Source organism: Camelina sativa, chromosome 7 (genome assembly GCF_030686135.1).
Source record: "Camelina sativa cultivar CO46 ecotype springtype chromosome 7, ASM3068613v1".
NCBI lineage: Eukaryota > Viridiplantae > Streptophyta > Magnoliopsida > Brassicales > Brassicaceae > Camelina > Camelina sativa.
This window is the reverse complement of record NC_141886.1, coordinates 19471264-19589016: the sequence shown is the minus strand read 5'-3', so window position 1 is coordinate 19589016 and position 117753 is coordinate 19471264. Positions and strand designations below refer to the sequence as shown.

Sequence of the window (117753 nt, the reverse complement as noted above, 5' to 3'; positions counted from 1 at the left end):
GGTTCATCAACACACTGTATACACTCTTCTTGATACTTTCCGTCAAGAGTTTTTTCCTGAGTTAAAAGTTTGACAAATACGATTAGATGCAATATATGTAGTAGCCTAGTAGTGATTCGTGTTATTATCCGGATATGAATTCGGATATCACTTATTGATAACAAAAAAATTTAACGCAAAAAATGCCTTCCAAGAATATGAGCAAGGCAAATCTATTAGCAATGCAATAAAAGAAAAAGTTTGAAGTTGTTAAAGTTCTTACAAAACCTAAACAAGTAGAGGTCTATGAAAACAGTCGGCAAATTATGTAGTAGTGGAAGCATTAATCGGATTGAAGTTTTTAATTTTTATTGATTAGTATGGTTGTTGGTACACTAATTGGGGGACTAAAGTACTTACCGACGAATTTCTATCATGGCAAAGAAAGAGAATGAATAATGATCATTTGTTGATTTGACCAAATAAAATGGGTTTATGTCTTTATATCAAAGAAGATTATGAGGTATCTTTTGAAACTTGGCATGCGATGGGAATGGGATTGTGTTGCACGTTGTGGGAAAGGAATGTTCAGTCTCACTTCGAATTAGAAATAAGGTTTTTTTTTTTTGTGATCATCTTTGTTGATTCTGCAATCTTTGACTAAATATAACACTAATTATATATTAATTACACTGATCGTTTTTTTTTCTTCTTAATGGAATCTTGATGTATCTAATCTAAAGATATAATCTATTTGGATGTCACTACGAGAATGATCCGCTAGATCTTTATCTGATATGTCCATTTGATAAATTATATGACATTGATGTACCCTTGTGATATATCATAGTATCATAGTACTGTATAGTATCTTTTAGTGGGTTGTTTATAGAAGTTTCTTCCACACGATGAGTTATTGAACATGAGAAAAATATAAATTCTATTTAGTTTATGATAGAGATCATACTGAATAACGTAGGAAACTTTTAAGAAAATTTTGTACTCATTTTTTAACATCAGATAAGAAGAAGAAAAACACATCACCGTAGGTCCATAGCAAATTATACTACTAAATTACTAGTAGAATTTAGGCAACTTCTACACAAACTCTGGACAAACGATTTTTTACAACATTGGTTAGTATATTATATATAGCACGAATTAAGCTCGATATGTGTATCCTTGATTTAAGGGTTGTGTCAAACATGTTCTTCCGAAAAGAAAGTGACGTGAAAAAGTTAACTAAAACAGTGTAAGATAATATTAGAAAGAATATACAGATATGTTCTTTTTTTTATATCTTTTTTTTTCTTCTGTGGATTGTATAAATCTGGTTAGCTAGGTTTCTCGAGATTTATTATGATGTATACAAGTTATTATTTGCTTTTCATATTAATTTCCCAAGATGCGCAATCTTTACCCATCACTGCTTTTGCTTTTCTCATTTGATGGAAAATCTTCTTTCTAATCATAAAAGTATGTAAATCGACATACCTGTAAAAACAGCAATTCTTTTAGACCAAATTTAAAAGAAAAAATTAGGATTATAATATATTCAGAAATCTTAAGTGTTTAACAATTATCTACTTGACACTTGATAAGCAGCAATAAAGTTTATAACTTAGAACATCAATAATACATATATACAAAGCAGGAGTGATACAAAGTAATGAGTATAACTGTATAAGTTACAAACACAATTAGTGGCAAAATCTATATATTTTTAATCGAAGCTATGTTCAGTTGTTTCACTAGCACATTTTGACGACATTATGATCATCAAAAATGACCCGTCATCATTCTGGAATCGGGAAAATTCATTCCAAATAATCCACGGTACGTAGTTCATGTTTATTTAGATGACTAACAAAAGAGCCATACCCAACGTTTCCAGACACAATAGGCATCACCTTATCATCTTCACTTAATGAAGAAGATTTCTAAGCTTTATTCTATTTCAATTTGGAATTCAATTATGTTTCTTTCATCTTTGATTTTCTTTTTGTCTACGGTTGATTAGTCTTTTAAATGGTTTTAGTTATTTCTAAGGAGATTTCATAATTAACTGATTGTTGGTACCACCATCGGATACCTCGGGTTATGGGGGCCAGGCCCAGAACCAACAAATAATATGGGCCGAGGTCTCAATCGGGACCAGCCCATTAAGCCCGACCAAGAAGTGAAGTGGAGTAAAACGGCAAAATAAATCAGTTCGGAGCTCGGGAAAGCGGTCAAAGATTCCTTTAATCGATTGTGTTGAATAGAGTGTGAGATTTGCAGAGTAAATTGATACATCATTAATTGTAATTTAGCAGTATCAGTACGAGTACGAGTAGGGAAAGATTGTAAAAGGGGTCGAAATTTTTTCCAATTAGCAATAAAACTTATTTTCCTTTCGCAATAGCAACTAATTTCTTATTCAGTTCGGAACTAGAACTGTGGTAAACACCCCCACTCAGAAAACACTCCGGAAAGAGAAGTTCACTCTCAGTTCTCACACTGATGGTTAGGAACTTAGGATTAGTGTTTTGTATCAGAGTCACCCCACTTGTGAACCAAAAACATTTTCCCCAACATTTTTAATGGATAAATTTATTATGTCTATCTTTATATAGTTATGTTGCAAATTTTTTCTAAAAAATATATAAATATTAAAAATTAAAATATATATATATATATATATATATAAAGTATTTTAAAAATAATATTAAAAACCATACTAGTTTCTCAACTATAACTAACCTCTAGAAATTAATAATGTGCGGACTAACGTATGTATTAATTTATTTTGAAAAACATATATATATATATATATATATATTGATAAGTTTATACAATTATTAATTTAATTTATAGTATTGGTGTGATTATATATTTAAGTAAAGTTTTCTAAAAAATAATTATTTTAATATGTTATCGAATTATATTAAATATTGCACTGGTCCAATTTGGAATGGAGAAATTTTTTGATTAGATTATTAATTATAAATTGTATACCCCTTGTTGGTGCGGGATTTAGCACCCCCAACATACCGAACTAAACCAGAAAGACAATTTGGTTATTTAACCGGGAATCCAGTTAAGAACTCAATTAGGTCATTTAAGCCCAATTCGGACGGAGGAAGCCCAGCCTTGAAGGAGAAGAATCGACTTCCACTTCGTCTGGCGGCCGACGCAAGAGATAAAGCAACTTTCCTTATTTCAGTTCGTCTCAGAAGGAAAGTTAATATATTATGCGATCTATGAATATGTATAAATAGGGAGAGACTTCTCCATTGTAGATCATCCAGGATCGAATACAATTATTCAGTTCTCTTCTTGTTCTTAGCAATCTAAACCCTAATTCTTCGAGATCAATTCCCTTTCTTCTAATTTCAAAGCTTAGATCAGTTTTCTAGAGAGATTACTTTACTGAATTTGTTTTCTCCCATAAACAAATTCATTATGGAAACCTAGTTTCTACAATTGGCGCCGTCTGTGGGGACGTAAATCGTCTCTAAAAGTTACTATCTAAGAAAATCTCATCCAAAAAAGTTCTTTGAAAATCCTACGATAATGTCTTCACTCATCACCGAAGTCACCGGAGCGAACCGTACCACCTCCAGCACGCCCGATGTCACAGGCATCGCATCTGCTCAAGACAACGCTGCAACACAGAGCGGTGTATCAACCAGGCCGGCCACCGCCGTGTACGTTCGCCGCCCCGTCAATGAGTCGACGAACCTGACCGATGCCTCTTCCGAACTCCCAGTTGAGGTCAGACCTGAAGGGGAGACCAGCCAGGAAGCAGGACGAACTCGCGAAGAGCTAGTCAATCTCGACACGGAGCTCTCCGATGAACAACCCCCGGATGAGGAGGATGCACGCGGAGGATGCAGCGGCTCCGCACACAAAATGGGAACCCCCTATTCGCGCCACGACAGCGGTCCAGAATCCGCAGGTCGTCTCCATGGAAGATTTGAAGATCTTGTTCGGCACCATGACGAAAGAGATCTACCAGATGATCTCCGACACCAACCGCAGAGTCGATGCTGTCGTGACTCAGACAACCCCATCACAAATCTCTGCTGGACAGTCACCCGTACTCGGCATAGGCGGTCTCACTCGTCGTCTCGATTTTTCGGACGTACAGTACGAGCGGAGGAATCCTCCCCCTCAGACAACGTCGAGTATTCGACCAACAAACCCAAACTCACGTGTGCACGAGAGTTCGGCCGCCCCGGTCTCCCGCTTCACGAACGCGGGACCTTGCCTCGAAATCGAAGAAATCAAGACGCAAATCAGCGGCATGAACACACTTCTTGATCGGGCTATCAGCACAGCTCCAGTGATCGACAAGATTGTCGAAGTGACTCGGCAATCCCCTTTTACTCAACGGATCTTGCGGGCCGCCATACCAAACGTCAAGCTGAAACTCCCAACCTACCTGGGTGACAAAGACCCCGTCCAGTTCATGACGTCCTTCATGGCAACCATGACAAAGGCACGATTCACCGACGAACAGAGGAATGTTGGGTGTTGCCAGCTATTCGTCGATAGCCTCTCCGATCCTGCCTTGGTGTGGTTAACAAGACTCGAACCGAATTCACTCGATAACTTCGACCAGTTGTCTATGGCTTTTCTTAAGCATTATCGAATCCTCATTGAACGAGGCGTGACAAGCTCGGACCTTTTGGAGATGGCCCAGGAACCTGGCGAATCCATCAGCAGTTTCCTGAGCAGATTCAAGGAAAAGCTAACGCGCGTCACCGTCCCAGAGGATGCCGCAACGGCAGCCTTCAGAAAGGGGTTGATTCCTGGATCGTCATTACGAAAGGATCTTAGCTTACAGGAGCCCAAGGACCTCGATGACGCGCTACATCGAGCCTCCAGATTCGCGCTCGACGAAGACAATCGGGCAGCCGTCACATCCCTCTAAGGCTAAAAGCCGGGACGAGCACTACAAACCTCGCAAGCATCACAACCCTTAAGACCGAAAAAGGGTGTCGCTCACACGGTTTCCGAAGTGGAGGACCAAAACAAACAGCCATCCGACCCAAAGGAGCTGTACTGCGATTTTCACATGATCGCCGGCCACTCCACACACGAATGCGTCCATCTGAAGAATTTCCTGTACGGAAATTATCTTTCCGGCGAAATCGAAGCCACCTTTCAGCCAAAAAGCATCCGTGGAGGCAGAGGTCGCCGAGGGGGATGGCGTGGTGGACGATCTAACGGTGACCATGGCGCAGGAGGAGGACGAGGCTACAACGGTCCGGCGAACAGAGTTCAACAGCCGGCCAACCAAGTGCTGGCGAACCATCAAGAAGAGATGCCCCAGGCAGACGAACTGCCTGGCCCACCAAAGCGGCAGAGAGGGTAAAATCCCGAGCGGGCCAATTCTCCTCCCCGAGGACGAATAACCATGATACTTGGCCCACCAGAGGACTGCGCCGACTCCGTCCGCGCATTAAAGAAGAGGGCGTGTCAAGTGTGCAGCCTTCAGACAGCCCCGAGCGAACCTCCACTCTGCTCGGACCCCATATCATTTACATCAGAAGATGCCAAGGGAATCCAACACCCCCATTCGGATCCTTTGGTGATCGAAGTCTCCATGGGCGATTTCAACGTCGAACGAGTTTTGGTTGACACGGGAAGTACCGTCAATGTAATATGCTGGCAAACGCTAGAAAAAATGGGTGTCACACCAGAGCAACTGAAACCCGAGCCTCGAACATTGACAGGCTATGATGGGATCGCCAAAATGTCAATGGGCGACGTAAAGCTGCAAGTACGAGCCGGCAGATTGACCCGGAAGGCTAAGTTTGCAGTCATCGACGCGCCTCCGGTCTACAACGCCATTTTGGGGGTACCATGGATATACACGATGCAGGCCGTACCATCAACCTATCAGCTCTGCCTCAAGTTCCAGACCACCACAGGAATTTGCACACTTTATGGCGACCAGAAGGTAGCCCGAACTTGCTCTTCTATCGAGAAGAAGCAGAGGAAGACTGAGGATACGTAGCAATTACAGAGCAGGGACCATCTTACCGGTCCCCATAAGCCGGAGAGAGATCGCCTCAAGTCTCCGGAGTGTCGAATCTTGCAGGCGAACATTGATCCTTCCGACCCCTCACGAACTGTTGGCATTAGTGCCGAACTGGAAGAGCAAATAAAGACAAAGCTGATCGCTTTTCTACAATCTCGGTCTTCTATATTCGCCTGGTCAACAAAGGACATGATCGGAATAAATCCCTATGTTATCTGCCACAAGCTCAACATCGATCCCACATTCAAACCAATCAGGCAGAAACGCCGTCGCCTGGGTCCAGATCGGGCCAAAGCAGTTCAGGATGAAGTCGAGCAGCTGCTCAAAGCTGACCAAATAATGGAGGTCCAGTACCCTGACTGGTTGGCCAATCTAGTCGTGATCAAAAAGAAGAACGGTAAATGGAGAGTATGCGTGGATTTCACCGATCTCAACAAAGCATGGCCCAAGGATAGCTTTCCTTTGCCACACATAGACCGTCTCGTCGAAGCCACAGCCGGAAACCATGAGGTAATGCCGTTCGGACTGAAGAACGTTGGAGCAACCTACCAACGACTAGTGAACATGATGTTCGCTAGTTTGCTTGGAAAAACCATGGAAGTCTAAATCGACGATATGCTGGTCAAATCTTTGATCACAGAGCAGCACGTCGAGCATCTCGCCGAATGTTTCGACATCTTGGATAATTTCCAGATGAAACTGAATCCAACGAAGTGTACATTCGGAGTTACTTCAAGAGAATTCTTGGGGTATATCGTCACTGAACGGGGGATAGAAGCAAACCCTAAACAGATCGAAGCCATACTGGGAGTGCCATCGCCGACCAACAAGCGAGAAATGCAACGCTTGACCGGCCACATCGTAGCTCTAAATCGCTTCTTCGCTCGATCAACAGATAAATGCCTCCCTTTCTACCAACTCCTCCGCGGAAATAAGGATTTTCACTGGGACGAGGAATGCGAGATCGCCTTCCGGCAATTGAAGGAGTATTTGACTTGCCACCCAGTATTAGTCAAACCGGAAGACGGCAAAACACTGTACCTCTACGTCTCGGTCTCCAGTTCGTCTGTCAGCGGCGTGTTAGTTCGAGATGACCGCGGGGATCAAAAACCTATCTTCTACACGAGTAAAGCACTCAACGACGCGGAATCACGATACCCCACGCTGGAGAAGCTCGCACTCGCAGTGATCATCGCCGCACGGAAGCTCCGACCCTATTTCCAGTCACATTCTGTCGTCGTGTTTACCGATCAGCCTCTCCGAACTGTCTTCCATAGCCCCCTCCAATCCGGACGCATGGCGAAATGGGCAGTCAAGCTAAGTGAATATGATATCGAATACCTCCAAGCTTGAAGTCGCAAGTCCTGGCCGACTTCATCACCGAGCTATCTCCTGACCTCGGCGACCCCACTCCTAAGGAAGAGCATTGGACAATGTTCGTCGATGGTTCGTCGACGAATGAAGGATCCGGAGTGGGACTCATTCTCCAGTCACCCACCGGTGAAATTCTCGAGCAAGCATTAAAGCTCAACTTCAAAGCGTCAAATAACAAAACGGAGTACGAGGCCGTCCTTGCGGGGCTTCGGTTAGCACGAGGACTCGGAGTGACACATTTGCAAGTCTTTTGTGACTCCCAACTCTTAGTCAGCCAATTCAGCGGAGACTTCGACGCCAAAAATAAGCGAATGGGAGCGTATCGGCAGTTGGTTCGAACATTGTCCGGGGAATTCACATCTTTTTCTCTGACGAAGGTCCCACAGAACGAAAACGCGTCAGCCGACGCCCTCGCAGCTTTGGCGAACTGCTCCGACCCTGATTTTCGGCGCATCATCCCGATCGAATGCATCGACGCTCCTAGCATCGACTCCCACAGTCAGATAGTTGTAATCAACAACGACTCAGTTCCAATGGAGGTCAACGGGCCAGTAGATGACCTGACGGATGGACACTATTGGCCTACCATGATGGCCGACTGCGAAGCCTTCGCGGCAAAATGCGAAGCCTTCGCGGCAAAATGTGAAGCCTGTCAGAGCCATGTACCAATGCGGCATGTCCCGCCCGAACTGCTGAATACCGTAATAGCTCCATATCCTTTCATGCGCTGGGCCATGGACGCTATAGGTCCTCTGCCGACATCAAAATCCAAGAAATATGTCCTGGTGCTGACCGATTACTTCACCAAATGGGTCGAAGCAGAGTCCTTCACAAAGATCCAATCCTTAGACGTAACCAATTTCATATGGAAGAACATCATATGTCGTCACTGACTTCCATACGAGATTGTCACCGATAACGGCACACAATTCACCTCGATGATCACCAGACGTTTCCTGACTAAGTGGCAAATTTGCCTCAGCACTTCGACTCCTCGATACCCGCAAGGAAATGGACAAGCTGAGGCCACTAATAAGTCGATCGTCGACGAACTTAAAAAACGACTCGGTCGAAGGAAGGGGGCATGGGCAGACCACCTCGATGGCGTATTGTGGTCTTATCGCACAACCCCGCAGCGGAGCACGGGACACTCCAAGGCAGGAGTCCCAACACTCTGACGTACCATGATGGTCGACAATCCCGAACTTAACGACAGGATGCTGATTGACCACAACGATCTTGCCGAAGAACTGCGCGATCAAGCTTTAGTTCGAGTGCAACACTACCAAGACGCAGCGGCTCGGTATTAAAACAAGACTGTTCGTCAGCGGCGATCTGCTTCTACGGGAAGTTTTCGAGAACACCAAAGAAGTTAACGCCGGTAAACTCGGCGCTCGGTGGGAGGGTCCGTACCTCGTATCCAGGACAGTTCGCTCGGGCGTCTACGAACTCGTAACCATGGCCGGAGAAGCGTTATTACTGCTAAGTTGTGGAACGCAGCCCCGTTTACGACCCTAACTAGGAGTTTTCGGGAATCCGAACTCCATTCATCTTTCCTTTATAACACGAAATACGGGTTGGCTTGATCCCCGTTTCGGGATACGTAGGCAATTCCTTGTCTTTTCAAGATTAAGTGAATGCAGCTAAGATATTAATAAAGTCTTTTCTCGGCTGAAAAAACTTCTTTCTTTGTTTCGAATACACTTAGATAGGCAGTACGCCAAATTCCGCGATACTAGTTTCATTGCTTCATAAGACTTCGCTGAAAGTCGTTTGGATTAATTTCCATTACACTTCGTATAAAAGCATTATTTCAAATACAAATGGAGAACTTCCATTGCTTAATTCAGATAATTCGAATGAGCAAATTGATACAACCAAGTCTTGATCAATCGCCATTACATGCTTTGGAGATTTGACCGATTAATAGATAAAAAAAAGAGAGAGAAAAGAGACGCAAAGGGGAAAACCCTTCGCGACAAACTAGTCTAAAAAAAAAAAAAAGACTGCCCATTTTTGGAGTTCGCCACGGTACGAGGCCCATCATTACCGTTCCGGATGTTCCTTCAGCCGAAGTGGAGGACGTGGACCAGACAGATCGTCCTCCAATGGTTCCTCCACCTCCATCTTGATCAGTTCGGTTCGCCAAAACCGGCGTGCCCGCCTTATGGCCTCGAGTCTTTCTACCGGGACTTTGAAGCCACTAGACACCAAATCTTCCAGGAAGGTGCACGGGCCCTCGACCATATGCCTTTCGCGAAAGATTGGGCCAGCCGATTCCAAAAAATTGGCATATCGCCTCAACCTTTCCAGGGAAGCCCGGTAGGCCCAGATGTCCGTGGTAAACGGGTGTGCGGTATCTTCCAGGGGTTGGCAGTCGACCTCAAGTAGGGCAGGCACCTCCATGCGCGCAACCTGTTCCTGGCACGCCGCACGCGCGGCAAGCAACCGGGTTATACGCCATTTCGCCAAGGAGAAACCTTCGGCGATCATCTCGTTCAGGACCCGAACAGTCCCTTCCAAGCGGTAAAACCGAAAGATCTCAGCGAGCCTAAGGCATCTCGCCGTAAGATGCGCCCCCAACCTGTAGCGGCGAGCTCGGTACCGTTGGAGCTCCTGGCATATAAGACTCCCCTCCGTACCAGTCATATCGACGAAGGGGACAGGTGCACGAACCAGAAACGTCTCCGCCCGATCTAGGGCAGAGGGATTATCCGACGTTTCAGCACGACCGAAATCGCTAGCCGAAGCAGCTATTCTTTCCCGGGCCTGTCGTAGCCATGCGGATCGAGTAGTTACCATTCTTCTTTTTCTTGAAATTGTGGAAGTTGGAATGTTTTTTTTTCCCAACACTCAACCCTATTTATATAGGGTCGTGGGAAGTAACCGCCGCCGAGTCCACCAATCAGAACGCAGCGAAATTTTTGCTGCGTCCCGAGAATAATTCTCAAAGACCGCGTAACACATTTAGTGCAACGCGTCTTTTTATTTCCAAAAAGAAAAAAGGAGAGTATGTACACATATATCTCGGTTCTTAATCCGATCTGGACTAAGTATTGGTACATTCCGAACTCACTCCTCGTTGACACCCTGGCCAGGTGATCAACTCGCGTAACTATGCACAATTTCTCAGGATAAGCCAAACCCAGAGTTGTTACTTCGTACCTGACTTTCATATGTAGGGATAAGCCGGACCCAGAGTATTTATTCCGCACCCGATCTTTTAATTTTGGGATAAGCCGAATCCAGAGTATTTATTTCGCACCCAAACTTTAGTTCAGACGGAATGGTTAGCTGAACCCAGAGAATAATTTTGCATTCCGACATCCGAACTAAAGCAAAGGAGATAAGCCGAGCCCAATATCTCGCCCTCCGACCAAACGTATCCCGTTAGGGCCAAATAGCCTAATTTTTAAAGTTTGATCGATGTTTTCTACCATCTTTTAATAAAAATTGTCGGATATAAGCCAGGAGACATCTCGCTTCTGGTACATTTTTCGACAATAAAATAGCAAAACAACGACCAAGTAAAAACTTCCTGCTTTAATGCGGTAAAATATTATTCTGGTTTTCAAGGTAAAATTCCAAATTCGCCTGCTACAATGCGGCTAAATCTTATTAAATACTCAAATAAAACCTGTTAATTCCGAACTAGTGCGCCATTCGCGGCGATCTCACGAACACTCGTCTTGAGTCGTTTTGGCATCGGCCACAACAGTTGCAGTCCGGTCTTCTTCCAATCCTCGGGGCGAGTTTCCAGTGCCCTGGCCTTCTGTTCGGACTCATCCAGCAAGTCAATAGTCCTTTTCCTTTTTGCCTTGAGTATGGCAATTTCGGATTCCAAAGTCCTCAGATGGCGGTCGATCCTACCTTTTTTCATATGAAAGTACTGAAGATCATGGCTCAGTTCTTGATATGTGCCTTCGATCTGCATACGCGAAGTCAACGACGGATTAGTTTGGAGCGGACATTACTAGATGTCTCGCGATAAAAGAAAAAACAAAAATAGAATGACAGTTACCTGACGAAAGAAGATGTCGGCTTTAGCAAGTTCGGCATCATTAGCACGCCTACTAATATAAAACGGCTTGACGTTTCCTGGAATGAAGTCACCAATCAGGGTAGGATCCATGTGTGTCGGCTTCTGATCTGCTTCCTTTCGGCACTCGTTGCAGTACGCAACCAGGCATGGCGGCAGGGCTTCTATCCTCTCATATCCATTCTCGATCCAATCTTTAGGGAGGGATTCGAGCATCTCAAGTTTGAGCAGCAATTCGTGTTGCGCTTGTTCTGATGCGGCGAGCCGATCGCGATACTCCGTGTGACGGTATTCCACCTGATGGAGAAATTCTTTCAAGTCACGCCTTTCTTCTGGTTTGACGCGGAACATCAGCATCCAAGGAGCTCGGATGTTCGGGTAGTAGGCCAACCCCTTTTGATAGCTTCGGCGTTCGAGAACGTCGGGACATCATTCCCGACTAGAGGGGATTCCACGCTGCTGATAGAGCTCGACATCGCTTTGATTGAAAGTTTTTCGCAAGTTGTTTAGTTCGGAGACAGCGCCGGTTGATTTATATGAATATTGGGAGGTGAAACCCTTTCCAAATTTCCATATTCCGTGCAAAATGGAAAAGATGCAATTCCTCGAAATTGTCAATTTTCTTTTTCTGGTAAAAAGGAAAAATTCTGGCAAAGAAGTTCCAAAAGGGAGAATGGGCCAAACAAGTCGGCAATGTTTTACAAGGGTATTCAAATCCATACTTAATAGAGTTTGCAACAAAAACAAAAAAATGAAAGTTAAGCATCCAAGGCACCGGTCAGATCAGCCTGGAAGCTCTCGGCATTGGAGCCATACGGATGGTGGACGGAGTCCGGAGCCATCGTTCCGGGGTGAAGAAGTCCATAACCGAGCTGATCCGGGGACATGACGAGGTCATTTTCATTCAGTTCGAGGACATCAATCGCTTTGATAGTTTCCTCGGCTTTGGCCTTGTTTTTATCAATCTCCGCGATTCGCTCCTCGGGAATGACGGTCCCCTTTTCAATCAGATATTGCACAGTTTCCTGTACTCCGATAGCTTGGTTTAACATATTTACCAAGGGGCGAATCTTCTCTTGTTCGACTAGATAAGCCTTGACCTTATCCAATCGAGTATCCGCTTTCTTCGCGGTTCGCTCCACCTTCTCCAAATGATCCCGCCGAAGTCTTTTAACTTCAAAGTCGAGTTGGATTTTCAACTCGTCACATGCTCCCTGCAGTTCGGATTTCTCTTCTTCGAGAGTAAGCGCTCGGGAATTCAGTTCGCCAATCCTCAGTTCGGATTTAGCGATGATACAATCCTTTTTGGCGATAAGAGCTTCAAGCTCCTTGATCCTCTCGTCTTTAGCTTCGCTGGCGACTCGGATTTGTTCCGCGCATTCCTTCACCTTTTCGAGCTCAAATCCAGACTTCTTATCGGTTTTGGCTTGCCTATCGTACAACTGAGTCAGCATATTCATCCTGGCGGCAGTCTGTGGATTCAAAGAACATACGTCAGTTTTTCCCGCACAAAGTTTGAACAAGTTAAAGAAAATAATAAGGCAAACCATTAAGTGGGATTCGGCGACGTCAAGGAACGCTTGTTTGAACTCCAGTTCGTCCACTGACGGAAGGATTCGATTGGAGATCTTCAAGGTTCGGAAGAGTTCGCCTGAAGCATCGCGATTTGTGACCAGAGGGGTATCACCGAAATACTCGAAGGCAAACCGATCTGTTTTGTCATTCTCTCTTGCCAGGTGGAATCGGTCGGCAGATTCCAGTCCGGCATCTTCAGCCGAGCGGTTGCGGTTTACTACCGACTGCGGCTCAGCGACTGAGTCATCTCCGATCTGCTTCTTCTTTTTCTGCTTCCTCTTCTTCTTTTTCGATCCAGCTCCAAGCTGAGGGACATCCTGTTCATTGTTCGGAGGATCGGCATTCCCTAAAGCTAGGGGAAGGGTATCGTCTTTCGCAACGTCGACTATGTCGACATTTTCTTCAGGAGCCCGAGTAGGATCGACGACGGTCCGATCCTGAACAGGATCGACGTCAGTCCGGTCCCGAGGATGATCGACATCGACTTCGATGGCAGCCTGAGTTTCTCGGCGAACGATCTGGAGACTGTCGGATTCAATGACACGTGACCCGGCTGGTTCTGCAGTTTGTCCCAGCGAACTCGTGAAACTTGGGAATGTTGTCCTGGGTTTGCCCATCGCTGTTTCAACACGGATACGAGTAATAAATTCCCACCGACGATTGTTCCCGGATAGTAGAGCGTTCCTGACGGGATGATAGTCTGGAGCTAGACACGTTGCGCAAAATGGACGATCTGGAAGCAAGACACGAAAAAGTTAAAACTGGTCAGGGGTGCCGAAGTCAGTTAAAATGTACTGGAAATATAAAATCTACCAGGATTTTCATTCCACACTCTCCGATGGAAACCCAATGGATTAACGAGTGAGTACTGATCGACGCGGATGTAGAAGTAGTGGTTTGCCCACTTCTTGAATTTGTTCACTCTGTTACCGATAAGGAAATTGTGCGCCGGCCTCATATTCACTTCCCAGCGATGCGGACTCTTTGATAACTTAAAGTTGGATAGTTGCTCAAAGCATTGAACTCCGATGTTGACTCCGACTTCGGCTGCTATGGTAAGGGCATCCATAAAGTTACAAATGGCTCCAGGGACAAACTGGCAGATCGCTATCCTGCGTCTTTGGGCGTAGAGTGATATTAACGCTGGGATTGGGAATAAGAGGCGACATTCGGTAAAATAACCCTCGTACAAGCATATATACCCTTCTGGGGAGTTCCAGGGGCGCCGGTCAGCTCGAGGAATCAAAATTGTGACGTTGCTGTTAAATAGACCACATGCATTCAGCATATCGTTCACGGTTTTGATCGAACTCAAACTCTTGTCGCCTCCAGTTCGTCTTTCATGGTCTAACAAAGGATCGATGTCTTCGATTGAGATTCCTAAAGGTGCGAACTGATCTTCTTCCTGTGATAACATATCTTGAGTCAGCTCGGCACTCCCGTCTTCATGGCGAATTAGTAGAGGAGTCTGTGACGATGAGGCTCCAGCCGAGCAGCGAGTTAGAAGTAGTGGGATTTCGGAGCCCGATTTACTGGATTCTCCGATCTGCGCAATGCGTATGGAGGTGCGACGAATTAATTGTTCGCTTTCGCTTTCCGGCGAAAAAGAGGGATCCGAAGTGCCCGCCATAATGTGAGTTCGGAGAGTGCGGAAGAAAAATGGAGATAAATAAATAAAAAGAAGAGAGTTCGGAGCAGATTACCTTTCACTGTTGGCAGAAAATGAGAAATGACGAAGAGAGGGACGTACTTATAGAGTCGAATGGGCGGCAACCCTATGAAAAGTAATTATGACCTACGCGACTCTTTGATTTCTGACCTAGCAGATGTGACGCAAACAACACGTGTCGTCCGGACGATTCACAGTGTTATGACACGGAAATCCGGGTAAAATCAAATAATTCCTTATGGTTTAGATCGGATATTCTCTTTTCCATAGTTCAAAATATTTGAATTGAATTTCGAATATTCAGAACTGGGGGAGACTAATTGTTGGTGCCGGATTTAGCACCCCCGACATACCGAACTAAAACAGAAAGACGATTTGGTTATTTAACCGGGAATCCGGTTAAGAACTCAATTAGGTCATTTAAGCCCAATTCGGACGGAGGAAGCCCAGCCTCGAAGGAGAAGAACCGACTTCCACTTCGCCCGGCGGCCGACTCAAGAGATAAAGCAACTTTCCTTATTTCAGTTCATCTCAGAAGGAAAGTTAATATATTATGTGATCTATGAATATGTATAAATAGGGAGAGACTTTTCCATTGTAGATCATCCAGGATCGAGTACAATTATTCAGTTCTCTTCTTGTTCTTAGCAATCTAAACCCTAATTCTTTGAGATTAATTCCCTTTCTTCTAATTTCAAAGCTTAGATCGATTTTTTAAAGAGATTACTTTACTGAATTTGTTTTCTCCCATAAACAAATTCATTGTGGAAACCTAGTTTTTACACCCCTCTTTATAAAAAAAATTATAACTACAAATAAACTAATATTAACGACTAACTTTCACGTATCATACTTATATTAGTTATCCATAAACAAAACTTGAAGGATTACTTACAGCCGAAATCTTTAATTTATAAACGAAAAGCTATATATAGCACCAGCCACAATATCAGTTATAATAATTAAAATTGAAATTAGATCTGCGACGACTAGTCGGCGAATTTCTACTCCTTACGTGTTTATATCTATGAAAAAAATGAAGTCGAGAACAAAAAGAACTAATAAATAAGTAGTTTTTTAAAAAGTACCAAACATTTTTGAAAAAGTAAAAGATTAGAGTATAACAAAAAAAAAGACATTATATTATCATCGTTTTTGTTTTTTTTTGCTCCACTGCTCTCTGCAGCACCTATAAAAGAGATGCTTTGGTACTTAGCAATGCTGTTCCGTATCTCTCACCAAACCATCTCTTCAATTCTCTCTTTCTCAAAAATCTTGTTTATTTTTCTAATAGAATAAAGAATATAAAGATGATGGTTATCTTAATACTAAAGTATGTCCTCGTGATAGTCATGACTTTGATATTGAGAGTCCTATACGATTCCATTTGTTGCTACTTCCTCACACCAAGACGCATCAAGAAGTTTATGGAACGTCAAGGCGTCACCGGCCCTAAACCACGCCTCCTTACCGGAAACATCGTCGATGTCTCCAAAATGCTCTCCCACTCCGCTTCTAAAGATTGCTCCTCCATCCACCACAACATCGTTCCACGCCTTCTTCCTCACTACGTCACTTGGTCCAAACAATACGGTATGTACAGTTAGGGCCGGTCCAACGGTTTTAGATGTCCAGCGTTAAGAGATTAAAATTTTGTGTCATTTTAATATGTTTTCTTTGTTACCGTAAAATAAAAAACTGAAAGCATGAAATTACGGTTTGGACGGGACATGCATACAATACATTTGCCAGTATATATATATTTCACATTTAACACTTAGGCCATGTCATGACTGAAATATCCTTTTACAGGGAAGAGATTTATCGTATGGAACGGGACAGAACCGAGACTATGCTTGACGGAGACAGAGATGATTAAGGAATTGCTAACGAAGCACAATCCCGTCACCGGGAAATCATGGTTGCAACAGCAAGGGACTAAAGGGTTTATCGGACGTGGGCTACTCATGGCCAACGGCGAGGCTTGGCACCACCAGCGCCACATGACGGCGCCAGCTTTCACACGTGATAGACTCAAAGGATACGCGAAGCATATGGTGGAGTGCACGAGTTTGATGGCGGAGAGGCTGAGAAAGGAAGGTGAGGAAGAGGTGGAGATCGGAGAGGAGATGAGGCGGCTCACGGCGGATATAATCTCGAGGACGGAGTTTGGAAGCAGTTGTGACAAAGGAAAGGAGCTTTTTAGTTTACTCACTGTCCTACAACGTCTTTGTGCTCAAGCCACTCGCCACCTCTGTTTTCCCGGCAGCCGGTAAGTTTTATTTTATTTCATAAAGCTTTGTTTGGATTTTTCCTTTGTGTTAGGAATTGCAATTTCTATCAAATATTTTCTTAAAAGAATAATATAGTAGTATATATATTGTTTGGTTCTCACGATTTTTTGGTGTTACTTAATTTGATGAAACGTTAATTTAACCATATCCACTAACATATTAAATTTGAAAAAAATAACAATATTTTTCATGAATGACGACTTTTACATGGTCACTATTTTGCGAACATAAAAACGTTGCATGCATCTAACTGATGACTTAACGTGTAGTAATTTTTTTTTGTATTTTAAAGGTTTCTACCGAGCAAATACAACAGAAAAATAAAGTCTCTAAAAACGGAAGTAGAACGTCTTTTGATGGAGATCATAGAGAGTCGAAGAGACAGCGTAGAGATTGGTCGGAGTATCTCCTACGGCGACGACCTCTTAGGGCTTCTCTTGAACCAGATGGATAGCAACAAGAACAACCTTAATGTTCAGATGATAATGGATGAGTGCAAGACTTTCTTCTTCACAGGCCATGAGACGACCTCTCTTCTCCTCACGTGGACTCTCATGCTCCTTGCTCATAATCCAACGTGGCAGGACAAGGTCCGCGATGAGGTTCGCCAAGTTTGTGGCCAAAATGGTGTCCCCTCCGTTGAACAGCTCTCAAGTTTTACCTCGGTATGTTCTTTTCACTCACACTATTACACTACAATCTTTCGTTGTATTTTAGTGGAACAATGGTTTCTCATCACTGTTTTCTATAGTGGCCGCTTAGACACCTAGACGTTTAGTCTCGGACGTTCTGATTGTGACCAACTCGTTGACAAGATATAACTAGAATATTTCATTAATATTGATTGACTAGGCGTTACGCCCTCCTCGAATGCTCGAGTAGCATAATGAATTATAAATATAGATTTTCATTATTGTTTTAAATAATTTTTTTTTGTTTAATGATGAGCTTGGTAGGTAATTTTCTTGCTCGTAAAGCTAGAATTCGTTATATAATTTATTCTTTATTAAAATATATAATAATAAGTAAAGGTGATTTAGTTGACCAAATAAAAATCAGAATTCTTTTGAATATACTAAAAGGAAAATGAAAGAGAAAGATCTTAAGTTTCACGTTTCCATTATAATTACAAGATATATAATTTTTAAATAAAATGTATGAGATATAAAAGTCTTTTAAAACAATTGAAACGTATGTGTTAATGTTTTATGCGTTGTTATGCATATACACATGTCTACTAAGTTTTGACTTTGGTCGAGAATTTGGATAGAATCACAATTATGTCTTTCATTTTAAAAAAATTCTTTGCTTGTAACGCCAATTTTTATGGGTGCGGGTGGGGTAGTACCTTCATTCAACACACTACAGGCAATGCCACTAAAAGTCGTAGTGCTTCTTCCGTAACTAAATCTCAATTAGTACATATCTGGTCAACTTTAATATGATATAACTAGAATATTTCATTAATATTGCCATAAAATATTATTATATAGTTTTGAAGTCAGATGATTCATTTCACGTAATGACAGTACAAAATTCATGTATTTATTAGACCAATATGAAATTTAATTACATAAGCATTGTTCAACATTTGATTAGATAGACCGAGAGACTCGTGATGAGGCTTTCCACATCTAAAATCGAAATAAGGCAGATTTAATAATGAGATAAATAAAATATTCCACTTGTTGAAAAGATTAGCACTACAACATGCTTTGCATAAAATACTAAAAGATATCATTCATTAAACGATTTTGACAGCTTGAAAGGCAATTCTTAAAACCATGTAAAGATCTGTGAGAAAGAGTCATAAGGCACTTCATAAGATTGTTAGATATGATATCTTAAAGGATTTGCTATAATTTAATATTCAACTAACTTATCTTTCTTTCTTTATTTTTTCTTCTTTCAACAGTTAAACAAAGTGATAAACGAGTCACTACGACTTTACCCTCCTGCTACTCTTTTACCAAGAATGGCATTTGAAGACATAAAATTAGGTGACCTTATCATCCCTAAAGGTTTATCTGTATGGATCCCTGTCCTTGCAATCCATCATAGTAAAGAATTATGGGGTGATGATGCGAACGAGTTCAACCCTGAGCGATTTGCAACTAAAACTTTTGCATCTAATCGGCATTTCATGCCTTTTGCGGCTGGACCAAGAAACTGCATTGGCCAGACTTTTGCAATGATGGAAGCAAAGATAATATTAGCAATGCTTGTTCCCAAATTCAGTTTCGCTATATCGGATACATATAGACATGCGCCTATTGTTGTGCTTACTATAAAACCCAAGTATGGAGTTCAATTAGTTTTGAAGCCACTTGATTCGTGAAAGGAGAGGCTTATCTAGTAAAGCTCTGTGAGAGAGTTCTGATTTTTGAGTGACATGAGGGATTTGTAATTGATACGATTTTGAAATGAGTATAATAAAGAGTCTTTTGTTTATTAATTTGATAATTAATTACATTTTTTTATGGAATCGAACATAATATTAATTCAACCAAACAAAAAATGTTTTTACAAAATATGTAACATAAGTTGATAGATTAAACGCTGATAATTACAAATTAAAATTGGTCGCAAGTTATCTCAAAGATTGGTGATTAATTTTCGAGTTGCATTCGTCGTTAATTAAATAACAACATTTCCAAATATGTATTGTACAACATCCATGCATGATAACTCTTCTATACAACACTCCGTAAACAGATGACACTCGGGCCTCATGACGCGGTGGTTCCAATCTCGCCATGGTCCCAAATGATACTCTTTCTCTGACTCATCTGTAAAAATAATCTTTTCACACTTCTAGAGATTGTCTTAATTTCTATTGAATTTGGTCCTTGTTGCTTGAGAGTATTTATTCAAATTTAATGTGATTACTATTGAGTAATTTTTGGTCTTATTCCATTGGTGATTAATCTGTAACTGTGAGAGATAACGTATAATTACTTGCATTGAGGAAGGAATTTTTTTATTGGTGCTAATAACATTTGACAGACAAAAGTAAGAAAAGGAAAAAAAGAATCAAACTAATTTCCAAACTCCAAACTCATAACATGGAAATCATCAAAAGTCAACTTCTATAAAAATAACGGAAAGAAATACAAAGTCAAAATAAGTGGAAATGCACTGCATCAAACAACTTCTAACCTTAGAACAAGTAATTCATTAAAATAAAATATTACTATTTACCAAAACTAATGATTTTTTTTCGCGAATCTAAAAGAAACCCACATTGCAAGTCATGGGATAGAGGGTGAAAAGTGGGTTGATGGCTTCCAGTTTTTAACAATTTATAAAATTCTTTCGTTTGTCGAAAGACTTATTTATATAATATTTGTTCACATGCTTATAATCACAATTTCACTATATATCCCCTCGTTTGGAAAGTTAATATACTCAATGATACTCACATTTTGTTAACATAATCAATCATGAATTGATACTTGATAGTACTTTTTTCTTGAAACTGAAGTTTATTCGTTTTTAAGTAAGTGCGTAACTTGACCAATTTGAAAAATCATTTAACGTAGTTGAAATAACGGAATTTTTTAGTTCTTCGAACTTCCATTGTGTGCTAAAATGTATATATATATATATATATATATATATATATATATTGTTTACCATTTTTCTTACCCTAATTATTATATATATATATATATGTATATTTCAAAATGTTTTGAAAATTTTACGTCTTTTTGTCAACTTTCACAATTTCAAAAATTTAAGAAATTTTCAGAAACGTAAAATTTAATTATTGTTTGCAATATGTTTGTCACTAACCATACAATATTAACTTTTTTACATTATTTGGTTCAACAAAGTGACCGATAACCTATTTATTCTACCTACCTAGTACCTACTATATGGACGCGAATTACTGGAGCTGAATTCTGCTAATTCAAAAGACCGTAAAGATGACTACTTGATTACTGGAGTTAAATTCGTTCAAAAAAAAAAAAAAAAAGATTACTGGAGTTAACTAATTGGTTAGGTTCATGACATTAACTTTTTTCCTTTTATTTAACTTCAATGTGTTTTTGGATACGTTTATAAGTTTCTCTGTAAAACACTGTCAAATTGACAGTGCACTCGTAAGATTCTGGCTTGGAAACTAAAGTTGGGCTATGACGATACTTTCTTTTAAGTAAATCAAGAGCTTATTTCTTAGACCAATAATGAAAGGGTGCCAGATTAAAGTATGAAAAGTTAGTCGCCCTAATTTATCTTACATTAATTAGTTGAAGATGTGTAGAAACAAATCTTTTTCATAAAAATTAATTAAAAAAATACATGAAGAGTTTTGACGGTTGTCTCTGGTCTAAGGCCGCATTGTTTTTTTCTTTGGCTTTGAGGTCAGATTATGTTCTCTGGCCTATCTTCATCTTATTTTTTGGACTGTATAGGACAAAAAGGTGAATTTAGAAAAAGAAAGCTATAGAAACTCATAATTATATAGTAAAATGGGTTCAATCAAGATAAGCCGTTAAATAATTAAGAAACATGACAAATGATAGGAATTATAAGTGATGGGGTAACGAGTCGATATATTTTTAATTAAATTGATTGTGTTCTTGTTTTAGGCCAGCACTTATAATGACTATAAGCTTGATTTTTGCATCTTATCTTTCGTTATATTTTAAGTGACTGAATCGATAAAGCACCTTATTTCATAAGACCATCTCAGACAAACTCTCGAACCTTCAAATTTAAAGGGTTTTTTTTTTTTAATTTCAACAGACCATTAAACCTTCAAATTTTAAGAGTTTGAATATTAAACCTTCAAATTTGAAGATGCATTATTGAGACTCTTAAATTTTTCTACAAATTTTATTTTAATGCTTATAATATATATATCGTACAAATAATTATATCAAATTCAATTGTTATAAATATATCTATATAAATTCAAACATACTAAATTAAACTTGAATTTATTGATATATAAAATATATACCATTAAAAAGTATTTTTTTTTTACAAAAATAATGCAATAATTAATCATATATGAGAGATGAAATAGTTATATTGAGTAATTTTATACTTTTACATGTAATTTTCTTTTATGTTTTTTGAAAATTACATATTATTTTGTTGTATCATATAAGGTTTGTATTTTTTAATATTGTTTGATAGAATTTTTTATTGTGTGTTATATATATTTAAGAAAGTTTTTATTCATTATAACTAATTTTTGCTAATATTGTAGACTATAATGTAAATATAAAAAAATTTAGAAATAAATTTGAGGATGTATCATTGGAGTAAGTGACCCTCAAACCCTTATTTTGAAAGTATGCTCCCCTTAAAATGAAGGCTATGTTTATGTGTGTTTTATTATTATATATGTAATTTAGATTATCATGTAACCTTTATATGTAATATTGTGTGTTGTATAATAGAATAAATAATATTCTGTGTTGTGTAATATATAAAATGTATATTATATATTTATTTATGAGTTTTTATCATTATTAGTGATTTTTGGAAATATTAAGAACTATATTACAAATTAATTAGTTTTTAAAGATATTTTTGAAGTTTCATTTTTGGAGCAAACCACCCTCAAATCTTCATTTTGAGGATTTGCTCCCTTCAAAACGAGGAGTCCTATTGAAGATGCCCTAAGGGAGGATATGTCAAATTGTATTATATAAATTTTAACTTTTAAAACTATTTTATATGGTTTACGAAAAAAGCTATTGTATATGTCTATTACTCATTTATTATATAAATTCTAACTTTTAAAACTATTGATTTTTTTTTGTATTTTGCACCAAACCTATTTAAGAAAAGTAATATGTATATCACGAACAAAAAGTTCTTAGCAAGTCAAATTTTAGTAGTAGTCAAACGACCACACACAAATTCTCAATCCTCGCATAAGATCCACGGGAAACGATTTCACCGGAACTCCATAATTCCAATGAGACAACTGACATAGAAATCGCTCCTTACAAAAACTCCCACAATACACCAAACACCACCTCATCTAGTTATTGAGTTGCACAACCAACCATCCCTATCGACCGAGTAACAAGAGAGGCGGGCTAGAATATTTGATTCCGCCCACCAACGGAAAACACTTCTTTATGAATACTCCAATTCACTATCCACTCCTCAAGTGTCGAATGACACCTCCACCTGGTGTCGAAAATCACCCATCACACCACTTGCAAACCAACACACATGGTGTCGATCAACACTCTCCTAGTGTCGGTCGACACTGACGTCCAAAACATCACTTCCATCGATCTCTCCTCATCCAAACCTAACTCCATCTGTCCTCCTATAAACCAAACACATAAGAACATGCTGGTGTCGACCGACACCCCTTTGGTGTCTCTCAACACCCCAATCATACCACAAAACCGCTATGCCATACCACAATACAAACACTTGATTAAATCACAAACCAACCATTAATTTCACAAACCCACCGTTGGATTATAGCACCACGAAGTTCCCGACCAAATTTAAGCTGAAATCGGACTCCATTTAATCCTCCAAACATTGCTCCGAAGTAGCTATCTCGGACGAGTCCGCGATGTCTGTACGTAAGTGTTGGTGTCGACACCAACCCAAAAACCACGACCAGAGCCTCCCTTCAAGCTTGTTTTCGCCATAGACCCTAATCCTTCAAGACTAATGATTCCCTAATCGATTAAACACCAAACAACACGACTTACCTCGATAACAACCATGAAAAAGTCTCCTTGACTCTCCCAATCCACCTTCAAGTAATCACATCCTTCCCCACACTCATATAGATGATGGATCTCCCTTCTCCTTCTCCTAACCCTCCTAAAGACTTTCTTTGCTCTCAGGATCAAACTCACAAACTTTCTCTCCCAAAAGCGACAAAACACCACTAGCACCTGGAAAAGAGTCTGCTAGTGCCTTTAAAACGAGGTGGTTTCCAAACCTAAACCAAGCTAAGCCGAACAATTTTGAAATGAACCAAACCACCTCCAATTTAGTGATGTCGATCGACACCCTTCTTGATGTCGATCGACACCCACCTTAAATTTGGGTTCGGGATATTATAAGTGGTATTTACAAATTTTTGGAGTATAAAAGTATTAAGTATCATTGTTAAAATGTATTATTAATAATTCAAAATGATACAAAAGATATAATATTAAATATAATTAGAGTGATAGATAATTTTAAAACTAAATAACATATTTATAAATACTGTATATTAGAGGTGGATGACGATGCAGCTGCTGGAACAGATCGTTGTGTTGAACAAAGAGCTGTGATGGAACATGACTTTGCACCAGACCACAGACCTATGAGTCAGACAAGGAAACAGAGCTGATGTGTTGGGACAAAGATTGGACAAGGTGATGTGTCATGGGATTGTGATGAGTCGGCTTTGAAGATAGATTCGAAATAAGCCGGGAAGATATGGAGAATATTTGTCTCGACGTTTAAGGAATAAAGGACCTTGGGGAGCAAGTCATTGCCATATCAAAGAGTATTCAAAGATATTCTTGTTAGGATTCTACGAGATTGGGTATAAATAGTCTAGGGTTAGCCGCAGAAAGTTTTTAACACTTTAGAATCATTATGGTGAGATTGTAAAACTTCAAGGCTAGATAAGAAACTACGAAGGTGAGTGTTGGATGGTTCTCTTAGATCTACACAAGGGTGTGTAGAGATAGAGAGGAGAAGAGTGCTTAGATTCAATCTTGTATTCATTAACATTTGATTAATAAGATTGAGTAGAAAAACGTTGCTTGGCGCGTTTCCAAGTATAATCTCTATACCTTAACAATTGGTGAACTGACATATTTTTTGGGTCTATAGGTGCAACAGTCTGCTAATGGAATCTTTGTTTCACAAATCACATATGCTAGGAGCTTGGTGACAAGGTTTAGAATAACCAAAAGTAAGGACGCTAAAATACCTATGGGTGTAAACGACAAACTCTCAAAGGACGAAGCTGGAGAGGATGCCGATGAGAAACTATATCGAGGAATGATTGGCAGCTTGTTATATTTGACTGCAAGTCGACCAGACATCTGTTTGGCTGTTGGAATATATGCAAGATATCAAGCCAGACCTAAAAAGTCTCACCTACTAGCCGTGAAGAAAACCATCAAGTAAATTAAAGGGACAACATAACTTGACATCTACTACACCAAGGAAACAACTACCAGCTTAACAGGATATTGTGATGCTGATTGAGCAGGCTTTGTAGCCTACCGTCGAAGCACAAGTGGTGGATGTTTCTTCATGGGCAACAATCTGATATCGTGGCATAGTAAGAAGCAGAACAGTGTATCTTTATCAACTATTATAGTTGAGTACATTGCATTTCGAAGTTGTTGCACACAATTGATGTGGATGAAACTGATGGCTGTAGACTAGTATGATTTTTGATTCTCTTTTAATTCATTGTGATAATCAGAGTGCAGTTAATATATCAAAGAATCATGTTCAGCATTCACGTACTAAACATATTGACATTAGACATCACTTTATTTGTGAACTGGTTGAGGCGAAACTGATTGAGATTGATCATGTTAGTAAAGAATTTCAGCTAGCTGATTTATTTATTAAGCCATTGGACTTTCACATATTTGTAAATATGAGAAAGTCCATTGAGATTTGTGAGATTTAATCTTTTCTTTGAGTTGTGCTGATTGAAGGATAGGAACAAACACTAGGACATACCATGGAAATCCAAGGATACATAGAAGATCAGTGTGTTGTATTGTGTCTTGAACTTTGGTGGGAAATAGCTACCTGTCATGCCGATCCGTGCATCATGTCAAATGTTGTCATGTTATTAGGAAGTCAAAGAGCTGAGGAGAGACACAAAGGTGCATGAAATTGGGTGTTTGCAGTGTGTTGTAACATTCAAACAACATCAACACACGCTGGAGTACTAACGACTCTGTCAAAAGCATGCACAAGAATCAGCGATTGAGAATTCAAGTGATATAACTGATTCATGGAGGTTAAAAAAGTTCATTGTGTTACAAGAGATGATATGGCCTTGTGAATTCTCAAAGATATGTGAAGTATATATTAAAGAATTATAATAATAATAATAATAAAAAAGAAGGAGGTATGTCATATCTCTTGGTTGTGTACTCTCCAAAGAATTTTCCAGCTGCCTATGCATGCTTGGATGGCACTGATGGATTATAGGCAAGACAATGTGAAAGACTAACCATTGATCTCAGCCATCAGTTTTCAAAAATTCAGAAGGTAGTGGTAGTTTCTGTTGAATGTTCTAAACGAGTAAATTGGCAAAGCTCACAAGGGAAGAGTCTCTAGGTACATGTTTTTAAGACAATAAAAAAAACATGTCAACTCACTCTAGGTCCCTCTATCAGTCCTCTGATATGTGGTGTGTAGGATTTACTCAAGTGTTTGTGGTTGCTCAGGTGGTTGTATTTACACACATGTCTCGATTGGCATTAAGTGTGTTATGTGAGTGATTACAGGATATTGTTGGCTGTCAACGTTGGTTACTCAAGGCCTATCTTAGCTCGCTAAGGGTGATGTATATAAGAGGGAAAACGCCTAGACTTTTCCCCATCATGTCAATCGTGCACACGAACGGTCCCTAAAGTAGATTTCTATTTTCTTTCTCTTTTTTATTGTGTTCTTCTGATTCTCCCTTTTTGGTTTATCTTCTTCAATCTCAGATTGCAAAGATGAAGTCAATCCTTAGTGGTCTACACCAATTTGTGAAGCCCCGACAAGACATCGCCTCGATGGATCATATGCTATCGGATGAAGTTGCAACCTCTGCGGCGCCAAATCCTACGGCGCCTCCGTGCATAAAAATGGTGCTTTACAATCCCGATTGACCGGATCCTGGCGAGACCGCAAAGCAGCAAGCTGAGTCGTTGTAACAACGAGACATTCCAATTTCCACACCTTCTGATCTACCACAAACCTCTGATGCATGTGACTCTTCCTCTGCCCTTCCGCGGTGTAACTAGTCTTCTCAATCCTCTCTGGTGATTGAAGTCTCCCATTCTGAACCGGCGTTTGAGATTTCGGGTCCGGGTATCTCATCACGCCTATGCAAGCGACATCACATGAATAATGAATCCTTAGCTTCTCCTAAACGATCATGTCTTGTTCGTGAGAAGGAAAAACATGTGGTTCGTGGTTCAGAGGTTAGACCATTCGATCGGGAACGTTTCAGTTCTCCTAAAGTGGCGCACATGTATGTCTCCTTCTCTGTCCATACTTTGGATCTAGAAGCATGTTATGTTTTTTTAGATGATGGCATAGTTAGATCCCTGATTGCGAAGTCTGGGCTGCTTAAAACTGCTACGAAGGTCGGTCCCTATGTGGCTGATGTGGTGTATGAGTTTTGGGCTAATTTACCAATGGTGAAGGTGGATACGGATTCTGTGGAGGTCCTTGTTAGTGATTGGGTGTATGTTTTATCCCATACATAGATCGATGAGTTGTTTGGTCTCAGGTCGGTAGATTTTCATGATCAACACCAACAGACTACTGCGGTTATGGAGGATGACTTGGCACTATTTATGTCAGTTGGAAAGGTAAAGCTCTGCAAACAGTTGGTTCCCGCTGTTGTCAGGAATCCGATCATAGGAACTGCACAAGCTTTGTTGCAGTAACTGAATGCCTACAGCTAATAATGGTTCTATCTCAGCAAGCAGGACCATGGTCATCTACATGATTATGCATTAGATTCCCTTTGATTTTGGAAGAATGGTATATGATCAGATCCTTCAGCTTGGTTTGCAAGCTTAGTCAACCTTTCGGTTGCCGTTTCCCAATCTGATCTATCAACTGTTACAAGCTTAGAATCCTGTGAAGCTTGTCAGTCTGACACTTGATCGCAAGCCTGTTCCTGGTAAGAAGCCTATGCCAAAGCCGGTGAGGTCTAAACTCCAAGATGATTCGTCTGCTGATTTCAAAGCCATGCATATGGCCATTAAGATTCTGTAGGAAGCCTTAGTTAAAGGTAAGTTCGTTTCTCCTTGCTCTATTTGCTGGTTAGTTGTTTTGTGTTTTTGACTCATATTTGACAAACATGCAGGGGGAGATGATGATTCGGACTCCGATGAATGAGGGGGAGTTTGATTTGTGGGGGGAGCTTGAGCTGATCTTTCTTCTTTCTTGTTGTGTTCTTATTATGTTTTTTTTGTTTGATTATCTCTTTACAGAACCTTGTTATCTTTTGGTCTGTATAAGTTTGAACTTGGTTTGATTGAATTAATATTCGTTTGGTTAATGCACTAGGTCTCTGTTTTGTTGCCATGCTGCTTGCCTCTGTTTATGTTTGTTTTCAAAATTACTTGTATGAGGTGCTTTTGTATCAAACTGAGTCAAAAATGGAGAGATTTAAGATGCAGCTGTTGGAACATATCGCTGTGTTGAACAGAGAGCTGTGATGGAACAGGACTCTGCACCAAACTACAGACCTATGAGTTCAGAAAAGTAAACGGAGCTAACGTGTCGGGACAAGATTGGACAAGGTGATGTGTCATGGGATTGTGATGAGTCTGCTTTGAAGATAGAGTCAAAATAAGCTGGGAAGATATGGAGAATATTTGTCTCCACGTTTATGGAATAAAGGACTTTGGGGAGCAAGTCATTGCCATATCGAAGAGTATTCGAAGATATTCTTGTTAAGATTCTACGAGATTGGGTATAAATAGTCTAGGGTTAGCCGCAGAAAGTTTTTAACACTTAGAATCATTGTGGTGAGATTGTAAAAATTTAAGATTCTACGAGTGCTTAGATTCAATCTTGTACTCATTAACATTTGATTAATAAGATACAGTAGAAAAGTGTTGCTTTGCACGTTTCCGAGTATAATCGTGTGTTGATAATCTCTATACCTTAACATTGGAAACATATAAAGTATTGTGAAACCTTTATGATCCTGGTAAATATCTCTAATGTGCAACGTTTTTCCTCTCTTAATTTATACATCGTGTTTACTTGCTTTAATATTACTTTCGTCATTAGAAAAACTTAAAAACAATCTTTCAACTTATTGTCGTTTTAGCTATATTTTGTTTTCTGAATTTACTCTCTTTTTTGCTTGATCTTTTTTTTTTGTTTGTTATCCACACATTAGAAGGAAACTCCACGATTGGTAGCTTAAATTAAAGGAAAAGAGTTTACAAAGGAAGTTTTTACTATTAAAATTCTAGACGACCGAGCGAGGCAATCTGCCTTTAGATTCGAAGAACATGAGATATACGACAGGGTAAAGAGTGGAAAGGAATACCGAAGCCGTTGCAAATCATCTAGTAGATTAGAGAACGCCGGCCAGTCTTCTGGATCTTAGACCATCGCAAGTAATTCTGCACAATCCGTCGCAACCCCACCAACAAGAATACTCTTCATGGCCCAAATCAGTGCTTCTAACTCCAAGTGAAGAGGGGATGGACTTCATTGGAGGTGTTTTGCTCCCCACTACAAGAAAACCTGCGTTTAGCGACTACCACTTGTGACTCTTTATTCAGTCGCAAAAAATAGCGACCACTTAGCGATTCATTTACGACTGTTTCCCGACCAAATTTACAGAAGAAGCAAAACAGTCGCACATTTACGACGGAAACATTATAGTCGCAAAACTATCGCATTTTGAGACTGTTCAGTGACAGTAATTTATAAAAACACAAAGAGTCACAAATTAGCAAAGATTTTGCAACGTATACTCCGGTCACAAGTTTATTTATCGATAACTTGCTAACTCCTATTTTTTTGCGACGAATGTGCTACGACATGTGCGACTTATTTGCAACTCTTTTGCTACTGTTTAGCGTCTAACACCTGAATTAGATACTGGTTTTCGACTCCTTAGCAACTCTCGATTTTTTGAATTTGAAATTTCACATTAGAGCATGTTTCTATACACATTTCCACTTTGAATTGATCAATATCAGTCATATAAAATTTGTCAAAGCTTTCCATTTCAGTATTTAGACACAAAAATTTCATAATATCTAAATCATTGTAAAGAGTACATGTTATTTCATAAGAAGGTTTGTAATTTTATGAAAATTGCAAAACAAAGATATGAAAACAATATTTAAAGGTCATAAACTATTTCATATACTCTATAAGACAATCATGAGTCCATATTGTTGATTGATATCAATAGAACTCATCAAAAATGATAGATTCCAAAAATTTGTATTGTGACTAAAGTCGGAGAGTCACAATAGGGTAACAATTTGCGACTAACTTATTACTAACTTTGCGACTCTTGTTTTTTGCGACTATCTTGCTATTAACTTTGCGACTACTGTGCAACTACTTTTGCGACTGTTTAGCGTTTAACACCTGTGCTAGATACTCTTTTGCGACTGTTTAGCGTCTAACACCTGAATTAGATATTGGTTTGCGAATCCTTAGCAACTCTCGATTTTTTGAATTTGAAATTTCACATTAGAGAAATGTTAACATGTTTCTATACACATTTCCACTTTGAATTGATCAATATCAGTCATATAAACTTTATCAAAGCTTTCCATTTCAGTATTTAGACACAAAAATTTCATAATATCTAAATCATTGTAAAGAGTACATGTTATTTCATAAGAAGGTTTGTAATTTTATGAAAATTGCAAAACAAAGATATGAAAACAATATTTAAAGGTCATAAACTATTTCATATACTCTATAAGACAATCATGAGTCCATATTGTTGATTGATGTCAATAGAACTGGTCAAAAATGATAGATTGCAAAAAATTTTATTGTGACTAAAGTCGGAGAGTCACAATAGGGTAACAATTTGCGACTAACTTGTTACTAACTTTGCGACTCTTGTTTTTTGCGACTATCTTGCTATTAACTTTGCAACGATTTCCCTACCCTTCTGTGACTATTGTGTTACTCTATTTGACCATTTTATTATTTTTTGCCAAGGTTTAGGCGCGTAATATCCCCCTTTTTTTTTTTAGTATGTGTCTCTTTTGCGACTACTTTGCGATTCCTCTTCTTTAATTACTAGGCAAAGAACAAAACAATCTCTATTCTTTCTCTCTTTCTATTTTTTGACTAAGTGTCGAAAACCTCTCAAATCTCTCTTCTTTCTCCTCTTGAATCTCTCCTCTTGTCCTCTCAAATCGATCAAATCTCTCCTCTTCTCCTCTCAACTTTCTCCTCTTTCTCAACTCTCTCTAATGGCTGGTAGGGGTCGCGGAGGCAGATCCGTTGGAGGTGTTAGGGGTCGCGGAGGCAGATCCACTGGAGGTGTTAGGTTTACAATTGTGCGAGTACAAGGGAACCCAGTTCTGCCGCAGTTAATCAGGCTTCCGATGGTGGGACTTCATGCGGAGGTCGAAGTGGTGTCGGAACGTCGTCTCACTCCTCGAATCCATCAGGCTCTCAGTCCGTGACTAATTCAAATAGAACTATGACATCCCAGTTTCCGCCGAGGACACAACATTCGCCTCCTGCTTCTCAACCACCGGGGGTTGCTTCTCCACCACTGTGGGTTGCTTCTCCACCACCGCGGTTTGGTTCTCAACCACCGCGTCTTGCTCCTCAACCACCGCCTCCTGTTCCTCCACTCATACAATAACAACCAGACCTAAACATGGAAGAGGATTACGAAGAAGAAAACCCTAATCCCAATCCTGCCGAAGAAGAAAACCCTATCCCTAATCCAGCCGAACAAGACTACCAAGATTTGTTAGATGCTATGCTAGCTCTTCCAGGCCGACAACATCTCCCAGTTCTGTCTGTCGATCCCATCCCAGGCGTTGAGACTCTATGGTAATTTCTCTTTGCTCTTAGTGTTAGGTTGATTGTTTGGTAGGTTGAGATTGATTGTTTTTTTTGAGATTGAAATTGTTTGTTTTGTTGATTAAGTTGAGATTGAGATTGAGATTGAGATTGTTTGTTTTGTTTTGAGATTGAGATTGAGATTGTTCTCTTTGCTCTTAGTGGTAGGTTGAGATTGATTGTTTTGTTGATTAAGTTAGAGGTTGTGTTTGATTGTTTGGTTAAGAATAATTGTGTTAATTTGTATTGGTCAAGACTGATTGTGGTTAAGAGTGATTGTGTTTGTTTTGTGACAGGTTTAACAGACACAAAGGAAAAATTTCTCGGGTGATTTCTGGATTATTTAGAAGGAAATTTGATGGTCCTTACTACAGCTGGAAGGTTACTCCTAGACCCATTCAAGAGAGATATTTCAGGACATTTGCAGTAATGTCTTATAGCTTTCAAAGTTTTATTATCTCTCATAACTGACTTATTATCATCACTAACTTAACTCAATTGTAATATGTAGCGGAAGTTCTATTGGGATACTGGGATTACGGAGCTTGTTAGAGATGGGTTCTTAAATATAGCCAAGAAACAAATGAAAGGCATTGCTAGTCAAGCTAAAAGCAGGGGTAAACAACCTGTTTGGATCACCAGTGCAGAACTGTGGGCTGAGATGTGTGATCATTGGAACGAACCTGATGTAATGGAGAGGAGCTCAAATGCCTCACAGTGTAGAATCTCCGATCGTGGTGGTCTTGGAGTCGACAAACACCTTGCCGGTCAGAAATCATATGTGCAAGTTCATCAAGAAATGGTAATTTAAAATTGCTTCCATGATTTTAACACCCTAAACACATTGCTTCCATGATTATAACACCCTAAACACCTTGTTTCCATGATTTTAACATTTCACAATTTCTTTGTAGGAAGAAGAATTGGGCTGTCCGGTATCATTTGCCAAAGTGTTCATGAAGACACATACTCGAGCTGACGGATCGTTTGTTGATCAAAAAGCTAAACAAGTAGTTGAGACTTATGAGAAAACATTAGAGGAGAGACTGTGTGAAGTGGACGATGATGGTCCAGAAAATTCAGGGAATTCTTCTGAACGTTCAACTCATCGTACTCTCAGCATTGATGAAAAGAATGATATCTTTCTTAAGGTAACTCCTTAGTTTCTTTATTTTGATGAGTGTGTATGATTATTCTTAATGATAACTTTCTTTATTTTGATGAAAAGAATGAGTATTTTCCTTTCTTAATCCATATTTTAGTTTTCTTAATCCGCATGGTTTCTTTATTTGCTGAGCATTTTGATTTCTTAAGACTTGTTTCTAGCCTTGATGTTTTTCTTTGTTTTAGTGTACTCAAACAGATGAGAAGGAAAACCTTTTTGGTCTTGGATCTCTTGTTGAGACACTTAGGAAAGGGAAAAGGAAGGAAAGCTATGCAGAATCTTCTCCACCATCACTTCTCGAGCTTCATGAACAACTTCGCAAGAAAATAGCTCATCTAGATGCTGAGAATGCCCGACGTGAGAAGGAGCATCAAGAGCTTCTCATCTACGTGAAAGAGAAAGATCCAGCATATGATACTATTATTGCTTCCTTGCGACCAAGAGTACCAGCAACAACACCAACAACCACACCTGAAGACATCATACCACCAGCCACCGTGTCAGGTACTCACCAGCCACCGCCTTAGACACAACACCAGCCACCACATCCCCTTTCTCCACTTACTCCAAGTTCTAAACATTGTGTTTTCTAAAAAAAACATGAATTGCTTGTTTGAGACTTTTTACTTGTTTTTGCTTTAGGATGATCTTTTTGGTAAATACAATGATTATGCTAATCTTTATGTTTATTGAATGATTATGATATCTTTTGTGGTAATTTGGTTTTCAATTTTAATTTATTGTGATTCATTCCAAATTTGATAGATAAACAGGTTTATTATATGCTAAAATATCACCAAATTGCGACCAAATTTATTTCTATGAAATTATTGGACTAGTGGCAAACTGGTTACTAATAAACGAGGACTATTTTGCGACGACAAAGGAGTCTGAAAATGGTCACACAATTTAATCACTAACTTGCGACTGACTTGTAACTACTTTTACGACCGAAACTTCCTAATATAAATAGTCTGTAAAGAGTCGCTTATTAGCGACTATATAAGGGGATTCATAATTCCGTCGTAAAATTGCGACCATTTTGAGACACCTAAATTTTGCGACCATTTTTTAGCGACTATCTGAAATAGTCGCGTAGTAGTCGCAAAGTAGGTTTTTGCGACGATTTTTGGAGTCGCTAAACGCTTGTTTTCTTGTAGTGCCCATCAATAAGGTCTGATCGTCACCGTTACAATACCACCAACCCAAACCCGAATTGAGGTCTGACGCTATCCAGGAATCATCTATCTTACAACGGGAAACTGAACCTTGTGGAACCCACAGATCCACGGGTGCCGAGGAACCTAAGGTACCCGAGGAATCTGCAACTTGAATTTGTGCCTCCTCCCATAACTTTTTATCACATAAAGCTGGTTAACAATATCAATAGGCTCTAATTACGTACCTTGAAATTCTTTTTTATTTTTTATATTTCCATAGCGACTGTAAAATCCATGGTAGTTTATGATAATTATCCAGTTCGCCAGAATGAGAAAACCACCCTGAAAAGATGAAATCCAAACTTCAATACAGTGACTCATAGGGAAACCCCTCTGTTAAAACTGAATTCAGAACCATATCCCAAGTTTGACGCGAGCGAAGACACTCAAACAGAGCATGATTAATCGTCTCAATCGCGGAATCACATCTTTTGCACCAATTATCACATTGAACACCGCGGGGAACTAAACGGTCCATCACAAGGAGAGTACCATATGCAATTTGCCAAAAGAAATACTTAATTTTGGGTGCAACGCGAAGATTCCATGCATTGGCTTTTAAGACTGTACAAGTTGGACCAAATACTACATCGTTAACCATTTCTCGTGCAATCCCATACCCTGGTTTAACCGAATACTTATCAATTCTTGTATAGTGTCGTACCAACCGATCAGGCTTGTAAGACTTACTTATAGCCAAGCTAAGAATAATCTGAACGTCTTCAGGATCCATAATTTTTCTGAAGGATTGGCAAATGCCACTTATTAGTGACCAGATCAACCATAAGATTAGGGTGCAGGATCCTCTCCCTCCCATTCTTAGGTCGTGGGTGGTGATCAGGGATCCAAGGGTCTCTCCAAACCAAAATAGTTACCTGGAGCCTACCATCCATTGTGCACCTTGTTCGACTAAACCTTTTGTCAAAATATACTTCTCCAGCCAAACGATGGAGACGTAGGCTTTTGGCTAACAAAGTATGAATATTCCTAAAATACCGACCCTTCAGTACTGGAGCAAATAAGGAGTTCGGGTATTGAATTAACCGCCAATACTGTTTAGCTAGCATTGGATCGTTGAATATATCTAAATCTCGGAAATCCAACCCTCCGTCACACGTTATTTCACAGTTTTCCCCAAACAATCATATCTAAGTCTTGATCGTTATCTTTAGAACTCCACCAAAAATTAGAAATAGCGCTTGTAAGTTTAGAAGTCAAATACTGAGGAAGTTTAAAGCAAGACATAACATAGGTTGGGAAAACGAGAGCAACTGATTTAATTAATATCTCTTTCCCACATTTCGTCAAATACTTTGTTGACCAACCATTCACCTTGTCATTGACATAACTAAAAAGTTTATTCGTTGAACCCTCAAGCCTTTCAGGTATACCTAGCTAGGAGCCCATATTTTCTTCTTTAGAAATACCAATCATAATTTTTAACTGCTTCCGAGGCTGGTTTGGTATTTTCTTCCCAAAAAGAATAAATGATTTTGAAATACTACGTATGAATAATTGTGCACTTGCAAATTTTTATGTGGTTTCTAAAGTAAAATCTTGAGTGAAAAAAACTAAACATGTCAATGGCGACGATATCTCCACAACACCACGTACGTAATAGTAATTTTGTAGCTATTTTCTTCCAACTCTCTCTCTCTCTCTCTCTCTCTATACCTTTAACTCGTCATCTTTGTCTATGGTTAGGTTGTGATCGGTTAGTGGCAGCTCGCATAGCCCAGAGTTTGACTTGGCTAAGGCTGTTGTTTTCCGACCTTTCTTTGGTTGAAACCGGTTTATGTTGTCATTTTTGCTTTTTTTATTGGAAGAGAATCGATGGAAATCTCAAGAAAACGAACGTTGGAGGTCAGCATCTTCGAAGATGAAAACGAATTTGCTGAAGTTCCTCTCTCTGTAAGAAGGCAAATTGACGATCTTCTCAGCCCACCTCCGGCGTCTCTCACGGCGTCGGAACCCCTTCCTTCCTTTAATCACAGGCCCTCCCCTCCTCATGGGGAAGATAAAACCTAAGAAAGCAAAAAAGAAGTCTTCAGGAGTCTCTTCGCCGTCAGGATCTGTTTCTCCGGTCTCCTCCTCCTCAAATGAAAAGGGACAACAACTCCCCGAGCCGTCTGTCTCTAAATCCCCGCTAAAGATCGCCTCAGCCGTGGTTAATGTCTCCGGCTCAGCCGAAAATTCCCATGTTTCGCTAGATCTGGGTGTAAAACCTGCGTCTCCGACCACAGTGTCTCGGATTAAATCTATTCAGTCTTGCGATGCCTCAGCTACCGTCCTGGCGACCAGCTCAGTCATTGCTCAGACGAAAGTTCCTAGCTTAAATCTAGGTCTGAATGCCTCAGCTACTGTTCACAAGGTTAGCTCAGCCAACACAGAACTAGTAACAGTTGACTCTTGCAATGAAGTCGCCACCAAAGTCGGTGAGGCTTGCCATGAACATGTCCCCCAGCTTCCGGCTACCAATAAAGCTGATGCAGTGATCTCTAATTCCACGACACAGAGAACAGTGTCTCCGCCATCAACACAGCCCGCCGAGAGCAACGAATGGGTAGGCTTATTCAAAAGCAATACAAAGAGGTTATCCAAGAAAGGGGAAGCTTTTATCCTGCCTTCAGGTGAAGCCTGTGTGAAGATACCAAACTCAATTATTGAGAAAAACATGAAGTCGTGGGAGTCCTTCATTATTGGCCAATTCTATGCAGACCCTCCTCCACAAGCGCTAATACACCCTATTCTTAACGGTATTTGGAGTCCTAAGTTCAAAGATATCGCTGTTTCAAAATTGGATGGCAATGCTTTCCTTTTTCGCATCCCAAACTCCCAGACTCGTCGCCGTGTTGTTAATCAAAGGCTTTGGCAAGTTGAAGGACAAACCATGTTTGTGGGAGATTGGGAACCAGGTACGGTCCCAGTTAAACCTGAGTTAACCTCTGCTCCAATTTGGCTGGAACTGAGAGATGTACCATTGCAATTTTTCCACGAGGACGGCCTCGAACTTATTGTAGGTCTGGTCGGAGATCCCAATTTCTTCACCCTGCCACAGCAAACAAAACAAATCTGGAAGTAGCTAAAGTGTTTACCATAATAGATCCTCGCAAGCCTCTCCCAGAAGCAGTAAATGTTCAGTTTGACACTGGTGATATAGCTCGTGTCAGAGTATCAAGCCCGTGGATGCCTCCTATATGCTCCCATTGTAGATCAGCTCCGGTTACCTGTAAAAGTTGCAACTCCACAAGCCATTCCTCTGTGTCTTGCCCAAGATTAAAAGGAAACGGCAGCAGGAAACCACTAAAAGGCAAAGGTTTGGATCAAGCAAAGGCTATATGCACCCCATCTAGTGAGGTCCAAGAGAAGGTTACTCACCGGAAAACCCCCACTACTGACAAGGTCGACAAGGTACAGAAGGTAAAGAAGCACCCCTCCTCTACTTTGAAACCTACAGTTTTCTTATCAAAGGACAAACACCTGTTACTAGGTGAATCCAGCAAGTCAGCTGCTACTAAAACTTTGGCAAATGCTGGTGAGACAGAAAAGGATGGCCCGTCTGAAGCAGAGCCTGATTCTTCTGATACACTTTCTAGTGAGGACGAGGCAAATGTCGACTATATCTCAGAAGATGAACACGAGTTCGTGGAGGTAGTTTCTAAGAGAGATCGAAGAAGCTACAGGGGCATTGGTCCCAAATCTCATTAATTTTTTTTCTATGTCTATGTCGAATGACATTTTTTGTTGGAATGTCCGCGGATTCAATAAGCAATCCCATAGAAGTGGATTTAAACGGTGGTATGGGTTAAGTAAACCCCTTTTTGGTAGTATTGTCGAGACTCATGTCAAGCAACCGAAGTTAGCAAAATTTGTAAATGAATTGCTTCCTAGTTGGCACTTTGCAGACAACTATGCCTACTCGGAGCTTTGTAACATATGTGTCCTTTGGCACCCTAGTGTGAAGGTAGTGATACTTTTTAAATCCCTGCAAATGGTCACATGTGAAGTTCAATTCCCAGATAAACCCATCTGGTTTATCGTTTCTTTTGTTTATGCTGTAAATGATCCCGCCTCCAGAAACCTGCTATGGAATGAGATCGTGGACCTAGCCTCTAATACCAGTGTTCAAGGCAAAGCATGGGCAGTTCTAGGTGATTTCAATCAAATCCTTTTGGCGTCAGAACACTCTACCAGACAAAACCAGAACATGGATCGGCAAATGCGGCAGTTTTACGACTCTATCTTGGAAGCTTCTTTATCTGATCTAAATTACAGAGGTTGTTCTTTCACTTGGTGGAACAAAAGGAAATCTGACCCTGTGGCTAAGAAGATTGACAGGATTTTGGTCAATGATGAATGGCATGATCTCTTCCCTTAATCCATGGGTTTCTTTGGGGCTCCTCAGTTCTCAGACCACTCCCCTTGTGTCATTTCTCTAAACTCTGCTCTTCCGAAGAGGAAAAAGCCTTTCATGTTCTCTAACTTCCTTCTACAGAGCCCTGAGTTTATTCACATGATCTCTAACAGCTGGTTTTCTATAACTGCAGTGGGTTCCGAGATGTTTAGGGTTTCAGCAAAACTCAGTGCCCTGAAAAAGTTCATCAGGGATTTTAGTAAGCAGAATTTTTCTGATTTGGAGAAGAGAGTGCAAGAGGCTTTTGTGGAGATGTCAGATTCGCAAGTAAGAATGCTGTCCAATCCGTCAGCGGTCAATGCGGAACAAGAGATGCAGGCCACTCAAAAATGGGAGATGTTATCAAGGGCCGAGGAGAGTTTCTTCCGTCAAAGATCGAGTGTTACTTGGCTAAGAGAAGGTGATCAAAATACTGCATACTTTCATAGAATGACTAAGCGTAGGCAGGCTGCAAATCATATACACCATCTAGCTGACGACACCGGAAATATCATAGATTCTCAACAAGGCATTCAAAGTCATTGTGTTGAGTACTACAAGGAACTCCTAGGCAGCGATGTGACACAGCCTCTATTTATGTAGGAGGACATCTCAACCTTACTGAACTTTCAGTGTTCTGCTCACCAAGTATCCCAACTTGATAAGGAGTTTTCTAGCGATGGAAACCTTTGTTTGATTTCAAGTTTTTATTAGTAATTTTTTCTTCATTTCTCCTAATCTATAATCCCCTTGTTATGATTTCACAAAGATCAAGCTTTTTCCTTTGTGTGATCATGATTAGGAGTGAGTAGATCTTGTAGGACTTTGGGCTTGGTAGATTAGGGGGATAGATGGTTGATCTTTGCTGTCTAGGGGTTTATGTATCTGTTGCTGGGCAATCGACAATAACCGATCAAACCGAACAGATCAAACCGAGACATTCGGTTTTCGGCAGTGAATGAGAGAAGAGAAGTAAACCGATCGGTACAATTATTGTAGGAATTCGGATTTCGGTTTTCTCGATTCGGTATTTGATTACCAATCGGTTTATTTGGTTATGAGGAACATCATATAAAAACTTAAAACCCTAGATATAATTCATTACATCCATCCAAGAAAAAAAACATCTCGCCTCCTTCCACTCTCTTCTCCTTTACGATCTGCATTCTTCTTCTCCTTCCTCTTTTTCTAGACTCTACTACACCTTGGTCTTCTTAGTTCTCGTCTTTCTACTCATATTCCCTTTGTTTATTTTTTTCTTTTAAATCGAAGCTTTAATCCATAATTAACAATGGCACCCTCAACTTGATCTACCTTCAATGACCTTACAGCGTGAGGTTTGTGTTTGGATTTGATTATTGGTCTTGCATACTTTTTCGTTGTCTAGATCTTAGACGTCATGATTAATATTGACTGATTTAGTTGTTTCTTTCTTGTTTTAGTGAAAATGATAGAAACAGACTCATAAACCTCGTTCAATGCAACCTCACTTAAAGGTGAAATAGGGCTGTCGGCGTACGCCGTTGCTGTCACCGTTACCATCACAGCTAGCCACAGCCACAACCGCTCATGAGAACTGATATATTGTATTTGTAATGGGTTTTTAGTGGATTTCAATTTTTAATATGTAAACCGAAATAGAAACCGAATAAATCAAAGAAAAAAAATTTCGGTTCAATTTCGGAATATAAATTTTAGTCAATAACCGACACGAATAAACCGACTTTTGAACCGACCCGAACCGAATTTTATTTCTGGTCTATTCGGTGGGACATTTTAAAAACTGAATTTTCCTTAAACCGAACAACCCGATCCGAATAACCCGGTTAAACCAAAAACCCAGGAGTAGATAATATTGCTAGATAGCCTTGATCAAGCTTGAATCTAGATATTAGGATTTCCATATCTTGAAGATGTTTGTTGAAATTCCTGAACCACATCCTATTCAAGAGTTTTGCATTCCTAGTCAATGGAAATTGATGATTAGGATAATTAGTGGTATTTAGACTTGTTTATAATGCATGTTTATCTTGTGGTTATCTTTGGAAATTGTTGATTATTATTTGATTAGCATAGAATCTCTATCATGGAAATGAATTGATTTGCATAAGTGTTCTTAGTCTTAGGATTGTTCTTGATTGTTGCTTAGACATAGAATTGATTAGCTATCCCCAAGTCATTAACCTTGTCCAAGGTTCTCTTGTTTCATCTTCATTTTAAAACTGTTCTTAGTTGTGCATTTGTTCTCTTTGAGTTTGAATTGTTTGTTTCCTTATTTAAAGCTGCTTTTTAGTTAGTTGTTACTCAAAACCCGAATCTTTGTTTAAGTTTAGATTAAGCTTTATTTTGTATTTTTAGTGTGTGCGTCTTTGCAAATTTGTGGAGTACAATTGTTAACAATATAACTTATATTTTCAAGTTATATATAATTATATAACAAATATCACATTTGAAATTCGAAAAAAAAAAAAAATGTTGCCATCAAGCAACCTTTTTTTTAACGCTGGATTCATAAATTAACCAAAGAGTTTGAAAACAAGGAATAAACAAAGAGAAAACAGAGAAGAAATAAAGTCATAATCCTGAAGAAAGAGCAATCCATAACAGGCAAGACCTCAACCTCCATCACGTTTGTCACGCTCAATCAAGTTGTGTAACCATGCCGGACCACCCAAAGCCAAATATGAAGTGAATTGTCCATCCCGTGTAACACTCGAAGCAATATCCCTAGCCAAACCTATGGCTTTCGGTGAGGAGAGCTTAAAGGAAACCTCCTTCATCACCCGTACTACTCTAGTGATTCTTGACACTTCTGACCGATACTTTGGCCAATCCTGCGGTGTTTGAAGAACTGTTATTGCCGCTTGACAATTAGCCCATACCTCACAGCTGGGTATATTGAGATCACACAAGCTTTGGAGACACCAGCCAATACCATTTAACTCTGCAGATATCCTGTTGATTCGAGGCAAAAAAGCATCCCTCGCATGATAAAGGACGTCACCATTATGATTGCGTAAGATCCATGCTCCACCACAGAAGTAAGAATCATTCAACCATCAAGAGTGAACATTACATTTTAATACGCCTGGCCTCGGTTTAAGCCATCTTGGAGACTCCTTTACCCTTATACGATCAACCAGAGCAATTGCCTCATTTGTGAGTTGCTGTTTTTAAGCCATTCCTCTGAGTCTGCTAATGTTGCTGCAATAAGGATATGTGGATCCTGAACCGTCTGAGATAGAGCTGTTGCGATTTTAAGCGGTCAGTAATGTAGTTCAGAAGATATCTCTTATAACCACTAAAGCACTCTGGTAGTCCCAGGTAAGTTCCAGCTCCACCCTCTTGCTCAGTACTAGTAAATAATCTTAGTAAGTGTCGCATATAGGGATCAATCCTCTTCCCAAACGTGATCGAAGACTTTTAGAAGTTGATCTCCTGTCCTGACGTGTCTCCATACAGCTTTAAGCATTTCAGAAACTCAGAACACTCCGACAGAGAAGCTTGGCATAGAAATTAGCTATCATCAGCAAAAAAGCAGATGTGGGATTGATGGACAAGCAGAGGTAAGTTTCATCCCTGTTACCCTTCCATCCACTTCTGCCTTATTCATGATATGTACCAGAGCTTCTACACAGAGAATAAACAAGAACGGTGCTAGAGGATCTCCCTGTCTCAGGCCTCTCTCAGGCTTGATATAACCATAAGGTGCTCCATTAAGGAGAACTGAATAAGAGATAGAGCTGTTGCAACTCATCACCCATTGGACCCATTTGACTTTAAAACCAAGACGTATAAGCAATTCTTCCAAGAAGCTCCACTCCACATGGAGTGCATGTATCATCTCATGAGCAAGCAAGATATTGTCAGATATCAATCGGCCAGAAACAAAGGCTCCTTGAGTATCCGAGACAATAGTCGGTAAAAACACCTTGAGACGATTACAAAGAAATTTAGAGACGATCTTATGCAAAATGGAACACAAGCTTATCAGACGCAGGTCAGTCATCTTCGAAGGATTAGGTTTCTTAGGGATTAAGCAAATTTGTTTGAAGTTCCACTCTGCAGGTAATGCTCCAGAATTGAAAAAATTTTGCACCTCTTCAATCACCTGAGGACCAACTGTATCCCAATACATCTGATAGAAGTGGCCTGACATGCCATCCGCTCCTGGTGTACTGTCCCCTCTAATACTAAAACTGCAGTCTTGATTTCATCACCTGTCACCGGTCGTGTTAGTGCAGTATTCATCTGTTCAGTAACTCTCGGCAGCATACTATCCAAAGCCTCTGTAATATTGGTCGGATTAGAGCTAGCAAATAGTGTCTGAAAGTATTCCACTGCAACCTCTCCTTTCGAACCTTTTGTAAACTGTTCAACCCCATTTCGATCCAATAATGAGAGAATCATGTTCTGCACCTTCCTCCTCTGTACACTCCCATGAAAAAAACCTAGTGTTCCGGTCTCCTTCACGCACCCATTTCTCCTTACTAAGCTTCTTCCAGTACAGTTCTTCCTCTCTGTAAGCTTCAACTAGATCCCAACGAAGGTTCTGCATTAAATAGAGGTCCGGATGCAACTTGGTTCCTTCCGCATCCAACTGACACTGCAGCAAGGTGATACGCTCTTTAGAGTTCTGGTTAGTATCGTTCTTCCACTTTGAAATCACTCTTCTGCAGTCTGCAATCCTGCTCATTAGGGACGTCTGGCCCATCATGTCCCCATGTGACCAGCCCGTTTTAACAACGTTATCAAAATCCGGCTTCGCTACCCATCGTTTATTAAAAAGGAACCAACCTCGCTTAGCCATGTTTTCATTCACAAATCGTATCAAAAGTGGTCGATGATCATACCTGATGCGCTCCAAATACTCAGTTTGCTCGTGGAAACAAGTGAAACCAAGCTGCATTACCCAATGCTCTGTCCAAGCAACATTGTATCCACATTTTATGTCGTTCTCCAGCCCAGGAGAACTTATTGCCAATACTAGGGACCTCCCGTAGACGAAAATCATCAATCATTCTTCGAAAAGGAAAGAAGGAAGATTCTGCCCGTGATGGTCCACCTAGTTTTTCTGTGTTATCCCTGATTTCATTCAGATCCCCCAAAACCAACCAGGGATCATCTCTTGTAGTACTAATGCTTGTTAAAGTATCCCACACTGCTTGACGATATTGAGAAATTGGGTCTCCATAGACACAAGAGACGAAAAATTCGAGTGTACCAAGCTTCACCTTGACATCAATAGCACGATGATCCGAGCTAATGACTCCACCTCATAAGCTGCTTTCCAAAATAAGGAGAGACCTCCACTCAAGCCATTTGGATCCACCATGTGTGAATGATCATATCCCAAGGATCTTTGAACATTACTTACATACGGCCTGGAGTTTTTGGTCTCCAGGAGGAACAGAAAGTCCGGGAAATCCTGCCGTCGTATGTCCCGCAGTGTTGGAATTGTCAAGTCGCCCCCCAATCCTTGACAATTCCAGCTCATGAAACTCATTATTGCAGCAGCGGTTCCCCATTTGAAACCACCTCTTGAGTATCGCGTTTAGACATTTTAACAGAATCCGCATTCCTATTCGCAGCTTTTCGCTTCATTGCCACTCCCTCCTCTGTCTCAGTAGTAGCAACCGGGTGATTAGTGTCCAAACCTTCCTATGTTTTTTGAGCTTTACGCTTCCATTGACTTGGTCTTCTCCTCTTATTAGGTTGTTTCGCATTAATCTCGGTAGAACCAGTCTTAAAACTAGTTCGTAAACCCATAGGATCGACGAGAAAAGCAGGAGCTGAAGCACATGACGTAGCATCAGATTGATCATTATAAGACAGCTGTTGTAAAGCACTTTCAGATCTTCTTATAGGCTCAGAGCGTTCTGATGTTGGGGTTGTGACTAAGCTTGCACCTTCGAAGTTAAACACCAAATCTTTAGCCTTGTTCACGTCTGTAGTGATGACAGGAGGAGCTTCTAGCTGTAAACATGTTCGTTGACCCTCCGTATCCCCTGCCAAATCCCACACTGACTTTTAAATCATGTCAATATGTATCTGCTTCAACTTTGGATCAGCTACAGAAAGATATTGTCACATCTCATCAAGCACTTCTTTAGCAATTTTTGGTTTATCCGAAACAACATCAATACCAACATCATCATTAGTTAAAACCCCAAAATAGAGGATCATCCTTACTGATTCTCGGTATTAACCGTGGAGGAACAGTTGGTGCTGGTTTGGCTCCTCCCGTAGCAATTAGTTACCGGTTTGAGGGGTTAAAAGGACATCGTTCCTTGTCATGAGTGAGCCTGTGACATTGGTAGCAACGTTTCCTAATTCTCTCATATTTAATCCCAATTCTAATGAGCTCACCGGTTGAAAGTTGCAACTCTCAAAAGTTTTTTAAAAGTCTGATCACATCAAACAGAATACGAACCCTGACATAACCCTTAATTACTTTGCGGCTTCAATGGATCAAAAGTCACATGAGTAACCTGACCGATGTTTCTTGCAATCTCTTTAATCGTGATCCAGATTGGTAAGATCTTCAGGTAATCACAGAGATTATCTATTATCTATATTTTTTTTTTGTATTTAAATCCTAGAGATTTTTGAAAATAGCAGATTTGTTAAGTTAAAACCTCTTTATCATTCCTACACATTTATGAAGAAAACAAAACAAGCAAAACAACAAAAAACAAAAGTAAAAGGAAAAAAAGAGAGAGATTCGTTAATCTCTATTTGTACATCTAAAACTCAACAACAAAACTTGTAATAAAGACCAGCTAAAACAAAAGGGACCATTCACTCACTACACACGAGTCCGAGCTCAATCTTACACGTGTCCTCATCCTCAGACGTGCCACACCTCTCCAACTTTCTTTTCTTCATCGGCACCACCACGTGACTCCCACGTGCCAAAGGCTCTAACCCCAAAGTCAGCTCAAGCCCGATCCAACTCTTTGGTTCCTCCGTCGTCGTCCCTTCCGAAGACACTGGCGACTCGTGACTAAGCGATGACTCGTGACTCTGTGACCTCACGTTTCTCTCTCCCTTGCATGCACCACGGCTCCGTCTCTTCACGTTCTCCTCCTTGCTTGACACGTGTCTTATGTCACAAAGCTTTTTGTTGTTAAAAGGAGGATCCTGACTCGTAACCGCCGCGTCACAAGCGATCGGAGTCACCGGAGAGCCTCTCATCACTGCCTCTACCGCCGCTTGACAAAGATGCCAATTTCCAGACCACAATAACCCGACTGATCCATATATCGGATTCACAATCCTCCCGCATGCTTCGTACAACAATGACCTAAATATTCCTGCCAAAGAAAATAAAAATCATTAGTTGCATGCTAGGGAAATGAACAAAATATTGCGATTTTTATGACTCTTATAGTCCCAGTATTAAAAGATGTATGAGCTTCGGTCGAGAACTCATCAATGAACTATAACGAACAATAACAAGTAAAACATAACGAGAGATGTTTTAATTAGTACCAGGACGGAGGTGGTCAGGACCGGTACTGAGGAGGTTCATGAGGCCGGCACGGCCGTAGAATTTGGCTAGGAAGACGGTGGCGTTGGCTTGAGATTCAGCGGATTTGATCCATTGAAGACAAGGCCTTATGCTACAGTTGTCACTGCAGCCTTTTCGAAGAACTCGACATCCGTTACAGCTCATACGCATTTTAAAGAGAGGAAGCTACAAGAAAAAGGGTTTTTTTGTGTGTTTGGGTTTGAGGGAAAGTACAGTACGGGTCAGATCTTAAGAAGAAGGAAAGAGGTATTTAAGAAGGGAGAAGCTAATGGGTTTGGTCGGAGAGATCATAACAATTAACAAGGGACGGGGCTTTGCCGTCTTGTTTGTGTGTAATTTAGTGACGTGTAGTGTATTTTTTGCTTAAAGAATTTCATAATTTGAAAGTAATAAATATGTATAGATTTTAAAGAGAACTTATACTATAAAATCCGTAGATTTTGTTATGTAGTTTATGAATTTATGAAGTAAATGACAAGAATAAGAAATGTATTTAGGTAAGTGAAAATTTATTTAAATGGTATCAGCAAACGACAAAAAAAAAAGTAGTAAAAATTTGTACATAAATTTTTTTTGCTTTATTTTATTTTATAGTACGTCAAAAATAAACCATTTTATTTATAAGTACATTTATAAGTAATACTTTAAATCAAAATTCATAGTCATGAAATAATCATCGTAAGCTTTGTACCAAAAAGGAATTATAGTAACTTGTTAAAAAAATTGTTAACTTCTATCTTTTTTATATATGATATTACATGAACTTTGCTGTCACTAACTGGTTTTATTTTCTAAGTACTATATGCTATACTATGCTTTGAAGTTTTGTCTCCTAACTCTCATTCGTAGCGCGTGCTCGATCATCAACCAAAACCAGTCAAAGGTTTACATGCTTGTTTACATCTGTCCGGCGTTTGTTTTTATATATATATTTTTTTTAATCAAGACCGCAGTTTAATGGTTGGCAATTTAATAATGATTTGCCAAAATATTTGGAGACGGTGAGAATCTGAAAACGAAGTTACTTGAGGATAAAATAGTAAATAGAGAAAGGGGTTTGAACTTTAAAATTGGCATGCAAGCGAGAAAAAAGTGTGATGGCGGCGTGGCGGAGACATTGTGGTAACAGAGTTTGGTCGAATTGCCGCATTGTTCATTATGTAGCTCCATACATAATTGTGATTATTATTAACATTATCTAGCTCCTATCTATACTACTTACTCATCTGAGTTATCTCAACGAATCACTTTGACTAAAATCATTAGTTGCATGCTAGTAGTCTATTTTGCTTTTTTACTAAATTAATTATGTCAACGTTTATTGGTTAGATTCGGTAGTTTGATCTTTTCATTAAACCAACCGGCATTGAATAGCGATGTCTAACCTAACTTCTGTTACTTCTTTTATTAAAAAAAAAACAAATACACACAATTCAATATAGATAACTACTCCCCCCGTTTTAAAATATAAGATGTTTTAGAAAAGGTTTTTTGTTTCATAATATAGGATGTTTTCAAGTTTCTATGCAACTTTTAGATTAGTTTAGTATTTTATATTATGCAGTATTGTTTTTGATTAGTTGAACTTGTTAAAAGTAAAGACTTCTTAATCTACGTGCTTTAGTTAAAACATCATATATTTTGAAACGGAAAGAGTATAAGATTCCGAATTATAACGAAAAAGTAAAACTGAGATAGTATATAGTCACGGTTCAAATCCTAATAGATATAGCAACCTTTGTTAAAGTTCTAATTATATTTTCAACGTAATGTGAAAGAATATTTTTCTAAAGATTACACATTCAGCAACAAGTACAAAATTCAGTTTTTAATGATCTAGAAACTAAACCGGGTTCGCCTCTCTATGGGCATTACCACATATTTCGAATTATTTTTGTTCAACGTGGTTTTGATCTAATTATAATCTAAACTGTTGATCAACAAAAAAACTAACCCAATATTTAAGTTGAGTCGGCTTTACAAATTTAAATTGGGCAGTGGCAGAATTGTTCTAATTATATATTGGCCTAAACTCTTTCTGTGTTAATTAGTCGAGCGACCTTTCACATGGTTGGCCTCGTCTTATAATATAATCATATGAACAATCAACTAGCAGACGACTCTATTAGACTATATAAACTCTAAAGAAATTCATATTTTAGCATTTGATATCCTCGTATGCGAATCACCCTCCTATGAAATTTATAAGTTCTATATAAATTTATAATATCAAAAATAACTTAATTTATTGATTTAAAAAAAAACAATAACTTAAATTGTTGTAAGATGTAAACAAGAACCCTGCTGATGGTCGTATAGTTATCATCTGGAAGGACCCTGCTGATGTGAGAGTCCTGCATCAGTCAAAACAAACACTCACCTGTGAGATTAACGTAGTAAACAAGTTCAACTTTGTCTTCACAGCGGTTTATGTGTCAAATATCAAGGAGGAGCGGACTAACTTTTGGGTGGAGTTAATACAAATTCAATAGTATTTCTCCTTATCCTCTTGTTCATGGCTATTAGTGGAGATTTCAACCAGATTACACACTTCGCTGAACACTCCTTTTCAGTTGTCAGCTCGCTCACCCCACCAATGACTGAATTCAAGGACTGCCTAACACATCTGGACCTTTTTGACATGCGGTTTCAGGGTCCTCTTTACATTTGGAGTAACAATCAGCCAGCTTCACCAGTAGCAAAGAAATTGGACCGTGTTCTTGTGAATGATCATTGGCTCAACTCTTTTCCGAATAGCATCACTACTTTTCTCCCTCCTTTGCCCTCAGACCATTCCCCTAGCCTTGTAAACCTGGCCTACACCCTTCCCCGTGCTGGTACCAAGCCATTCAAATTCTTTAACTACCTTGTTAAACATCCAAAGTTCCATCAGACAGTGGAGGAAGCGTGGATTCAGGCCGAAAGCTTTGTTTTCACCCTCACAGATTTTTACTGGAAGCAAAAGGCCATTAAAGGAGAACTAAAGTCACTAAATCAACATAACTTTTCAAAAATTTAAGAGAGAGAGTGTGAAACTAACCGTTTGTTACTAAATGTGCAGGTACAAGTGCTTTAGAACCCGTCTGCTTTGAACTTCCAGCTTGAAAAAGAGCTTCATGCTAAGTGTACTTTCCTCAGAGGCATTGAAGAATCCTATTTCAAACAGAAATCAAGGGTCAACTGGTTAAAGGAGGGTGACTTAAATACCTCGTACTTTCACAAAGTGTGTCAGATGAGAGCAATCTATAACACTATAAAGTCCGTTTACCTTGATTCAGGAGATATACTAACGGACCCTGTAGCTATGAGCATTCATGCCATCGCTCATTTCCAGGCTATTTTAGCACCAACTTGTATGCCACCATTCTCCCAACTCAGTACTCTAGCCTGGTTGCGATCGATAAACCCCTTTTGATGCAATGAAGTGCAGTCTTGCTCCATGCTTGCAATCCCATCAGTGACTGAGATCACCTCAGTGCTTTTTAAGCTAAACCCCAACAAGGCGCCTGGCCCTAATGGCCTAACTTCATGCTTCTACAAAGCAGCCTGGGAGTCGATTGGTGCTGAAGTTATTGCGTCACTTAGTCCTTTTTCTGCCCCTCTTTCTTACCAGCCTCGGCGAATGCTACAATACTTGCATTGGCGCCAAAAAGGCCGGGAGCTTCGAAGATCGTTGACTAGCGACCCATTTCTTGCCTGAATACTCTTTACAAAGTGATATCCAAGCTTCTCGTCAAAAGACTCAAACCTCTACTCCCAGAGCTGATCCTTCCCAACCAAACAGCCTTCGTCCAGGATCGTCATTTGTTGGAAAATACCATTCTTGCGGGTGAAATCGTAAATGGCTATCATAAGGCTCAAGGACCAAAGCGACTTGTTCTAAAGGTAGACATAGCCAAGGCTTTCGATACCCTCTCGTGGGACTTCCTTTTCACTTGCCTTCAAGGTCTGGATATCCTTGATCACTATCTACGGTGGCTTAAGGCTTGTATCTGCACTACAAATTTCATGATAGGATACAATGGATCAGTTCACGGATATTTTAAAGGTAAAAGAGCACTCAGGCAAGGTGACCCACTCTCCCCTTACTTTTTTGTGATTGCAATGAACACCCTATCTCTAATGTTGAATAAAGCAGCTGAGTCTGGGAAGATTGGGTATCATTATCATTGTGATGCGGCCAAGCTTACACACCTTTGTTTTGCTGATGATCTTCTCATCTTCCTGGATGGGTCGCTATCTTCAGTGCAAAATGTTCGGCAAGTATTGAAGGATTTCGAGGAGCTATTTGGTCTTGCAATTAGTGTCCAAAAATCATCCTTTTTTACTGGAGGAATGTCCGATACTGAAATCAACCTTATCGCCACCACTATTGGTCTTAATCATGGCTGTCTTTCTGTGAGGTATCTTGGTGTTCCCCTGTGCACAAAGAAACTCTCTCTTCAGGATTGTGAACCACTATTGCAACAGGTAAAAGGAAAAATTAATAATTGGTACACAAAGGCCTTATATTTTGCGGGTCGCTTGCTTCTTATCAACACTATCATTGCTGGTCTATCAAACTTCTGGTGCTCCATGTTTGTACTTCCAAAGGCCTGCGTTAGAAAGATAAATTTCATATGTAGTGCTTTTCTTTGTAAGGGTTCATTAGAAGGTCATCACTCTGCTAGGGTATCATGGGATAAAGTCACTAAGCCAAAGATTCAAGGAGGACTAGGAGTAAGAGATCTCACCCACTGGAATAGAGCCTGCACTATTAGGCTGATTTGGTTGCTCTTCTTTCAGTCGGGATCGGTTTGGGTAGCGTGGTTCAAGTCTCATTTTCTTCGTGGCTCACTGAACAACTTCTGGACTATGAAACCAAGGCCAAGTTACTCATGGATGGCTAACAAGTTGGTAAAAATTAGAGAGGTAGCTTATAATTGGATAAAGCTAAGAGTTGGGAATGGTCTTACCTGTAGGTTCTGGTCGGATAATTGGTCACCTTTTGGACAAATGCAACGGTTTCTCTTGAATCCTACACACTCACGATTGGGAATCCCCAGGAATGCCACTCTTTCCCAACTCTTCTCACGTGGTCGATGGGCATTGCCTCATGCTAGATCTGATGAACAAGTATCTCTTCAAGTGTACCTTACAACTGTCAACCTCACCGAGAATGAAGACACGTACAAATGGGAGATTGTCGGAGCCACTATAAAGCGTTTCTCCACTGGCCTTGTATATGATCAACTGTGAGATCACTTGCCCATTGTACCCTGGTGTAAAGTGGTATGGATCTCAGGTGGTATCCCAAAGCACTGCTTTCTCACCTGGCTTTTACTTCTCGATTGGTGCCCTACTCGAGATCGACTTCTTAACTGGGGTCTACAAACTGATCAAGACTGCCTCCTTTGTAACCTCTTCCCAGAAAGCTGTACCCATTTTTTTTACCACTGCTCTTTCACTTGGACAGTATGGTGCTCGATTGCAACCAGATGTCAAATTCACCCTCAGCAAACCTGGGACTCAACCATAAACCAGATGCAAACCCTACGAGGCCCGAAGGAACACCGTCGCTTAACTCTCCTTACCTGGCAGTGCACTTCTTACTTGATTTGAACTGAGAGGAACAATCGTCTACATCGACAGAGCTTCAAAACCACCGACCAACTCCAGCGCCTTATTGATTCCACTATCTGGAGTAGGATTGATTCCTACAGGGACTCAAATCATACTATGGCTGCCTTGATGCTTCAGCATTGGTTCTCAACATCCTAGGGTGATCAAGTGACTCTTACTATTCTATCGGCTAGATTAACCTAGAAGTCTACAATCTTTTTCTTATGTTGTTTTTGTTTATTGGGCCTAAACCATTTAAAAATACTAAAATTGGCTGGATTTTTATAATTTTTTTTAAATAGAAAGTCTTTTTACAAATAAAAATATATAAACAAGAACCTACAATCAAATGGTATATATGTGCACTAAGCACTATTTACATGCTTAAATAGACCGTGTGGATGACGACAAAAGAAAATAGACCGTATGGATAAACAAAACTGATGAGCCGATATATCATATTGCCATAAAAGTGATTGACTGGCGATAATTCATTAAAATAAAAATGCCTAGGTAGGTTGAAAAATAGATGTCTATGCAATATCATTTTTGTCGTGTTTACAATAAACAAATGAATATTACTCGATAAATATGAACAAGGAAATTAAGTTTCGAGCTAGATGTATGCAATGATATAATTCTTTATAAAGCTCATTAGAAACAGAATCCAACGTTAACTCTTCCTTTTGTTTATCAATTTATCTTTTCTCCCGAATTCTATCAAAAGTGAAGCTAGAAAAGTCCAAAACTTGGACTAAAAACAAGCCATGGATGAATGTGTAAAACAAGAACAAGGGTAGTGAACTCTTGCTGATGATACATTGAACTGAAAAAAGATAGACAAATGGAGGAGAGATAGGTGACGATGCCATGCAAAAATGTCCAAAAACATATTTTATATTAGAATAAGAGGAAAGTGCCAAAAGAAATGTAGGGTTTGGGCGTTTGGCATTCATGTGGCCGCGCGTGTGTGTATCATGTCATCATATTTGTTCGTCGTCCGTTTTAAATTTGTTGGACAAAACCCTCTTCTATCTTCCAATCACTTCCATAATTTTAGGAGGAAAAAAAACAAAACATAGGATTATTAATAGTAACAAATGAATTATAATACAAACCCAGCACCCAGGGGCTCGCCTATTCCAAGGTTTTCGGAATTTTGAGGGCTAAACCTTAGGATGAGCTTCAGTCTTTTGATTACAATATCAGAAAATTCCCATAAAAACAACCATTAAGATTTTGCAAAGACTACTACTATAAATTAACAATTTTATTTTAAAACTTTCAAAGTTTGTTTTATTGTTCGCGGGCCATGAATTTAAATGAACAAATTAATTCCACCAACACAATTCATTTTTTCTATAAATAATATTCATATTTATTATAAAAAAATTAACTAATTTTTTCTTTTTTATAATAGTTTATAAACAACTAGTAATTGATCCGCGCTATGCGCGGGAGTTATATTGTGGATTTTTTTCTGTTGTTTTGGTATTTTGTTTTTTTGGTAATGTGTTTATTAAATTTTGGGTCTGCTTAAGTTGTATGTATTTTTTAATTTGTTTTTTTTTCTTCTCTCTTATGGTTTATGTGTTAGTATTATTTACTTCTATTTTCATACGTAATAAAGATAAACCATGTTATTTATTAGTTTTGTTTTCATAGAATTAGAAGTTTAGGTCCGAAGTTCTGGTTGATGAAAATTAGTTGTTATTTGCTTTTAAATTATGTGGTTGTACCGTTTAATTATTTTCTTATGTATTTACTTACCTGTGCAAGTAGTTTGTTCTCAATAATTGTGAGTTTGGATTGGTTAGGTAGTTGGGTTTATTTGTAAAATGTATCAAAGTAACAGTTGTTAATTTTTTTGTGTTCGCTATGTGGTTTTTTTTTTTGTTTAAGCTGTTGGGCTTTGTTTTCTGTAGGCCTTAAAATCCAGTTTGTTTTTTGGGGCTTTTGTGGTTTGTTTATTGATTTGTGAATGGCTCTGGTCCGTTTTGCAGATATCTGGTCTCGTGAACGGTTAGCAGATAAGCCATTTCTCCGATGTAGAGTAGACTTTGAGCTTTGGATTTGTCTGAGTTGTTTTTTGAGAAGAACCCAACAATCTATATATACATTTTTTGTGATATTTATGAAATAAATTCTGAAGTTCATATATATTTATAAGCATACCCCTGACATTAATTATTAATTAATTTTTCATTTATTAATATTAAGTTCTATTTTTGAAAACAAGATTTTCATCCTAAATAAATTTCCAAAACAATGGAACCACTCCCTTTAAGTTTATAATTAATTTAATTAATATTAAGTTTCTAATTTTACAAAACAATATTTTCTCTATACACAAATTTCCTAAACAATCGGCGTAATCAATAAACAAATTAATTTTCGATCTTGGAGGAGGATCCGTGGCCGAGATTTTTGATCTCAACGCATTGATTTTCCCCTAAAATATATGTTCAAAATTAAATGAAATTTAAATGCTAAAATATATCATATCCCAAGAATATTTCAAAAATAAAATAGATTACACCTAATTTCTCCCCAATTAGTTGATTAATCGAATATTTTTTGCCTGGAAAGGTTTTTTTCTCAACCTAATGTTTACCCTATAAATATTATACACCTAAACCCTAATTATTTATCAACAATCAGAATTACATAACTCTTAAAAACCCCCTTAAACACTCTTTCGTTCTTGATTTTTAGATTTGTCTCTAAATCTTGGAAATCTTTATAAGAAAAAAAGATAATTATGGAGAAACAATGGAGTGATTATTATATATTTATTTTTTGTTAAAGAGCACTATCAATTTTTTGTAATATTATATCTAATAACAAATACTTCTGTTTAGTTCTAGAGAACAAAACAAATCTAGAAATTTATATTCTATCTAATAACAAAATTAATGTAATTAGGTTATTAACTTTATAAAACTTAAGAAGAAGAAAATAAATTCTAGACAAATTCTAAATTAATTGAACAAAAGTTAATTAATTGAAAATTTGTAAACTAAATAAATTAAAAATTATTATTTAAAATACAATGATTTATAATTTAGTTTCGCGGTGTACCGCGGGTGAAATCCTAGTGGTTTACAATTTTACAAACAAATAAGAGATTCATAGAATTGTTGAAATGCAAATCATTTGCTTTTGCCAATTTTTGCCGAAATCAGTAGTTAGATGCCGATCTGGATTCTTTAGTTAATTATCAGAAGTTATTGGAATTTTTATGAAGTTCCGATTTTTTTTGGCGACAGACCATATTACTCCAACATAGGTGTCACTGCGAGTGACTTTATCAACTCGATTTTGTTCCAGGTAAAGTTCGGAGTAGGAGTAAAATCTACTGCTATTATTGACTCGGATTTTTAATTAAATTTATCTTCACTTTGATTGTTCCACCGGCGCAGCAAGAGAAGTTGTATCTTACGAACATAGTTGTAGAACTAAATAATAAGGTCGGAAAATGAATTCTACTGTGAACTTAATGTTGAACGTTTTTCCTGCATCTTTCCCTTGAACTAATGGTCTGTGCATATCTGACATTCTTTCTGTTTGCTCATTATTTTGTTATTTGCACAAGCATATGATTTAATAACAAATTATTAGTGTCAGTCTCTGTTAATAACAAATCATCTCTTCTACAAACATCTATAGTTTGCCCGAAAAACAAAAAGATTAGCGATCAAAAACGTGCTCCAAAATCGAGTGGTGCAAGTGAAAAAATCTCATTTATTCTCTTAATAGTGATGGGATAAGCAATCATTTAATTTGCATCACACGAAGTTAGACACGTAAACTTATCTCCCCATATGGCACATCGTATCATCATAAGTAATAACCATAACGCAAAACAAACCTCACGCTGTTATAAATACCAACCTTTGTATATGCCACAGATAAACATTATAAATTAAAAAAATAACCATACAGAAAAAACAAAATGAAAATTCTCTTATTCTCACTTCTCTTGTTCTTGGCCGCTACGGTCTCCCACAGCCGGCCTTCAGAACCCGTTCCTAGGCTCATCGAGCTCCTCACATCAACAAACATCGTTGAGAATGAAGCCGAGTTATTAGAGAAACAACGACTCTCCATCAGCTACCCCAACAGCCGAAGTTGGCACCTTGGTGTTGAGACCTCTAACATTATAAACTTCAAGACGGTGCCCGCAAATTGCAAAGACTATGTTGAAGACTACTTGACAACTTCCCAACAGTACCGTTAAGACTCTAAAACAGTGTGCAAAGAGGCTTATTTCTACGCTAAAGGCCTTGTCCTAAAGAATGACACCTACAATGTTTGGATCTTTGACTTAGACGAGACCCTCCTCTCTAATGTTCCCTTTTACGCCAAATATGGATACGAGTATATACATATTACTATAATTAGTCCTACCACAACCATGCATAGACTGTTTTAGTTAAACTTCTTGTAGCAGTACTCATCATGTCAACATATAGTAGAGCAATACGTTTTGTTCGTTTGGTTTCTTAGAACAAAGAAGCATGAACCGGAGACGTTCAGGAAGTGGTTGGAGGCCGGAGAAGCTCCTGTCCTCCCAGAGACCTTGGATCTTTACCAAAACATCCTTGAACTCGGGATTAGCCCCGTCTTACTCACTGAACGATTCCAAGATTTGGAGGAAGTCACTCTAAAGAATCTCAAAGCTGTTGGATTCCCCTACTGGAGGCATGTCTTTTTCAAGTAAGAATAGTTAAAGTAACTTTAATCATATATACAGTACTTAAATATATATAATATAAGTTTACATCGATATATGTATATGTGGGGAAACGTAGGCCAACAGGCTCGAGCAAGGAGATAGCGAACTTCAAGTCAGAGGAGAGGAAGAATCTGGAGAGGAATGGCCACACTATCATTGGGAACATTGGAGACCAATGGGTTGATTTGGCTAAGGACAGCCCTGGGAGAAGGACTTTTAAGCTCCCTAATCCACTCTACTACAAGGTCTAATAAAGAGCATGCATCAACCTTGTATGTTTTTTTTTTTTGTAAGCCTGTCCCAAAAGTCCATAATGGAACGACGAGTAAAAAAAACAGAGCCACCTTCCCTCCCGTTGAGAGACAAGAGATGAGCAAAGCTGTTGGAATGGATGACACCGTGAAGGAGGTGAGTGTTGTCTTCAACTGAGAGTAAACCCAGTCTTCAATATCCAGAGCCAAGCTGCACCACTTGCAGTTGCTGCCTTCAGAGAAATTCTGAGTAATTCCACACCTCGAGCAAGCCTTAGTGTCTCCTCGAGACCTTATGATGAAGTGATACCTCTTTCTGCACAATGGATGACTACTCCAACCTTGAAAAAACAAAGAAGTTTAGCTCAGTATTTGCTTTCAATATAATGCATGCACACACGATGATAACAGGTAAAAAAGTTTATTTTGAAAAGAGATCTGAGGAATCTGGAAGGACGTGGACTCACCAACGACTCGGCAGTGGTCACAGTAGACAGATCTAGAGGATCTCGTGACATCCTCCTCCACAACGTCGAGAGAGATGACCCTAGAAGAGAGATCTGAAGCACCGTCCGGCGAATCCCCAGGCCTGAGCATGATCTGCCACGTCATCAAGCTCGAGAAGAGCGTCGATGAGGGAAAGTGACACACGCTTGGGTGGTGGTGGAATCACCGCCGTTGGTGTGATCGGAGGGGAAAGTAGAGAAATCGTAGAGATCGGCAGAGATTCTGTTGCAACGCCTCGCTCGCTTCGCCGCCCTACAGCCGTTCATCACCGCCATGACCGTAACAAAGGGTTTGTTTTTTCCCGACACTAAAACTAAAAACTTAGAAAGAAATAAGAAATAGTAAAAGAGAGAGATTTGAGATTTATGATGCAGAAGAGAGATCAAGTGGAAAGCATTATATAGGAATTCAAGTAACACGGGAAAGTAGTGGGACTTCAATTGAAAGAGAGAACATTGAAAGAATGGAGTTACAGTTTCAAAGGAAAACAAAACGATTGACATGCAAGACTGGAATTACAGTTTCAAAGGAAAATGAAATGATAGAGATAGAAGTGAGGAACGCTGAAGAGGCGGGGCGGTTGAGGTCGCACAAGGCAGACGGTGGCGTTGACCTTCGTGAAAAAGGGTTTTATTTTGCAGAACATACTATACATCGAATAATAATATATTGGGCCCTGAAAGAAACAAAGAGCTGGGCCCATCGAATAATAATATATTGCTGACATGGCTGGACAAGAAGAGAGGAAAAGATAACTTTATATATATATAGATGTATCAAAAAATAAGTCCATGTAATGTAATCAAGAAATCAATTAAACGTCACCATTACTTCATATTCTGATCTGGACGTATTGGCTTTTCATCTCTCTTTCTAAAACGTAATTATGATGCGATTTCGATCCGGTGACAACTGTGTCATCGGAGAATGAATTTCATGCGATCAAAATGGTTTTATGACTTTATCTAAGTGTGGAAGATCTTCATTCCTTAACACATCAAATTCCTCACTGGATGGAGAAGTCAAAGCCTTGTTATCATCTTTGAAAAAAAATCCACATGGGCTTTCTAATAGAAACCACTCAAAAAGTAAGTGGACCAAATATATATATATATATAGTAACACTCCGGTTTCAAAGACATTGCGAAGAGGTTTAAAAAAATTGATTTGACCACCTATTTCACCAAAATGCACTTATCATTTCGGTCAAGGTCCTGACAGAACTCCAGAGTTAAGCGTGCTTGAGCTGGAGTAGTCTCAGGATGGGTGACCTTCCGGGAAGTGATTGTCGAACTGTGTGAGTGAAGACAAAACACAAAGATCATGTGGTGATTTGTAGGAAAGGTAACAAGTCTTTAAAACCTCCTAGATGTAGCAAACTGGCCGTCAGATATAGATGGGCTCACGGGTCTAGTGAGAAGACATGAGGCCCATTAAGGAAGGTGGACCCATGGAATGGGAGTGGACATAGGACCCATTAAGAGGTGGCGGTTGGGGCGTTACAAGTGGTATCAGAGCCGAACCCTGACGGTGTGAGTCCACTCGACTCCACACTCGTCTGGGTTCGGAGTATGGAGTCGAGTGGACTCACACCGTCAGGGGGTGATGGTCTTGGTGCGTAACAAGGACGTTGCAATCTGTTAGTGGGGTGAATTGTGACATCCCGGTTTCAGGGACATATAGAGAGGTTTAAAAGAATTGATTTGGCCACATATGTCACCAAAGGTGGACCTATGGACCAGGAGTTGACATGGGACCCACTAAGAGGTAGCAGTCGGGGCGTTACAAATTAATTGTGACACCCTGGTTTCAAAGATTTGCGGAGAGGTTTAAAAGAATTGATTTGACCACCTATGTCACCAAAGTGCACTTATCTTTACGGTCAAGAGTCATGAGAGAACTCCACAGTTAAGCGTGCTTATGCTGGAGTAGTCTTAGGATGGATGACCTTTCTGGGAAGTGACTGTCGGAACTGTGTGAGTGAGGATAAAACACAAGGAAAGATCATGTGGTGATTTGAAGGGACGGTAACAAGTCTTTAAAAACCTCCCAGATATAGCAAACCGACCGTTGGATATAATTTGTACCCGTAACAATTCTTGTATAGTCTCAAAGCATTAGTGATTATCTCCTTAATCAAAGGATCTCTTAGCTCTCGAGAGCATTGTCCAATGCATTGTTTAAGAAAAAAAATCCATGTTGATTAGTTGAAATTTGGTAAAAATGTTGAACAATCACTTCCAGAAGATACTGTCATCAAATATAGAAGAGACCACACATGAAAAAATGATTAAAATTAAATCGTAATTAATTAAGTTCAAACCGAATTACACAATAAATCAAGAGAGCTTCAAATCCTTTGTTACACTTTTACTCACCTAGTACTAGTAGTCTATTCAAATATCAACCAAACAAAGAAAGTTTGGAAGCTATATAAGCGAGGTTATTTTATAATTTTTAAACGATATCAATAAAAAAGACGTCAATATGAATTTATGAAAAAATCATGTTAGTTTTCATTAAATATCATTGAGATGTTTAATTCGCTATGTGAAGGAGAGAATTGGTTGAGACAAAACAATATCACATTAGCATTAGCGTTCTTCATTAATAGAAGTGCAACATGGCAGAGAGTTGCCACGAACCGAGATATTTGCTCTAGAGAACAAAGTCTTCGTATCAAATCTTGTATTGCATGGGCTTTGTTATCTCCAAAACAAGAAACAAAATACAAGTTAAATAAAAATGTTGTTAGTGAGACTATATCAAATAATGGGCATAAGAATAATCTCATAAATTCATGCGTACCCGTGTAAACCGACACAAAGCCGAACAAACTGATGAGGTTGTTGAGTGACTATATCCAAAATCCAAGTAATCTATTCAACAATACATTTCTTTAGAAGCTTTTGAAAGGCTTGATGGCCAAAAGGGTCAAGCATCAGTTCACATACATGTGAGATCAAATTGTCAAATATCTCATCAATTGTCTCCTTTGAATCCTTAGCAATCACATCTTGCAACACACGAGACTCTATACAGTCTTTAGCACGTGTTAAGATAGTATCATGATTAGTGTGGTTTCCATTATAACCAAATACATAACTCCAAGGGTGGTCATAGAAAGGATTACTTCAGGTAAAAGGAACGTCTGCAAAATTTCCTATAAAAGAAGTATATTGAGAACCCATGGCACTACCACTATTAGGAGTACTACATTCATGAAAATCATAGTTATATGGCTTAGGATAATCATACATATTAACACAATCATCTTTCGAAAACCACAATCTATGTGACTGACTCCTCAGTTTTCGTCCATTTGTTTTCCAAAAATCTGAAGGAAACCAGTTCTCATGATCGTTCGTACCTTGAACCCCACTGTCGAAGAGGAATTGATGAGTATCTTGTAGAGGCTTTTGAGGAACCCTTGAATTGGAGACACCAAATCTTCCAAACTCTCAAAAGCATAGTTAATGGCTAGTAGATGATCTAATACACAAACCTTAATGTAATCTAAGAACTAACAAAAAATATTGGCAATACTCACAGAAAGCGACAAAAAAAATCCAACAACACCACTTATTGAACGTGGTATCTTCTTCTCTTTGCATATGTTTTCCTATGTCCTAAGATTGAGTTTATTGAGTACTTTTCTCCCATATATGTTGCACCTCATGAACGGAACATTTTTGTTTATATGGTACAACAACACATTTCAGACATTATCCTAAAAAAAAAATACCAAACACAACATAAGTTTATATATAAATTAAATCCACACCAGACGAGTTTAAATCATGTTTATCTCATACATGCGACACAGTCCACGCTGTCGAAATCACATCATTCCCAAAAAGATTTACAAGAAGTGAACCAATGTCACTTAGTAAAAATGTAATATAGAAAATGATTAACAAATCATAAAACTTTGTATCATCCAAAAATATTATTTTACCCGTAACAATTCATTTATAGTCTCAAAGCATTAGTGATTATCTCCTTAATCAAAAGGTCTCTTAGCTTTCTAGAGCATTGTCCAATACATTGTTTAAGCAAAAAAACATCAATGTTTATCAGTTGCAATTTGGTATAAATGTTGAATAATCACTTCCAGAAGATACTATCATCAATATAGAAGAGACCACACATGAAAAAAGGATTAAAATTATATAATTAATTAAGTTCAAGCCGAATTACACAATAAATCAAGAGAGCTTCAAATCCTTTGTTACACTTTTACTTACCTAGTACTAGTAGTCTATTCAAATATCAACCAAACAAAGAAGGTTTGAAAGCTATATAAGCGAGGTTATTATATAATTTTTAAATGACATCAATAAAAAGACGTCACTATGAATTTATGGAAAAAGACATGTTAGTTAATATCATTGAGATGCTTATTTCGCTATGTCAAGGAGAGAATTGGTTGAGACAAAACAATATCACATTAGCATTAGCGTTCTTCATTAATAGAAGTGCAACATGGCAGAGAGTTGCCACGAACCGAGATATTTGCTCTAGAGAACAAAGTCTTCGTATCAAATCTTGTATTGCATGGGCTTTGTTATCTCCAAAACAAGAAACAAAATACAAGTTAAATAAAAATGTTGTTAGTGAGACTATATCAAATAATGGGCATAAGAATAATCTCATAAATTCATGCGTACCCGTGTGAACCGACACAAAGCCGAACAAACTGATGAGGTTGTTGAGTGACTCTATCCAAAATCCAAGTAATCTATTCAACAATGCATTTCTTTAGAAGCTTTTGAAAGACTTGATGGCCAAAAGGGTAAAGCATCATTTCACATACATGTGAGATCAAATTGTCAAATATCTCATCAATTGTCTCTTTGAATCCTTAGCAATCACATCTTGCAACACACGAGACTCTATACGGTCTTTAGCACGTGTTAAGATAGTATCATGATTAGTGTGGATTCCATTATAACCAAATACATAACTCCAAGGATGGTCATAGAAAGGATTACTTCAGGTAAAAGGAACATTTGCAAAATTTCCTATAAAAGAAGTATATTGAGAACCCATCGCACTACCACTATTAGGAGTACTACATTCATGAAAATCATCGTTATATGGCTTAGGAGAATCATACCTATTAACACAATCATCTTTCGAAAACCACAATCTATGTGACTGACTCCTCAGTTTTCGTCCATTTGTTTTCCAAAAATCTGAAGGAAACCAGTTCTCATGATCGTTCGTACCTTGAACCCCATTGTCGAAGAGGAATTGATGAGTATCTTGTAGAGGCTTTTGAGGAACCCTTGAATTGGAGACACCAAATCTTCCAAACTCTCAAAAGCATAGTTTATGGCTAGTAGATGATCTAATACATAAACCTTAATGTAATCTAAGAACTAACAAAAAATATTGGCAATACTCAGAGAAAGCAACAAAAACAATCCAACAACACCACTTATTGATCGTGGTATCTTCTTCTCTTTGCATATGTTCTCCTATGTCCTAAGATTGAGTTTATCGAGTACTTTTCTCTCATATATATATATATATATATATATATATGTTGCAAATCATGAACGGAACATTTTTGTTTATATGGTACAACAACACATTTCAGACATTATCCTACAAAACAGTACCAAACACAACATAAATTTATATATAAACTAAATCCACACCAAACGAGTTTAAATCATGTTTATCTCTTACCTGCGACACAATCCACGCTGTCAAAATCACATAATTCCCAAAATGATTTACAAGAAGTGAACCAATGTCACTTAAGAGCTTGGTTATGATACTCATGGAGCAAAACTCTTTTCCTTTCAAGCACTTCTGCACTGCATGACTCCAACACTTGTCATAAGAGAGTTGCATGTAGTTTCCATAAATATGTTTTGAGAGATCCATTGCCACCTGATAATCTTCTAACTCCAACACATATTACACCACATAGTTTCTGATAAGTAGAAAATTGGATTTTGATGTAAGAGTAAAAATGTAATATAGAAAACGATTAACAAATCATAAAACTTTGTATCATCCAAAAATATTATTTTACCCATAACAATTCATGCATAGTCTTAAAGCATTAGTGATTATCTCCTTAATCAAAAGGTCTCTTAGCTTTCTAGAGCATTGTCCAATGCATTGTTTAAGCAAAAAACATCAATGTTGATCAGTTGCAATTTGGTAAAAATATTGAATAATCACTTCCAGAAGATACTATCATCAAATATAGAAGAGACCACACATGAAAAAGGATTAAAATTAAATCATAATTAATTAAGTTCAAGCCAAATTACACAATAAATCAAGAGAGCTTCGAATCCTTTGTTACACTTTTACTCACCTAGTACTACTAGTCTATTCAAATATCAACCAACCAAAGAAGGTTTGGAAGCTATATAAGTGAGGTTATTATATAATTTTTAAACGACATCAATAAAAAGACGTCACTATGAATTTATGGAAAAAACATGTTAGTTAATATCATTGAGATGCTTACTTTGCTATGTGAAGGAGAGAATTGGTTGAGGCAAAACAATATCACATTAGCATTAGCGTTCTTGGTTAATAGAAGTGCAACATGGCGTAGAGTTGCCATGAACTGAGATATTTGCTTTAGAGAACAAAGTTTTCGAATCAAATCTTGTATTGCATGGGCTTTGTTATCTCCAAAACAAGATACAAAATACAAGTTAAATAAAAATGTTGTTAGTAAGATGATCAAATAATGGGCATAAGAATAATCTCATAAATTCATGCGTACCCGTGTGAACCGACACAAAGCCGAACAAACTGATGAGGTTGTTGAGTGACTATATCCAAAATCCGAGTAATCTGTTCAACAATGCATTTCTGTAGAAGTTTTTGAAAGACTTGATGGCCAAAAGGGGCAAGCATCAGTTAACATACATGTGAGATCAAATTGTCAAATATCTCATCAATTGTCTCCTTTGGACCCTTAGCAATCATATCTTGCAACACACGAGACTCTATACGGTCTTTAGCACGTGTTAAGATAGTATCATGATTAGTGTGGATTCCATTATAACCAAATACATAACTCCAAGGGTGGTCATAGAAATGATTACTTCAGGTAAAAGGAACCTCTGCAAAATTTCCCTTAAAAGAAGTATATTGAGAACCCATCGCACTACCACTACTAGGAGTACTACATTCATGAAAATCATAGTTATATGGCTTAGGAGCATCATACCTATTAACACAATCATCTTTCGAAAACCACAATCTATATAAGTGACTCCTCAATTCTCATCCGGTTTTTTGCCATGAATTTTAAGGAAACTAGTTCTCATGATTGTTCATACCTTGAACTCCATTGTCTTGAGGGAATTGATGAGTATCTTGTAAAGGCTGTTAAGGAACCCTTAAGACACAAAATCTTCCAAACTCATCTTCTAGGGCTTGCAAGTCAGAAGGAAATAAAGATACTCTAATTTCATGTGAATAATCAACCAAGGGAAGCAATTCCTCGTAAATTGTTAAAAGCTCCCGCAAATCATTTGATACGGAGATTCCACAACTCTTCGGTTCAGATTAGTCATTGGAGGAGAAGACTGGACAAGACTTGGGATGGAGGAGAGATGAGTTTAGAAAAATGACTTACGAGAGAGAAAAAGAAAAAAAAAAGTAAACGAAGAGGATAGGTATTGTGTGATATTCTTTTACACAAAATCTATTTGATCAGATTTAGATAGGTTTGAATCTGTAACATATGCCTATATTGGTATCTTTCTGCCTATCGAGTAGGTTGTTTTATTTAAATTATTGATCGAACGTAACTTGTCTCCTTACAAAAATCTCACAAGAATCAGTGAAGGTTTAAAAGCTAAATATGCAGACCATCTCTAATGGTGGCGTTCTTCAGCACAACGGTGATGCCCGATCTTATGTGAAACCCTTCTTGTGGCCTATCTCCTTCTTCCACCCCCTACCACAAACCAACACAACCACAAGCACAAATTTGATTAACATAAGAACTTTTGACTTAATACTACAAACTCCCGTAGTAAACCACTTGGAGATTTATCAATACATATCTAATTACATCATTATTTACAAAACATAAAAGAAGTTCAACTATATAGTTTTTCGTTTTTAAGAAAGAACGCGTCGAGTTTAGTCTGCATCATGCATGGGATCTATATAAAGCACATCAAGTTCAGCTTCAAACATCAAACAAGTTCAATTTCAAAAATATCAAGACAGTGTATTCAATTTGGTTCATTGTAATAATGACAATCTCTACGGCTATGCCATGAGAAAGATATGTTTGGTTTTAAGTTTAGCAATGTTTCTAGTTCTCTCAAGCTTGCATGAGGTTTCTCCTATATTTTTTTTTGGGCCTTAAACATTTATGCTCTATGAGTTTCTCTTATATTTTAAGGCCCAAAAAAAAATTAAAAAGTCCATAATGTAATCCAATAAATCAAGAATCGTTTCTCAACGGTACGTGTTAGATTTTGATTGGTTGTCAGGTATATACAAAAAAAAAAAACTTTTTTTTGCCGTTTTCTCCTTCCTTCCCCTCTCCCTTCTCTCTCGATGATAACGGCGATGGTTTCACCGATTCACCTCTAATCCGGAAAAATCAATCGATTTCTTAAACTCAATTTGGCCGGCATAAATGTTAGGGTTCTTGATGTTTGACACCGCTTTGTTGTCGGATCGGCTTCCAATCGCTAAGCCCTAACATTTGATGATTTGGTCTTCACGGCCAACTGGCCTAAGCGGACGGCGAGGTCCACCGGCTAGCGAATTGGGCACACAAGGTTCGTTTCTCATCTCTGATTTAGTGCATGTCATTAATTTTTTTTTTCCATCTCTCCCTTGTTTCATCCACCGTCTCTCTCTTTCTCGCATCACAGCATTCAACTTGAAATAAACTTTGATTAGTCTCTGTAATCCATCGATTTCGATTCTTTTATTCTAATATCCTAGTTCGATTTTGGGGGAATCTTTATTTTCCTCTCTTGTTTTGGTTCAATCAAGGTTCTGATTCTGTCTATGAACGAGTGACTAGGATTTTTAAGTGTTATTAGTTACTGATAATTATAACTTACGAATGGTTTTGGGAGGAGTCAACTCCTACTAGTAGTGTTTAGAATGATCCTGCTGATTGATGTTCCTACATACTTGTTGAACTATGCACGTCTATTAGGTTGTGGTAGTTGCACTTACTGTGTTTCGTCGTTAAAAGAATTGGATCTATGTCTCCTTGTGTGGCTTCTCACAAACTCGTGCAACATGATTTTACATATTTGTTTTGCAGATTATTTTTCAGTAGTTTTGTGTACATGTATACCTCGTGGACTGCAGACCCTACATCCTATGTTCATCACTTGGTCTGACAAGTATTTGCAGTATTTGAAATTGCTCTCTGTAAGTGTGGATTCTCAAGTGTCCAAATTGATGTATTTTGAAAACAGTTTCTAGATTTTTGCTTGTGTCATATAAACTGATTTATTGACTTTGTTGTAATAATTTGGTAATGTCGCCAGAGTCCACTTGGTGTTTTTGTTCATCCATCTGGAGAGGAGAAATTGATAGATTAATGGATAGATATCTGGTAAGAAATATAGTTCTTAAAAGTATCGTTTGAGACATATAGATCAATCCTTTGAACCTGATTGTTTTAAACCGTTATCTGCAATTCTGCATTGTCTTATTATATGCAGCTTCTTCTTTTTATTGAGATGCTGAAATGGGATTCAGGAAGATTGTTAAGATTGCTCACTCCGTGGGGGTAAGACTCATTTCGTTTGTGAGCCAGATTATCTGCATTGTCCTGCTGCTTTTGATTATTCTCTTATGCTTTGCGTTAACATTTATGCTATGGTTATTTTCAGACCATAAACAGCATGGCTCACATGAAGCGGTTTATGTATGGGAAGGTCGACTTGGATTATGTTCTTGGAATTGGAGGGTTTGATCTAGAAAGGTCCGGAAGACTAATCTCTTATTACAAGTCACCACAATGTTCATGATCATGAACACGGTATGTTATAGGATTACCAACAGAATAGAAGATTAAAAGTTGTGTAACATGTAAAATATTTTTGTTTCCCTTTAATATAAGTAATTAAAATAATTGTTTTATCATTTTAAATTATTAAAACTTGAAAATTAATAAACAATAGTTTAAAAAATAATTATTTTAATGATTGAGAAACCTATGAAAGTTTATCTAATGGAAGGATGATTTTGGTTTAAGTAGTTAGTGGGTTGCTTTGATTAGTTTAATATTAATTATATAATTAGTTTATTTTTGAGCTAACCCATATGGGTTGCTCTATTGGACATGGTCTAATGTATTAATATGGTTGTTGTATTGGAGTTCAAACTGAAAACAAAACTGTAAAAGAAAATTATAAACAGCAGATTACACATAACTATTAACTAGAGAGTTTAAATGCAATAATGCTCTCAAATAGAAAAATAAGAGATTAAATGAACCAAAACTTAGTTTGATTTGAGTAACATCAATTTTGATTTATATGTGTCAAAACTCAAAATGTATTTATTTGCATTAATCAATTATTCATTTTATTTGTAACATAATCACTCCTTTCATTTTTGTGAAATAAACTAAAATTTATATAAATTTAAGAGAGATAAACTCTCACTCTTTTGAATTTAGAGTGTCATTCTACAAAATTTTTGCCCTAAATGTTTAAAATAAAATTTTGTAAAGTTCTGTTTTTATTTTTCTAAATAACTAATAAATTTAGAGGAATTTAAGAATGCTTATTTTTCAATATCACTTTTCAAAAGTACTCTATCTCTAAAACGTTAAGAAAAATGTCCCTAAAATTCTGAGATCTACAGAAGGACATGCGTAACTTTATAAAAGCATACAAAAATTATCTTTATACATGTGTAAAATCTTATACATATTTTGTAAATACTTTATAAAAACCTTATAAGTACCTTGTAAAAGTTATAATATATCTTATAAAACCTTATAAAATACATTTAAAACTTTATAAGTACTTGTATAGAGTCCCCAACTAGTAATTATTGTAATACTCCACTTTAGCCCTGGGCATTCGGTTAATTCGGTTCGGGTTATTCGGTTTTTCAAAATTTCGGTTATCTAAAAATTCCGCCGAATTAAACCGAATAAAAGTTCAGTTCGGGTTATTCGGTAATCGGTTTATTCGGATCGGTTATTGGATTCAAAATCAATTCCAAAATAAACCGATTTTTTTTTTTAATTCGGTACCAAATTTATAAGAATGGGCTTCAAAAACAAAATTACAATTATAAACCACTAAACTAGTGGGCCAAATTTTACAAAACAAAGCCCAAATTAAATAGCAACCACAATCCATTAAAATTTAGGGTTTTATGAACTCCTTGCCCCTACTCATTTCTAAGGCGGCGGATATGCGACGGCGACGGTAGCATTAGCATCTAGCAGTGGGATCTCTCCGTGAAGAAACATGCCTTCATCGAGATCTATAACCTACCATCATCAAAGCAACATGCAATCATTTATCTAAACTTATGAAATAAGAAAAGAAAAAAAAATGAAAGTCAATTAGATCGGAAGATTTACCAATCGTGAGTTTGGTGTTGAGGAAGCTAGTAGCGGTGAATCTGTACCACATTTTAGTTGTCGGATAGAATTGATTATAAATGACTGATGGACCATCATTCATAGATCTGAATGATGGTGATAAGGCTAACAATGTTTTGAAACTATTGTGCAAAACACTGGCCATGGATCTATGATGACGAAGAGAAGAAGATACATAAATAGGTGGGAAGATGCAGCAAAAAGAATAATAAAATGAGAAAGATTGAGAAGAATGAATGAGAAGAAGGTCTAGAAAAAGTTCTCTCTCGTGGGCAGAGAAAAAAATAAGAGAAGAAATGAAAGATCTAGGATTTTTTTTCATTTTATATGGTGCACCTATTAACCAAAAAACCGATCGGTTATCGTCTACCGAACCGAACCGAATTGATAACCGAATTACTAAAATTATTTCGCCGATCTGTTTGGCTTTCTCCTCACAATCAGCGCCAAGAACCGAAATTTTCGGTTTTCTTGATTCGGTTTTCTCGGTTTACTCCGAATGCCCAGGACTACTCCACTTTCATGAAATATGGTGATGCATGCAGATAAGTTTAAAATAATTGATTTGGCCACATATTTCGTACAAGTGCACTTGTTTTTTGGTCAATAATACTTAGAGAACTCTACAGTTTACTGTTTGAGCTAGAGCGATTTCTGGACGGATGACCTTCCAAGAAGTGATTACCAGAACTATATGAGTGAGGAAAAATCACGGAGAAAAATCATGTGGTGATTTGTAGGATCGGTAAATAAGTCTTTACAGCCTCTCAGATCTAGTGAACTGGCCGTCAGATAAAGATGAACCTACGAGTGAGCAAAAAACCGTAATCCAAAAAATTGAACTAAACCAAACTGAAATAAATGGTTTGTTTTGGTTATAGTTAAGTCTAAAATCCATTTGTTTATTAACCAAATCGTTTATGTTTGGTTTGGTTAAAAACCGTAAAATCAAATGTTTTTTTTTTTGATGAATATTTGGAATACCTATATATAATTATTTATGTGCAGTTTATAATAAATATAATAATGTCTTTAAGATTTTTTCAATTGGGTCTATAATTATTTGAATTATTTTCTTTGTATTTTAATTTTGAATTATTTGGATTTTTGAAACTAGATTTAGATTCTATAATTTGAAATTATGTAAAACTTATTGATTGATATATTCTTTCTATTTTTTATTTATTTTATGCAACAAACATAATGATTATTTTTTGTAAAATATAGAATCACCTAATAAAACTGTAACCTAACTGAACGAAATACATACGCTTTTTGCAAAGTTATATTTTCATAAAAATTGTAAAACCGTAAAAACTGAACCGCAACCAAATTGAAAAATACAAAAAACCGAATAAATCATAAATCAAAAAAACCAAACCGAAACCAGATCGAAAAATTGAACGACCATCCTTAGATAGATCCACAGGCTGAGAGAAGATGTATGACCCACTAAGAATGATGGCGGTTAGAACGTTACAATTATCCCCCAAAGTAATTTATAAATCTTATGAAATAACTTATGAAATCCTACTATATTAATTGGGAAGTACAAATATGAAACTAACCTTAAAAGGTGTAAAAAATTTACATTTACTTGCCATTAGAAAATTTTAATTAATTTCCTAAAACTGTCTACCTAATTTAAATCAATATTTTAGATTAAAATATAATTCTCCTTGCATTTTTATTTAATTTTATATTTAATTATTTTAATTACTATTTAATTCATAAAGTTAATAAAAATTTAGATTTTTTTCTCTGCATATGATGTGATATGAGTTTTTATAAACAGATATATATTTTAAAATTTTTCTTAGGATATTTATAACCAAACAAGTACATCCACATATAGAGCTCGAAATACATTTTTAGAGTACAATAGGGTGTCATTACTCTTTGGCTTTTTGCCAACTTCGGGTTAGATTTTAAACTAAAATTATAACCGATTCAATTATCCGGATCCTCTTTAAGATTACCGAATATTTTGGGCCGGTTTCTAATCCATAGCGTACTTATTTACATCCAATTAATGTCAAGTAATGCCTATAGTATCTTAGGAAAGATCTAATTTACATGCCGAATTTTTAGGGCTGAGTTTGACAAAAAGAGTTGATAACACAAATTTTGTAATCACATCCATATAATATAGCAACTAATTCAAATGAATACATCTTAGGAAATATCTAATTTGCGTTTAATAAACGATTAAATATTTGCTAAGTTCTTATTAGCTTTAAATATACACTATTAATCCAATAATATCAATTGAGAATCAAAATAAGAATATGTGATATCATTCATTCCTAAATCATAGCTAACCAAATAACAAAATGTATATTCTCAACTTGCGAATCAAGAGTTTATATAAAACATATATACAACCGTTAACAGTATATATAGAGATGCAATTCACCATCGACTACAAGCACCACTAAACTATTACAATATCATATCAACAAAATAATAGACTATCACGAGGTAAAACCTAATAACCTAACGAAATACATATGCTTTTTAAAAAGTTATATTTTCCATAAAAATTATAAAACCGTAAAAACTGAACCGCAACCAAATTGAAAAATACAAAAAACCGAATAAATCATAAATCAAAAAACCAAACCGAAACCAGATTAAAAAATTGAACGACCATTCTTAGATAGATCCACGGGTTGAGAGAGGAGGTATGACCCACTAAGAATGATGGCGATTAGAGCATTCAATCTTAATAAATTTGTCTTTCTAACTAATAGATAAAATATAATTTAGTTTAAAAACTAGAAAACGATATTAAAAAAAATACAACTTGATAACAATATGTTTTAAGATGTGGAAAGAATATATCTAGTTTTAAGAGTCTTGCTTTAATTAATTTTTTTTGGGTGGAAGTGTTGTTTTACGTTTACAATGTAAAATGTTGGATAAATATTCCAATTTTTTCCTATTGTTTTGTGTATTAAGTATTTGTCTTAGCATTATAACTCTTCCAGCTCTTACGGTTACTGAAGGCACATAATAGTGCAACCCATCATGATGTGTTCGAAGCTCGAGCGAGGCATTAGAGAAATATGATGAGACAAGAATCACCGGAAGGAGGAACTCCCATTTTTATTCGTGAACCATACCATTCTAATATTTTTACCAAATCCAAGCTTAAAAAATGTATGATTACTAAAAATTCACTTTTCACATTAAACTTGATCTTTTCTGGCATATTTTACAGAGAATTAATGTATAAGATATCATTCTATATAGTTGACAAAAAAAAAAAGATCATTCTATATATATAGTTTTATCTATCCAAGTCAGAGGTAAAAAAAGAGGTTGTATGTAATAAGGAAAAATATTAATCCCCCAAAAAAGGGACGGAGCCAAAACCAAAACCTCCGGAAAGTAAAACGAGTTAGCACCACCCATCACACATTTTCACTCATAGATAACGATAAGATTCATGGAGTTATCTTCCACGTGGCACTGTTCTAGCGGTACAAACCGATAAGGGTCTCAACACCTTACCTTAGGCTCTGTGGCCGTTACCAAGTGAACTTAACCCTCACACATATCCACACTCAACATCTAACGGTCTAAATCCCTTCACAATCCAACCTCATGAATCCTCGACCCTCGGATCATTCAAGGGCTTGTTCTCATTGTTATTATCATTATATATAGATGAGCAAAGCACTAGACCAATCCTCAGTCACACAAAAGAGTAAAGAAGAACAATGGCTTCATCTATGCTCTCTTCCGCTACTATGGTTGCCTCTCCGGCTCAGGCCACTATGGTCGCTCCTTTCACCGGACTTAAGTCCTCCGCTGCTTTCCCAGCCACCCGCAAGGCCAACAACGACATTACTTCCATCACAAGCAACGGCGGAAGAGTTAGCTGCATGAAGGTTCATATATATATTTTTCTTCTTTCGATTTTTTTTTGTATATATTCATTCGAATTACATAAACTAATGTTATTATTATTGTGTAAATCTTAAAAAATTATAGGTGTGGCCTCCGATCGGAAAGAAGAAGTTTGAGACCCTCTCTTACCTTCCTGACCTTACCGAATCCGAATTGGCTAAGGAAGTTGACTACCTTATCCGCAACAAGTGGATTCCCTGTGTTGAATTCGAGTTGGAGGTAATCAAGTTTGAACATAATATAGATCTTGGACTATTTTCTTGTTGTTGTTGGTGGTATAATATTGATTAGGAACTCTTTTTAAAAAATATTCTGAGTTGGTTTGTAACATGTGTGGTTTTTATAGAACGGGTTTGTGCACCGTGAGCACGGTAACACCCCCGGATACTACGATGGAAGGTACTGGACAATGTGGAAGCTTCCCTTGTTCGGTTGCACCGACTCCGCTCAAGTGTTGAAGGAAGTCGAGGAGTGCAAGAAGGAGTACCCCGAAGCCTTCATTAGGATCATCGGATTCGACAACACCCGTCAAGTGCAGTGCATCAGTTTCATCGCCTACAAGCCCCCAAGCTTCACCAATGCTTAATTTCCAAACCTCTCCCCCTTTGCTTTGTTTCTTTGTAAACATCAAAACATTATCCCCCACCTTTGATTTTATATCATTCTGCTTTTCTTCTTCTTCTTTTTTTTTTATATCTAAAGTTTTAATTTCCGGATTTAACGTTTGTTTTCCGGTTTGCGAGACATTTTCTATCGGATTTCTCAAATGTCTGATGAAATAAATATGTAATGTTCTATAAGTCTTTTGATTTCGAATTTGCATATGAACAAACAAGAAAAGAGGACAATGCGGCTCAAAAATAATGAAATATACAATAACATAAAAGTACTTTAACCTTTTGATCCGTCGTTTGAATAGCAATTATTTGAATAAAATAAGTTTTCACGATTAATGAGGTATAGGAGAGGTTTAGACTAACAATATCTTGAAATAAAAGATGACCCACTTGAAATCTAGTGATGGATACATAAGTGGACGTGCTTTATTTAGGATAGAATTCTAGATAAGAGTCTCGGATATTCATTTTTACTTAAGTATATTCAAAGGATCTTGTGGATTATATATTTTTCCTCAATCACTTGACTTGGCCCAAAATTCACATAAGATATTGTTGGAACTAGGATAATATGAAATATAATGTGCTTTAATGTTGTTTAGGTACTTTCGGAATAGGATAAGATACATGAGGGTGGTAAGAATTCAAAGTTTTGTGAAAAAAAAATTGTTTGTAGGAAGTTTATTTTAAATAAATTTTTTTTTACTTAAGTATAAATACCTTTTCTACCATTAGAAGAAACAAATCTCTTTTACCATTTAATCTCAGTTTTGTTCTCCATCGATTACATCGAAATGCGAAATCACAAATTTGTTTTTGTTTTCATGTAACTTTTTGTTGACTAAGTTAGGTGGGAGTGAACATCAGAAAAGAGAAAAAAAACAAAATGAGTGGACCAAAAGGCCCATTAACAGAAATAATGACCAAAATGGGTGGACCTCCTGAGAGAAAAAATCCCAACTCTCCTTTTGGAGCTTCAACATACCGAATAGCCCACCCAAGTCCTTACTCCATCCATTTTCTCAAACCGTTGTTTAAAATTTGGCAAAACGCTAACGGGTGTTCAGTGATAATCTAAAAATAATCGGGAATATGACTAGGCCAAAAGTAACTGAATCAGGTAAATGTTGGATAACTGACTTTTTTAAGAAACTAATCATGACGGATAAAGTCAGTCTGACAACTAAGCGGGAGTAATCGAAGTGAGAGGTGGACTCTGAGAACAAAGTCTCAAACAATGACTAATAATAGCCCGCCACATGACTATCATTTTCTTGTTTTTGTTTCAAAAAATGTATTTTCTTTTTCCAATTTCCTTAATATATCTGATTGTGAAAGAAAACATAAAATGTATATATCTAAAGAAAACAAAAAAAAACGAATTAATGGGGGAACACCTACCTCTGCCCTTATCTGTCATGAAACTAGACTTATGTCTTGTCCACCTAAATTCACTTTAACTTCAAATTTCCACTCACACAACACATATTCTCGATTAGTATATTCAAAAACTTAGAGCATCTCCGTTAGTTGCATTTGTTAGCTTAAAAAGCTAAAAAAATAAATCAGAAATCTTAATTAACTAACAATGGATCTTTAGCTTAGATATTTTAGGAGCGATGCTTAGCTAACACATGTTAGCCTGTAAGTAAAATTTTAGGAGAAAAAGAAAAAAAAAAGCTACACAGTCAAAAGAGGGATGGTGGAAAAGCTGAGTGGAGCTGTTACTTTCTTGGCTCGCAGGTACGACCGAGGAAGTGACGCAAAAGGCTACACAGTCTGTTCAGGACTCTTCACATTCACTTGGCTCCACCGTTGGTAAGGCCTCTTCCTGTTACAAATAGCGTTTTCAGCTTGTAGCATTTGTGATGACTTTTGAATCAAAAGTTTTGATTTTGGTGTATAAATGGTTGTAACCGTGAAAGTAGAATGTAGAATTGAGGTTTATATATTCTCATTCATTCTCTTCTTCCAAGTGTTCGTGTAGCTTCTTTGTCACATATCAGTTTTGATGATGGTTTAAATTGTTTGTGTAGACTGAGACTAATAGAATATCAGGAGAGAACAAAGGTGTATCAGATAATCCAATTCGTTTGAAAATATCTTCCCCTAATGTTTTGGATATCTCTCTTGTGTATCACTAAGGTTCCTGTTGGTGATCAGCCTACTGATATTGAAGCTCGTATAAGAACCATGATCTTGTCTTACATTAAGAACCATGGCTGCTTGATACTTGCTGTTACCCCTGCTAATTCCGATTTAGCCAACTTAGACGCGTTGCAAATCGAAGAAAATGCTGATCCTGATGGTAAGTTTTTTGTATCATCAAGTCAATTGTGAATTTTTTGTAAACTAGAGAATCGAATGGAGTAATTCTCTTGTCTTATTATTGAATAAACTCGAGGTTACACATATATATATATAGTAGAGTACATAACCGACTAGACATAAAACCTATGGCCGATAGGCCTTATTGTCTTGGACGGACACGGGCCATGAACGGGCCGTGTATGGGCCTGGTTATGGAGTCCATCCGTTAAGTGGTTTATAACACTCCCCTTGGTTGACATAACCATGCCAATGCTAAGGGATCAATGCAATACGCTAGGGGGTTGCTGCCTCATTAAAACCTTACCAGAAAAACCCAGTGGAACAAAACCTTGGTGAAGGAAAAAGAGTACAGCACGCATTGCTCCCCCTGTTCTAAGCATCCCTAAAGTCCTTAAGCCTCCGCATTCCAATCTGGTGCATGAGCTTCTTGAATGTAGTTGTCGGTAATGCCTTAGTGAAGAGATCGGTTGAGTTGTCGCATGACTGAACTTGCACCACTTGAACTTCTCCGGCCTTTTGTAGTTCATGTGTGAAGAAGAACTTGGGTAGGATGTGCTTCGTCCGATCTCCCTTGACGTAACCTTCCTTGAGCTGTGCGATGCAGGCCGTATTATCTTCGTAGATTACGGTTGGCTCTTTGTCTTCGACCATTCCGCAATTTGCTATAATATGTTTGAGTCATCGACCTCAACCATACACTCTCTCGTCCGGCTTCATGAATTGCTAGGATCTCCGCATGGTTGGACGAAGTGGCACAATGCTCTGCTTCATAGAACGCCACGATATCGTCGTACCATCGTGTGTAAACACATATCCGGTTTGATACCTAGAGTTGTGCGGATCCGATAAGTAACCTGCATCAGCAAAACCAACTAAACCTTCTTTGTTATAGTTAGTATAAAATAAACCAAAGTCTGCCGTCCCTTGTAGGTAACGCAGAACATGCTTAACACTGTTCCAATGCTTTTTAGTCGGACAAGAACTAAATCTTGCTAGGAGGTTCACGACAAAACATATGTCCGGTCTAGTGTGGCTAGCCAAGAATATTAACGCTCCTATAGCACTGAGGTATGGCACTTCAGGACCGAGAACTTCTTCATCGGCCTTCTTTGGACCAAATGGATCTTTATCCAAATCAAGACTCCTCACAACCATTGGGCTGGTCAATGGGTGAGCTTGGTCCATATTAAACCTCTTGAGTACCTTTTCTGTATATGCCATTTGATGCACTCATTTATTTACTCAAGCTGCAATCTCAAACAGAATTTAGTTTTACCTAGGTCTTTCATTTCAAACTCTTTCTTTAAATATTCGACTGTTTGGGCGATTTCTCCAGAGGTTCCTAGGATATTCAAATCATCCACATATACTGCTATTATCACAAACTCTTTGTTTGCAAACTTCTTTATAAATATACATGGACTGATTGGGTCATTCTTATAGCCTTCTTTAGCTAAGTACTCACTTAATCGATTATACCACATTCGACCACTTTGTTTCAGTCCATAAAGGGATTTGTTCAGCCTTATTTAGTACTGTTCTCGAGAACCAATCTTATCTTTGAGCTCAAAACCCTCTGGTAATCTCATATAAATTTCATTATCCAGTGGACCATATAAGTATGCGGTTACAACATCCATTAACCGCAAATCCAGTTTTTCTCTTATAGCCAGACTTATTAAGTACCTAAATGTTGTTGCATCCATCACAGGGGAGTATGTCTCCTCATATTCTATTCATGGTCTTTGAGAGAATCCTTGTGCTACAAGCTGTGCCTTATATCTCACGATTTCATTTTTCTCATTTCTCTTCCTTACAAAGACCCACTTATGTCCAACTGGCTTTATTTTAGGCGTTGTCCTTAAGATCGGACCAAACACACTTCTCTTCTTTAAAGAGTTTAACTCCACGTCAATGGCTTCTTTCCATTTTAGCCAATCTTTACTTTGAGTGCACTCTAATATAGACGTGGGTTCATGATCCTCATTTACCTCAAGTGCTACTTTATATGCAAATATTTCATCAATGTCGACATCTTTACGGTTCCATTGAGTTCCAGACATGATATAATTGATTGAGATCTCATTATTATCAATACCTTCAGGTCCTTGAGGTTCAGCGTCCCAAACCTCATTTGGTACCTTAGGATTTGCCGCGGCCATGTCTGCATTTTCCTTAACCTCGGTTTGATTTGCACCTTTCTTAGATTTCTGAGGGTTCTTATCTTTGGAACTTAATGGTCTACCTCGTTTTAAACGTGGTTTAGACTCTGTAGCAACTTGATTGTGTTCCTTCTGAACATCAATACTTATTGGTGCATTACAAGCTGGTATGTACGATTTTGTTACTCTCTTTGGATCAGCAAAGGAATCTGGCAATTGAATAGCTAGCTTCTGTAAATGAATAATCTTTTGAACCTCTGCATCACATGATAGAGTTCGAGGATCTTGCCAATTTAAGGATGTTTGATTCCATGTTAATTCTTTAACCAACTTGCTAGTCTCACCCCCTAACATTGGGAATTCGGACTCAACAAAGTGACAGTCCGCGTATCTGGCCTTAAATAAATCTCCTGTGGTTGGCTCAAGATACTTTATAATGGTGGGAGACTCATATACAACATATATTTCCATCCTCCTTTGAGGTCCCATCTTAGTTCTCTGTGGTGGAGCAATTGGTACATAAACGGCACACCCGAATGTTTTGAGATGGGATATGTCTGGCTCATGACCCGTTAATAGTTGGGATGGTGAATACTTATGTTCACTAGATGGCCTGATGCGTATAAGTTCTGCTGCATGTAAAACTGCGTGTCCCCAAGCCGACACAGGAAGCTTCGATCTCATTAGCAATGGTCGAGCAATTAATTGTATTCGTTTAATGAAGGATTCTGCTAATCCGTTTTGTGTATGGACATGTGCCACAGGATGTTCCACACTCACCCCCATGGACATACAATAATCATTAAACGCTTGGGATGTAAATTCACCAGCATTGTCTAGACGTATAGTCTTAAGTGGAAATCTGGAAAATGTGCTCTTAGTCTTATAATTTGAGCCAACATCCTAGCAAATGCTAGGTTCCTTGTGGTAACAAGCAAACGTGTGACCATCTAGTTGATGCATCGATCATAACCATAAAATATCTAAATGTCCCACAAAGTGGGTGTATTGGTCCACATATATCACCTTGTATCTTTTACAAAAAATGCAAAGTTTCTTTATTTACTTTTGCTGGTGATGGCCTTATAATAAGTTTCCCTTGTGCACATGCTACACACGTGAGATTTTTAGGGATAACTTTTCTCTCTTTAAGAGTGTGCCCATTTGAACTATTAATCATTTTACGCATCATGTTCGAACCCGGATGGCCAAGTCGGTCATGCCATAGAGTGAACTGTTCATTAAACATTTTATTCTTTGCCAAGTTAGCTTCTATCATGTTAATCTTAGCATGGAATAAACCAGTGGCTAATGCAGGTATAGTCTCTAGGACCTTCTTATGTCCATTCACGATTTCAGTAATGTATAGAAATTCTTTGCTTCCTTCACCCTTTGTTTCAACATGATAACCATTCAATCGAATGTCTTTAAAGCTCAATAAACTTCTCTTCGAGTTGGGTGAGTACAAGGCATCACTTAGTTCAATATGTGTGCCATTAGGTAATAATTTGTGAGCTTGGTTGTAGCCTTCTATTAAGCTTGCTATACCCGCAATTGTACTAACATTGGCACTTTTCATTATGAAGTTTATGAAATATCTTTTATCCTTCAATATTGTGTGGCTGGATCCACTGTCCACCACTAGTACACTCATATACTCGGCCATTTCTATAATGACAATGATTTTTGTTTAAAACTTTAATAAAACAAGCAAATATATATTGAAATAAAATCATTGAATTTAAACCAAAACAATTATCCAATACATAAAACCGAAATAAAGCATAAAAGCTTAGAAATTAAACCAAGGCCATAATGTAAAACTAGTTATCTTCTTTAAAACAATCGGAAGTCTCATAGTCTAGTGAATCATCATTCTCATGGTTGAAGTCATCTTCACCATCGAGAGACACATAGTTGGCTTCTGGATTCTTCTTCAACACCTCTTGATATGCATCAATGAGATGTTTAGGTATTCTGCAATTCTTGGCCCAATGGTTAGACATACCACATCGGTGACAAACCGATTTAGCCTTGTTTTGCGGTTTAAAGGACCCACGTCCCCTACCACCACGGCCACGGCCTCCACGGCCATAACCATTAAAGCGGCTAGCTTGGTACTGTCCACGACCACCACGTCCTCTGCAACCACGGCCACGGCCATAGTGTCTTTCTCTATGGACATAGTTGGTCTCCTTGGGCTCTTTAGGCTCCTTAGGCTCATTAGAATTTTGCTTTGCCATATCTACCTTGTGTGCTTCTGGTAGTGGGGCTATACCAGGAGGTCTCATAGCACTATTCATCAACGCTCATTGTTCTGCTCAGCTAGTAGCAAACACGAGATTAAGACCCCATAGGTTTTGAAACCTTTTTCAGGGTACTGTTACTGAAGTAGTATGTTGTGAGTGCTAAAAGTAGACAATGTCTTCTCTAGCAACTCTTTCTCTGTCACCTCAGTACCACACAACCTATGGAGTGAGACAATCCTAAAAAGCTCTGAGTTATACTCATCCACGGAGTTGTAGTCCTGGATCCTTTGGTTTTTCCAATCAAATTAAGCCTTTGGTAAGAGTACCGTTTGTTGGTGTCCGTATCAGCGTTTAAGCTTTGTCCAAAGGTCAAGAGGATTTTCTATGGTGAGGTACTGATTCTTGAGACTCTCAGCAAGGTGATGGAGCATATGCATAATGGCCTTGTAATTTTGCTTATTGGATGGTTCAAAACCTTCCTCAATTCATTCAAATAAGTCCTTTGACTGTAGCATGATCTTAGTGTCCAATGCCCATTGCAAATAGTTGTCTCCAGAAGCATTCAATGCAGCATAGTCTAAGTTGTTAAGCCTTGCCATCTGCATAAAACAGAAATAGACAACCAATTATTAGCATGCGGTATTTGAGACCGAGCCATGCAATCAATCAATAGGTCATGCGGTATTTAAGACCGAACCATGCCATTAAATTTAAACTTAGGTGCGGTATTTAAGACCAAACCATGCCTTGCCTTTACTCATAATTTTCGGTTTTGGTATGCATGGAAAACAAACAAACCTAGATAGAAAACTTGCATGCAACAATTTCCTTTTTATTAGATAGAATTTCCTTTTCTTAAGTTTTCCTTTTTCTAATTAGGATTTTAGTAAATATTGTTCTAGGCTTTAGATAATTACTTGAATAAAATTAGAAGTTATTCTAATCAATGATTTAATCTTAAAACAATTCCGATTTTCAAGTTTTAGTTTTTAGGAATTTAACAATAATTTTAAGAACAATCGGATTCAAAAATATTTTTATGTAAGGTTTGATTTTAACAACCCTAAAATAAGTCTATCCAATTCGATTTTAGAGTTCATGCAACTTGATTATATGCAGAAACAGTTTGTGCAATAAACGATTCTATAATACCCTATACATGATCCGATTTTCATACTTATGATGCATGCAACAAGCAATCAAGCAATAGCAACAATAAACAAACAATCCATGACAAGCAAATCCGATTTTTAGGGTCATAGGAATCATATGTCTTGATCTTTTATTAGTTTGTGCAGTTGCAGGTTTTAGGGTTTAATAGTTTTTAGATTCAAGTTCGATTATATGGTTCCATAAGTTTCGATTTTACCTTAACACCAAAAGGGGTATGACCGGTTTTGATCTGGGAGCTACAGACCTCAAATATACCTTGATCACGAACCACGAACCTCGAACAGAACTGCAAGCTGCTTTCCCACGAACAGATCTCGGACCGCTCCTTGTACCGCTCACGTCCCGATCCACGTACCGCTCACGTACTGCTCTCGTACCGCACTCGTCCTGGAACCGCGAACCTCGAACTGGTTTAGGATGGAACTTGATCACGAGCACATTTTTGCTCGTGAACACTAATAGATCTTCGAAACTGGAACTAGTTTTCGACAAGGGGAAGGAACGTCGGCGGTTTAGGGTTTTGATGAAAGAAGAAGGGTGAATGGCGGCGGTTAGAGTTTTAAGGTTTTACTCAGCTGGATCTTTAGAACAATCGTGCTGATAACGTGTTGTAAACTAGAGAATCGAATGGAGTATTTCTCTTGTCTTATTATTGAATAAACTCGAGGTTACACATATATATATAGTAGAGTACATAACCGACTAGACATAAAACCTATGGCCGATGGGCCTTATTGTCTTGGACGTACACGGGCCATGAACGGGCCGTGTATGGGCCTGGTTATGGAGTCCATCCGTTAAGTGGTTTATAACAGAATTTTATTAATTTCATTTGGTATACATGATTATTCACCTTTCGCGTTTGCATATTAATTTTCGAGACCTTATGATGAACCGAAAAAAGAAAACCGCATTAATTTTTTTTCTGTCTTGTTAATTGAAAAACGTCCCGCTAATAAATGTTTTCCATATATGGTGTGTATCACCATAAATCCGCTTTCTTTGTTTTTTTTTTAAAGAAGGTTTATAGTAACTAATATATTGTTTTAAGAGTAACCTACGCCACAAGCTGAACTTTTTATTTTGATGTAAATTTTTGTAATAATTTTTGTTGTTGTTACGTTATTAATAATCTTTTGTGATTATAAATTCTGTTTTCTTATATATAATAAATTTGTATGTTAAGAATGTTTTTTACACAAATTTATATAATGTTGTTTAAGATCATGCTTCTTAACTACTACCATCGAAAACTTGCTCACCATAATCTTCAGAATGATCAACATTTTTAAAATGGCATGAACAGAGTGGTTTATTTACAATTATTTAAATAAGTCTAAGTTACATGGAAATTATATCTACCAGTTGAAGAGTCTGATAAATCATCGCCCCGTAGTTTACTTCTATTCACCGGGTGGGTACGATGATAATATCGAAACATAATTACATATAGATTGTGATGGGGCTTTTCATCTTATTGTTTTTTTCACCTTCGTGTAAATGGGAGAGAAAAAGTATGATAGAGAATATTTTAAATGCAAGTATATCAGTAGTTGCACTGACTTTTAGTTTTACGCCAATTAATATTTTTTAATTAGATGACTAATTGTCTATAGTATCCTTAATAATTTTTGTTTATACTATTTCTAATGACATTTCATTGTAATTTTTTACACATTCTAATGTTAGTTTTATATTTGTACTTCTCAATTAATATAGTAAAATTAATATTTTTTAATTAGATGACTAATTGTCTTTAGTACCCTTACACATTCTATTCTTGTTTGTACTGTATTTCTAATGGCATTTCATTGTAATTTTTTACACATTCTAATGTTAGTTTTATATTTGTACCCTATATAATAAAACGGAAGTACACGACATTTTTTAGTAGACTATATAATAGATATATTTATGATTTTTTGTTATAAACTTGTGACATAGGTATATCATAATATACGGGTTAGTCTGATTTTTTGTAATTAAGGATAGTATGGATTTAGTTAATTATAGTAACATATAAATCAATTATAGGTAACATTTAAAAGATAAGGAAATCTCTCAACCTAATTAAAACAAAAATATGTGATTCTTCTTTCACATTTATTTTATTTTATATTTAAATTATTTCAATTTTTTAACTAATATATTTAGTTAATAAAATTTATGATTTTTTCAGCATATGATGTAATTTCAATTTTTTTAAACAGACATATATTGTTAAACTGATGAATAAAAAATATATACAAAATGCCCTACATCACCTAAGAAAACTAGGCAAAGATTCAAAGTCATATTAATAAAAAAGAGACCAAAATGATTCTGAATACGAATGAGCAGAAACCTTGATTTATCAGACATTGAAATTAAAAAATTTAAGCATTTTATTATGGTTCTTTATTTTAAAGAATTTCAACTTTTAATAAATTTAAAAATTCAAATGTATAACTTTTTAAAAATTTTAAAGATTATTAATATTTTAATTATTAAAACATTTATATTTTTATAAAATGTTTAAGATATGAATAATATTTAAACTTTATAAGAAGTTCAAATATTTTAAGTCTTTCAATTTCTAAAATAATAAAATTTATTCAAATATTTTAAATTTTAATAATATATACGAATTAAAATATCACATGATGGGTTATATGGCAGGACATGTTTGAGTTGATATTAATAGAAAATTAAAATGTCATTAATTCAGTGTTGCACGGGTAAAATATCATCTCATTATTTTGTGAACTTTTTAAAAACTTTAAAGATTATTAATATTTCAATTATTAAAACATTTAATTTTATAACTGTTTAAGATATTAATAATATTTAAACTTTATAAGAAGTTCAAATATTATAAGTAGTTCAATTTCTATAAAAAAAAAACTTTATTAAAACATTTTAAATTTTAAAAATATATTTAGATTTTTATGAAATTTTTAACGAATTAACATATCACACGACAAGTTATATGGCTAGGCATAGTCCTGGGCATTCAGAGTAAACCGAAAAAACCGAACCAAGAAAACCGAAAATTTCAGTTCTCGACGCTGATTGTGAGAAGAAAGCCAAACCGATCGGCGAAATAATTTTAGTAATTCGGTTATCAATTTGGTTCGGTTCGGCAGACGATAACCGATCGGTTTTTCGGTTAATAGGTGCACCATATAAAATGAAAAAAAACCCTAGATCTTTCATTTCTTCTCTTATTTTTTTCTCTGTGCCTACGAGAGAAAACTTTTTCTATACCTCCTTCTTCTCATTCATTCTTCTCAATCTTTCTCATTTTATTATTCTTTTTGCTGCATCTTCCCACCTATTTATGTATCTTCTTCTCTTCGTCGTCATAGATCCATGGCCAGTGTTTTGCACAATAGTTTCAAAACATTGTTAGCCTTATCACCATCATTCAGATCTATGAATGATGGTCCATCAGTCATTTATAATCAATTCTATCCGACAACTAAAATGTGGTACAGATTCACCGCTACTAGCTTCCCCAACACCAAACTCACGATTGGTAAATTTTTAATCGATTTTCATAAGTTTAGATAAAGGATTGCATGTTGCTTTGATGATGGTAGGTTATAGATCTCGATGAATGCATGTTTCTTCACGGGGAGATCCCACTGCTAGATGCTAATGCTACCGTCGCCGTCGCAGATCCGCCGCCTTAGAAATGAGTAGGGGCAAGGAGTTCATAAAGCCCTAAATTTTAATGGATTTTGGTTGCTATTTAATTTGGGCTTTGTTTTGTAAAACTTGGCCCACTAGTATAGTGGTTTGTAATTGTAAATTTGTTTTTGAAGCCCATTCTTATAAATTTGGTCTAATTCGGTTTAAATAAACCGAATAAAAAAAATTTGGTTTATTTCGGAATTGATTTTAAATCCAATAACCGACCCGAATAAACCGATTACCGAATAACCCAAACCGAATTTTTATTCGGTTTAATTCGGCGGAATTTTTAGATAACCGAAATTTTGAAAAACCGAATAACCCGAATTAACAGAATGCCCAGGGCTAGCTAGACATGTTTGAGTAGATATTAATAGAAACTTAAAATATCATTAATTCGGTGCTACATAAATAAAATATCATCTCATTATTTTGTTAACAATATGAATATTAGATTAATAGACGTATCTAATTAAATCGATTAATTAATACTGTAACAAAATAATTAATATGCGGTATAATGTAGGTTAAGTCATATAATTAACAATCAAAATGCAATATGTAATTTTATAAACTAAACAAATCAAATAAAATTAACAAATATAAATTAATATTTTTATCAAATAACTTAAACTGCAGTGTACCGCGGGTCAAAATCTAGATCTACTAGAATAGATCATACAAAATAGATGTTATTTTCATAAGTTATATTCAACATATGATTTCATGGCATAGTGTTTGAGCAAAAAAAAAAAAAACAAATAAAACAATCATATATATAATACTTTAAATAAAAATTACAAAATAAATAAAATAAATGTTAATCCGTGCTCTAGCATGGGTCTAATTCTAGACCGACATATAAGAACAATATTTGGGTTCACCCCTAGAGGTGAACCTCTTCATTCACCCCCTTATAAAATAAGGAAATAAAATCTGTATGCATTATGATAAAATTAAAAACTTAAACCGCTCTTTAATAAATCCAAATTGACATATAATTTTGTTCTACTTGTAAAATCTAAACTCTAACCATCTCATTTGTGAACCCAAACCGATATATAATTTCGTTCTACTTCTAAAATCTAAACCCTAACATCTCATTTGTGAACCCAAACTGACATATAATTTCGTTCTAATTATAAAATCTAAACCCTAGCCACCTCATTTGTGAGCCCAAACCGACATATAATTTCATTCTAATTGTAAAATCTAAACCCTAGCCACCTCATTTGTAAACCCAAACCGACATATAATTTCGTTTTAATTGTAAAATCTAAACCCACATAATATTTCGGTTTAATTGTAAAATCTAAACCCTAACCACTTTATTTGTAAATCCAAACCGACATATAATTTTGTTTTAATTTTAAAAATCTAAACCAAGCCAAAATTTAACTTTCCTTAATTAAAAGTATACAGAATTTGTTTCCTTAATTTTTTTGCTTTTTAATATAATTTTGATTTATTTTTTTAAATGAAATATTAGATGGGAGATTCTGATTGGCTAAGAGAAGAGGGGGTGAACAAATAGGTTCACTTGACATATAATTTCGTTTCAATTATAAAATCTAAACCCTAATTCTCATTTATAAATCCAAACAGATATATAACCTCGTTTAATTTTAAAAATCTAAACCAAGCCAAAATTTAACTTTCCTTAATTAAAAGTATACAGAATTTGTTTCCTTAATTAGTTTTGATTTTTAATTTAATTTTGATTTATATTTTAAATAAAATATTAGATAGAACATTCTGATTGGTTAAGAGGGAAGGGGGTGAAACTTAAGTATTTTTCTTGTTTTAAGTAAAAAAGAAGATGCTTATACAATAAATAATTATATTACAAATAACAAAATAAATAAGAATAATTTACATATGTTGTAAATACCAAAAAAAGTTAATAAATTATAAATATATATATATATATTTTAGTTGTGCATAAAAAATGTACATAAAACTTAAATTTTAGTTTAAATAAATTTGATTATTTTTTATCATTACAAATTAAACCAATAATGTATAATTAACTAGATTTAAATTTTTTTAAAAAGAAATTATAGTTTCTTGTAGAACAAATTTATGTTTAAAACATTGTATTTCTTCACTATTTTAATAAACACAAATTTACATGATTAATTTAAAAGAATTTTTGGTTTTTAAATTTTATAAATAATAGATGAAATTACTAATGATAAAAAAGTGAATGTTAGTAATGATAAAGTAAATAATATAATTGTTAATTCTACTTAATTATTCTAGTGATCATTAAAATAAACAAAAATTTAAATAAATTTTGATTTTTTATATATAAAATTTACATGATTAATTAAAATTAAATTTTGGGGTTTGTAGTTCATTTATCATCGATGAAAATGTTATTTCATTAACAATAATAATCAATTTAAATCAATAATAATCTATTTAAATTATAATATAAATCACTAAACCGCAAATAGTTTTTTCACCAATCAATTATCATTTTGTACCGCTTATTTTGTATAAACCGCACTTGTCCCGCAAACTGCATTTACCGCAGTTGATCCGTACTGCATTCTAAAAACGCTTTTCCCGCACAACCAAATACGCGGTCACCATTCGGACCCTGAGTAGACTCACAATTTTGATTAGATTAATGACTAATCCTCGACTATCAGTTATCTAATTATATTTGTTTAATTTGATTATAACCTGTTTAATCTGATTATTTTTTGCTTAATTTTTTGTATATCGTTTATTTTAGAGCCAAATATAAATCAAATATATTTTTTGTTATTTAGACATTTAAATTAAGAGTTTGTGATGTTTTACAATAACTAATATACAAACTTTTACTAAAAATCATAAATTTTTATTTTAAAATTATGTTTTTAAGTGTTTACCATAATTTTAAAGACAATACTATAGTTTTATATTTTATTCGATGTTTTTTTTAACACAAATAGAATTATTCATAGATTTAGTATAATATATTTATATTAATTATTAATTCAATAAAATAACCCTAAAACTAATCTCTGATTAATTAATTTCCTTTTAATATCTAATTTTCTCCCTAGTTGCTAGGTCTAACCGTCCGACTAGCGTCTAACCATTTTTAAAACGGTGCTAAAAACTTATATGGTAATACTACCCTAATAGTAAATGATATCTTTGTAAACCAAAATTGTACATAATTAATCCATATTAAATTAGATTTAAACTTTGAATAAAGGCCAACAAAAAAGTCTTGTTTATTACATAATCTTCTTTTTTTTGGACGAACACATAATTTCATTCATTCGTTTATTACATAATCTAAACCAAAATTTTATATGGATTACATCCGAACCAAAAATATTGAATCTTCGTTTAAAAAAAAAAGTGTTGTTTATAACATAATCTAAACGGAAATTTTATATAAATCACATCCGAAATTGAACCGAAACTATTAAAGTCAAAATTATGACCCAATGAAAAAACTCTCTAATAAGTCTTAATTTTTGTTAAAAAACAATGAAAATAAAAGATAGAAAACTTTAAAAAGAGAGCAAACAAAAAAAGTGTAGCATATAATTGTCGAACCACTGAGGACGAAAGAGTGAAAGACTACTTTTTTAGCTTTCCACTTCCGTTTAGTGGAAACCTAACACCTCTTCTCAAATCCTCTTTGTATTCCCCATTGCTTCTCTTATTTATATGCAGAGAAGAAGAGTTTTGTTGAAAGAAAGGTAATGAAAGATCAGATTTTGGGAAAGACTAGTATTGAAGATTTGAATCAAAGATGGTTATTTCTTCTTGCATTTCTCAGCCTTTCTCCTCATCACCTCTCTCGGTACTCTTTCTTCTCCCCAGTTTCACTTATATAATATGTTATTACACTGTTGGTGAATCTTACTATTAGTTATGGATAACCTTAAAAAAAAGTCTTAATCTTTTGACTCAAATTGGAGAATTTAATGGGGTTTTGAATTGACCCAGAGTCTTTATGTTACTGTTTCAGAACCTCTGTTTCTGATTGTTGTGTTTTGTTTGTATGAAAGTTTCGGAATTTCTAAGAGATAAAGTTTAAAACTTTTTTTTGTGTTGGTGATTTTCAGATGATGAAACGGAACATTACGGCTAAAAGATCGGAACTTTGTCTTGATTCTTCAAGAATTAGTTTTGATAATCGTTGGAGCTTCATCGGTGGATCAAGAATCTCTCTTCGCCGCAATGTTTCATCGAACTCTTACTCTGTAGCTCACAAGAGATGCTCCAGCATACAAGCTTCATGTAACTTGAAACATAACTCTCAGTAACCTTTTAAAGATTGACACTTTTTGTCATTCAATTTGTGGTTTTGGATCTCTCTGATATGTTTTATGTTGCAGGGTTAGCTACTTCTCAGATTGCAAGCAGTGTATTTGCGGTTGGAACTACTGCGGTTCTTCCCTTTTATACTCTAATGATTGTAGCTCCAAAAGCTGAAATTGTAAGTTTATGTTTTTAGTTTCAAGTCTTGTGTTGTTGTTGTGAAGACTCAAAAGAAGTTGTGGTTCTAAATTTGGGTAATCATGTTTCTTTTGTGTAGACCAAGAAGTCTGTGGAGAGTAGCATACCGTATATCATCTTAGGCTTGTTATACGCGTATTTGTTATACCTTTCTTGGACACCTGAGACGCTCAAATACATGTTTTCTAGTAAATACATGTTGCCAGAGGTTTTTTTTTTTTCCCTTTCTTGAAACATTGGAAAACAAGAGTGTCATTGCAGTTTTCTAAAGTTTGTTTTTACATCTGCAGTTGTCTGGAATAGCGAAAATGTTCTCAAGTGAAATAACTCTTGCTTCTGCTTGGATTCATCTTCTTGTTGTTGATCTTTTCGCAGCCAGGTATATATTCTTCTCACCGGGTTTTGAATCTATCCGAATGTGTTTCTTATGACGCGTGTTTTGGGTTGTTTTTCTATGCAGGCAAGTTTATAATGATGGTTTACTGAATAAGATTGAAACGAGGCATTCTGTTTCGCTTTGCCTTCTCTTCTGCCCTGTTGGAATCGTTTCGCATTTCGTGACCAAAGCTTTAACCAACAACCAGAGCAAGTAAAAACAGCGATCTTGGTCTTATCATCATCTTCTTTCTTAACAGCTTATAAAGATTGTAATGATGGTTTCATTGTACTTTTGCGAGTTTGTAATGGAGTAAGTTGTTAACAGAATCAATGAAAAAACTTTTATCAGTACGTTAACTTCATGATGAGGTTTTTGCAACTTGGAAACCTCCTCTTCGCATATACTACTAAACTATAGATTTACCAAGTTTGTCAAATGTATGTTTAATAAACTAAAAAAATTAAACAAGAAGTAGAGGCTTTATGATTTGAAGTGAAAACACTACTAGTGGAGTCGTTGAGTTGAGTGGTGTGTCATGTCCTCTCATCAGTAAATCAAGTGCTCTGAGACACGGGTGTACCTAATTTTGTCTGACTAGTTGTGTGGACCCCCACATCGTGGTATAATTGTCCAACGCACGTGCACGGGTACATCTTTGGTTTCCCTCAGATTTGGGAGTGTTGCTGTTGCGTATGCATTTGTTTAGGTACCGAGAGGGACTTCGGGAGGGTTGGTTGTCAAGGGCATCTCAAAGAGAAGTAGGTGAAAGTGTTTAAGGCTCTGATTTGAGGAAGTTTCACTAGAATCCACCTAACTCGTAACGTTTCCACGATTTGCTTCTTAATCGGCTGGAACACTATAAAAATCCAAAAAAATATAAGAAATTGGTGGATAACTTTATTTATTAGAAGATGATGGGATAAAGTGTAAAATAATTTCTTATTTCTTATTATGATAATATTATATGTATCAAATAATATTGGCTTTATATATGTTTACAAATAACATTGAACTTAATATTATATGTATCAAATAATATTGGCTTTATATATGTTTACAAATAACATTGAACTTACTTTTTATGTATTATAATCTTTATGATTCAACATATATAAAAAAATACAATTTCTATTTGTTACCAAAAAAAAAAAATGAAACAAGCAATTTTTATTAATCAGTAAATAATAGTATTTGCTTAAATTCAAATTAGTTGTTGTTGCCATAAAGAGTTTGTCTACCCTGTTTTAAAAATCTCTGCCTAGCACCGATTACACCCCGTAAAATTGGTAGGCCCACCATCTCTGTATTTCTAGACTTCGGGTTCGGATCGGATATTTCAGATAGGATTCAGATCAGATTTTTGGATCCGGCTATTTTGCCCAGGCCTATCTAATTTGATTACTCCCCTTTTAACTTTGTGTATATCGATTATTTTTGGAACCATATATAAATCAAATATCTCATTTTCTTATTTGGATATTTAAATTAAGAATTTGTGATGTTTTACAATAACTATTGTACAAATTTTTAATGAGAATCATAAGATTTTATTTTATAATTATGTTTTACGTGTTTACCGTAATTTTAAAGATAATACTATATTTTATATTTTATTTGATGTTTATTCTTTTAACATATATAAAATTATACATATATTTAATACTATATATTTTTAATTTTATTATTAATTTTTAAAATAACTCTAAAACTAGTATCCGATTAAATTTCGTTTAATCTTTTATTTTTTTGTTAAGCCCTAGGTCTGCTCCACTGGTCCGACTAGCCCTTAACAATTTTTAAAACAGACTTTGATTGATTGCAACTTGAGTTACCATTTAAATATGGGATGAGTCATGATGTGTATTTATTTAATGATCTTCAATAGTCGTTAGAAAGCTACCATCACCAACCCACATGTACAAAACTAGCATTTAATGTGAAGACGATATGTTAAGAAGCTTATGACTTACAAAAGCATCTTAGTGAATATCTTACAAGTTGTTTAGCAAAAAAGCAGATTAATTATAATGGAAATAATCTGATTTTGCTAAGAATCGATTGTTAGCTTAGATGTTTTAGGATCATTAAGAACCATGGGTGTGTTGGTTTGTGATTGGTTGGAGTAAAAAAAAAAAAAAAAATTCTTTTTCTTCTTTCCCGATTTGATTTTGCTCTCCTCTCTCTCTCTCTCCTTAATCGTTTCTCTGTCTCTCCTCTCTCGTCTCTTCGATATCAATAGATCAGAATGGAAAAGCTTGAGAGAAGATGTATAACACTGGGCAAAGCGTCTTTCACCGGCGATATCATCATCTCGATCGACTGCGGCACTATCGACGGTGGCGGTTCATCAATTGGAGAGGGTTTTTGCTTCACCAAATCGGAGATTGAAGTGGTCAATTCTCGAATTGCTTGGTTTAATCGTTTCTCTAGGTAATAATCTCTTTGATTTCATTAGTAGATCAATATGAATCATTAGTTTTATGGATTTTAATATAACTGGCCTCTTGAATTTATATCGACATGATACTGGATTCAGGGCTTTTCGTGAATAGTATATTGTAGGATTCACTAATTGTGACTTTTTTGGCAAACCACCTTTGAAATCGAATTAGAATTACCTACTGGAAATATCTGATTCTTAATGGTGTTTCTTGATTTTTAATATAACTGAGAACTGATTGATCTGGTTTATCTCGAGTGGTGTTTTTGAACTCATGTTGCAAAGCTTGTCCTGGCTGTGAAGAAAAAAACACAAGTTGAGTCTAATGATGTTTGTTTCATGTAAATCGATTATGACGAGCTTGTTGTTGTTTGTTTGACGCATGGATTTTGCATGTGTCATAGTTTTGTTTTGAGCATTTGAAAGTTCATTATATCTCTCTCCCTGTATATCTTTCTCATAGTCGTCTAAGACTGATTCCAGTTGTGTTCTTTTCTTTAGTTTGGATTTCAGAGTCATTACGATGGTGCCATCAACAACCAACCAACCGTCGAACTTATCCAAAGAAATGATCAGATCAATCCAAGACAATTAACCATGAGTTTTCATTGTAATAATCTATATGTTTTGGCACTTGAATTTCAATATAACTGGCCTCTCTTTTATTTCTCAAATTTTTAAGAAAAATATTTTTAAAAACCTCAAATTTAACAACTTTCAATAAACCTATAAAATATTAAAGTTTCTTATAAAGTTCTTAATTTCATTTTTTCAAAATTAAAAATAAAATATGTATTAAAATACTTTACTTAAAAGATGTTTTGATGGAGATACTCTTATAGCATCTTTATGGGTACCTCTTTGCTAGAATTCTTAGGTATTGACTGATTAAAAGTAAATAAAAAATGGGAATATTGGTTGGGTGAATTTTGTTTTTTCTCTCTTCCTCCTTCCTCCTTCCTCATTTTTTTTGTTTATTCTTCGCTTATGTCTCATCTCTCTCTCCCTCTGTTTCTCGAATGCTCCGACGGCGAAAGCTCTCCGAAAAGGATTGTCTGAAGTATGAATTCTCCTTTTTGCTTTGTATCTTGTTAGCGTTCGTATCTTGTTAGCGTTCGTATCTTGTTGGAACTGTTTTTTCTTTATGTTTTGATTAGAACGAAATCAGGGAATGTAAAATTGATATTGGATATTAATCGATCTACAATAGAGAGATGGAGATTATAGTTTTTGCGCAATCATATTGTATTGCTGCAGGTTGTGGATTACATTGTTCATAAACTGTGGGAACGCAACAGCATTGGGGTATCTATGTTATATATATATGTTTGTTTTTGAATGCAAATGTTGAGGAAGAATTGTGGCCATAGTCATCTTCCCCAAACTCTGCTAGCTATCTACAGGGCCGTGCCTATGAGTAAGAAAAAAGGTATTTGCCTCTGGTCCCAAAATATATAGTTTTTTTTTTGTTACCCTAAATTGTGAATGAATCGAGTAAGGTCGTGACACAGAAGCAAGAAAGATTATGAAAAATTGGTGAAAGAATTTATTGAAATAGAAGGAAGAACGATTATGTTTTAGTTTTTTAGATTATTTTTTTATGTTTTTAAAAAAATTATATAATTTTAAGTTTTTAATATTTATTTATTATAATTTTGTATTTTAATATTTATTTGTTTTTTAAAAAATATATTAAAATAACCTCCAATGTAAGTTCGTCTTAAGCCCCAATAAATCTGGACATGACATTGGCTATCTAGTTTCAATTAAGAAATCAATGACGACATCGAAGACGACGATGATATAGTTGCAGACAATGGTAAGTAATTCTGAAATTTTGGGGACTTAACGAAAATTGATTTCTTGATTGAATTCGAAGATCCTGTTTTTGGCTTTTTCCCTGTGTGGAATTAAAATTCACAAATTTGTCTTCCTTTCACTATGAAATTTGAATATGCTGGTTTCATTGTAAGTGGTGAAACTGAACTTCCCACTGAGGAGGATGATGATCATAGGCAATTTTACCAACAGAGGTTTCATCTTGATCAAGAAGAAGATTTCGGAAGCGGATAAGGAAGCTCACGTGATGTTGATGTTGATAATCTGCGTAAGAGGGTCACAATCAAGTTGAATGAGTTTCATGTTCTCTTTTCAGGTTTGGACCCTCTGTTTTCTACTTAGCAATATGTCTCTCTGTTTTTTTTTGTCAAACCAAGCATGGAGTATTGAAACCAAAGCTCTTGTGAAAGTGGCGTTCTTGTTTGTCTTATCGGAACCAAAGCATTGAAACCTTGTGTTGTTTCTTTTTAACACTATGATAAAATCAATCTCTCTGTTTCATGAAATTTAAATTTTCTCCTAAGAATTCCATTAGCAATTTAAACCATTGGAGGAGACAAACCTTAAGAACTCCTACTCATGTTTTTAAGTTTGTTAAAAACAAAATTTATACTTAAAAAATGGTTTGAACCCCATTTGGAGTTCTAACCAATAAAGATGGTCTTCTACTACTAACGTACTAATTTAAGCATACCAAACAACACTATGATAATCTGGTTCTGATATCTTGATTTAAATTTAGTAAACTATACAAATACACTTTTAAACTAGATTTCAGAACAACAAAAGTTTGCTAAGAATGTATGGACTCACTGTCTTAAGAAAGACTAACTGTTTGTTGAAAAAAAGAAAAAAAGAAAAAAGACTTACTTAATCCTATAAATGAATGATGAGGCAAGCGGAACAACCAATGTTACAAAAAAAAGGTCAAATTTCTTAAAAGATGTAAAAGAAATTGTAGACTATGGTGAGATTCCACATTGACTCATGAGTCACGACATCATGTTAGGATCTCACATCAGAAATGATGATATGACCGAGAAAATATTAACAATCCATAATTGTCAAATTGATTTTGTAATGGAAAGTCAGGAAACTGAACATAGCACATTGAATAAACTCTTATCATTCAATTGACTTGACATTTTGATTCGTCGTAGTTTCTTTTAGATTTAGTTTGAGACTAACAAACCAAGATATGTTGGAAACTCTCACATAGTACAGTTTTCGGAAATGCCTAACCAGTCGAAGAACCTGTTAGCCAACACAGATCTCCAAATAGAATAGACCTAGCAAAGATGTATTAACGATTTAGAGATCATTGATAATAGGCTATAGGGACCATCATACTGACAAAATGTGTTAGAAATTTCACTAAAAAAGTTCGATGTAGCATAAACTAATATATAAGGAACATCAACCAATACACTCATTGCTTATTATCGGTGTTGCATTAGAATTTCATTAATTACCACATTCATGTGACAAACTGACAATATTATGTTAACATTGTTTAACATATAAAGGTTTACAATAACATATATAGTTCGTTTAAATAAAAAGAAATATATAAAAAAAAAACCCCCTTGAACTTTATAATTTGCAATGGGCCATCGGGGAATTAAACAACACAGGTCCTTCCAATCTATAGATTTGGTACCAATGAATGCTTATCAAATTATACGTATATAGTAATTAGTATAAAGTTAATGTGCTCTTCAATTTTAGCCTATAACGTTTGGAAGAATCTGCTGCTAACTCCAGCTCTGTAAAGCTTCATCACATCACTTTCACCGGTTACGTGAATCTCGTTATGAGCTGGAACAAACAAAACATCTCCTTGGCTAACCAACAATTGAGTTGAACCGGTTTGTAATTTCCCTTCTCCTTCAATAACCAGATAAACCGAAGGACCCGGTACTGTTGGGAAAACCGTCGATTTTCCTCTAGGAAGATCACAGTGATCTACTTCGAACTCATCGAATGGTGGAAGATACCTCGTAACGTAAGGAGTTAGAGGAAACCCTTTTAAAATCTCCGGGTACCCCTGAAAAAATCCGATACCGGTTAATCAATAAACCAGACAGCGAACCAAAAGGTTAACGTGTAAAGAAAGTTACCAAAACGTTAACGTGCAAAGAAAGTTACCAGTTTGTAGGTAAGCATAGAGCAAAGGGTTTGAACATCGCGGTGTTTAGGAGTAAGACCAGCTCTAACTACATTGTCCGAAGCCGCCATGCACTCAACACAGTCCCCAGAGATGTAAGCGTGCGGCTCGTTCGCGTCCAAATACAAAGCCTCTCCAGGATTAAGCTTGACATAGTTAAAGAAGAAGGCTGATATCACACCTATGTCACCTGTGTACTGTTCCTCCAGTTTCAAAACTAACTTCTCCTTATCCGATAATTCACGGTGTTTGGTCTCTGAGATAAGACGAATCTTCATCCGAGATACCACTTGCTTTGTCTCGCTGCTGCTTGCAGACATCAGCTGCGTGAAGATCAATCGGACAGCCGATTTAACTCTTACGTCTTCATCGTGTTCATTGACTTTGAAGATTTGACCTGCAGCTTTGCTTCCAACAAGCTCTGTAATCTCTGGTACATTGGTGATAACCTCCTTCAGTTCCTGGATTCAACATAGGTACAAAAACGGTTCAATTTAGCTTTGTAGCACGTGTAAAAAGGCAAGATAACCGAAATAACCAAATCCGTTCGATTTAATCATGTAACTGCAACCTAAATTGGACCAATATGAACCATCTATATATACATTTTTTGAGACATTTATAAAATAAATCCTCAAATTGACACTTATTTACATGCATGCCATTGACATTAAATAATTAATTTAATAAATAAATTAATTCTACCTATATTTGATTTTTTTTATAGAAACTAATTGTTTTAAAAGGAAACAAACATAATTGTAAATGTATACAAATATTATTTCTTTATTTTATAAGTAGGTGAGTGAAGAGGTATTGTTCAGTAAAAATTTGAAAAACTGATTTGACAAAAAGTGACTTTTAGCCTCACATACAATATTTTACTTTCACGGGTTTTGTATGATAAGTTTTTGCGGATTAAATTTTTTGAACATGTTGGGTAATCCGCCTAGCATGGCGGGTTTGGACTATAGAACCAACACTAAAACTATTAGTTTATTTCATATACTATATATTTGTAGTCATAGTTTGGAAATTAACTTATAAATTATTTAGTATATGAACTACAAAATATTACACATACTACAACACATTCTTAATATTCTAGAAAAAAAAAATTGTATACACATAAAATTACACAGTATCATACCATATAGGTATATACCTCTGTTTACTTATAGAAAACAAAATTAAGTGTTTTAAAATTTTATATTCTATCTAATAACATATTTAATGTAATTAGGTCATAAACTGTATAAAATGTAAGAAGAAGAAAAAACATTTTAAACAAAATTATAAATGAATTAAATAAAATTTAATTAATTAGGAATTTAAAAACTAAATAAATTAAAAATATTATTTAAAATATATTAATTTATAATTTAGTCATGCCGTGTACCGCACTTGAAACCTAGTATTCTAATAAAAACCAAATCAAACTGGAATAAACCTAGGAAATGGTTTGGTTTGTATTTGGTTCATTTTACCCTTGATTTCACCCAACAAAACCAATCAAACAGAGGTACAGAACCGGTTCAATTTAGCTTTGTAGCACATGTAAAAAAGGCAGAATAACCAAAATAAATTTATTCGGTTTAATAATGTAACCGCAACCTAAACTCAACCAATATGAACCATACTCTAATGTCAGTCATTTTTACCCTTGATTCCACCCAACCAAAACCAATCAAAACACGCTAATGTCAATTTCAGTTTCTTTAATCTGAACCACAGACTGACACAAATGTATTTGCAGAGAATGAGAGAGACAGAGAGAGAGATCTGAAATGAGTACCGTACCTTAAGACTTACAAAACCACAAAGGGCTTGAAAAGGAGTGACAGCGAGAGCAATCTCAGGCTTGTGGTTATTATCTCTGTACAGAAGAGGCTCTTCTCTATGCAATTTCTCTGCTAAGGCCTTATTTGGATGCGCCTGAATCGACAATGCTTTCGTCACTGACAATACCTAAATTTTTTTTCACATTTCAATAACCAAAACACACTGGAGATACAAATCTGTATGCTTTAAACTCTTAAACACACAAAAAAAAAAAAAAACCCAAATTCTACTAAAAATTACAGAGTCAAATGTATGTATCATCATCAAAACAGAGCAAAAAAAACAGAGTCAAACGTATGTATCATCTTCAAAACAGAGCAAAAAGAACAGAGAAATTGACCATAAAATAGAATCTGTATATCCAATGTTTTGATTGGTAGAAAATTACAAATTATAACTTCAAACACATAGAAAAAAATCCAATTTTTTTAATAAAAGAAACAGAGTCGAATGTAACCATCTTCTAAAACAGAGCAAACAAAAAAACAAGATTTCTATTATTGGGTACCTTGAAGAGGAACGGGAGATCACAACCCCACTTGCCCACGACTCCAGACCCGAGCGAATCCGGATTATCCAAAACCCACGATTTTAACGTAACCATGCATTTATTATTATCAGAACCCTCATTCTGACCCGACCCGAATCCAACATGACTCGGTCCAGACTCATGAGTACCCATCCAAAACTCGGCGTGAGGAACCGCCGCGTCGACCTTTCCTCCTGAATTCGCCTCTTGGAGTCTCGCAACCAATGAGTCCGGTCCGAGTTTGCCCCATTCGTAGTTCTTGACGAAACATCTCAGCCGTTGGATCTCTTCACCGCCGGTTAACTTGGCTTGATCGTGACCGTTCGTTTGGATTGCGTCTGCACCCATTTTTTTTGTTTGTGGCCGATGAATCAGAGAGGAGAGAATACAGATAATAATAATAATATAAAAGACTGATGAATGGGTTTTTCTTGTAACCTCTCTGTGTGTAATATATATATAATAAATGATACGTGTTTCTTGTAAGAGGGTTAAAAACAATATGCAATCATATAAATATGGAAAGGAGAATATTAATACAGACGCAAGTGAGTAAATATGTGTTTCTTTATGTAGAAATTAAGATATGCATTAATTATAATGTATTTAGAAAAATAGGCTCACGAGAATTCCTTGAATTATAATTATGAAAACTATATAACAAACTAAGATTTTGTTTGTGAAAAGTATTCATTACTTACGTGTGAACAAGATGAGAACGCCTCGTCTTTGTAACCAATCCATGACTATCAAGTAGACGTGGAGGAGAAATCTGAAAATAGAGGTAAAGACCATTTTTGGAAGATAACTTGAGAACTCTTTTATTTTTATTTTTTATTGTCTAATTAAAACAGAAATTGCGTGTTTTATTTGGGATATATAGCACTTGAGAAAAGGGAAAAGATAAGAATGAAAATCAAGATAAATATTGGTAAAAATCATATTTTCAAACTTGCCATATTTTTTTTCCTTCTTATCACATATTAATTGACCATTAATGATGAGGAATGAATCAAATGACCATATGGAAGTTACATTGTTTGCCACATCAAATTTTTTTGTTGGGATGGAATTTTTTTCCTTCAAAAATTAGATTGTGATCATAAAGTCACCTAGATCGCAAAAAAGACTTCAATCTAGAAGAGATAACAGTTTTAAAAAGAATCATTTCTCGAAGGAGACATCATGAGCTTCCTCTCCTCCCAAAAGAGAAAACATGTTTTATATCTATAATTAGCAGAATAACTATTGCGTTCAGCATTACCTTAAATGTGTTTTAGCTTGAAACAATATGGTTCTCGGCTTTGACTTCATCTAATGGCTATCGTTTCAACAATTTTAAAAAGAGTTCCTCTTGAACTCTTATCCTAAACAAATTCAGAAAAGTTGTTGACTATTGACTAATACTACAAGTCATAACGTTCATTTTTTGTGAACGTATCAATTCGCAGTGCTAGGATTAAGATATTTCTTAATATATAATTTATAATGAGATTCAACTAATTTTGTGATGATTTTAAACGTTCATTTTTAAAGAAATTGTATTATACTCTATATCCTTTTAGAATTCTTAGTAAGAGAGAAATTATCGCATTTATAAAAATTTTATATTTTTTATTTAATTTAATAAGATAACATCGAATTTTTCTGATGTCATTTGACATATTAGAGATGAGCTCTAATAAAAATGTACATTCAAATAAAACAAATAATACTATAGATAGTCATATTTTACTAAATTATTTTAGATATATATTTATCTATTTTATAAATCTAACTAATTATTAATTTATGAAACTATATATGTTCATAAGATTTCAAAAATATTATCATCCCATTATCTTATCAAATTTTATCAAATTGTATTTACAATTATATTACCAACTCCAAACCAGATATTATTGTAATCTTTTTGAAGCTTTCATGTAAAATGAAATTAAAACAGTCAAATCAATTTATTCAAACCTTTGGTTGATGCATTACCATATATTTTAAATCCAGAATATTCCAAGCATATTAAAATCACCAAAACTTTCTTAAGATGTAGCCTTAAATATCTTTATACGTAAAGCTCTTATAACTTACAAAATAAATAATAAATTTGGCCAAGCTGGAAATTGAGATAGGTGAGGTCAATGGCTTCCTTGTGGGAAGTTCTCACGAAAAGTATCCATGATCCATTTTACATGTGACATACTTCCTCTTCTGAAATGACAGAACTTATTTTTCTTACTTTATGTACAAGTCAACATTATTACCTTTTCCATAAAAAATGCTATTACTAGACATTAATAGCAATCCAAAAATTTTATGTGGATTAAATTTTAATTTTCTATATACGTTTATATGTTTTTTTATATCTACAAAACCCAAATAAACTATCTAATATTAAACGTGGTTACCCAAGAATTTTACACCACGTGTTCAATTATACAACATGCATAATGATAATATTTTAAATCGTGGATGCAAGTATTTTTACAAACTTCCATCTACAATTAATTGCATGACAATGACATCATCATATGTGAATATAGGTTCGATAAACTGTGAATTTTTCTACGCCAAAAAACTCATAAGCCATTCATTTTGCACACACAAAAAAAAAACCTCACAAGCCTTATCATTAATTTGTAATCCATATATGTAATTTTGAGAAATCAAAGGAAGAATAAGAAAACAAACAAAAAAAAGAATGTGACGGTGGAGTGGAATTGTATGAAGAATGAAGGGTTACTGTTGGTAGACGTCGTCAATGGTATGGGAAAAAAGTTTGGCGGTGACGTGGAGTTCGTTATGCTCCAAATCTTCTTCTTCTTCTTCTTCTTTTTTGTATCTTATTGATTTTGGTGAGTTTTTTTTGGTCCACGTACGACTCCAAGTTGGTGTTCGGTTTGGTACTCCTCAACCTATCGAACCCGTTCCTGTTCTTGTACCTACAGTGTCAACATCTTTTATTGGCATATCTCCAACATATTAGGAGAAGAGCATCTAGACATAATAACATATATTCTATTGATATTTGGGTCAACTTAGTTTTACATCTCCACAAGATTGTTGAAAAATACTCAATTTTTTTTAATGATATTGGTTATTCGACGCCTTCTAGTTAAGTTAATCGTACTATAATTTTGAACATGGTATGAAACATTATAATCAGAGAAAATACTTATAAACACCATTATTAGTGGTTAGGTTGTTCATTCTGACGTCGGAAATTTTTTCAACGTAATAATCCTTCAAATTATGGCCAATTCAAACCGTGTTAGTGACTAGTTTTCTTCAAATTTGGGGTATTAATAAATGGGAAAAATAGAAGATCCAATAACGTTTGGTTAAACTTAAAACACATTCGTTTCGTGTAGATAGAATTGAAATATGGACTTGACCAAAGTTGAAAGATTTTTTTCGTTGAATTGTTTATATAAATTACGAAACTTGATAGTTTCTTTCTTATATTCAATTTTTTTAATTACGACAATTATTTCAAAACCATTCTATTTTTTTACAAGAAACTATATGAACCATATAAACACAAACTCATTCCTTTTGACGCTTTATTCACTCTTTGAACGATTTCAAGTTTCAAATTTTCAATAATGAGAAGTTTAACCAAAGTCAACGGAATTTTTTTTCTCTATTGAAGAAGTCAACGAAATTTCAATACAAACATAAACAGAGACCAAATCAAATTTCTAATGAATTCTATTCAATAAAGAATACAACAAACTCTCAAATAAACCCTACAGTTTCAATCAAATGTAAATCCCAAACACATAAAGGGATCTAAAGAATCAAGCTTTTTACCAAACTATTGTCACTGGGAAGAATCTGAACCTTAGAGAGTGAGAGACACCAACAGATTCATAAAATAATACTGTTTTTTTTTTTACGATAAGATCACTAGGCCGAGATAGAGCGATGCACAAAGAAACGCAAAAGATATCGTTCCCCTGAAACAAAAAACAGTTTGTTAGAAGAATGAATTCACTTTCAGAATGTGATTATATGAGAGTTGCATTATAATCTAACCAGATGACACCCCAGCCACAACCAGTACAGCAAGGACAGATCTCTGCAAACTTCTCAGCGTCACTCGAATGGACCCTCCGAGATATCAAATCATCATAGATATCTAATATCCATCCATTGCATTGCAGCCACATTATTATTGGTCATAATTAGTCATAACTTTTAAGTGAAGTAAATGGGAGAAGAGAATTACATACCGTAAACTGAGAATAAGCTATTCATCACACCTGCAATATTGTGAATCCGGCTTTTATATAGGCTTAAATGAAACTGAATGATGTTAACAAGACAGACTAGAGTTTTATTGGTATCTCTTACCAATGAAGAGAATGACATAACGGAGAATTTTGACTGTAGTTAACTCTTGTAGAACCCAGATGACACCGAGGAAAACTATGAAACCTGAGATTATTACAACTATATAAGCATTTTGGGTACTTAAAAAAGAAAATGTAACTAGAGGAAACGCGAGATAAGATAACACACCTATACAAAGACCTCGAAGCGTCCACTGTCAAAATTGAAGATGTCAATGGTTAATGTGGATGACTTTTTTAAGGAAATGAAACTTTGATGATAAGATAAATAATGACTTCTTCTTACGTTTTTGGCAATGAAAAGGACGATGAATAAAGCAAGACCCAGACCAGCAGCAGCTATTCTTGCTGTAAGCAGATTGGTAGATGCAAGAATCAAAGCCATTCCCCAAAATGATGACCCAAGATCTATAACCAAGTTAAACAACAAAGATGGTAACACTTTTAGCCCTTTCACCTAAATCCATCAACAAAGGAATGTCCAAATCCGAAAAAAAAATTAGTTAAGGGAGATAGATAGATTGGGCATTACAGCCAGCAGGTAAGATCAGCCAATAAATGCCACCACGTGTTGTTGTCGAACCCCCTTCATTTGCATTCACCTCCATCCCCTCCACCTTTAGATTCAATAAGGAAATGAGTAACGAATTTGAACAACATATGTTAATAGAAAAACATTATCCACATTATATGCGACTGTGAGCTGCAGATCTTTACACGAAGATGGTTCATATATTTGATGGTATTATCTGTAATCAGGGAAGTAAAACTTGCAGATTCATACAAGCAGTATGTGGATTTCATCATAAGGTAAAATTTGCATACGCATCAATCAATCTATAATAACACAATCAGAACTATAGTAAGAGCTGAAGCTGTACACTCCTGTTATAAAATTTACCAAACTAGAGAGAATTACTTAACCAAAATGCCAATCAATTCCTAGAAATCTAAACCCCAAACAATTTGCAGAGACATCTTTATAAACCTAGCCTTCACTAACCAACTCTCAACACCCTAAATCTGTTACATTCAGTCCAAGGCTAGTTATATTAGACATACTGCTAAGCTTGACCAGCTGCATTACTTCAAGTGGACTCACTACGTGTCTTGGCTTCATAGACTAATGACAGAACTACCTGTGCTAAACCAGCCATGTCCAGGGAGAACGCAGAGACATCATTGCTAAAGCAATCACCTACCTATCTATCTAAGGAAACCAGAAACTCTTCTCTGCCTATTGCAAAGCAACATTTTGCAAATGGAAGTAGACATTTCATGTTTACAAACTGAATTCAAGGGTTCAGTTGACCTACAATCAAAATTTGTAACCTTTAATAATTCAATGAAGAGGTAATAGTTGAAGTAAGAGAGCTCCTTACATCTCCACAAGTAAGCTTGCAAGCAACAGCATGACTCGCTTCGTGTAAAAACACTGTAATGAGTTTAAATGGAGTCAACAGAAACGTCCTCCATAGCTGTAAAAAACCCCAAATTGTGAATTTTGAACGAAATTTATAGGTCAATAGTTGCAATAAAGACTAAAATCAGATACCCAATTGGCTAGATTCTACAAAAACAGCTTCGGATCTTCGATTGAATCGAAGAAAACAATTAAAGTTTCAAACTTTATTAGAAGAAACTGACCAAGAGGATAACGACGGTGAAGATTCCGATGGTGATGAGGAAAGTGTTTTGATTCCGGTTACAACAACCATGGAGTTCCCAGTTCGGCGTAACCATCTCCGGCTAACAAAAAGATTGAAACTTTCTTATCTCCCTTTTCTTCTTTCTTTATTCCCGGAATCTGAAGAGTAGTGATGGGGAGGAAGAAAAACAAAAAACGCAAAGAGGGAAAAAAAAAAAGAAATGGACGAATTTGATTGGTTTCTTTAGTTTTTGAGATTTTGACATTTTTTTTTAAGTTTTCTTCTTCTTCTTCGAGGAAATTGTGAGAAAAATTATTGTTACCTCTTTTTTGAGGGAGAAAATATTTGATTAGGTGACCCATCTCTATGACCACATTGACTAGATCTTACGCGTTTATTTTTTTTTTCTTTTTCAAAAGCATTCGAATTCGATATCTAATTTTGTATTGATAAGTAGATATATTTAGAGTAAGAATTATTTTGGGAGTAACGAAAAACTATATACAGATTGGATAACTCTAAATTGTGTGACTGTTTAATAGGATTTAAGCCTAGTTGCTTATGTTTTTAGTTTAGGGGTTCAAACTCCTTTATTTTAGGTTGAAGTTTTTCGGTTTTTTTTTTTTTTTTGGTAAATGACCGGGGTATAATCTCATATTTTATTAAAAGAACAAAAAACCAATTACACACGAATATGTCTATGGCACAAATGACCAGCATCATCCGCACTTAACAGACCATCCGTGTTCGTGCACGAGACTGATTCCCCGTAAGCGATTGTGCCTTAGTCACGTCCATCGCAAGCTTCTTTACAAAGGAGACCCTATCTCTGCAGACCATTTCCACCCCAAAAACATCACAACATCGCCATATCCACCCCCACCAAATGGCCAGTGCAAACATAGTTGCCCAATCCCCTTCACAAATACTTGTCCCTTTCTCCAAATTATGGTACATCCACTCAAGTAAAGACATTGTAAAAAACTCCCTCTGCTTACTTTGTGGTATGATTCTCCTCCATAAGCCAGACATGGCAGGACAATCACGCAACACATGCATACTCGTCTCCACCCCACCCCTACAAACCGTGCAAAAATCAGAATCACTAAGGTGATGGCGCAGTCTCTCCGTATTAGTCATTATAGCATGTTGTGCTACTAACCACAAGAAAAGTTTTACTATCTCCAACACTACAACTTGCCAAATCCGTTTGTAAAAGCAACCCATTTTCTGACCAAGTCTCTCCTCCTTTGTTAAAAAAGCATACGCAGAGCCTATAATAAAACAACCATCAGCAGTCTCACCCCATGGCATCCTATCAGTAGCACCCGAAAAGCTATCCAAGACGACAGTCACCAACTCAAGCTTCGTGTTATCAAACACAAAAGGCGCTATACGCGCAACATCGCATCCCCTACCATCATTCCACAGATCCCGAGCTTTCAAATCTTCAAGACCCGATGGTACTACACCAACTACATCAGTAATAAGCGAATCACCTGACAGCCACTTATCTTTCCAAAAATGGACTGTACTCCCATCCCCCACTACCCAACTCAAACCTCTACTAACGACCTCACGCAGTCCTAACCCCACACTTTGCCACGTTGACGACCAATTACTCTTAGTAATCATCCAAGTGGGGTCCTGCACACTTTCGACTTTATACTTCCTCCTCACCACCTGTGCCCATAAACTAGTGTGGTCATGCAAAACTCTATACCCCACCTTTGCTAGTAAAGTCTTATTCATCTCCTTCGCTACTCGAATCCCCAAACCCCCCCCCCCCCCCCTCACTCTTCAGACGACACACACGTTTCCAAGCAACCAAATGTTGTTTGCTTTTTTCTGCAGTACTCCCCTAGAGAAAATCTCTAGAAACTCTATCTAACCTCTCCAAAGTATATTGAGGGAGTTTGATCGTACTCATTGTATGCACAGGTATCGATGAGAGTACTAATTTTGTCAATGTTACCTGACCCGCAAAACTCAACATATGTACTTTCCAACCTCCCAACCTCGAGGTAACCTTCGCCAACACCTCCCCAAACGTCTTTTTATTTATCCTCTTATGAAGAATCGGCATACCAAGATACTTCCCCAGATCCTTGGTTGATTTTATCCCAATCTCCGCACTAATCATCTCCCTTAACTCCCTGGACACATTCTCAGAGAAGAAAATCTTCGACTTCTGCAGACTAACTTTTTGGCCTGAAGCATTACAAAATCTCTCTAACACACCCCATATCACTCTGATCTGTGTCACTGATGCCTCAGCAAAAGGAATCAAATAATCCGCAAAGCAGATATGAGATAAATGAGGTCCTAAACCCGATAACTTAATAGGTTTCCACTGCTTCTGCACAACCGACACTTCAATCATATGACACAATCGTTCGATACACAGGAAAAAGAGGTATGGCGATAATGGGTCACCCTGACGCAACCCTCGTGATGGCTTAAAAGGTTATGTTCTTTCTCCATTCCACAACAACCTCATTGAGGGGCCTGCAACACTGACGCAACCCTCGTGATGGCTTAAAAGGTTATGTTCTTTCCCCATTCCACAACAAACTCATTGAGGGGCCTGCAACACACTGCATAATCCAATGAACCCATTCCTCAGCCAACCCGACTGCTTGTAACGTTTCTTCCAAGAAATCCCACCGGACCCTATCATAAGCTTTCTCTAGTTCGAGTTTCAGTAACATCCATCATTTTCTCTCCTTCTTCCTCCTCATGGAGTGAACCGCCTCCTGAACAATGATAATATTATATGTCCCCAACCTCCCTGGAATAAAACTTGTTTGAGTAGGCCCAACCACCGTCTTCATCATTCCCTTGAGTCGTCCCACTAGAGTCTTGGTAATAGTCTTAAAAAGCACATTACATAGACTAATGGGACGGAACTGTACAATTGTCTCTGGTTTTAACATCTTTGCTATAAGTACCAGAAGTGCATCATTTGTCCATGGTGGTAGACAACCTGTCCTAAAGAATTCCAGAACAAAATGTGTCACCGACTCCTTGACTATCTCCCAGTTATGTTGATAAAACACGGGCTGGAAACCATCGGGTCCAGGGTCCTTATACGGACCCATACTGCAGATAGCTGTTTCTATCTCCATCTCCGAGAAAGGCTTGTTCAACGCCTCTTTGTTTGTAGGAGACACCCGTAGAAAGCCTGCATTGGACAACCTCTCCACCACAAGATCAACATCATCCAAGGAATACAAACGCTTATAATAATTGGTAGCCAGATCCTCCAACTCCACTGCATTCGATATCCACTGTCTTGCATTATTTTTCAACATATCAATCTGATTCCTTCTCCTACGGATAATTGTTGAAGTGTGAAAGAACTTGGTGTTACGATCGCCAAGAGCAAACCCCTTCTCGCGAGATTTCTGATACCAGATAATCTCAACCTGTTCCAACACAACATCAAATTCCTGTAAGAGTTCTACCCTCGGACTAAAAAAGCATCAGCCTGTCGGATGTCTAATGGGACTGTATCTCTGATAGCTCCCTCATTAACCCCTCTTTCTTCTTCTGCACATCTCCGAATACTTCCCTATTCCATTTTCTAAGGTCCGCTGCAGCCCCTTATGTGCCTCCGGTGTTGTTTTACTGCCATCCCAAGAGTTAACCAACAACTCCTTAAAACCGGGATGAGTCAACCAAGCTGCTTCAAAACAAAACGGTCTCCTTTTTGGATCACTCCTCCTCTCCGGCGACAGTTGCACATACAAGGGTGCATGATCTGAGGCCTAAAAAGGAAGGTGAGTCACTGTTGCCTCCTGCCACTGCAACCTAGCCTGAGCACAACATAATAACCAATCTAAACGCTTAGCCACAAAGAACCTCTTTGTTCTTCCTCGCCTCCAAGTGAACTGATTCCCCTGAAAACCCATATCAATCAGCGAAAGATCATTTATCCATTCGCCAAACTCTAGAGAATCTGATGACAGCCGACCATTCCCCCCAAACCGTTCATCAATCCTGACAATAGTATTGAAGTCTCCTCCAACTATCACTGGACCATCCACACTCCGTACCACATCTTTGAGACTGTTCCACAAACCACTCCTCCTACTAACCGATGGAGCAGCATAGACAGCTATACAATGCAAAATATCAACACCATTCACCACCTTAACATGGATAAATTGATCTGTAGACTGAACTATCTCGACCTCTCCTATCCATGTTCTCCATAAGAGCCAAATTCCACCACTCTGCCCAGATGCATCAACATGATAAGACCCATCAAAACCCAAACCTCTGCAGATCCTGCCTGCTCTATCACCCGCTGCATGTGTTTCAAAAATAGCAATCATGTCTGTCGCAAACTTCTTCAATAGATATCAAATCGATCTTCTAAAACTGGGTTTATTTGCCCTCCCCCCCCCCCCCCCCCCCCCCCGCAATTCCACATAATGCAGTTTATCATTACTACTAGACAAACAAAGAAATCACCAGGGTCATCACTAAGCAGAGGTCTCCTCCCTGCTGTAACTTGAGGCCTACCAGGTATCCCCGGTTCCATCCGTCGACCACGTTGCTGAACCGGTGTAAACCCTGCCTCCACCTGAGTTCGCAAATTCACCGGCTCTGAGCCCCCAACCCTTACAGTTATCACCTCCCCACCCAAACTCTCCACCCTCTGCGGACAACGGTGTACCACATGACCATACAGACCACACATAGAACAGATGGTAAACAATCCCTCATACGCCACAGAAAACCTCTCCCCATTCACCACCACAGATCCTTTTAGGGGCCTCCGCAGATTCACCTTAACACAAACCCTAGCAAACCTGCCTCTCTCCAAATTACGTGTCGTGCTATCAACCTTTAGCGGCCTCCCCAGCCCCTTAGCAATACACATCAGGATTGACTTGTGGTAAAATTCAAAAGGTAAATTACTTAACCGAACCCACACTGGTGTTGTGACAATGTCATCAACAAGAGGATCAAACTTTGATGACCAAGCCTGTACCGTCAAAACAGTACCAAACCCTCTCCACGGTCCCTCAGTCAAGGCAGCCAAATATTCCTCCTCCTTCTCAAAGCGAATCATAAAGAACTGTCTAAGCAAGTCCATTACATTCATCACACCATTCGGTTTCCAGATCTCTCTCAGTTTGCGGATCATAGTAGGAAATGAAAAGTTACGCCCAAGCACTTTCACAATCATACACTGTTTCCACAGACCATGCATAGCTTTCAAAACATCATCCGCAATGGTTATCACCGGCTCTCCATCCTCCCCATCTGGGAAAGCTAGCGAAACCTTTTCCGTCACAAAATCATCAGACAACACCTCTTCCGGAGCCGGGATCCCGCCGCTCATACTCCCTACTACCTTCTGTAACCATGACTGGGACATGTCCAGTGGATCCCCCGGAGGTCTGACCCTCTCACCCGTATCCATCATCATCATCTCATTGGAACTCGTCGAAACCCTAAAATCGCCGCCACTCATCCTCAGCTTAAGTCCCGAAGTTTTTCGGTTTTGTTTTTAGTGTCTTGTATTTCTTTTTGTTAGGGTTAGGAATTTTGTTTTCCTCCGATTATGACTCGGGAGATATTTATATCGTTCGCCGGCTTAAGTTTCTCTCTTTTGGACTTTGTATTTCATCTGGTAACAAAACTAGTTAATTAATAAATTATTGAGGGATCAAACAAAAAATTAGTTCATTAATAAAATTTTAAAGGATCAAGCAAAAAAACTGGAAAATGTGTATAAGAAATTTGAATTTAAATAAATTTATTTGAAAAGAGAAAAACAAAAAAAGACAGCATTACTAAAATAATAGTTAATTAGTTTTACCAAACAGAAGGTCTTAAGAATAGTTTTTCTAATTACATGAATATCATAGAAATGTTCAAATGAGTTGGCTTTGACAGCAAAAATTTTAACCACAATTGCATACACCCATAATATTTTGAAAATAATTATTAAAAAGGAAAAATTCAAATTCAGTTACATTTATCTGGTCAACATCTAGTTTTAGGTCAAACAGTAATGGATTTAAACACGTTCGAAGAAACTCTCCAAATTTGCAAATTCACATAAAGTAGTATCAAGTTGTTGTCTTTCTTTTCAAAACTGATTTAATCGTTGTATGACTTATATAATTTCCGAATGAAAGTAAACACCTTCGCCATTGCTTGTTATCCCAAAAATGAGAAAAAGAGTCCTCATTATGTTCATTTGGAGACATAGATTTGCAAGCATATATATCCTCGTTTAGATTTCTGTACTTGTGTAGAGGAGAAACTGAACTGGTAGTAAAAAATACTTGGTTTAAGTCGAGGTACTGAACATTGTTGGGAGCCATATCCTGACCCAATAATCTGACGCTTCTACCATTATCTAAATTAAATTGAGCCACAACAAATACCACACGACGACCACCTATAAGGAAGGTCCGACCATAGGATGGTTGTGACTTGTGATCCTTGTTTAGCCACTAAAAACGTCCTTGAATATCTCTACATACGAAAATAGTCAGCGACTTGATTAGCTATAACAAGAGAGCTTGTTAAAATGATAAGTCACGAAAGCATAATTAATATGCCTTATCTTCTCTTCTTGTGTATTAAAATTTAAAGCCATAGTTATTTCGAAAGAAAATCTAACTTTCATTGTTAATTTTTCTTTTAAAGATACCAATTCATGAGCATTCAATATAATTCAGTTCATTTTATCACTATGTTGTCCAATAATGTTTCCTGATTATCTCTCTTTGTATTTCATTCTTTCTTTTGTTGGCTTATAAAGTTCATGTAGTTATAATGTTGTGACAAATTTTGAAACTCAAATATATCTTCACACGCAATTTACGTATTTAGGTGATAATACAAATATATATATATATATATACTTTTACTTATTAGTAATATGTAGCTAGCTAGAAATTTATATATATAAACGGTATTAGCTAGTAATATATAGGTAGACATTTCTCTAAGATACCTTCTAAAAAAAAGAACAATCAAGAAATTTTGGTTACTTTCGAGCATGAATTTTAAGTGATGACCCTGCGCAAAAAAATCGGACCCGAAAACCGAACCGGAACCGACCCGAAAATATGGACCCGAATCCGAATCTGGAATCAGTAGAATACCCTATTGGATCCTAATCTCCTAAACCCGAAGAACTGGAACTGAACCCGGAACTGAACCAAAAACCGAATGGATACCCGACAAACCCGAAATAAAATAATATACATAAAATAGTTATATATATATATATATTTTTTTTATAACATATTTATTCAAAAATACAACTTAAAATTCAAAATTATTAGTTTTTCCTAGATTAAAATACTCAAAATAACCAAAATTATATTGAAATGTTTAGCTATATTTTTTTAAAAATTAACCAATTTTAAAAATTTTAATTTTGAAAATTTAATTTTAATTTTTAAATTTAAATTTTAATATTTAACATTAAAATTTCCAGGTAATCGGGTAAAATTCAGGTTATCGGGTTAAATTTCGGGTAATCGGGTACAAAAAACCCGAACCCGGATGATACCCGATTTTTTTGGGTATTTATAGGTTCTGAAATTTTAGACCCAAACCCGGTAAGACCCAAACCGAACCCGAACCGATATTTTCTGTTTACTCTATTAGATCCTAAACTTCTCTACCCGAAAAACCCGAACCCGATCGGTTCTTACCCGAACCTGACCCGAGTACCCGAATGCCTAGGGTTAACTATCAAAATTTGTCTAATTAATGAAAAATTATTACTTTTTTCCTCCAAAGTTTGATTTTTTTTTTCCAAAGTTTTCGGTTAAAAGCTACATTATCTTATTGAATGTGTCATACCGTTATAGCTCAAATCGGGCCACTTATTTCATAGTTGCTTGGTTTTGATGGTTCGCTCAGTATTCTATGTTGAGGCTCTAAGTAACAACTCCAATGAGCAATTTGCCTGCTTTTTATAATAAAAAAGTATAATTTGTTTTAATATGTACTGTTTAAATTTGTGTGAAAAATGATGACACATCTAATTATTGTTCAGTTAATTGTTTTGTTTGAAAATGTAATGGTATGCTAATGTAATTAAGTAAAAGTTTAAAAGTATTTTGCCAAAAAGTGTTTAGAATTCTCTGGCGGCGACACGTCAGCTTTTTCAAGAGTGCTCTGTATTAATATATAAAAGATTTAAGTGTTTTAGTTATATATAATTTACCCTGCGGTACACCGCGGGTCCTAATCTAGGTATATATAAAATTATGTAGAAAATTATTATTGTTCGGTAATTGTCAGCAAAAACATCACCAATGCTATTTGTCGGACTGGGCCATCTTTAATGTTAACTAGGATCAGAAAAATCCGATATTTCTTGGGTCCGTCATCATAACCAAACCCTAACTGAATTGGACAAGTTCCTGTTAGTATTATCGAGAGCAGCCAAAGTAGGCAATTTCTGATTGGGTCGAATCGGGTCGGGTTGGTTTCAAGGTGGGCTCGTGGTGCGATCCAATCGGATAGGAAAATGTTTAGTAGGAAACGTGGACCATCTTTTAACCTTTCACCTTCTCTTAGTGGTATTCTTCGTTTTCGGTAAGTACGTAGCCATCGGACCCATGGCCATGCTTACTTTGTCTTCTGTTTATTTCTTTTTTCTTCATATAATTCACAAATATATATAAATTAATCTCTAGATAATATGAATTCTCCTTTTCTTTTTATTTGGTTATTTCTTTCTATCACATAACAATTTCTTTACTTCGAATTTAAGAAAATATCGATTTCAATTATATGAAAAGCAAACTCATATGACTCATCTTTTTAAATAAATAAATAAATAATGAGTTTAGACTTTTTCTGTCACAAAAGAGCCTTTGGTTGGATTACAAATAAGAAAAGGGAACTATATATGCATATAGTTTACAGATCTGAGTAATTAGGGATTTTGTCACAGATAACATGTTATTTGATGAGAAAGACGAGATTCTTATCTAGCTATACAAGTTTGTTTTTATATATCTTATAAGAAATGTATACAAAGAAAATAAATAAAAACAAATTTAAAAGGAACTGCAATGTATACATTTCATATTTTACAAAAGTGGATAACAACGCATTTGTATTATGGTCTTTCATTAGAGAAAGAAAAACTATGTTGTTGATATGTATTTGACATTTGTCTGCCCTTATCATTAGTTCACAATGGATACATCAACAAGGCCACCCGTCTTGTTCTTTTTTAATAATTGTTATACTTTAATATATTATCTAACCATTAAATTACACCTAAAGTGAGAATCTTAAAATTATACGAATATTTCTAAATTAGTAAAGACAAAAATAACTCGGTTAAAATATAAGAACTGAATAATAAGACAACAATGTATGATCATTTAGCTCCTAATTCAATACTCATAAAAACCATCGTAGATAAATGTAGTAGGTACGGTTCAGTAAGGTCGGTATAGTCACTGCAAATAAATGATTGGCGCAAAAGGTTTAAATAGCCAATAAATATAGTTTGTTGAATTTTGGATATACAACTTCAACTAATATTTTAGCCATGACAATATCGTTGGGGTAAAATATCAATCAGACGCACCAACTGACTTCCCATGTTGATACCATCCAAAATACCTCATATATGAAGAGTGGTTAGTGGCTTAGTGCGCGACCTTATTTAACGTGAAGTGTACGATGGGATATATGCAACATTCTCGTTTACCTAAACAATAACAATGCAACATGCTATCATCACAATAACTTATCGAACACGTGTGTTTTGTAACGTGTGTTATTAAGTCATTAATCTCGCAACTATGCAAAATATCCAAACTTAGTAAACTCTATAAATATTTTCCTTATGATTCGACCTAAAGAGGATTGCGAATTCAACTTTAAAAAAAACGAAACTAAAAGAGGACAAAGTACTTAGAAAATATAGTATTCTTTTCCAAAGTTTGAATAAACGTAAAAAAATGTTCATAAAACATTGCACAAGTGTACCAAATGACTTTGGTTATAGTTTTTTTTTTGTGGTACAAATTTATTTGTGTCGCCAACAGACACTCCACAATAATCTTACCTACACCAAAAAAGACAATCCACAGAAAAGACTGAAAATAAAATCCACATACTGACGATATAAAGAAATTTAATTTTGTGCAAACAATACCCAAATAATTCAGTTTTTCTTTCTCCCAAATATACCTAAACAATTACTACCATTTAACACAAACTTATCCTTAGTTTTCACAAAGTTCGCTTGACAAAATCTAATAGTTTGCTAAAGTCTTGATCGCGTCGGTGAACTTTACACCATTGGTCTATCCGTCTATGTTCTCTGCTCCATCAAAATTGTCAACACGAATCTGAGCATCGACCTCTAAAACATTGCAGTCTGCACATGCCTTTTGACTTCGATAAATTTTTTGACAGAAGTTTCAATATTTATCTTTATCAATAGTTTCAGTGTATATAAAAAAAGTTATACCATAGAAAATAATAAAAATAAAAAAAGGTACGAAAGCGAAGAACCAACATATATCCTTTTTTGGCCCATGCATGTGAATATGTAGCAAACGACACGCTTCTCTGTCCTTCTAGTATATATTACCCATTTTATTCTTCCTTTTACTATTTTTATTCTATTATTTTCTCATTTTCTCAATTTAATTACAAAACTCATTTTTCTAAAAATTACCTATAAAAATAATTAAAACCTAATCCTTCTTCACCTTCTTCCTCAAATCTCTCTCTCTCCCTCGGAAATATTTCTTTCTCCCTTTTTTTCTCCCGATATTAGTCAAAACAATTCTCGAGAAAAAAATTCTCATCATTTTCACCATCATTACTACTATAAACTTTCACAGTTCTTGTTTTATCTTCAAGAAAACAAAAAATGGCGGTTGATCTTTTATCGGAGAATTCTAATATGAGTCCAAGAATCTCATTCTCACGTGACTTTTGTCAATCGGACGCAATACCAATAGAGAAACGTGCCTTGAGATCACCATCATCAACCTCGAAACCTTCAAGCCTCAACTCAAGCATAGATTTCGATTTCTGCATTCCCGGCGGCGTTACTTCCGGCGAAAGCTTCGATCAAGGTTCTTGGTCAGCCGACGAGCTCTTCTCCAACGGCAAAATCTTACCAACAGAAATCAAGAAAAAACCAGAACCGGATCATCATCATCATCATAAAGACTCGCGTCAACCCGAACCGAAAACGGTTAAGAGTAAACCGGATTCAAGAAAACAGAGGAAACAGAACGAGGAGGAACAAGAAGAGGACGTGATAAGCACGACGGAGGAGAAAACCAATACGAAGTCGTTTTGGGGGTTTAAGAGAAGCAGTAGTTTAAACTGTGGGAGTAGCTACGGACGAAGCTTATGTCCTTTGCCATTGTTAAACCGGAGTAACTCAACCGGTTCAACATCGAGTAAACCGAAACAGAGCAGCTCGAGGAAACATAATACAGAGCATGTGAAGTTACAGCAATCTTCGTCGTTGTCTTCTTCATCTTCTGCTTCGTCTTCGTTGAGTAATAGTGGTGGGTTTTCGAAACCGCCGTTGAAGAAAAGCTATGGAGGTTATAGTTATGGTAGCCATCATGGAGGTGGTGGGATTAGAGTGAGTCCGGTTATAAACGTTGTTCCTTCTGGTAACTTGTTTGGTTTTGGTTCCATGTTTTCTTCTGGTAATGGAAGAGACAAGAACAAGAAGAGATAAAGATGTAAGAATTAGTTATGTTTTTTTTCTGGATTTTACTGTTTTATTCGGATTTGTTCTTCTTCTTCATCTTCTGAAGCTCTGAAGATTTTCTGACAGTGTGTTTTGTGGGTTCCATGACAAACCCTTTTGAGTTTTTTTTCTTTAGATTTTTTACTTATATTTTGTTTAGATTGTTGTGATGTAATTGTGTTTGTTTGATTTATTAGTTTGTCTTTATCAATGTTTTAAAAACTAGATTTGCATTTTTTTTAATATGAGGCTGCTATTTTCAGATATTTTTATTAATTTATTCGTTCGTCACCAATCCCCATCAAGATATTATGTGTGAATATTTGTTTAATATGAGTACTATTTTGCAATTAGAGCAATAAAGGTAAGGCAAAAAAGTGAGTTTTAGTTGCACATTGTAACACTGATGATATAAAACTTCGGCAGAAGTAAAATAGTATAACACTATATTCTTCTTTGATTTCTATCTTTAATTAATTTTTATACCAAAAACCAGATTACTTGGTCTCTTTCTTGTGGTTTTGATCAAACTTGTAGCATTATTTTGTTTGGGTAAAAATTGTGGATCAAGTAGGGGTAGTAGGTTTCAGCCGGCCGTGTTCTTGTGATCAATGATTCTAAATTGATTCGTTTACTTGAATTATCAGATATTGTACAATTATTAGTTGAAATATATATATTAAGAAAAAGAAGTCCTTAGATATATAAAACCTTGATTGACTTAGTCTATTACTTAATTTTTTTTGGTAGTGCAATAGCGACTAATTAAGGATAAAACTGTATAAAAAACAACAATGATAGAGTTATTAAATAACAATTTAAGAAAGTGCGACAATACAAGTGACAGGTAAACAATTATCTTTGGAGCTTGTCCTATTCTGTTTCTTTTTGAATATTTCTCACATGGTGTGTATTACCAATTAATGTGAATTATCACTAAAGCAATGCAAAAGAAAAAGGGGAAAAATTGAAATAATTGATGTGAAATCTCTACTTTTTCCTATCATTCCCATGTAAAGTTAAGCCTAACGTCGTGCCAATTATTCCTTTATTATTTTCTACGTTTATGTTTCTCTTCTATTCTACGGTTTCGCTAAAAATGAATATTATTTTTTATACTTTACCTGCCTTAACAATCATATTTAGGTCACATGATTCATATCAAACGTCAAGAATTCAAATCAAATTTTCAAAACTAACATAATTACTAATTTTCAACCCAATGATATTTGTAGGTAGTTTTAAACGAATTTTGATATGAAATTATTTGATCTTCGATACCAAATCTGATCGCGATGAATCTGACTTTTTCTCTGCGGCTTAGTAATGTTTGAAAGGTATAGTCTTTTTTTTGGACAAAAGAAAGGTATAGTCAAGAGTCAAGTAAACAATGATGTCACCATCCAACTGTTAGTTCAATATGATACACCATGTGTCTCTAGTGTTGAAGGGGGCATTGGATGGTTTTAACGAAAAACATAGGTGTAGTCCTGAC

At 36.6% G+C, this 117753-nt stretch overlaps 12 protein-coding genes, 5 long non-coding RNA genes and 6 pseudogenes across 19 annotated transcripts; 14 read left to right on the top strand and 9 right to left on the bottom strand.

Annotated features, from left to right (window-relative positions):
- Positions 1-5383: 5383 nt before the first annotated feature.
- Positions 5384-5986, top strand: LOC147941472 (uncharacterized). Its single transcript, XM_087458527.1, has one exon. It carries the CDS (start codon positions 5384-5386, stop codon positions 5984-5986), a length of 603 nt encoding a protein of 200 aa, XP_087314653.1.
- Positions 5987-12181: 6195 nt separating this feature from the next.
- On the bottom strand, positions 12182-14628 carry LOC104703999 (meiosis-specific protein ASY2). Its single transcript, XM_087458526.1, has 2 exons — positions 13812-14628; positions 12182-13731 (listed from the first exon to the last, which is right to left on the bottom strand). Exons 1-2 carry the CDS (start codon positions 14626-14628, stop codon positions 12182-12184), a joined length of 2367 nt encoding a protein of 788 aa, XP_087314652.1.
- A 1312-nt stretch (positions 14629-15940) lies between these two features.
- Positions 15941-19416, top strand: LOC104701314 (cytokinin hydroxylase-like). The gene is made up of 4 exons (XM_087457256.1): positions 15941-16260; positions 16480-16939; positions 17254-17626; positions 18877-19416. The coding sequence occupies exons 1-4, from the start codon at positions 15978-15980 to the stop codon at positions 19297-19299; spliced, it is 1539 nt and encodes a 512-aa protein (XP_087313382.1). The 5' UTR covers positions 15941-15977; the 3' UTR covers positions 19300-19416.
- Positions 19417-35740: 16324 nt separating this feature from the next.
- LOC104701313 (uncharacterized) lies at positions 35741-38104 on the top strand (annotated as a pseudogene). The gene is made up of 2 exons (XR_753800.3): positions 35741-37532; positions 37603-38104. The product of XR_753800.3 is annotated as an uncharacterized LOC104701313 (transcript).
- Positions 38105-38493: 389 nt separating this feature from the next.
- LOC147941471 (uncharacterized) lies at positions 38494-39108 on the top strand. The gene has a single exon (XM_087458525.1). The coding sequence runs from the start codon at positions 38494-38496 to the stop codon at positions 39106-39108; it is 615 nt and encodes a 204-aa protein (XP_087314651.1).
- Positions 39109-39605: 497 nt separating this feature from the next.
- LOC109125639 (uncharacterized) lies at positions 39606-40183 on the top strand. Its single transcript, XR_002032744.2, has 2 exons — positions 39606-39842; positions 39948-40183. It is a non-coding gene; the product is annotated as an uncharacterized LOC109125639 (long non-coding RNA).
- Positions 40184-45127: 4944 nt separating this feature from the next.
- LOC104701311 (LOB domain-containing protein 40-like) lies at positions 45128-46584 on the bottom strand. Its single transcript, XM_019227668.2, has 2 exons — positions 46000-46584; positions 45128-45821 (listed from the first exon to the last, which is right to left on the bottom strand). The coding sequence occupies exons 1-2, from the start codon at positions 46187-46189 to the stop codon at positions 45307-45309; spliced, it is 705 nt and encodes a 234-aa protein (XP_019083213.1). The 5' UTR covers positions 46190-46584; the 3' UTR covers positions 45128-45306.
- Positions 46585-48554: 1970 nt separating this feature from the next.
- LOC147941470 (uncharacterized) lies at positions 48555-49739 on the top strand. The gene is made up of 3 exons (XM_087458524.1): positions 48555-49024; positions 49178-49373; positions 49470-49739. Exons 1-3 carry the CDS (start codon positions 48555-48557, stop codon positions 49737-49739), a joined length of 936 nt encoding a protein of 311 aa, XP_087314650.1.
- A 308-nt stretch (positions 49740-50047) lies between these two features.
- On the top strand, positions 50048-51799 carry LOC147941469 (uncharacterized; annotated as a pseudogene).
- Positions 51800-55531: 3732 nt separating this feature from the next.
- Positions 55532-56363, top strand: LOC104701310 (vegetative storage protein 1-like; annotated as a pseudogene).
- On the bottom strand, positions 56352-57878 carry LOC109125637 (uncharacterized). Its single transcript, XR_015562114.1, has 2 exons — positions 57097-57878; positions 56352-56970 (listed from the first exon to the last, which is right to left on the bottom strand). It is a non-coding gene; the product is annotated as an uncharacterized LOC109125637 (long non-coding RNA).
- Positions 57879-59174: 1296 nt separating this feature from the next.
- LOC147941468 (pumilio homolog 15-like) lies at positions 59175-60750 on the bottom strand (annotated as a pseudogene).
- Positions 60751-60758: 8 nt separating this feature from the next.
- LOC147941467 (pumilio homolog 15-like) lies at positions 60759-62379 on the bottom strand (annotated as a pseudogene).
- A 277-nt stretch (positions 62380-62656) lies between these two features.
- Positions 62657-65378, bottom strand: LOC104704688 (pumilio homolog 15-like; annotated as a pseudogene).
- A 225-nt stretch (positions 65379-65603) lies between these two features.
- LOC104701309 (uncharacterized) lies at positions 65604-67252 on the top strand. The gene is made up of 5 exons (XR_753799.3): positions 65604-65922; positions 66423-66532; positions 66652-66719; positions 66829-66896; positions 67000-67252. It is a non-coding gene; the product is annotated as an uncharacterized LOC104701309 (long non-coding RNA).
- Positions 67253-72430: 5178 nt separating this feature from the next.
- On the top strand, positions 72431-73447 carry LOC104701308 (ribulose bisphosphate carboxylase small subunit 1A, chloroplastic). Its single transcript, XM_010416956.3, has 3 exons — positions 72431-72628; positions 72732-72866; positions 72994-73447. Exons 1-3 carry the CDS (start codon positions 72458-72460, stop codon positions 73231-73233), a joined length of 546 nt encoding a protein of 181 aa, XP_010415258.1. The 5' UTR covers positions 72431-72457; the 3' UTR covers positions 73234-73447.
- Positions 73448-88317: 14870 nt separating this feature from the next.
- Positions 88318-90056, top strand: LOC104701307 (protein ABA DEFICIENT 4, chloroplastic-like). The gene is made up of 6 exons (XM_010416955.3): positions 88318-88668; positions 88934-89108; positions 89207-89307; positions 89407-89535; positions 89618-89706; positions 89788-90056. The coding sequence occupies exons 1-6, from the start codon at positions 88618-88620 to the stop codon at positions 89918-89920; spliced, it is 678 nt and encodes a 225-aa protein (XP_010415257.2). The 5' UTR covers positions 88318-88617; the 3' UTR covers positions 89921-90056.
- Positions 90057-91690: 1634 nt separating this feature from the next.
- On the top strand, positions 91691-93384 carry LOC109130128 (uncharacterized). The gene is made up of 2 exons (XR_015561279.1): positions 91691-92136; positions 92648-93384. It is a non-coding gene; the product is annotated as an uncharacterized LOC109130128 (long non-coding RNA).
- A 504-nt stretch (positions 93385-93888) lies between these two features.
- On the top strand, positions 93889-94491 carry LOC147941466 (uncharacterized). Its single transcript, XR_015561280.1, has 2 exons — positions 93889-93965; positions 94120-94491. It is a non-coding gene; the product is annotated as an uncharacterized LOC147941466 (long non-coding RNA).
- A 976-nt stretch (positions 94492-95467) lies between these two features.
- Positions 95468-99242, bottom strand: LOC104701306 (mannose-6-phosphate isomerase 2). Of its 2 annotated transcripts, none has more exons than XM_087456406.1 (4): positions 98503-99242; positions 97953-98087; positions 96134-96613; positions 95468-96032 (listed from the first exon to the last, which is right to left on the bottom strand). In XM_087456406.1, the coding sequence occupies exons 1-4, from the start codon at positions 98869-98871 to the stop codon at positions 95715-95717; spliced, it is 1302 nt and encodes a 433-aa protein (XP_087312532.1). In that variant the 5' UTR covers positions 98872-99242; the 3' UTR covers positions 95468-95714. The 2 variants fall into 2 exon arrangements, with proteins under 2 accessions (XP_087312532.1, XP_010415256.2); XM_010416954.3 differs by having other exon boundaries at positions 97953-98120; positions 98503-99224.
- A 2899-nt stretch (positions 99243-102141) lies between these two features.
- LOC104701305 (uncharacterized) lies at positions 102142-104889 on the bottom strand. Its single transcript, XM_010416952.3, has 9 exons — positions 104520-104889; positions 104255-104350; positions 103405-103489; positions 103159-103280; positions 103042-103066; positions 102874-102957; positions 102753-102782; positions 102556-102658; positions 102142-102476 (listed from the first exon to the last, which is right to left on the bottom strand). Exons 1-9 carry the CDS (start codon positions 104613-104615, stop codon positions 102413-102415), a joined length of 705 nt encoding a protein of 234 aa, XP_010415254.1. The 5' UTR covers positions 104616-104889; the 3' UTR covers positions 102142-102412.
- A 361-nt stretch (positions 104890-105250) lies between these two features.
- LOC147941465 (uncharacterized) lies at positions 105251-110009 on the bottom strand. Its single transcript, XM_087458523.1, has 5 exons — positions 109001-110009; positions 108313-108833; positions 107473-107949; positions 106497-106880; positions 105251-106204 (listed from the first exon to the last, which is right to left on the bottom strand). Exons 1-5 carry the CDS (start codon positions 110007-110009, stop codon positions 105251-105253), a joined length of 3345 nt encoding a protein of 1114 aa, XP_087314649.1.
- Positions 110010-115138: 5129 nt separating this feature from the next.
- Positions 115139-116522, top strand: LOC104701304 (uncharacterized). Its single transcript, XM_010416951.3, has one exon. The coding sequence runs from the start codon at positions 115416-115418 to the stop codon at positions 116244-116246; it is 831 nt and encodes a 276-aa protein (XP_010415253.1). The 5' UTR covers positions 115139-115415; the 3' UTR covers positions 116247-116522.
- The last annotated feature ends 1231 nt before the right edge of the window (positions 116523-117753 follow it).

Coding starts and splice junctions, on each gene's coding strand:
- LOC147941472 (XM_087458527.1), top strand. CDS start 5,384: ATGATACTTGGCCCACCAGAGGACTGCGCCGACTCCGTCCGCGCATTA.
- LOC104703999 (XM_087458526.1), bottom strand. CDS start 14,628: ATGGCGGGCACTTCGGATCCCTCTTTTTCGCCGGAAAGCGAAAGCGAA. Junction 13,732..13,811: donor AGTGTGGAATGAAAATCCTG/GTAGATTTTATA, acceptor TCTTGCTTCCAG/ATCGTCCATTTTGCGCAACG.
- LOC104701314 (XM_087457256.1), top strand. CDS start 15,978: ATGATGGTTATCTTAATACTAAAGTATGTCCTCGTGATAGTCATGACT. Junction 16,261..16,479: donor CACTTGGTCCAAACAATACG/GTATGTACAGTT, acceptor ATCCTTTTACAG/GGAAGAGATTTATCGTATGG. Junction 17,627..18,876: donor AGCTCTCAAGTTTTACCTCG/GTATGTTCTTTT, acceptor TTCTTTCAACAG/TTAAACAAAGTGATAAACGA.
- LOC147941471 (XM_087458525.1), top strand. CDS start 38,494: ATGGGTTTCTTTGGGGCTCCTCAGTTCTCAGACCACTCCCCTTGTGTC.
- LOC104701311 (XM_019227668.2), bottom strand. CDS start 46,189: ATGCGTATGAGCTGTAACGGATGTCGAGTTCTTCGAAAAGGCTGCAGT. Junction 45,822..45,999: donor TCCTGACCACCTCCGTCCTG/GTACTAATTAAA, acceptor TTTCTTTGGCAG/GAATATTTAGGTCATTGTTG.
- LOC147941470 (XM_087458524.1), top strand. CDS start 48,555: ATGGCTATTAGTGGAGATTTCAACCAGATTACACACTTCGCTGAACAC. Junction 49,025..49,177: donor GCCATTAAAGGAGAACTAAA/GTCACTAAATCA, acceptor TACTTTCCTCAG/AGGCATTGAAGAATCCTATT. Junction 49,374..49,469: donor ATGCCATCGCTCATTTCCAG/GCTATTTTAGCA, acceptor AATGAAGTGCAG/TCTTGCTCCATGCTTGCAAT.
- LOC104701308 (XM_010416956.3), top strand. CDS start 72,458: ATGGCTTCATCTATGCTCTCTTCCGCTACTATGGTTGCCTCTCCGGCT. Junction 72,629..72,731: donor GAAGAGTTAGCTGCATGAAG/GTTCATATATAT, acceptor AAAAAATTATAG/GTGTGGCCTCCGATCGGAAA. Junction 72,867..72,993: donor GTGTTGAATTCGAGTTGGAG/GTAATCAAGTTT, acceptor TGGTTTTTATAG/AACGGGTTTGTGCACCGTGA.
- LOC104701307 (XM_010416955.3), top strand. CDS start 88,618: ATGGTTATTTCTTCTTGCATTTCTCAGCCTTTCTCCTCATCACCTCTC. Junction 89,109..89,206: donor CTCCAGCATACAAGCTTCAT/GTAACTTGAAAC, acceptor TTTATGTTGCAG/GGTTAGCTACTTCTCAGATT. Junction 89,308..89,406: donor TAGCTCCAAAAGCTGAAATT/GTAAGTTTATGT, acceptor TCTTTTGTGTAG/ACCAAGAAGTCTGTGGAGAG.
- LOC104701306 (XM_010416954.3), bottom strand. CDS start 98,871: ATGGGTGCAGACGCAATCCAAACGAACGGTCACGATCAAGCCAAGTTA. Junction 96,614..97,952: donor GTGGTTTTGTAAGTCTTAAG/GTACGGTACTCA, acceptor TGTTGAATCCAG/GAACTGAAGGAGGTTATCAC. Junction 96,033..96,133: donor CTATGCTTACCTACAAACTG/GTAACTTTCTTT, acceptor GGATTTTTTCAG/GGGTACCCGGAGATTTTAAA.
- LOC104701305 (XM_010416952.3), bottom strand. CDS start 104,615: ATGGTTACGCCGAACTGGGAACTCCATGGTTGTTGTAACCGGAATCAA. Junction 103,490..104,254: donor GCAAGCTTACTTGTGGAGAT/GTAAGGAGCTCT, acceptor TTGAATCTAAAG/GTGGAGGGGATGGAGGTGAA. Junction 102,477..102,555: donor TGTGGCTGGGGTGTCATCTG/GTTAGATTATAA, acceptor TTTTTGTTTCAG/GGGAACGATATCTTTTGCGT.
- LOC147941465 (XM_087458523.1), bottom strand. CDS start 110,009: ATGAGTGGCGGCGATTTTAGGGTTTCGACGAGTTCCAATGAGATGATG. Junction 108,834..109,000: donor TCTGCTTAGTGATGACCCTG/GTGATTTCTTTG, acceptor AAACACATGCAG/CGGGTGATAGAGCAGGCAGG. Junction 107,950..108,312: donor TGCAGTGGCAGGAGGCAACA/GTGACTCACCTT, acceptor GTGTTGGAACAG/GTTGAGATTATCTGGTATCA.
- LOC104701304 (XM_010416951.3), top strand. CDS start 115,416: ATGGCGGTTGATCTTTTATCGGAGAATTCTAATATGAGTCCAAGAATC.